Source organism: Oncorhynchus mykiss, chromosome 29, assembly GCF_057628025.1.
Source record: "Oncorhynchus mykiss isolate SJ-2025 chromosome 29, ASM5762802v1, whole genome shotgun sequence".
In the NCBI taxonomy this organism is placed as follows: domain Eukaryota; kingdom Metazoa; phylum Chordata; class Actinopteri; order Salmoniformes; family Salmonidae; genus Oncorhynchus; species Oncorhynchus mykiss.
In genome coordinates this window covers 29,986,427-30,130,605 of record NC_143050.1, presented here as the reverse complement: position 1 = coordinate 30,130,605, position 144,179 = coordinate 29,986,427, and the positions used below count along the sequence as shown (strand labels likewise).

Here is a 144,179-nt window from a genome sequence, read left to right as displayed (position 1 = left end):
GACCGGGGCAGCTCTAGCAGGACAGAAATTTGACAAACTGACTTGTTGGAAAGGTGGGATCCTATGACGGTACCACGTTGAAAGTTACTGAGCTCTCCAGTAAGTCCAATGTATGTCAATTGAGATTGCATGGCTGCGTGCCGAATCCACTATTTTGAAGGGGTGTCCACATACTTTTACATATATAGTGTATTAGCCAAGACTGATTTCGCAGAAGGCCATAGTCTTTAAGGGAGGGGATGATGTCTAACAGAAATGAATAAACAAATGTTAAGTATTTGTGTGTTAGAATCTGCAAAGTATGTCTGTAATACTATGTCTGTTAGCTTATGACGACGTTGCTACTTGATATAAGTTTTAAAAACTCTTTGGCTGTGGTGTATACACTCTGTCTATCTGCTCCACCGAGGTTAGACCTTTTGACCGCTTCCTTTATTGATGTCCAATAGCTCCTGCTAAGACCAACCCCATCAATGCCTCTGCAAATGAAAGGCATAGGAACAGATAAGCAAATAAACTCAAGGAGACAAAAGTGGTCGAACCGGGGTCACACATCGTACCGCATTTATGATTCTTTGCAGTCTGGAAAATAACAGATATTTTCAGAATATAATCAATTTTCTTTTCTTTAATAATTTCAACTCATTTTCACTTTATAATTTCAACAAATTATTCTGCTCTATCTTAAACATCCTTATTGATGGTTTGTTTGCATGCATGGCAGGGCTACATATGGGACATATTGCTTTGAGTGTTAATTTATTTCAAACAATTAGAGAGGTGTATGATGCTAATGAATAAAGAGAGAACACCTTTCCACAGTTAATTGTGTCCTTTGGTGCTGGAACTCTAGATTAATAAAGATATTTATCCTCAGGGCAATCCATGGTAACAGACTGATGCTGAGACTCAGATTTAGCATTTTAAACGTTTCAGTGGAAATGGTTAAAGTAGTCCTTGTTCAAAGCGTTGTATGTTTTGTTTAACTTTACAATCTTTGTTTTTTGTTTGACATACATTTTAAAGTGAAAAAGCTGAATCTCAGCATCATTCTGTTAACATGGAATTGCCCTTCACCAACGCAGTGGACAGAGTCAGCCCTGATAGAATTAAACTACTGTGAGGCAACCTTTCTGGGAGGGCACCATTTTGCCGAAACGCAATTAAAAAGTGAAATCTCAAATCCGTCACATTCCCTAGTTCAGGGTGACCTTTTCCCCTCTATCAATATTCATGATATATAAAATGACCATGTTGATTCGTACTCTGTTTCTGGTCAGTTGTTCAGTGTATGTGGGCTGGTTGTGGTCTGTCTGCTCTGGCTGTGGCCTGCTTGATTCAGAGAGGCTGACTGATCTAGAAGTGGAGAGCTGTTAGCTTGTGTAAACATGAGACTGAAGCCCATGTTGCCCTGGCCAGCATCAAAGAATCACCAATGGGCCTTTTTTCAGAACCTAACATATTCATCATGTCCGCTGCCCACCAGTGGTGATTGTGCTATGTAAATCTTGGTGGGGTAAACTCCCCAAAAACTCCCCAGCAAAGCCACTATACAACACAACATTAAACAATACATTCATTGCACTATAATGGTGACAAACAGTGACTACAAACTGTTAGGGCCTACATAAAGCTGTCCCAACAACAGAGCTTTCTTTTCAGCACCATAAAGGGAATCCTTACCACCTCTACACGTAGCTATCATCGGAGCCTTGTCTGGCAGCGAAACAGTTAATTCAGCCTAATTTACTGCCTTTTTACAAAACATAGCTGATATGGCTGACTTGCTTCCACAAATGTGGATTCTACTGACAATTGATATGTACAAACTATGGCATAAGGGAATGACGAGTGGATAAGAGGCAATCCGTCATTTCGATTAAGACATTAATGAGCAAGCTAGGACAGACGTAGTCAAATATCACTATTTGCTCAGCACTTTTAAAATTCGGAACATGGGCTGTTCATGCAGTATTCTCCCTGTACACCAAGTCAGAACCGTAGGATAAATAAAGGGGGCATATAAGCACAATATGAAAGCTCTACAATATTCAGTGATTACATTTCTCTAAAACAGGCTATATGCTACATGTGCAGTAGGCTAAGTTATGAAGGGGAAAGGGAACAAATTATTAGGGTGAGGCACATGGGCTATTAACAGCTTACTACACAACATACACTTAGTATTACTTTCTTAGCTACGGCATACATACAGTGGGGAGAATAAGTATTTGATACACTGCCGATTTTGCAGGTTTTCCTACTTACAAAGCATGTAGAGGTCTGTAATTTTTATCATAGGTACACTTCAACTGTGAGAGACGGAATCTAAAACAAAAATCCAGAAAATCCCATTGTATGATTTTTAAGTAATTAATTTGCAATTTATTGCATGACATAAGTATTTGATCACCTACCAACCAGTAAGAATTCCAGCTCTCACAGACCTGTTAGTTTTTCTTTAAGAAGCCCTCCTGTTCTCCACTCATTACCTGTATTAACTGCACCTGTTTGAACTCGTTTCCTGTATAAAAGACACCTGTCCACACACTCAATCAAACAGACTCCAACCTCTCCACAATGGCCGAGACCAGAGAACTGTGTAAGGACATCAGGGATAAAATTGTAGACCTGCACAAGGCTGGGATGGTCTACAGGACAATAGGCAAGCAGCTTGGTGAGAAGGCAACAACTGTTGGCACAATTATTAGAAAATGGAAGAAGTTCAAGATCACGGTCAATCACCCTCGGTCTGGGGCTCCATGCAAGATCTCACCTCCTGGGGCATCAATGATCATGAGGAAGGTGATCAGCCCAGAACTACACGGCAGGACCTGGTCAATGACCTGAAGAGAGCTGGCACCACAGTTTCAAAGAAAACAATTAGTAACACACTACGCCGTCATGGATTAAAATCCTGCAGCGCACGCAAGGTCCCCCTGCTCAAGCCAGCGCATGTCCCGTCTGAAGTTGGCCAATGACCATCTGGATGATCCAGAGGAGGAATGGGAGAGGTTCATGTGGTCTGATGAGACAAAAATAGAGCTTTTTACTCTAAACTCCACTCGCCGTGTTTGGAGGAAGAAGAAGGATGAGTACAACCCCAAGAACACCATCCCAACCGTAAACCATGGAGGTGGAAACATCATTCTTTGGGGGTGCTTTTCTGCAAAGAGGACAGGACTACTGCACCGTATTGAGGGGAGGATGGATGGGGCCATCCTCCTTCCCTCATTGAGAGCATTGAAGATGGTTTGTGGCTGGTTCTTCCAGCATGACAACGACCCGAAACACACAGCCAGGGCAACTAAGGAGTGGCTCCGTAAGAAGCATCTCAAGGTCCTGGAGTGGCCTAGCCAGTCTCCAGACCTGAACCCAATAGAACATCTTTGGAGGGAGCTCAAAGACCGTATTGCCCAGTGACAGCCCCGGAACCTGAAGGATCTGGAGAAGGTCTGTATGGAGGAGTGGGCCAGAATCCCTACTGTGTGTGCAAACCTGGTCAAGAACTACAGGAAACGTATGATCTCTGTAATTGCAAACAAAGGTTTCTGTACCAAATATTAAGTTCTGCTTTTCTGATGTATCAAATACTTACGTCATGCAATAAAGTGCAAATTAATTACTTAAAAATCATACAATGTGATTTTCTGGATTTTGTTTTAGATTCCATCTCTCACAGTTGAAGTGTACCTATGATAAAAATTACAGACATGCTTTGTAAGTAGGAAAACCTGCAAAATTGGCAGTGTATCAAATACTTGTTCTCCCCACTATAACTCCCTGGCATATCACATAATTTATGCAGCAGCATACAATACATTTTTTGGACTCACCTTGTGTTGTGCTCACTTGAACAGGAAGGTGGCGCGGCGTTCCTTATTGTGGGCAAATTTTGTCATCAAACTTTATCATTAAAGTCTGGCATTCTCTGGAAATGGGAATATGGAAAAAAACGAGGTCAAATCTTGATGACAGTGATCTTCGGGTTGGCGCTCTAGAAAGAGGTCCCGACTTGGAATTCTGAGTTGGATTATTGTTCAAAACGTATTTTCCCAGTCGGAGCAAGTTTCTTTCAGTGTTCCCAGTTGTCTTAAACTCACTCAAGTCTGAGATTTCCCAGTTCGGACTCTCCAGTTGTTTTGAATGTGGCAGAAGACATGCTGGATTGATAGCATGGCCAATGTATTCAACCTCTTTCTGGCCCATGGTGTGTTACGAGTGAATATTTATCCTTTTAAGGTTGGAAAAGAGACCCTTAAACCTAGACTTGGACCACACACCCTCTCTACTGAATAGCAGGCTAGTGATTGCTTTCCAAAGCTTGCAGGGATTCCTGCCAAACGACTCATTGTTAAATTTGCGATTTACAACTTGTTGTGTAATGTTTATGTCCAATTGCCGATGAGCACCAATATGTTTCATCTATAATTTTTCTTCATATGACAAGGATTGAAAAGGATTTGCCAGCAAATTGTTGACTTGATTCGTTATGAATACTCCTAGTTTAGCTTGCTAGCTAAGATTTTGAAAGTATGATGTTGACATTATCAGTCCAATCAAAGCTACGGTAGATATAACGTGATTTGACGTAATTTTATCTGTGGCAAATGACCTTGAGCATTCTTGGATGGGAACTCTATAGCAGCACCCAAGGGGCTTGAATTTTCAAGCTTTCCCCATAGATTTTGTCGTGTCGCACAGTCCCCATGAGTGACAGAACACTGAGCCAATCACGGAGCAAGTAGAGAACATTAGCAACCCCTACGCTCCGTATTTTCTGCTGGCTGCCCCACCACCACAGAAAGCACTGAGCTAGGCTGAAAAACCTGCATTTTGTAGCTGCCTTACTCAAGAAGTAAAAAAGAGACCATGTTTGTATGCAGCTTTATTAACTAAATTATTTTTTTGTTACATTGTTTGCAAACTGATATGTGACAAATATTAATGCCAAAAAAAAATGCAAAACTGGTAACAAAGAAAAAATATTTATTTTGTTTTTAGGTAAACAGGTGGGGCTCAAAACAGGTAGGACTCTGCCCTGTCTGCCCTGAATGATGGGTCACCACTGCTGTCCACAATACGCTTTCATTTTCTCTTTCTCACTTTCTGCCTGGTATTCTCTTGATTTCAGGTCCTCTTAATAAAGAAGGACAAAACCAGGAACACGTTGCGAATGAAAAGCAGTTGCTGTAGAGCACTTGAGAGCTTAATGATGAACACCATGTACACCGTGTTAAAATTGATTTGCCTTTCCTCGCACCCGAGCAGAGGAATAGTGACTGAGTGCTATAGCAGGTGGAGGAAGAAAGGGTCTTGCATGTCATGTGTGTGTGCGCACGTGAGTTTCAGGTTCAAAATAATGGTAGTCTGATAGTAATGGTGAAACAAGATTAGGCCTACCGTTTGGGGAGAAAGGGAGCTAGTAAAATGAAATAACCTGTTTGCGTCGTTTGGCCCAATCACAGCATAACAGCAGTGTAGATGTTAGTAACCCACCAGAAGCTGGGGGACAGTTAGGTACTGTTTGTTAGCCTTGCCTTGTGATTTATGTAATTGTCACATTCATATGTGCGCTGTAAACATATTGATAAAGACAAACCTAGACTGTGGAACTGCAGTGCAGGTACCACCCCTGCCTTTTGTTACTCCTACCCCCCTCCTCAGAAGCTTTAAACGGGGTAGGGCAGGCCACCGCAACCGCAAGTCAGGCAGGAAGCAATTATTGGCAGAGTAGGAAGAGATCACTGCTGCAGACGGACCTCAACAGGGACGTATACCTCTGACCAGCCGCTTCAATACACTGACTGCTGTAATCAATACCAGTAACGATTAGGAATAACGACCAGGCTGATGTCCTAACATGGCCCTGTATGTTCTGTGACCATGGATCGATTTACAAACCACATTACAGGACCTGATCCAGGACAGAACCATTGTTGTGGTGTGCCTGAGGATTGGTTAGCAAACTGGGCCTGAGTGGGTGCAAGGTGAACCTCTTGGGTGTCTATGACCAGAGTTCCCTACAGCTCCTTTAGTGAGACAGAGAGTTTATGGTACAAAATATTGAAGCCAAAGCCCATGAGTATTGCTGGATCAGCCAGAGCACACATAGAGTGGCTTCAAAAAGGGTCTCTAATTCACACCGGATGTGTCAAATCACAGCTAAAACAAATGTATACAACACTAACAGGAGGAGCCGGATTGGCACGGGAGTATTGTACTGGTATTAACAGAGTTTGAGTGATTGGGTTGCTGTGGTTACAACAGCCTGAAGATGCATCATCGGAGCTGCACTATCGATTTCCTCCAACTCAGAAAGTGAATGTTACTGCTTCAGGCATTTGGATGTCGAGTTTCTACACTTAGTACCCTGTTCCGACTGCGCTGGCTGGTGGTTAGGAGGTGTCGGTGTTAATTTTTCATTTGCGGTCTGAGAACAGTTGGAGCTGCGGAGGTGTGCAGGGAGTTAGGAAGAGATGGCAGTCAAGCGTGGCTTATCACCACTAAATGAAAAGGTTGCGCATCAGAGCCGTGCTTTAACTGAGAATGCAGAGCCGAGCAACCTCCCTCCTCCCCCGGCCCGCCACCCGCCGCTCTGGCTGGGCCTAGATTGAAAGGTCAACGGAAAAACAGAGAAACAAAAAGTGATTAACCAGCAGAGAGACAGAGAGAGAGAGATAGGACAGGCTGGGGTGTGAGTAAAACTCACCTCTCCATGTTTAACATTCACTGGTCCAAATCTACATGACATTACATTTGTCATCGTCGGTACCTGTAACTATGTGACATTACATTTGTCACCGCCTGTACCTGTAACTATGTGACATTACATTTGTCACCATCTGTACCTGTAACTATGTGACATTACATTTGTCACCGTCTGCAACTATATGACATAATAACGATTACAGATGTTAAAATAAGACAAAAATGATAACCGAGACTGTCAATGGTACTGTAATAGAGGATGTAATGAAAAAGTATTGTAATAAGAAGAGGCTTAATGTTGTGAGTGAATTTTGAAGCATAGAATATCGCACAATGCCAAATAATTCAAATAATTCTGTCACGTTCGTTGTATGGAGGACACCAAGGCGCAGCGTAATGTGAATACAAGACACTTTTAATAGAGACGGACACTAAACAAACTATACAAAATAACAAACCGCTATGATACAAAAGTGCAAACACAGGCAACTAGACATAGATAATAACCCACGAAATACCCAAAGAAGATGGCTGCCTAAATATGGTTCCCAATCAGAGACAACGATAAACACCTGCCTCTAATTGAGAACCAATCTAGGTAACCATAGACATATATAAACACCTAGATGATAAACAACCCCATAAACCTACAAAACCCCCAGACAGTGTGAAAACACATACATTACCCATGTCACACCCTGACCTAACCAAAACAATAAAGAAAACAGGTCATGGCGTGACACATTCTGACCTGCAGTATAAATTCAATTGGTATTCAAACGTCAAAGTTTTATACTGTAGGTACCCATAGAGAATTTGAAATATACTGTAGAGATCCAGAATCTCTTCCTTACCCCCATTAAAATCAAATCCAATTTTATTTGTCACATACACATGGTTAGCAGATGTTAATGCGAGTGTAGCAAAATGCTTGTGCTTCTAGCTCCGACAATGCAGTAATATCTTAAAAGTAATCTAACAATTTCACAACAACTACCTTATACACACAAGTGTAAAGGAATGAATAAGAGTATGTACATAAAAATATAGTGATGGCAGAACGGCAAAGCAAAGATGCAGTAGATGGTATAGAGTACAGTATATACATATGAGATGAGTAATGTAGGGTATGTAAACATGATATAAAGTGACATTGTTTAAAGTGGCTAGTGATACATTTATTACATCCAATTTTGTATTATTAAAGTGACTAGAGATTTGAGTCAGTATTTTTGCATCAGCCACTCAATGCTAGTGATGGCTGTTTAACAGTCTGATGGCCTTGAGATAGAAGCTGTTTTTCAGTCTCCCGGTCCCAGCTTTGATGCACCTGTACTGACCTCGCCTTCTGGATGATAGCGGGGTGAACAGGCAGTGGTTCGGGTGGTTGTTGTCCTTGATAATCTTTTTGGCCTTCCTGTGACATCGGGTGGTGTAGTTGTCCTGGAGGGCAGGTAGTTTGCCCCCGGTGATGCGTTGTGCAGACCTCACTACCCTCTGGAGAGCCTTACGGTTGTGGGCAGAGCATAATATTTCATAATAGATCATTCTCAGGGTTAGAAAAAAAAATGTTACATGCTGATTCACATTCGTATAGCCTAAATGTAGGATAACCTGCGTGCTCTCCTTCACTGCAGCCAATGTGAGTAAAACATTTAAACGTGTTAAACCTCACAAGGCTGCCGGCCCGGATGGGCCAGCTGGCATTGTCATAGTCTCTTTCTCTCTCTCCTTCAATCCCATTCAAATTGCATCTAAAATAGATAATCCTGCTCAAAATGTATATATATATGTCCGAGCCTACCTCTTTCAGGTAATCATTTCAGGTAATAAAAACAATGCAGTTATTAGCCTTATATTTAAGTATTGAATGATGGGCTATGCACAAGCATCGAACAAAGCTCTCCGCTGGCCTCTCTCCTTAGAAAATGCTCCTTAAAGTAGCTCTTGGAGTCCCAGGAAAAGCTAGACTTGAATAGGATCTGGTGTGACCATCATTAGCCTCATGCAGCGCAACATCTCTTTGCATAGATTTGATCAGGCTGTTGTCCCAATCCTCATCAATGGCTATGCAAAATTGATGGATATTGGTGGGAACTGGAACATGCTGTCGTACATGTCGATTCAGAGCATCCCAAACATGCTCAATGGGTGAATTGACTGGAGAGTATGCAGGCCATGGAATAACTGGGACATTTTCAGCTTCCAGGAATTGTGTATAGATCATTGCATCATAGGGCCGTGCATTATCATGCTGAAACTTGAGGTGATGGAGGCTGATGAATGGCCTGACAATAGGGCCAAACAAGGGTGCGTTAGTCCACAATCCTTTTTATTGTTGACGTTGAGGGAGAGGATGCTTTCCTGGCACAACTCCGCCGGGGCCCTCACCTCCTCCCTGTCGGTTTCCTTTATGAAAATGTGGCGCAGGACAACCTGACCGGGAAGATTTTAATTTACCAGACATTTGAGAAATTTAGTGGACATCCATATGCATTCAGATCAGACTTGGCGCAGCCAGCACCATCAATAAATTAGGGATATTGGCCAAATGAGCAAACTCAAACTGCTATACATTTCAACTCTATGTCTGACATGGTACAGCCATGGCTCGGGTTGTTGATGTTCTTGATGATCTTTTTGGCCTGACAGTGTGCTGTAGGTGTCCTGGAGGGCAGGCAGCGTGCCCCCGGTGATGCTTTGGGCAGAATGTACCACCCTCCGGAGAGGCCTGCAGTTGCCGTACCAGGCGGTGATACAGCCCAACAGGATGCTCTCAAATGTGCATCTGTAAAAGTTTGAGGGACTTAGGGGCCAAGACAAATTTCTTCAGCCTCCTGAGGTTAAAGAGGCACCGTTGCACCTTCTTCAACACACTGTCTGTGTGAGTCGACCATGTCAAATTGTCAGTGATGTGTACGCTGAGGAACTTTAAGCTTTCTACCTTCACTACTGCGGTCCCATTGATGTGGATAGGGGCATACTCCATCTGTTGTATCCCAAAGTCCACGATCAGCTCCTTCATTTTGTTGACGTTGAGTGAGAGGTTATATTCCTGGCACCACTCTGCCAGGGCCCTCACCTCCTCCATGTCGGCTGTCTCGTCATTGTTCGTAATCAGGCCTACTACAGTTGTGTCGTCTGCAAACTTGATGATTAAGTTGGAGGCGTGTGTGTCCACGCAGTCATGAGTGAACAGGGAGTACAGGAGGGGGCTGAGCATGTACCCTAGTGGGGCCCCTTTGTTGAGGATCAGCGAAGTGGAGGTGTTGTTTTCTACCTTCACCATCAGGGGGCGGCCCGTCAGGAATTCCAGGAAGTCCAGGGTTCAGACCCAGAGCCCCAAGCTTAATGATGAGTGGGGACAGCAGACTGGGATAGGGAGAGATTGAATATATCCATAAACACTACATCCAGCTAGTCTGCGCATGTTTTGAGGATGTGGCTAGGGATGCCGTCTGGGCCAGCTGCCTTGCGAGGGTTAAAACACTTAAATTACTTACTCATGTCGGCCACAGAGAACGAGAGCCCACAGTCCTTGGGAGCTTGCCGCGTCGGTGGCACCGTGTTATCCTCAAAGCGGGCGAAGAAGGTGTTTAGCTTTTCTGGGAGCAAAACGTTGGTGTCCGCGACATGACTGGTTTTCCCTTTGTAATCCGTGATTGTTTGTAGACCCTGCCACATACATTTTGTGTCCGAGCCGTTGAGTTGAACTCGACTTTGTCTATGTACTGACGTTTTCCCTGTTTGATTTACAGAGGGATAACTACGCTGTTTGTATTCAACCATATTCCAAGTCACCTTGCTATTGTTAAATGCTGTGGTTTGTTTTGCGCGAACGCTGCCATCTATCCACAGTTTCTGGTTTGGGTAGGTTTTAATAGACACCAAGGGGAACAACATCCCCTATACACTTCCTGATGAACTCAGTCACCGTACTACAGTCATTGTATTGATTGAAATTTTGTAGCGTTTTCCTCAAATTTGCTTTGTTAAAATCCCCAGCTACAATAAATGTGGCCTCAGGATATGTGGTTTCCAGTTTTCATGAAGTCCAGTGTAGTTCCTTGAGGGCCATCATGGTATCGGCTTGAGGGGGAATATACACGGCTGTGACTATAACCGAAGAGAATTCTCTTGGGAGATAACAGTCGACATTTCATTGTGAGGTATTCTAGGTCGGGTGAAGAAAATGACTTAAGTTTCTGTAGGTTATCCCAATCACACCATGAGTAGCCAATTATGAAACATACACCCCCGCAGTTCTTCTTCCCAGAGAGTTCTTTATTCCTGTCTGTGCGATGAACTGAGAACCCAGCTGGCTGTATGCACGGGGACAGTATTTCCCGAGTGAGCCATGACTCTGTGAAACAGAGTATGTTGCAGTACCTGACGTCTCTTTGGGAGGAGATCCTTGCCCGTTTACTTTATTGTCCAGAGACTGCACACTAGCAAGTAATATACATGGAAGCGGTGGATGGTGTGCACGCCTCCTGAGTCGGACTAGAAGTCCACTCGGAATAAATCTTCTCCGCCGTCGGCGTCTTGGAGCAGCCTCTAGGATAAGTTCAATTGCCCTGGGGGGTACGAACAAAGGATCCAATTTGTGAAAGTCGTATTCCTGGTTGTAATGCTGGTGAGATGCTGCTGCTCTGATATCAAATCAAATCAAAATGTCACACGCGCCGAATACAACAGGTATTCGTAGACCTTACTGTGAAATGCATACTTACAAGCCCTTAACCAACAATGCAATTTTAAGAAAATCTCTAAAAAAGTAAGAGATAAGAATAACAAATAATTAAAGAGCAGCAGTAAATGGCAATAGCAGGGCTATGTACAGGGGGTTTGTGTCAATGTGCAGGGAGCACCGGTGTCGAGGTAATTGAGGTAATCATGTACATGTAGGTAGAGTTATCAAAGTGGTTATGCATACATAATAACAGAGAGTAGCAGCAGCATATGGGGGCAATGCAAATAGTCTGGGAAGCCATTTGATTAGCTGTTCAGGAGTCTTATGGTTTGGGGGTAGAAGCTTTTTAGAAGCCTCTTGGACCTAGACTTGGCGCTCCAGTACCGCTTGCCTTGCGGTAGCAGAGAAAACAGTCTATGACTAGGGTGGCTGGAGTCTTTGACAATTTGTAGGGCCTTCCTCTGGTATAGAGGTCCTGGATGGAAGGAAGCTTGGCCCTGGTGATGTACTGGGCCATACGCACTACCCTCTATAGTGTCTTGCAGTCAGAGGCAGTTGCCATACCAGGCAGGATGCTCTTGATGGTACCTCAGAGCATGCGCAGACCAGCTGCGCATTTAAAGCAACAACATTCAAGTGATCTGCTGTTTTAGAACTCTACTGAAAAAAAAAATCATCTTCACAATAAAAAAATGCGTTGACAACATTAAAATTGAGTTAGATTTGTAAATTAGATGCGCATTTAGTCCTTAATTTTTTTTACTGTCAAGTAAAATCAATCAATCGATGCAAACTATGGAGCGGCAATTTGATGAATGGAAAGAGACATTTGCTACAAAATACCAAAACACCAGAGATTGTCAAGCCAAGCCTTCGATACTGAGGGAGGGATGTGTTTTCTGTTTGTCAAGATTGACATAGTCTATTTATTGTGGTGTTGAAACCACAAACCATGATGTTTAAGTGCCTGAAGTCGGTATGTTTTGTTTATTGGTTGTGTTGTGCATTGGCAAAGAAACACGTTGGTGGATGTTTTTGGGGGATATATTTTACGTAATAAAAAATATGGCAAAAAAAATAGAAAATCTGATTCCCCTAGCTGATCATTGTCTACAACCGGCTCCGATTGTGAAGTTATGATACAGGCAGAGAGAGTGAGCTCGTCTGTGGTGGTTGGTGAACCCTCAACCTTCTGTCCAGTAGCCATGCGTGGCATAAACTGTGTCACAAAAACATACTGAAGTGCCAAAGTCAATTTCTACTTTTATAAACATAGGGTAGTTAGTTATCAAATCAAATCAAGCTTTATTTATACTGAACATTTCAGACATGGAATGCAACACAATGTGCTTCACAGGAAAAAACGAATAAAAACAATGAAAATAAAAAGTTAAATATTTACTACACAACAAACATAACAGGATAAAAAACTAAATAATATTGTTAGGGTGTTAAATTAACTTTACAGTACAAGGGGAGGGTCATGTGGAAATACGTTTAATGTTGGCGAGGGGGGTGCTTTTTTATGACACCTTGAATTGGATTCTGTTCTGAGAATGGTGGCATATTAATGATATCACAATGAATGCAGAACTAATGGGCTGATGTCGTTTGTATTCATCCTTCCAAGCCGCCAGAGTGGCACAGAGAGAGAGAGAGAGAGAGAGTCGAAGTGAGAGAGAGCAATTCAGAGAGATTCGAAGACAGAGAGGGAGAGGGAGAGGGAGGGCAGGCTCTTCGGCATGGTGAAAGATGGTCACAGTAATACACCTTAAATCAAATCAAAGTTTATTGGTCGCGTAGATTTTCAAATGTTATCTGATGTAATGCTTGTGTTTCTAGCTCCAACAGTGCAGAAATACAAGGCAATACAAAATATAGAACAATACAAATGTAATTCAGAAAAAAATAAGAAATAAAGAAATATCCGAACGAGCAATGTCAGTGATCGGAATATAAATCTATAGACAGTATATACATATAATGGTTTGTAAAGACAGTATGGACAGTATATGAATAGAAAAGGTGTGTACAGCAGTAGTTATATAGGATGAGCCTTAACTAGAATACAGTATGTACATATAATGGTTTGTAAAGACAGTATGGACAGTATATGAATAGAAAAGGTGTGTACAGCAGTAGCTATACAGGATGAGACATGACTAGACTACAGTATACACATTGCCTTCAGCAAGTATTCACACCCATTGACTTTTTCCACATTTTGTTGTGAAGCCTGACTTCAAAATATATTCAATGGAGATTTTTGTCACTGGTAGTCCACCCGGCTCCATCGGACCGCGAGATGGTGTCCGCCTTCGTTTCGTGCCTCACCGGGAGAGCCTTGGAGTGGGCCAACACCGTGTGGAGAGAGGGAGTTGCGGCGTTGGACCAGTTTGAGGAGTTCACCCGCCGTTTCCGGGCAGTCTTCGACCATCCGCCCGAGGGTAGAGCGGCAGGAGACGAGGAGCGCCCAGGAGTTCGCCCTGGAGTTTAGGAACCTGGCTGCCGGCGCTGGATAGAACAACAGGGCCCTGATCGACCATTACCGCTGCAGTCTGTGCGAGGACGTCCGTCAGGAGCTGGCCTGCAGAGACACCACCCTCACGTTTGACCAGCTGGTGGACCTGTCCATCCAGCTGGATAACCTGTTGGCTACTCTCAGATGTTCAGATCGGGGTCTGGTGGTTCCATCCTCCCGCACCCCCTCTCAGATACCCATGCTGGGAAGGGCGGTGCTCAGGGAGACCGGAGGGGGTTCCCGCTCATGCTCCATCTATGGTCGCAGAGGTCACACTGCCGGTTGGTGCCGGTTTGTTCTTCTGGGAATCGAGGCAGCAGGCAGGGCGCTCTGGCGTCACCCCAGGTGAGCCGGGACCATTCTCACCCAGAGCCCTCTGTTGCATATATGTTTGTGTCTGGCACGTTCCCTGAGTTTTCCCCCGCATTCCCAGCATAAGGCGCTCGTCGATTCAGGCGCGGCTGGGAATTTTATTGATAGAGCTTTAGCCTATAGTTTAGGGATCCCCATCATTCCCATGGATGTGCCCATCCCCGTTCACACCTTAGATAGTCGACCATTAGGGTCAGGGTACGCCTTTGGGCATGGTGACTCAAGGGGGTCATACAGAGAGAATTAGTCTCTTCCTTATTGACTCTCCTGCATTTTCAGTGGTGCTGGGCCTACCCTGGTTAGCTTGTCATAACCCCACTGTTTCTTGGCCACAGATGGCTCTCACGGGGTGGTCGCGAGAGTGCTCAGGTAGGTGTTTATGGGTTTCCGTTGGTGCTACTATGGTGGAGAGTCCAGATCAGGTCTCCACCATGCGCATTCCCCCTGAATATGCCGATTTGGCTCACGCCTTCTCCAAAAAGAAGGCGACTCAATTGCCCCACATGGGGCAATTGTACGATAGACCTCCTGGTAGATGCTGCACTTTCCAGGAGTCACGTGTATCCCCTCTCACAGGCAGAGACGGAGGCTGTGGAAACATATGTCTCCAAATCCCTGAGTCAGGGGTACATTCGATCCTCCACTTCACCTGCCTCCTCGAGTTTATTTTTTGTGAAGAAGAAGGAGGGGGTCTGTGCCCATGTATTGACTATCGGGGTCTGAATCAGATCACTGTGAGGTACAGTTACATGCTACCGCTCATAGCCACAGCGATAGAGCCAATGCACGGGTCACGCTTCTTCACCAAACTAGATCTCAGGATCGCTTACAACCTGGTGCGTATCTGAGAGGGAGACGAGTGGAAGACGGCTTTCAGTACCACCTCTGGTCACTATGAGTACCTTGTCATGCTGTACGGGTTGATGAATGCGCCATCAGTCTTCCAAGCCTTTGTAGATGAGATTTTCAGGGACCTGCACGAGCAGGGTGTAGCGCTACACGCGCTGAGCATGTGTCACTGGTGCGCAGAGTGCTTGGTCACCTGTTGGAGCATGACCTGTACGAGGAGTTCTGAGAAATGCCTGTTCTTCCAACAGTCTGTCTCCTTCCTAGGGTATCGCATTTCCACTTCAGGGGTGGAGATGGAGAGTGACCGCATTGCAGCCGTGAGTAATTGGCCGACTCCCATCATGGTAAAGGAGGTGCAGCAGTTCTTAGGGTTTGCCAACTACTACCGGAGGTTTATCTGAGATTTTGGTCAGGTGGCGGCTCCCATTACCTCACTGCTGAAAGGGGGCCTGGTACGTTTGCAGTGGTCGGCTGAGGCGGACAGGGCTTTTGGTCACCTTAGGGCTCTGTTTACCTCGGCTCCCATGCTGGCCCATCCTGATCCCTCTTTGGCGTTCATAGTGAACGCGTCCGAGGCTGGGATAGGAGTCGTACTCTCTCAGCGCTCGGGTACGCCACCGAAGAGTACGCCCTGTGCCTTCTTCTCGAGGAAGCTCAGCCCGGCGGAGCGAAACTATGATGTGGGGGAGCGGGAGCTGTAGGCTGTTTGCTGTTGTCAAAGCCTTGAAGGCATGGATACATTGGCTTGAGGGGGCTAAACACTCTTTTCTCATCTGGACTGACCACCGCAATCTGGAGTACATCCGGGTGGCGAGGAGACTGAACCCTCGCCAGGCAAGGTGGGCCATGTTTTTCACAGATTTTGTGTTTACCCTTTCCTACAGACCAGGCTCTCGGAAAGTTAAGGCAGACGCACTGTCCCGGCTGTATGACACAGAGGAGCGGCCCATGGATCCCACTCCCATACTCCCTGCCGGTAGTGTGGGAGCTGGAGCAGGCATTACATGCATAGCCCGCTCCCCTCCAGTGTCCAGCTTGGCGTCTGTATGTTCCGTCTGCTGTCCACAACCGGCTGATCTATTGGGTCCACACGTCACCCTCCTCTGGTCATCCTGGGATCGGTCGGACAGTGCGCTGTCTTAGTGGGAAGTACTGGTGGCCCACTTTGGCTAAGGATGTGAGGGTTTATGTTTCCTCCTGCTCGGTGTGCGCTCAGTGTAAGGCTCCTAGGCACCTGCCCGGAGGTAAGTTACAACCCTTACCCGTTCCACAACGGCCGTGGTCGCACCTGTCCTTAGATTTCCTGACTGATCTTCCTCCTTCACAGGGTAACACCACGATTCTGGTCGTTGTGGATCGTTTTTCTAAGTCCTGTCGTCTCTTTCCTTTGACCGGTCTCCCTACGGCCCTCAGACTAGGGAGGCCCTGTTTACACACGTCTTCCGGCAATACGGGGTGCCTGAGGATATAGTGTCTGATTGGGGTCCCCAGTTCACGTCGAGGGTCTCGGTCAGCCTTACCTCAGGTTTTCACCCCTAGAGTAATGGGCAGGTGGAGAGAGTTAACTAGGATGTGGGTAGGTTTCTGAGGTCTTATTGCCAGGACCAGCTGGGGGAGTGGGCAGTGTTTGTGCCCTGGGCAGAGATGGCCCAGAACTCGCTGCACCACTCCTCCACTAATCTCTCTCCCTTCCAGTGTGTACTGAGGTATCAGCCGGTTCTGGCTCCTTCGGCATCAGAGTCAGACCGAGGCTCCTGCAGTGGACGACTGGTTCCAGCGCGCAGAGGAAACATTGGACGCCGCCCATGTCCACCTTCAGCGCGCCTTGCTGCGCCAAAAAGTTGGTGCACACCGTCACCGCAGTGAGGCCCCGGTTTTCGCACCTGCCAAGACAGCAGCTACTCTTCCTGGGGTCCAAACATTTTAAAGCACTTATATTATATATAAATCAAAAAATAAAACAGTACATAATATAACATTATTACACCACTACATATGTACAATACAAAATGTTTACGACCACCATACAACAATATCACAATGTATGAGTTGTATAACAAGACAGCTCGTTGTAGTACTGTGCGCCTCCCATGGTCTGTTCTGGACTTGGGGACTGTGAAGAGACCTCTGGTGGCATGAGAGATTTACATGCATATCATTAATGTTAGCTCTCTGTGTATTTTTAAAGGCCAGCTGTGTTGCCCTGTTCTGAGTCATCTGCAATTTTCCCGCTTTGTGGCATCTGACCACACTACTGAACAGCATTCTACGTGCAATAAAACTAGGGCTTGTATGACCTGCCTTGTGGAGAATACTTACACTACCGATCAAAAGTCTAAGAACACCTTCTCATTCAAGGGTTTTTCTTTATTTGTACTATTTTTTACATTGTAGAATAATAGTGAAGACATCAAAGCTGTGAAATAACACATATGGAATCATGTAGTAACCAAAAAAGTGTTGAACAAATCAAAATATATTCTTCAAATGGCCAGTCTTTGAGTTTGATGACAGCTTTGCACACTTTTAAGAAAATGTACATACAATTAAAACATTACACTTCCCAACACATTATTACACATTACTACAACATATTTATAATACAAAATCCATACAGTTGTACGAGTGCATAGAGTGTGTGTGTTAGCGTGTGTGTTAGCGTGTGTGTGTGTGTGTGCATAGAGTGTGTGAGTATATCTCTGCCGGTGTGTGTGTGTCTCTACACAGTTCATGCTGTTCCACATTCCACGCTGTTACTGCCTCCCTGAGTTACTTGATGTGGAATTATGTTCTCATTGTCATGGCTCTATGTAGTACTGTGCATTTCCCATAGTACGTTCTGGCCGTCAGGACTGTGAAGAGACCTCTGGTGGCATGTCTTGTGGGGTATGCATGGGTGTCTGAATTGTGTTCTAGTAGCCAAAAAATACAACACATTGCATTCAACACGTTAACACCTTTCACAAATTCAAGCAGTGGTGAAGTCAATCAATTTGCATATGTCCCTCTTTGTGGCACTTGACCATATGACTGAACAGTAGTCTGTAGACAGTAGTGGGGCCCCCCGTGTTGAGGATCAGTGTGGCAGAGATGTTGTTGCCTACCATCAACACTTGGGGTTGGCTCATCAGGGAGTCCAGGACCCAGATGCACAGGGAGGCTGTTGTTGAAGGCTGAGCTGTAGTCGATAAACAGCATTCTTACAGAGGTATTTCTCTTATCCAGGTTGGATAGGGCAGTGTGCAATGCAATGGCGATTGCGTTGTCTGTGGATCTGTTGGGACGATATGCGAATTGTGGTGGGTCTAAATTTTGGTAAGGTGGAGGTGATATGGTCTTTAACTACCCTCTCAAAGCACTTAATGATGACAGAAGTGAGTGCTATGGTGCGATAATCATTTAGTTCAGTTAACTTCGCTTTCTTGGGTACAGGAGAAAAGGATTACATCTTGAAGCAAGTGGGGACAACAGACTGGGATGTGGAGACATTGAATATGTCCGTAAACACTCCAGCCAGCTGGTCTGCACATGCTCTGAGGTTGCGGCTTGGGATGCCATCTGGGCCGGAAGCCTTGCGAAGGTTAACTTCTTAAGGTATAGGGAGCAGCATTTTCACTTTTGGATAAATAGCGTGCCCAATTTCAACTTCCTGCTACTCATGCCAAGAATATAAGATACCAGCGACTCCTGTGGCGGGCTGGGCGCAGTGTGCGCTAACCATGGTGGCCAGGTGCACGGTGTTTCCTCTGACGCATTGGTGCGGCTGGCTTCCGGGTTGGATGCGCACTGTGTTAAGAAGCAGTGCGGCTTGGTTGGGTTGTGTATCGGAGGACGCATGACATTCAACCTTCGTCTCTCCCGAGCCCGTACGGGAGTTGTAGCGATGAGACAAGATAGTAGCTACTACAACAATTGGATACCACGAAATTGGGGAGAAAAAGGGGTAAAAAAAAGATTAAAAAAAGAAAACTCTCTGAAGTCTTTAAAACTGTTTGAATCATGTCTGTGAGTATAACAGAACTTATGTAGCAGGCAAAACCCAGAGGACTAAATGTTCAGAATTTCTTTTTTGGGGGGTCTCTGTCTGTTCACTGCTTTCTCATTGGCAAATGATATTTCTTAGGAACTTGTTTTCAGTTCCTACCGCTTCCACTGGATGTCACCAGTCTTTGGAATTTGGTTGAGGTTATTCATTTGTGCAATGAAGAAGTATTGCCATCCTGGAAAAGGGTCTCTCTCTCAACAGAGAGTTGGCCAAGACTTGAAAAGTAGCGTTAGTTTCCTCTCGTCCTCTATTGAAAACAGACCCGTCTTCAATTTGATCGATTATTAACGTTTAAAAATACCTAAAGTTGTACTACAAAAGTGGTTTGAAATATTTTGGCAAAGTTTATAGGCAACTTTTGAAATATTTTTTTGTGACGTTGTGCGTTTTGGAAGCTGTTTTTTTCTGGATCAAACGCGATAAATAAATTGACATTTTGGATATATATGGACGAAATTAATCGAACAAAAGGACCAATTGTGATGTTTATGGGACATATTGGAGTGCCAACAAAAGAAGCTCCTCAAAGTTAAAGCATGTTTTATATTTTATTTCTGTGTTTTGTGTAGCGCCTGCAGGGTTGAAATATGCTACCCTCTTTGTTTACGGTTGTGCTATCATCAGATAATAGCATCTTTGCTTCCGCCGAAAAGCCTTTTTAAAATCTGACATGTTGGCTGGATTCACGAGTGTAGCTTTAATTTGGTATCTTACATGTGTGATTTAATGAAAGTTTGATTTTTATAGTATTTTATTTGAATTTGGCACCCTACATTTTCCCTGGCTATTGGCCAAGTGGGACGCAAGCGTCCCCCATATCCCAGAGAGGTTAATGTGCCTAGTTAGCTGTCGTTTATTTTGTTACCCGTCCGATCATGTCAGGAATGGCGTTGTTGCCTCATTAGTATGCTTTGGGTATAATAGTACAATAGTACACACAAATAAATAATTAGCACTTATTAGCAAAGTATTAGTGTATTGGTGTATAATGTTTATAAAATGAATTTTGTACAATACATTTTTTGTTGATGTGAGTTTGCTCAAATCGTGATGAGGATAGGCAAATATACTCATGTATGAGAGTCCAGACAGCAGCATTAACTTTTGCCTTGCATTTGTATCCATTCCATGCAGTCAATAAAAGAGAGACAACGGGCAGAATTGTGTCCAGAGCTTTCCCTTCCACCTACACCTCACCAGAACACAACGCAGAAATTTACCACTACAGAACCGGTTACATTGGTGCCGTGACCCGGGTCAACGTGGATCGTCGTGAATCGCTGTTGATCAACACCTGCTTGGTCACTGGCTGAATTTTTTTTTCAGACACAAGAGAGAAAAACTGATGTCGTGTTAGATATATGTCTTTGATTAACCTGTTAGAGCTCTAGGGGCGCTATTTCATTTTTGGATAAAAAACGTTCCCGTTTTAAGCGCGATATTTTGTCACGAAAAGATGCTCGACTATGCATATTCTTGACAGTTTTGGAAAGAAAACACTCTGAAGTTTCAGAATCTGCAAAGATTTTGTCTGTAAGTGCCCCAGAACTCATTCTACAGGCGAAACCAAGATGATGCATCACCCAGGAATTAGCAGAATTTCTGAAGCTCTGTTTTCCATTCTCTCCTTATATGGCTGTGATTGCGCAACGAATGAGCCTACACTTTCTGTCGTTCGCCCAAGGTCTTAGCAGCATTGTGACGTATTTGTAGGCATATCATTGGAAGATTGACCATAAGAGACTACATTTTCCAAGTGTCCGCCTGGTGTCCTGCGTCGAATTGCCAGCTGCTTGTACTTTACCATTTGATTCAGGGGAGAAAGCATGTGTCCAAGAACGATGTATCAATGAAGAGATATGTGAAAAACACCTTGATGATTGATTCTAAACAACGTTTGCCATGTTTTCAGTCGATATTATGGAGTTAATTTGGAAAAAAGTTTGCGTTTTGAGGACTGAATTTATGGATTTTTTTGGTAGCCAAATGTGATGTATAAAACGGAGCTATTTCTAATACACAAGGAATCTTTTTGGAAAAACTGAGCATCTGCTATCTAACTGAGAGTATTGTTACGGTGAGTGAATGAGGACCCAAAAGCGAACTAACTTAAACAGAGCTTCTTTAATAACCAAACATAGGTAGGCTCAGATAGACCGGCAGATTCCGACAGGACAGGACAAGGTTACAGCAAACATGACGATAGTCTGGCACAGGCATGAAACACAACAAACAAGAATCCGACAAGGACAGGAACAAAAACAGAGAGAGATAGGGGACTAATCAGAGGGAAAAAGGGAACAGGTGGGAAACGGGGTGACGAGGTAGTCAGGAGGAGACAAGGAACAGCTGGGGGAAAGCGGGGGAGAAAAGGTAACCTAATACGACCAGCAGAGGGAGACAGGGTGAAAGGAAAGGACAGAAAGACACAACATGACAATACATGACAGTACCCCCCCACTCACCGAGCGCCTCCTGGCGCACTCGAGGAGGAAACCTGGCGGCAACGGAGGAAATCCTCGATCAGCGCACGGTCCAGCACGTCCCGAGAGGGAACCCAACTCCTCTCCTCAGGACCGTACCCCTCCCAATCAACGAGGTACTGGTGACCACGGCCCCGAGGACGCATGTCCAAAATCCTGCGGACCCTGTAGATGGGTGCGCCCTCGACAAGGATGGGGGGGGGGGGGGAGACGAGCGGGGGCGCGAAGAACGGGCTTAATACAGGAGACATGGAAGACCGGGTGGACGCGACGAAGGTATCGCGGAAGAAGAAGTCGAACTGCGACAGGATTAATGACACGAGAAATACGGAACGGACCAATGAACCGCGGGGTCAACTTGCGAGAAGCCGTCTTAAGGGGAAGGTTCTGAGTGGAGAGCCAAACTCTCTGACCGCGACAATATCTAGGACTCTTAGTTCTACGCTTATTAGCAGCCCTCACAGTCTGCGTCCTATAACGGCAAAGTGCAGACCTGACCCTCTTCCAGGTGCGCTCGCAACGTTGGACAAAAGCCTGAGCGGAGGGGACGCTGGACTCGGCGAACTGAGATGAGAACAGCGGAGGCTGGTACCCGAGGCTACTCTGAAAAGGAGATAGCCCGGTCGCAGACGAAGGAAGCGAGTTGTGGGCGTATTCTGCCCAGGGGAGCTGTTCTGACCAAGACGCAGGGTTGCGAAAAGAAAGACTGCGTAAGATGCGACCAATAGTCTGATTGGCCCGTTCTGCTTGACCGTTAGACTGGGGGTGAAAGCCGGAAGAGAGACTGACGGAAGCCCCAATCAAACGGCAAAACTCCCTCCAAAATTGAGACGTGAATTGCGGACCTCTGTCCGAAACGACGTCTGACGGAAGGCCATGAATTCTGAAAACATTCTCGATGATGATTTGTGCCGTCTCTTTAGCAGAAGGAAGCTTAGCAAGGGGAATGAAATGAGCCGCCTTAGAGAACCTATCGACAACCGTAAGAATAACAGTCTTCCCCGCTGACGAAGGCAGTCCGGTGACAAAATCTAAGGCGATGTGAGACCACGGTCGAGAGGGAATGGGAAGCGGCCTGAGACGGCCGGCAGGAGGGGAGTTACCGGACTTAGTCTGCGCGCAGACCGAACAAGCAGCCACGAAACGACGCGTGTCATGCTCCCGGGTGGGCCACCAAAAACGCTGGCGGATGGAAGCAAGCGTACCCCGAACGCCAGGGTGGCCGGCTAACTTGGCAGAGTGAGCCCACTGAAGAACGGCCAGACGAGTAGGAACGGGAACTAAAAGAAGGTTCCTAGGACAAGCGCGCGGCGACGGAGTGTGAGTGAGCGCTTGCTTTACCTGCCTCTCAATTCCCCAGACAGTCAACCCGACAACACGCCCCTCAGGGAGAATCCCCTCGGGGTCAGTGGAGGCTACTGAAGAGACGAGATAAAGCATCGGGCTTGGTGTTCTTAGAGCCCGGACGATAAGAAATCACGAACTCGAAACGAGCGAAAAACAGCGCCCAACGCGCCTGACGCGCATTAAGTCGTTTGGCAGAACGGATGTACTCAAGGTTCCTATGGTCAGTCCAAACGACAAAAGGAACGGTCGCCCCCTCCGACCACTGTCGCCATTCGCCTAGGGCTAACCGGATGGCGAGCAGTTCGCGGTTTCCCACATCATAGTTACGTTCCGACGGGGACAGGCGATGAGAAAAATACGCGCATGGGTGGACCTTGTCGTCAGAGAGGGAGCGCTGAGAAAGAATGGCTCCCACGCCCACCTCTGACGCGTCAACCTCGACAACGAACTGTCTAGAGACGTCAGGTGTAACAAGGATAGGAGCGGATGTAAAACGATTCTTGAGGAGATCAAAAGCTCCCTGGGCGGAAACGGACCACTTAAAGCACGTCTTGACAGAAGTAAGGGCTGTGAGAGGAGCTGCCACCTGACCGAAATTACGGATGAAACGACGATAGAAGTTCGCGAAGCCGAGAAAGCGCTGCAGCTCGACGCGTGACTTAGGGGCGGGCCAATCAATGACAGCTTGGACCTTAGCGGGATCCATCTTAATGCCTTCAGCGGAAATAACAGAACCGAGAAATGTGACGGAGGAGGCATGAAAAGTGCACTTCTCAGCCTTCACAAAAAGACAATTCTCTAAAAGGCGCTGGAGGACACGTCGAACGTGCTGAAGATGAATCTGGAGTGACGGTGAAAAAATCAGGATATCGTCAAGGTAAACGAAAACAAAGATGTTCAGCATGTCTCTCAGGACATCATTGACTAATGCCTGAAAGACAGCTGGAGCGTTAGCGAGGCCGAAAGGAAGAACCCGGTATTCAAAGTGCCCTAACGGAGTGTTAAACGCCGTCTTCCACTCGTCCCCCTCCCTGATGCGCACGAGATGGTAAGCGTTACGAAGGTCCAACTTAGTGAAAAACCTGGCTCCCTGCAGGATCTCGAAGGCTGAAGACATAAGAGGAAGCGGATAACGATTCTTAACTGTTATGTCATTCAGCCCTCGATAATCTATGCAGGGGCGCAGGGACCCGTCCTTCTTCTTGACAAAAAAAAACCCCGCTCCGGCGGGAGAGGAGGAGGGGACTATGGTACCGGCGTCAAGAGCTACAGACAAATAATCCTCGAGAGCCTTACGTTCGGGAGCCGACAGAGAGTATAGTCTACCCCGGGGGGGAGTGGTTCCCGGAAGGAGATCAATACTACAATCATACGACCGGTGTGGAGGAAGAGAGGTGGCCCTGGACCGACTGAACACCGTGCGCAGATCGTGATATTCCTCCGGCACCCCTGTCAAATCACCAGGCTCCTCCTGTGAAGAAGAGACAGAGGAAACAGGAGGGATAGCAGACATTAAACATTTCACATGACAAGAGACGTTCCAGGAGAGGATAGAATTACTAGACCAATTAATGGTCGGATTATGACAACCTAGCCAGGGTTGGCCCAAAACAACAGGTGTAAAAGGTGAACGAAAAATCAAAAAAGAAATGGTTTCGCTATGATTACCAGAAACAGTGAGGGTTAAAGGTAGCGTCTCACGCTGAATCCTGGGGAGAGGACTACCATCCAGGGCGAACAAGGCCGTGGACTCCCTTAACTGTCTGAGAGGAATGTCATGTTCCCGAGCCCAGGTCTCGTCCATAAAACAGCCCTCCGCCCCAGAGTCTATTAAGGCACTGCAGGAAGCTGACGAACCGGTCCAGCGTAGATGGACCGACAAGGTAGTGCAGGATCTTGAAGGAGAGACAGGAGTAGTAGCGCTCACCAGTAGCCCTCCGCTTACTGATGAGCTCTGGCTTTTACTGGACATGAAGTGACAAAATGACCAGCAGAACCGCAATAGAGACAGAGGCGGTTGGTGATTCTCCGTTCCCTCTCCTTAGTCGAGATGCGGATACCTCCCAGCTGCATAGGCTCAGCTCCCGAGCCGGCAGAGGAAGATGGTAGTGATGCGGAGAGGGGGGCAACGGAGAACGCGAGCTCCTTTCCACGAGCTCGGTGACGAAGATCAACCCGTCGCTCTATGCGAATAGCGAGTTCAATCAAGGAATCCACGCTGGAAGGAACCTCCCGGGAGAGAATCTCATCCTTTACCTCTGCGCGGAGACCCTCCAGAAGACGAGCGAGCAAAGCCGGCTCGTTCCAGCCACTGGAGGCAGCAAGAGTGCGAAACTCAATAGAGTAGTCTGTTATGGATCGATTGCCTTGACATAGGGAAGCCAGGGCCCTGGAAGCCTCCTCCCCAAAAACAGATCGATCAAAAACCCGTATCATCTCCTCCTTAAAGTCCTGATACTGGTTAGTACACTCAGCCCTTGCCTCCCAGATTGCCGTGCCCCACTCACGAGCCCGTCCAGTAAGGAGAGATATGACGTAGGCGACACGAGCAGTGCTCCTGGCGTAAGTGTTGGGCTGGAGAGAAAACACAATATCACACTGGGTGAGGAACGAGCGGCATTCAGTGGGCTCCCCAGAGTAACACGGCGGGTTATTGATTCTGGGCTCCGGAGATTCGAAAGCCCTGGAAGTGGCCGGTGGATCGAGGCGGAGATGGTGAACCTGTTCTGTGAGGTTGGAGACTTGGGTGGCCAGGGTCTCAACGGCATGTCGAGCAGCAGACAATTCCTGCTCGTGTCTGCCTAGCATCGCTCCCTGGATCTCGACGGCTGAGTGGAGAGGATCCGAAGTCGCTGGGTCCATTCTGGGTCGGATTCTTCTGTTACGGTGAGTGAATGAGGACCCAAAAGCGAACTAACTTAAACAGAGCTTCTTTAATAACCAAACATAGGTAGGCTCAGATAGACCGGCAGATTCCGACAGGACAGGACAAGGTTACAGCAAACATGACGATAGTCTGGCACAGGCATGAAACACAACAAACAAGAATCCGACAAGGACAGGAACAAAAACAGAGAGAGATATAGGGGACTAATCAGAGGGAAAAAGGGAACAGGTGGGAAACGGGGTGACGAGGTAGTCAGGAGGAGACAAGGAACAGCTGGGGGAAAGCGGGGGAGAAAAGGTAACCTAATACGACCAGCAGAGGGAGACAGGGTGAAAGGAAAGGACAGAAAGACACAACATGACAATACATGACAAGTATCCTCATTGAAAACATCAGAAGTTCTTCAAAGGTAAATGATTTTATTTGAAGGCTTTTATGTTTTTGTTAATGTTGCGTGCTGGATGCTAACGCTAATGCTAACGCTAAATGCTAACGCGAAATGCTAACTCTAGCTAGCTACTTTTACACAAATTATTGTTTTCCTATGGTTGAGAAGCATATTTTGAAAATCTGAGATGACAGTGTTGTTTACAAAAGGCTAAGCTTGAGAGATGGCATATTTATTTCATTTCATTTGCGATTTTCATAAATAGTTAACGTTGTGTTATGCTAATGAGCTTGCTGATAGATTTACACAATCCTGGATACAAGGGTTTTTTCATAGCTAAACGTGACGCAGAAAACGGAGCGATTTGTCCTAAACAAATAATCTTTCAGGAAAAACTGAACATTTGCTATCTGAGAGTCTCCTCATTGAAAACATCTGAAGTTCTTCAAAGGTAAATGATTTTTTTGAATGCTTTTCTGTTTTTTTGTGTAAATGTTGCCAGCTGAATGCTAATGCTAAATGCTACGTTAGCCATCAATACTGTTACACAAATGCTTGTTTTGCAATGGTTGAGAAGCATATTTTGAAAATCTGAGATGACAGTGTTGTTAACAAAAGGCTAGGCTTGAGAGCTAGCATATTTATTTCATTTCATTTGCGATTTTCATGAATAGTTAACGTTGCGTTATGGTAATGAGCTTGAGTCTGTATTCACGAACCCGGATCCGGGATGGGGAGATCAGAAAGGTTAACTCTGATTTGTTTGAAATTGTTGATACATATCTTTAATTTTATTACTCATCCAGAGCACAATGCCGAAAAGTACCGGTACAGAACCAGTTACAGAAGCTCATAGGAAATCCCAGGATATAGTAACTATAATACTTTAATAAGCTCACATAGTTGTTGTCATACACTCCAAACTTGCCACAGTTGTCACTAACTAGTTGGATATTAATTTCCCATTTCCCATTTCTGTACATACAGCATTCGTATAAATTCAATTTGATCAGGTTTATGCTTAGGCAGCCCTTATTTTTTATTGACATTTGTCATTAAAACTAATGAATGCCAAATTGCTTTGTGTTTTACTTGTACTCCTAGTTGTCCTTAAAACTTATCTAGGATAGTGGGCAGCATTTGGAATTTTGGGTGAAAAGCATGCCCAAACTCAACTGCCTGCTACTCATCCCAAGAAGATATGTCTATTATTAGTAGATTTGGATAGAAAACACTCTGAAGTTTCTAAAACTGTTTGAATGATGTCTCAGTATAACAGAACTTATGTAGCAGGCGAAACCCCGAGGCCAAACCATTCAGATTTTTTTTTGTTTTTGAGGTCACTCTCTTTTCAATGAGATTTCATTGGGAATACAGATTTCTAAGGGACTTGTTTGCAGTTGCTACCGCTTCCACTGGATGTCACCAGTCTTTAGAAATTGGTTGAGGTTATTCCTTTGTGTAATGAAGAATACGGCCATCTTGAACGAGGGTCTCTTCATGTGTACTGTTTGATAGAGGCACATGACCAGAAAGCATGCTTTAGTTTGTTTTCTTCCTGTATTGAACACCGATCAAATTGAAGACGGGATGATCTATTATTTACTTTAAAAAATACCTAAAGTTGTATTACAAAAGTCGTTTGAAATGTTTTGGCAAAGTTTACAGGTAACTTTTGAGGTATTTTGTAGTCACGTTGCGCAAGTTGGAACCGGTGTTTTTCTGAATCAAACGCACCAAATTAATGGACATTTTGGATATATATGGACGGAATGAATCGAACAAAAGGACCATTTGTGATGTTTATGGGACATATTGGAGTGCCACAAGAATAAGCTCGTCAAAGGTAAGGCATGACTTATATTTTTATTTCTGCGTTTTGTGTCGTGCCTGCAGGTTTGAAATATGTTCTCTCTTTGTTTACTATGGTGCTATCCTCAGATAATAACATTGTTTGCTTTTGCAGAAAAGCCTTTTTGAAATCTGACTGTTGGCTGGATTCACAACATGTCTAGCTTTAATTTGGTATCTTACATGTGTGATTTAATGAAAGTTAGATTTTTATAGGAATGTATTTGAATTTGGCACTCTGCATTTCCTCTGGCTTTTGGCCAAGTGGGACGCTACCGTCCCACATATGCCAGAGAGGTTAAACAAAAATGGACACTTAATTGTGAGCAGATAAATGAACGTCAGAAAAATAAAAATACAATTTTTGCTGGGGTCTCAGGCCTGATAGGGTTGACAGATATTTCATAATTCTGTTATTCAAATACTAAGAAACATGCCAAACTCTTTCATACAGTAGAAAATTCAACCCTTATTTAAGACCAGAGGAGGGTAGGGCTGTGGCGGACCTGAAATTCTGTCAGCTGGTTATTGTTGTGCAAAAGAATGCCAGTCTCACAGTAACTGACTGTCAATTAAAATAAACACATTTAGCATCTCCGGGCTTCCATGCATACAAGCTGCGTACTGATGCGTGCCTTTGGACCATCTACAGTGGGGCAAAAAAGTATTTAGTCAGCCACCATTGTGCAAGTTCTCACACTTAAAAAGATGAGAGAGGCCTGTAATTTTCATCATAGGTACACTTCAACTATGACAGAAAAAATGAGAAAAAAAATCCATAAAATCACATGGTAGGATTTTTTATGAATTTATTTGCAAATTATGGTGGAAAATAAGTATTTGGTCACCTACAAACAAGCAAGATTTCTGGCTCTCACAGACCTGTAACTTCTTCTTTAAGAGGCTCCTCTGTCCTCCACTCGTTACCTGTATTAATGGCACCTGTTTGAACTTGTTATCAGTATAAAAGACACCTGTCCACAACCTCAAACAGTCACACTCCAAACTCCACTATGGCCAAGACCAAAGAGCTGTCAAAGGACACCAGAAACAAAATTGTAGACCTGCACCAGGCTGGGAAGACTGAATCTGCAATAGGTACGCAGCTTGGTTTGAAGAAATCAACTGTGGGAGCAATTATTAGGAAATGGAAGACATACAAGACCACGGATAATCTCCCTCGATCTGTGGCTCCACGCAATATCTCACCCCGTGGGGTCAAAATGATCACAAGAACGGTGAGCAAAAATCCCAGAACCATACGGGGGGACCTAGTGAATGACCTGCAGAGAGCTGGGACCAAAGTAACAAAGCCTACCATCAGTAACACACTACGCCGCCAGGGACTCAAATCCTGCAGTGCCAGACGTGTCCCCCTGCTTAAGCCAGTACATGTCCAGGCCCGTCTGAAGTTTGCTAGAGAGCATTTGGATGATCCAGAAGAAGATTGGGAGAATGTCATATGGTCCGAACTTTTTGGTAAAAACTCAACTCGTCGTGTTTGGAGGGCAAATGATGCTGAGTTGCATCCAAAGAACACCATACCTACTGTGAAGCATGGGGGTGGAAACATCATGCTTTGGGGCTGTTTTTCTGCAAAGGGACCAGGACGACTGATCCGTGTAAAGGAAAGAATGAATGGGGCCATGTATCGTGAGATTTTGAGTGAAAACATCCTTCCATCAGCAAGGGCATTGAAGATGAAACGTGGCTGGGTCTTTCAGCATGACAATGATCCCAAACACACCGCCTGGGCAACGAAGGAGTGGCTTCGTAAGAAGCATTTCAAGGTCCTGGAAGGCCTAGCCAGTCTCCAGATCTCAACCCCATAGAAAATCTTTGGAGGGAGTCGAAAGTCTGTGTTGCCCAGCAACAGCCCCAAAACATCACTGCTCTAGAGGAGATCTGCATGGAGGAATGGGCCAAAATACCAGCAAGTGTGTGAAAACCTTGTGAAGACTTACAGAAAACGTTTGACCTCTGTCATTGCCAACAAAGTATTGAGATAAACTTTTGTTAATGACCAAATACTGATTTTCCACCATCATTTGCAGTCTAAGTCTAATAAATCAATTTAATATGCACAATCCCAATAAATCCATTAGCTGACAAGATTTGCCTGTAAGTCCCATGACATTATTTTATATCATATGATTTTATAGTAAGAAGAATATAATTGAACTTAGCTGAATAAAATAGAAAGGATATTTTTCCCATTTTGGAGCGAGTGTGTATATGAAGGGATCATTTCAAACAGGTCTTATGCGCTAGATTTAGAGTTATTTGACAATTTTAGTTGTGAATAATACAAACCTCAGAATGTCTTAGAAATGCATGATATGATTATAGGCTATTGATGATTTATTACCTCTGTTCCTTTAGCCAGCAGCATACCACTGCTGGATTGCTTCTGAAGCTAAGCAGGGTTGGTCCTGGTCAGTTCCAGGATGGGAGACCAGATTCGGCTGGAAGTGGTGTTGGAGGCCCTCTTTCCTCTGGTCTAAAAAAATATCCCAATGCCCTGTGTAGGGTTCTGTCTTTCGGATAGGACGTTAAACGGGTGTACTGACTCTCTGAGGTCATTAAAGATCCCATGGCACTTTTTTTTTTTTTTTACCTTTAGGCAAGTCAGTTAAGAACAAATTTTTATTTTCAATGACGGCCTCGGAACAGTGGGTTAACGCCTGTTCAGGGGCAGAACGACAGATTTGTACCTTGTCAGCCCAGGGATTTGAACTTGCAACCTTTCGGTTACTAGCCCAACACTCTAACCACTAGGCTCCCCTGCCACCCCTGTAAGAGTAGGGGTGTTAACCTTGGTGTCCTGGCTAAATTCCCAATCTGGCCCTCAAACCATCACGGTCACCTAATAATCCCCAGTTTACAATTGGCTCATCTCTCCCCTGTAACTATTCCCCAGGTCGTTGCTGCAAATGAGAACAGTCAACTTACCTGGTAAAATAATGGATAAATCAAAATGATTTGGAAAGTTGCAGAAGAAAAGCTTGAGCTCTGTTCCTTGCCTCAGGCTGTACAGCTGTTCTCTCATCAATTGATCATATTTTCAATTGAGTCTTGTCTTTACTAATATGAAACATTTGATTAGATTTAGAATGACCCATCATCAAATGGGCAGGAACAGGGGCAGGTTGAGCGCTTCAAGATCCTTGGTGTCCACATCACCAACAAACTATCATGGTCAAAACACGCTAAGATAGTCATGAAGAGGGCACGACAAAACCTATTCCCCCTCAGGAGACTGAAAAGATTTGGCATGTGTCCGCAGATCCTCAAAAGTTTCTACAGCTACACCATCGAGAGCATCCAGACTGGTTGCATCACCGCCTGGTATAGCAACTGCTCGGCCTCCGACTGTAAGGCACTACAGAGGGTAGTGCGTACGGCCCAGTACATCACTGCCATCCAGGACCTCTATACCAGGTGATGTCAGAGGAAGTCCCTACAAATTGTCAAAGACTCCAGCCACCCTAGTCATAGACTGTTCTCTCTGCTACTTCACAGCAAGTGGTACCAGAGCACCAAGTCTAGGTCCAAATGGCTTCTTAACAGATGATACCCTGAAGCCATAAGACTCCTGAACAGCTAATCAAAGCGCTACTCAGACCCCTCTTTTACGCTGCTTCTACTTTCTGTTTATTATCTATGCACATCCACTTTAACTCTACCTACAGTACATGTAAATATGACTTCAATTACCTCGGCTAACCGATGCCCACACACATTGACTCTGTACCGGTACCCCCTGTATATAGCCTCGCTATTGTTATTTTACTGCTGCTGCTTAATTATTTGTTACTTTTATTTTCTATTTTTTACTTAAAACTTCTTAAAGCATTGTTGGTTAATGGCTTGTAAGTAAGCATTTCACTGTAACATCTACACTTGTTGTATTCGGCGAATGTGACAAATTAAATTTGATTTGAAAAGATATCATCATTATGCATTCGAATAGCGAATGAAGGCCACACGCTTTCCCACAGGTCCGTTTTTCAATGATGCCAGGTAGGCTACTTTGGTTTTATAGTGGAGCGTGTGCTTAATATGAGCAGCTGAGAAATCAAATCAAATTATATAGAAATAAATATTAGAAAACGTATTTCACTTCATGCATCAACCCTGTTTAAGGAGCATGCTCTCGCATCGTGACAGGTGATATTCCACCCACTTGGTTTCCACTTGATTTTGGAAACCAAGTGAAATCTCTTGGTAAACATCGATAGTAACATGTTTTCACAACTAAATATATTTCATTAAACTGTTGACGCTCTAGCAAGGAATAAAGGAGAGAGAGGAGGAGATGGGAGTGCACGGTGGTGAGATCTTCTGTATAGGTAAAGGTAATGTGCCACCCAATTCATTATGATATTTTTTTTTAAAAGCCCTTAAACTAGGCTATTCAAAATCAAATACAAATTCAATATAACTCTGTAAGCCACCCTGCACAATAAATGAATGAACAGCATAGCCTATGGCTATACGTTGTTTCCTAGACTTGTGGATAGACATTTTGGAGTGTAGCATAGGGTAACCTGTCCATGCATTATGAATAATAATACAGTCCACACTCAAAGGCGATTACTTAAATTTGTTTAGTTTTGGAGTATAGAGATAACCCTGACTCAATGATCACATTGAATTTTACTGCGGTCATGACTCATGACTTCCAGTGGGGAGGTAATTTGGTCACCACAACAGCCCTAGAGGAGGGTCATAGTTCAGTAGTAAACAGAACCTCAGATTGTCCTTGACCACATTATTATCCTTGTCTCCATCGGAAACAGAATAGTTCAGAAAGCATTGCTCCTCTGCAACACAAGGAAGTTGTCACAGGAAAGAAATACTCAAACTCATTTACCTTGTCAGCTAAGGGATTTGATCTTGCAACCTTTCTGGTTACTAGTCCAACGCTCTCGCCACTAGGCTACCGGCCTAAGACTATATAAGTAAGGTTGAGCGATGTCAGAGTGGAACAGACTAAGATACAGTAGAATAGTATAGAATACAGTATATACATATGAGATGAGTAATCCAAGATATGTAAACATTATTAAGTGAATGAGATATCGTAGAATAGTATAGAAAACAGTATATATGTACATATGAGATGAGTAATGCCAGATATGTAAATATTAAGTGACTAAGATAACGTAGAATAGTATAGAATACAGTATATACATAGCAGTGGCGTGCCGTGGGCCTTCAGTGAAGTCCTACACAGTCCCACCCGAATTAATCCACCTCTTATTACCATCATTATGGTGCCATGGCTCTAGACACTATACATTTAGACAGAAACGCAGTATAACCAGGCGTTGCGTCACCTTGAAATTGACATTTTTATTCAGAGAATTGCAGGGGAAGAGTACAATACCTTTTCATTGTGCAGCTTCGTTGCCCTGCGAGCTTGTTCGTTGAGCTGTAGATCCACTCGGGTGTCCCCAAAAGTTTTCAAAAGCACCATTGCTTGTAAGTGCCCAGCCGTACTTTGGTGTCTCGTTGCTGCCTTGGTTAGACAACTCAAGTTTGCAAAGCCAGTGTGGCTCCAAACACCAAATCGATCACTTGCAAATAATAGGCATTCCCAGCAGTACAGTTTGCAGTCCTTCTCGGAGCCTGTGAGCCATTGATAGCGCTCGTAGTTGGAACTTTGAAAGTGGCGAACGAACCCCTTTCCCACCTGTGACAGGCTTTGTAGTGACAACCTCTCCTTACAATGTCTAACTTTTCTTGAAAAGTTTGTCTTGAGAATGGCGTTATAATTATATCCTCGACCAAATCGATATCTTCTCCTTCCGCCATTGTGGGTTGAAAAAACAGCTTAGTAGTACGCAAATTAATTCGTTTATCAAATTCAGTTTCCTAGTTCTGAGATTCTGCATAGACCTGCCCATAGGACCTGCCTCTCAATATTGGTAATCCAATCAAAAGACGTGCACGCACTACGCCTGCTAGCTGGCTCCTGTGTAACACTGGAGCCAGCCAGCAGGCGTACAATAGCCAACTCTAAAGCTGATTGGTTGACACTAAAATTTTAATTTCCATTCACTTTAAGCTACAAGCGCCCGCCCGCACAGTTGATTCTGAAGGCCTGAGGGCAGATTTTAGACCCCTGGCAACACATGATGGCTGAATATGATTGGATAAAAGATCTAACATAAAGACCAGCCCTCCAAATCTCAACCTGGGGCTGGAAGAGGAAAGCTATGAAATGAAGGGTATAACTCTTACTCTGGGGAATAATTTATTACATATTTGTGGGAAAATATATTTAAAAAAAATTATATTCTGATGATGTTTAGGCCAGCAGAGAAGGCCTTGCTGGCCCTGACGACCCACCACTGATACTGTACATAGGAGATGAGTAATGCAAGATATGTAAACATTATTGAGTGACTAGTGTTCTATAGTCAATAAACATAATTCTTACATAGGTATTCCTCTAGTCCAGATGGGATAGGGCAGTGGGCAGAGTGATGGCGATTGCATTGTCTGTGGATATATTGTGGTCAGTGCCTGCCCGCTATGCCATTCCATCCCAACGCTAAAGCACAGCTCTGTTTTACCTAAGGACCGCAGGGGTTGTTAGAACAGGACACAGGCTGAAAAAGCTCTAATTCATTATTTTGGTGTGAGAGAAACTGTGATCAGGTTGGTCACGGATCAGAAGACCAACAGACAGGACTTGGCAGAAATAGATATTTCATGGCCTCCAGCTTCTCAGTCTTATTAAAACCATTTAAAAGTCAGCTTTCAGTCTCGGTCTTAATGTCATTCTCTTCCCCCATGAGGTTCTCCATTTGCCAAACTGATGAGGATCACAGTCAGGATTCATCCCTAATGGAAAATAAATGGAAAGAAAATAAACAAATGAAAATAATCCAGACTTGCCTGCTTAACAAGAAGGCAATCAGTTGATTAATATCTATTTGTCAATCAGTTGTTCAGACTGACAGGAATCTGGACACATTCTGTATGAACTCTTCTGCACCCCATTGTCATTGCTTGTATAAAATTATAATGATTCAATATCGTTTTGTAAAGCCAACTGAAGGCATCACTGACCTCGATCTGACTACACTCAGGAGACTGAAAAGATTTGGCAAGCGCCCCCAGATCCTCAAAAAGTTCTACAGCTGCACCATCGAGAGCATCCTGACCGGTTGCATCACCGCCTGGTATGGCAACTGCTCAGCATCTGACGGTAAGGCACTACAGAGGGTAGTGCGAATGGCCCAGTACATCACTGGGGCCAAGCTTCCTACCATCCAGGACCTATATAACCACAAAAAAACATTTCACCAAAATGTATATTACAAATTATTTGTTCTGCAGTGAGCAATTTTAGTAATCTCGGGTTTTTCTCTGTAGTTGTGGCATAATAATGTCCATCAACCTTGTGCTGCTTGGCTCATTGTGTCCTTGTGAACTGCCAATCTTTTCTCTCTGGAAGGTACAAAAAAATAAATGAACGCAATCCAATCTCCTGGTGGACCACCAACCCACCAGTACAAGAAAAGTACATTATGAAGACCTGAAACGTTCCAACAAGCCCTAACTCGCTAAGATTACATAATGAAATGAGTGTTGCTCACATCCAACAGGCGTATTCTGCAGAATTACTCAATTTAAAAACTTCCCCCTTTTGATTATAACTGTCAAATATAGTTTGAAGGAGAGAATCATGCCACATCAATGCACTACTCTAGCTACTTTTCTGTCCTTTATGATACTGGCTTTCCAATCTGGTGCTCTGCAGAGACCCTGTAAGGGTTAGGTCATGAGTTGTGTGGTGGGGATGCTATTGTTTGATTTGCCGGGGCCAAATTGATATGGGAACCTTAATTAAGATGGTCCTCTGTAGAGGGGCCTGGGGTGGGGTGGGGTGAGAGGGGTTAGCAAGCACTTTTAAGAAATTAGAAAAAGAAGGGAAGGTGGTTGCCGTTTTGAGGAATTAGCAGAGTGATTCCCAGAAAGACGAGGCAAGGCGTGGTGCAAGGTCGTTGCATTTTAAGAGCTTCAAGTTTGAGCCACATCTGTGCAGACGCTGTGTTTGGAGGGGGGTTAGGTATATATATATATACAGTGCCTTGCAAAAGTATTCGGCCCCTTTGAACTTTGCGACCTTTTGCCACATTTCAGGCTTCAAACATAAAGATATAAAACTGTATTTTTTTGTGAAGAATCAACAACAAGTGGGACACAATCATGAAGTGGAACGACATTTATTGGATATTTCAAACTTTTTTAACAAATATAAAACTGAACAATTGGGCGTGCAAAATTATTATTGACCCCTTGCTGTTCTCAGTCCACCTGGCCGTGCTGCTGCTCCAGTTTCAACTGTTCTGCCTGCGGCTATGGAACCCTGACCTGTTCACCGGACGTGCTACCTGTCCCAGACCTGCTGTTTCCAACTTTCTAGAGACAGCAGGAGCGGTAGAGATACTCTCAATGATCGGCTATGAAAAAACAACTGACATTTACTGCTGAGGTGCTGACTTGCTGCACCCTCGACATCTACTGTGATTATTATTATATGACCATGCTGGTCATTTATGAACATCTGATCATCTTGGCAAGGTTCTGTTATAATCTCCACCCAGCACAGCCAGAACAGGACTGGCCACCCCTCATAGCCTGGTTCCTCTCTAGGTTTCTTCCTAGGTTTTGGCCTTTCTAGGGAGTTTTTCCTAGCCACCGTGCTTCTACACCTGCATTACTTGCTGTTTGGGGTTTTAGGCAGAGTTTCTGTACAGTACTTTGAGATATCAGCTGATGTAAGAAGGGCTATATAAATTTGATTTGATTGATTGACAAGGTAAAAATCTGTTGGTTTTTTTTCACCTTTATTTAACCAGGTAGGCTAGTTGAGAACAAGTTCTCATTTGCAACTGCGACCTGGCCAAAATAAAGCATAGCAGTTTGACACATGCAACAACACAGAGTTACACATGGAATAAACAAACATAGTCAATAATACAGGAGAACAAAAGAAAACAAAAAGTCTATATACAGTGAGTGCAAATGAGGTAAGATAAGGGAGTTAAGGCAATGAATAGGCCATGGTGGTGAAGTAATTACAATATAGCAATTAAACACTGGAATGGTTGATGTGCTGAAGATTAATGTGCAAGTAGAGATACTGGGGTGCAAAGGAGCAGGTGGCGAAGTATTTACAATATAGCAATTAAACACTGGAATGGTAGATGTGCAGAAGATGGATGTGCAAGTAGAGATACTAGATTGCAAAGGAGCAAGATAAATAAATACGGTATGGGGATGAGGTAGGTAGATAAGATGGTCTATGTACAGGTGCAGTGATCTGTGAGCTGCTCTGACAGCTGGTGCTTAAAGTTAATGAGGGAGATACGAGTCTCCAACTTCAGAGATTTTTGCAGTTCGTTCCAGTCATTGGCAGCAGAGAACTGGAAGGAAAGACGACCAAAGGAGGAATTGGCTTTGGGGGAGACTAGTGAGATATACCTGCTGGAGCGCGTGCTACGAGTGGGTGCTGCTATGGTGACCAGTGAGCTGAGATAAGGGGGGACTTTACCTAGCAGGGTCTTGTAGATGACCTGGAGCCAGTGGCTTTGGCGACGAGTATGAAGCGAGGGCCAACCAACGAGAGTGTACAGGTTGCAATGGTGGGTAGTGTATTATGGCTTTGGTGACAAAACGGATGGCACTGTGATAGACTGCATCCAGTTTGTTGAGTAGAGTGTTGGAGGCTATTTTATAGATGACATCACCGAAATCGAGGATCGGTAGGATGGTCAGTTTTACGAGGGTATGTTTGGCAGCATGAGTGAAGGATGCTTTGTTGCGATATAGGAAGCCAATTCTAGATTTAATTTTGGATTGGAGATGCTTAATGTGAGTCTGGAAGGAGATTTTACAGTCTAACCAGACACCTAGGTATTTGTAGTTGTCCACATAAGTCAGAGCCGTCCAGAGTAGTGATGCTGGACGGGCGAGCACGTGCGGGCAGTGATCGGTTGAATAGCATGCATTTAGTTTTCCCTGCGTTTAAGAGCAGTTGGAGGCCACGGAAGGAGAGTTGTATGGATGGCATTGATGCTCGTCTGGAGGTTAATTAACACAGTGTCCCAAGAGGGGCCAGAAGTATACAGAATGGTGTCGTCTGCGTAGAGGTGGATCAGAGAATCACCAGCAGCAAGAGCAACATCATTGATCTATCCAGAGAAGAGAGTCGGCCCAAGGATGGAACCCTGTGGCACCCCCATAGAGACAGCCAGAGGTCTGAGGACACACTGAACTCTATCAGAGAAGTAGTCTGTAAACCAGGTGAGGCAATCATTTGAGAAACCAAGGCTGTCGAGTCTGCCAATAAGAATGTGGTGATTGACAGAGTCGAAAGCCTTGGCCAGGTCGATGAATACGGCTGCACAGTAATGTCTCTTATCGATGGCGGTTATGATGTCGTTTAGGACCTTGAGCGTGGCTGAGGTGCACCCATGACCAGCTCTGAAACTAGATTACATAATTCTGCCCCTGAATAAGGCAGTTAACCCACTGTTCCTAGGCCTAGGCGTTGTTAACCCGCTGTTCCTAGGCGTTGAAATTAAGAGTTTGTTCTTAACTGACTTGCCTATTTAAATAAAGTTAAAATAAATAAAGAATTCATTCCTACTTAGGTTTGTGTGTATTGGTTATATGTTGTGTAATTTGTTAGATATTACTGCACTGTAGGAGCTAGAAGCACAAGCATTTCGCTACACCCGCAATAACATCTGCTAATCATTTGCATGTGACCCATGTAATTTGTCTATCTAGATCTAATATATCTAGATCTCCATAGATCTATAAAAAAATATATATATATATACACTGCTCAAAAAAATAAAGGCAACACTAAAATAATACATCCTAGATCTGAATGAATGAAATATTCTTATTAAATACTTTTTTCTTTACATAGTTGAATGTGCTGACAACAAAATCACACAAAAATTATCAATGGAAATCAAATTTATGAACCCATGGAGGTCTGGATTTGGAGTCACACTCAAAATTAAAGTGGAAAACCACACTACAGGCAGATCCAACTTTGATGTAATGTCCTTAAAACAAGTCAAAATGAGGCTCAGTAGTGTGTGTGGCCTCCACGTGCCTGTATGACCTCCCTACAATGCCTGGGCATGCTCCTGATGAGGTGGCGGATGGTCTCCTGAGGGATCTCCTCCCAGACCTGGACTAAAGCATCCTCCAACTCCTGGACAGTCTGTGGTGCAACGTGGCATGGGTGGATGGAGCGAGACAGGATGTCCCAGATGTGCTCAATTGGATTCAGGTCTGGGAAACGGGCGGGTCAGTCCATAGCATCAATGCCTTCCTCTTGCAGGAACTGCTAACACACTCCAGCCACATGAGGTCTAGCATTGTCTTGCATTAGGAGGAACCCAGGGACAACCGCACCAGCATATGGTCTCACAAGGTGTCTGAGCATCTCATCTCGGTACCTAATGGCAGAGGCTACCTCTGGCGAGCACATGGAGGGCTGTGCGGCCCCCCAAAGAAATGCCACCCCACACCATGACTGACCCTCCGCCAAACCGGTCATGCTGGAGGATGTTGCAGTCAGCAGAACGTTCTCTATGGCATCTCCAGACTCTGTCACATCTGTCACATGTGCTCAGTGTGAACCTGCTTTCATCTGTGAAGAGCACAGGGCACCAGTGGCGAATTTGCCAATCTTGGTGTTCTCTGGCAAATGCCAAACGTCCTGCACGGTGTTGGGCTGTAAGCACAACCCACACCTGTGGACGTCAGGCCCTCATACCACCCTCATGGAGTCTGTTTCTGATCGTTTGAGCAGACACATGCACATTTGTGGCCTGCTGGAGGTCATTTTGCAGGGCTCTGGCAGTGCTCCTCCTGCTCCTCCTTGCACAAAGGCAGAGGTAGCGGTCTTGCTGCTGGGTTGTTGCCCTCCTACGGCCTCCTCCACGTCTCCTGATGTACTGGCCTGTCTCCTGGTAGCGCCTCCATGCTCTGGACACTTCGCTGACAGACACAGCAAACCTTCTTGCCACAGCTCGCATTGATGTGTCATCCTGGATGAGCTGCACTACCTGAGCCACTTGTGTGGGTTGTAGACTCCGTCTCATGCTACCACTAGAGTGAAAGCACCGCCAGCATTCAAAAGTGACCAAAACATCATCCAGGAAGCATAGGAACTGAGAAGTGGTCTGTGGTCACCACCTGCAGAACCACTCCTTTATTGGGGGTGTTTTGCTAATTGCCTATAATTTCCACCTGTTGTCTATTCCATTGGCACAACAGCATGTGACATTTATTGTCAATCACTGTTGCTTCCTAAGTGGACAGTTTGATTTCACAGAAGTGCGATTGACTTGGAGTTACATTGTGTTGTTTAAGTGTTCCCTTAATTTTTTTGAGCAGTGTATATATACACAGTTGAATTCGGAAGTTTACATACACTTAAGTTGGAGTCATTAAATCATGTTTTTTATCCACTCCACAAATGTCTTGTTAACAAACTATAGTTTTGGCAAGTTGGTTCGGACATAAAAAATCCAGACAGCGGTTGAGACAAAGATTGTACTTTTTGGAGAAATTTCCTCTGGTCTGATGAATCAAAAATAGAACTGTTTGGCCAAAATGAACATTGTTATGTTTTGAGGAAAAAGGGGGAGGCTTGCAAGCCGAAGAACACCATCCCAACCGTGAGGCACGGAGGTGGCAGCATCATGTTGTGGGGGTGCTTTGCTGCAGGCGGGACTGGTGCACTTCACAAAATAGATGGCTTCATGAGGAAGGACAATTATGTGGATATACTGAAGCAACATCTCAAGACATCAGTCAGGAAGTTAAAGCTTGGTAAAATGGGTTTTCCAAATGGACCCCAAGCTTACTTCCAAAGTTGTGTCAAAATGGCTTAAGGACAACAAAGTCAAGGTATTGGAGTGGCCATCACAAAGCCCTGACCTCAATCCTATAGAAAATCTTTGGGCAGAACTGAAAAAGGGTGTGTGAGCAAGGAGGCCTACAAACCAGACTCAGTTACACCAGCTCTGTCAGGAGGAATGGGCCAAAATTCACCCAACGTTTTGTGGGAAGATTGTGGAAGGCTAACCGAAAAATTTGACCCAAGTTAAACAATTTAAAGGCAATGCTACCAAATACTTATTGAGTGTATGTAAACTTCTGACCCACTGGGGATGTGATGAAAGAAATCAAATCTGAAATAAATCATTCTCTCTACTATAATTCTGACATTTCACATTCTTAAAATAAAGTGGTGATCCTAACTGACCTAAGACAGGGAAACTTTACTAGGATTAAATGTCAGGAATTGTGAAAAACTGAGTTTAAATGTATTTGGCTAAGGTGTATGTAAACTTCCAATTTCAACTGTATATACACACACACACAGTGCCTTCGGAAAGTATTCAGAACCCTTGACTTTCCACTTTTTTTTTTACTTTACCTTCTTATTATAAAATAGATTTTTCCTCATCAATCTACACACAACACACAATAATGACAATCGAAAACAGTTTTTTTGAATTTTTTGCAAATTTATGAAAGATAAACAAACCTTATTTAGGTAAGTATTCAGACTCTTTGCTATGAGACTAGATATTGAGCTCAGGTGCATCCTGTTTCCGTTAATCATCCTGGAGATGTTTCTACAACTTGATTGGAGTCCACCTGTGGTAAATTCAATTGATTAGACATCATTTGGAAAGGGACACACCTGTCTATATAATGTCCCATAGTTGACAGTGCATTTCAGAGCAAAAACCAAGCCATGAGGTCCAAGGAGTTGTCTATAGAGCTCCGAGACAGGATTTTGTCGAGGCACAGATCGGGTACCAAAACATTTCTGCAGCATTGAAGGTCACCAAGTACACAGTGGCCTCCAAAGGTGCTTCAACAAAGTACTGAGTAAATGGTCTGAATATTTATGCAAATTTTATATATATATATATTTTTTTAATAAACTGGCAAAAATGTATAAAAACATGGTTTTGCTCTGCCATTATGGGGTATTGTGTGTAGATTGATGAGGAAAAATAACAATTGAATCAATTTTAGAATAAGGCTGTAACGTAACAATATGTGGAAAAAGTCAAGGGGTCGGAATACTTTCCGAATACAATGTACATTCAGCAGACCTTTGAGGCCAAGAGCTGGAGTCCACAGGGGCTTCATACATGTATGACTCATTATGAGATACTTGAAAGGTCACTCACCCTCCTGCCTCTTGCCTTTATATCATCCCAGTTCTTCTGGATCCTGTCCAACTCATTTTGCCATATTACACATCAATGAGGCATTATTCTCCATTTTTATCTTCTTCTGTCTGGGCCCCAGGTGAATCAGTCTATTTGGGTTATTTGCTTGTCTCAATGTGTAGGGCTTGAGATGGGATAAATAAAGGAGAGCAAGTGAAGACAAAAATAGCAGCACGTGTAAGCACACACTGTAGGCTACTTAACTACTCATTCAAAGAATTGAACAGCAAAAATGACGTTCTTTCCAATTTCATTTACATCTTTTTGCGCCCTGTTTCTTTTCTCCCTCAACACTGCTTACAGTGCAGTGCAGTCGAGCCTGCTCCCCATAGGGTCCTGTACCATAGGTCAGTGATACTGTAGGTTAATACTACATTGGCCTTCGTTAACAGTGAGGCCCAATACTGTAATGTCTCACACACACACACACACACACACACTCCCAGGTTAATATAGGCTGATGAGTCAGGGACACACCAGCTTTCAGTGGTGAGGGAGGGTTCACCTCGGCCTGGACTAGGTTAATACACCAGACAGAGGCTGAGATGGATGGATGTGACCTGGTGCATGTTATTAGTAGTTACCAGATTGAGATGAGTCATCTGGATATGAACACAAATGAATATCTACGATGATGATGGTTATTATGACCAATACCATTATGATGTCACTGAGATCAATCACATCTAGCCGTCTTGGTATTGTTGATGCAGAGCTTGGTAGTTGAAGAGGGGAAGAGAAACAGCACAGGCTTGAGTCAGCACTAAGATTAGAAGTGGCTCCATTAAAAAAGAGAACGTTTTACCAATTGTCCCTCACAGACAGGCACTTGTTTTAACAAATGTATCTGAACACTTATACTGTAGATAGGGATCCCTATCACTTTCTGTCACTGTTTTGTTGTGTTCCAAAAAATATACATGATGTCTGTTTACAACCAGGGGATGGGATTGTATAATCAGTTGGAGTTCTGTTGTCCTGGAGTGAACAATTACTCGATTTCCTGTTCTTGTATTGTTTACATGTCAATACACATCATGCTTACTGCTTTAAATGTGACCCTCTGAGGCCTACTAAGATCAGCCTCTGATAGGGAAGTCATGGACAAAACCTCTCTGTTATCGTTTGATTGCATTTCACTGTAGCTCTTCACAAATTTAATCTAGATTAGTTGTATTCTGCAATTCCTTTGAGAACTGCCAGTAAAACTTCCAGCTGATTAGTGGTTGTTTTCCCACTGCGTTTGTTCACTTACTCATACTGTAATCTAGCCCGTGGAATTGCCTCAGTTTTGCTGGAGTCTTTGTTAGGAGCAGTGGCACTTAACGGCCATCAATGTAAGCAGCAGTAGAGGAGTAGTGTTACAGAATAGCAGTGTCGGCCTGACAGGGACAAAGAAGGGGGAATTTAAGAAATATAAATGCATACACAGACCCTTTTCACCTTAGGGTGATGATGGTGAGTGGTGGGGTTTTATTCTCCTGGGCCAGTAACATTCAGCTATAATTATATGCTCCAGCAATATTGCTGTTATCAGCTCTACTTCTTCTGCACTATGATATTCATTGGAGTCCCAAGCTAGAGAGATGCCGCCTCTTGCGTCTCATCTCCTTCACATTTCTGCGAGCGGCAAAGGCCCAGTGGCGGGATCCTTGGAAATGAAAGATAAACCCTGTCGACAAGGGACACACGTGATGCTACAGAGCTATGGAACACATTATACCAATAATAAATAAGTATGAGGCTGCCTTCAGTCGCAACAAACCACTTCTTTGTCTCTGAACTAGTGCTAATCAACAGTGGTTCATTCTCTGCACGTGTAACGGTGAAGTGAACATATTAACCTCAGAGAGAGGGAAAGAGGCAGGGGCCCACCCTGTTCTGGTGGGAATTGAGAATTTGTTACTGATTTCTAGTGTCTCAGCCAATCGACTATGAGGTGGGATGAGAATGTAAAACGTCATCCTTGTGGTTGATCAATCAGCTGTGGACCTGTAAAAGTGTGTGGGGATATCCAATTGATTCTTACATCTACTCATCATGAAAAAAGAGACAGTGACAGAAAAACAGGTAACCATCAGAGAACATGGCCAGAGGAGAGATGTTCCACATACACTATATATACACAAAAGTATGTGGACACCCCTTCAAATTAGTGGATTTGGCTATTTCAGCCACACCAGTTGCATAACATTGAGCACACAGTGTCAGTCTAAGTATGTGTGAGTGTGTGGTTAATGTAATGTGTGCATAGAGTGCAACATTTCAATTTAACTAGGCAAGTCAGTTAAGAACAAATTCTTATTTACAATGACGGCCTACCCAGGCCAAACCCAGACGATGCTGGGCCAATTGTTCGCCACCCTATGGGACTCCCAATCACAGCCAGATGTGATACAGCCTGGATTCGAACAAGGGACTGTGGTTGCACTGAGATGCAGTGCCTTAGACCGCTGTGCCACTTGGGAGCCCAATGCAGTCCAAGTAGCTATTTGGTTAACTGTTTCGCTGTCTTAGAAGCTGTTCAGGAGACTTTTTGACTTTTGGTCCCAGACTTAGTGCTCCAGTACTCTTGTAAGTCCAAACGGCATGATACGGTACTCATAACGTCCATTTGGATTGTTGAACGCTGTCTTCCACTCGTCTCCCTGTCTGATGTGCACCAGATTGTACAAGTTTCATAAATCCAATTTAGAAAAAAACGTAGCTCCCCCGATTCTCAAAAGCTGATGACATAAGAGGCAGAGGGTAATGGTTCTTGATGGCAATGTTATTCAAACCCAGTAATTGATACAGGGAAGTAATCCCCCATCCCTCTTCCATACAAAGAAAAACCCGCTCTTGCAAGTGACGTGGACGGCCAAATAAAATCAGTATAACTAGTATAACTGTTCATGGCTGCAGTCTCTGGACCTGAGAGAGAATACAGCCCTCCTTTCAGAGGAGTAGTGCCTGGCAGGAGGCCGATGGCACAATTGTAGGACCTGTGAGGAGGCAGTTCGCTGGCCCGTTTGTTTGCTGAAGACCTGACCCAGATCCCAGTAATCCCAAGGTACGTGGGAAAGATCCGGCTGCCAGGGGAACAGGAGCATTGGAAGACTCCAGACGAGCAAGACCAGAAAGATGAGGAGAGAGTTGCTGGCAGGTGAGCTGGCATGAAGAATTCCATCCCAGAACCCTTCCCGAGGGCCAGTCAATTTGAGGATTATGGATAGAAAGCCATGGATGTCCAAGAACCAAAGTATGGTGCGTCCCAATTGTGTTGGCTCCTCTGAAGAATATGAAGGGGAACCAGAGCCGAATTGAGAACTCTGATGGGGTACAGAACAAGCAGATGCAAGATAAGGCAGTGGAACAACCGAAAAATCGACTCCCTCAGCGGGACCCGAAACACACACAATTCAGAATTGCATGCATATACTTGTTTCCTTTGGTACTCCGTCCTCTCACGACGACATTCCTGAAGCCGGTTGTCAATCTGGACGGCCAGAATGATGAGTTCATCCAGTGTGTCAGGGTTGTCCCGGGAAGCCAGTTCATCCTTGAGAACGTCACTGAGTCCGTTCAGAAAGGCTGAGTGAAGTGCCTCTGCATTCCAAACCGCTCTCAGAGGTGAGCATCCGAAAGTCAGTGGCGTAATCTGCAATTCTCTGGCTGCCCTGCTGAAGTGCAATGAGTCTTTGGGCAGCATTCCTGTCACTTGTGGGGTGATCAAAAACCCTCATCACCTGGGTGAACCTTTGCCAATTAAAACAAATGTCTGATTGCTGCTCCCATATTGCCGTGGCCCAGGCCAGAGCCCGTCCTGAGAGCAAGGAGAGACGTATTCTGGACCGCTTGGTGGGAAACGTTGATGCCTGCAGCTCGAAGACCAGAGAGCACTGGAGCTTGAACTCACGACACCTCTCAGGATGCCCATCATAGTGCTCCTGTACCGGGAGATGAGGCTACCGAAGGGAGGAAGACGCTGAGCTGGTAGGGAGTGGAGAATTAGGAACAGCCACAGGTATAGCAGCCATTGCTCCCGTCTGTCCTGACTGCAGAGCGGACACAAAAGTTATTAAATCATCCGCCAATGTCTGCAGCCGCACCTCATATTGGCCAATCACAATTCCATGGTGGGTGAGAGCCGACCATGTCCCCCGGACGAATGAGAAATCTCTGCTGGGTCCATCGTTGGCTTAGGTCTCCTGTTACAATGATGCTTGCACGAATTCGAACCCAGTCGTAGAGAAACATAGCAAGCAGAGGTAAGGGTAAATCCTGATTTTTTACAAAAACAGCGCAACAGCATAAGAGTGCACTAAACAAAATATAAGACCTAAGCAAGGATCCAGGCCAACAGAGGAACCTAAGTAGCCAGGCAACCAGGTGAAGAGGGCTATCAAACACAGGTGAAACCAATAAGAAACAATCAGGGTAACCTGGAAACTAGAAACAAGGTAAGGGTTCCCTCCAGCTGTAACCTAAGGAAACGCTCAAAATAAAACAAACTGTGACAGTGTGTGTAATCTGTGTGTTGCACAGCTCCTTAGCTGTAAACAGAAGAGATGTCTTTTGGTGGGATTACAGTGTTTTTCCTCTGTAATACGGTTTGTTTTAATTAGGCCGAGATAGACTGATTCACCAAAACCTTGATGTGGAGTGCGTGATGCAGAGTGAGAGCTTTTGGCAAGGCATTCCAAGATGACAGATGAAAGAAGGTTAATCACTGTTGTTCTCTTTCCTCTCTCACATGTACACTTCAAATACACAGAGACAGACACCCGATGAATGTCTTGTGACTCATCGCTGTTGAATGAGATATTTCCATTTGACTTCAAAAGGGACCTCACCACGGATCAATGCCTTTCGAGATGGGTTCTTTCTTCATGAAGGATGCTTTGCTAAAAGGAAGAGTGGGCTACTTTGGGAACATCATTCCCCTGTTTGTTGGAATCAAAAAGTTGTCAATCGACCCATGAGCCATACAGGATATTTTTTTATTCGCCTGTCACTATAACCAACAAAGGGATGAACATTGCTAAACACACACACACACACACACACACACACACACACACACACACACACACACACACACACACACACACACACACACACACACACACACACAACCTGTGAGCTGCTGTGCTGAAATGTCAATACAAATAAATACTAATTTACATACTAATGAGGAAATCATATAGGAGTATTTTTGAAGGATTACTGTTGCAACATGAAAAGGATAACAAAAAAAACTTTTGAATCCTGGAACCACTCTTCTAAAGCACTGCTGTGAACATGAAACAAATTGGAATTCAGGCTTGGTTAGATAAGCTTAAAAACACATCAAAACAACAACAAATTGATTTTCCACTGACTGAAACCTGCATGATGCCTCCTTTTTTTTATTTTGACTGACTGGCATTGTTTCATAAACTATCATGTCCTGTTCTCTCAGTGAAATCGGTCCTGTATATTACTTTTAGAACACTAGGACGCCCGCAAGGAAGAACAAAACACACGAAGGAAGGCAAGTATTAACATACACAGTATGTTTTGGATGACATGCAACTCTAGGCACTACAGTGTTCAATGTAGTACTATACACTAAATTTAGCCTTGAGTTCAAGTACAGTCAGCACTGTGTATTCCAGCTCATGTCTGGACCCCCAAGGGACACCACTTGTTGCTTCAAGAAATCGCAGTACTCTGAAATATGTATTCGACTGCAACATGATTGTAATTTTCTACTTTATCTCCAAGCTCTATTTTCTCTTCCCCTTTTGAACCATGTTAACCAGGCCAGTTGCTCAGAGACTCCCAAACATGGATAGCTTTGTGTGACCTTCAGTGGAATGGAATGGGTTGTCAACTTACAACACAGCACAGCACAGGGAGCCTCATGGATCTTTCTACCTTCAACGTTTTGTGACTAGTGTGTGCGTTCAGTTTAAAGCCAAGCACTGGGAAATAACAAATATATCTATGTAAACCATACTGATTAGAAACCACCTAGCCGCAATCCAACAAAGTAATTATGCCAAAGACTTCCACGGATTAAACGATTATCTCTTTAATAAGCGCACCGTTATGACTGACATGTCCTTTGTCTGCGATCTGGAGTAACTCCACGCTTCAGTGCTCTCTCTAAACAGGAAACCCCCACCAGGACCGCAGCCGGCCGTTATTTCAGCTCCTGGTCAACAGGCTGGCCTGGCCGGGAAATAAAACAGCCAGTCAGTCACACTGAGAGGACCCAGAGCTGCCCTCTGCTCCACTACGGTCATATGGCCACTATATGAGTTGGTTTATAGCCAGCCTGCTGCTGCTTAGTTAGAAGGACAGGCTGGCATTATGGCAGGAGATCATGGGTCTCTGGGGTTAGCAGATTGAACAAAGGCAAGTGGTGTCAATATGAAATGACAGACAGTGCAGCAGGTCTGCAGATGGCCTGAAGAAACGTGGCAATGGCATTTTATCAGTTCTCGCAGACACTTATTGTAACCTAATATCATATTAAGATGATAATTAGAATGATGATATTGATTGGGTCTATTGATGAGATCCATAGCCAGAACTAGATACAGACTGTCTGTGTGTCACTGCATTTATGAGTATTTCTAACATTGCCTCATTTGTTGTGAAATAAAGTATCAACGCACACTGAAAAAGATAGATTCAAATACACTACATAGAGCTAGAGATGAAGTGTGTGTGTGTGTGTGTGTGTGTGTGTGTATGTGTGTGTACATGTATGTGAACATGTACGTGGAAATCCTTATTCCCTTAAATTTGTATTCAGAAGAGCTGTAAAGTTTAAAATGGAAATGACAGGCTATCTCTTCCCAATAACCTGCCAGGCAGTGGTAGAGGCCTCAGCAACAGTGCAAGGAGATGAAATGACAGAGCCTATTGTTACAGTGCAAAGATTGGTACCGCTTCACAACATTCTCATCTGTTAACTGCGGAATATTGCTGGAAAATACAGTAATAATAAAAGCACCCAGATTAAACTTCATCCCATATAACGGATATAAATTATAAATAGGCGCATGCTCAGTGAGTCCCCCATATTCTGTAAACATGTCGATCCATCAAAAAGAATACCTAACGACTTGCTGGGGCGCTGTTAAGTGCAGCATCAGTAGGCAATTACAAACTTTACAGGCCTTAAATATATAACCTATTTTCAGGAATGTTTTAGTCCCCCTCCGGTGTACCCCACACAGCCCCTTGTCTTTCTGTCTGATCTCCATTCTCTGGGAAAACTCATGAAGATATAAGATTTATTGTCAATTTGGGGAGTGTGAGGAAAGCTCAACAGCTTGCAATCGATGAGTCGAGGAGACAAGAGGATTTCCCTCATCATATATCCAGGTGTTCTGTCTGAAGTTGTGGGGTGCTCCCGGGAAAAAGCTTTGCGTGGCCCTCGGTGTCAGAAGAGGACAGAAAACAAGTGTTGATGAAACGGAAAATGTTTAATTACTCCCTATGAGAGGCGGCTCTCTGAGTAAATGCCACAGGTTATGATTAAAATGTTCAGACACCAAGTTAACCTATAAAACCTGAGATGTGAATCTTATTCCCTTGTAAAGGAGGGCCTCCAAGTGCCAAGTTCCAGACAGTTGCCTCCAAGAGCCAAGTTCCAGACAGTTGCCAGCTGTGAGTTATGATAGCCAACCTTGACAGTGAATCAAGTAGGATAGTCTGTAGAGATATACCTGTAGTGTTGAGGAATAGAACCTCTTAATTGAGATAAAAGCTAAAGAAACGTAAAAGCTATCACTATTTCATACTAATATCACTCTGTTATTGTATTTAGTTGAACAAATGAAGACCTTTGGTGCCCAGTCCCTGAAAACACACTAATATTAAAATGTTTACTTTGATGAGCACACACAAAATGAATCAATGGTAGCCAGGAAAAGTTGAACATGAACAACAGTCAACAACTCTGCGGGGCTGACACATTCTCCACGGGGGCCACTCTCTCCCTCTTAACATAGCCCATGGATAGGAGAGCAAACACACCTGCCTGCTTGTTAGTGAGCCCCAATCAAGTCAGGTACCCCGCAGTGCATACTGACTGAGATTATAAACACTTATAAAAACAGTAAACGCACACACACATGCACACATGCTGACACCTGGGGCAAGTGATAAGTCAAGCATCAGAGCTCAGATTATCTATAGTCATCACACAAAACCTCAAACTCCAAGAGGTCTTCCATCCTATGAAACAATCATGGCCAGAAAGCTCAATAATGTTATAGATTAGTTTACATATGGAAGGAATAGTTGGTATTCATCATGTTGATCACTCCTCTTTCCTACCCTCTCTAAAATCATGAGTAGGCTAAGTGAGAATAGCAGATTTGACAGACCTGAAGTTCTTTATTTTTCCTCATGTTAGACAGTGCTACTGCATTGCAAATAAGAGTGGAATGTGTGTGTTTGTGCGCGGCTGCGTGCGTGATTTTAAGATAGAGGTAGAGAGATTAAGACTGATAAGAGAGATGTGTGGCCACATATAGAGATAGATTGCTGGCCATGGACATCGTTTGTTTGTTTGGTGATGTAGTCATCAGGGACTCACAGTCGTCCACTGTGTCCATTAGAAACTGACAGGCTGCTTTCAAAGGGACACAGTTGACTGTAGATGTAACATTCTGAAAGGAAGAAGGGAGAGGAGGACCTCTAGTACCTACTGATTTCCCAAAACGGATTAAATATAAATAATACAAGAATCAAATTTTAAGCAAGCCTACATTATGTGATTTAGCTTACACGTAGCTCAAAAACCTAACTCCCTTCCTTACTTTACATAATTTGACTCAGCAATGAACAATATGGGTTGGGAAAAGGTGTCCACTGGGAATACCAGGTCGTTTCAACGAGAATAATTGGGTAATGTTTGGTTAATATACAACCTATATTCACACACTCAAAAAAGACAGCCTAAAGTTTCCAATGTGTTATCACTATGCTTTCAACCATCTAAAAGCACAACCAAATTTCAATAGAAAAACAATGTCAGCTTTTTGGTTTAGTTTCACCCAAATGTCTATCACTGCACTTTTAAACGTTTATAAGCACAGCTAAGTTCAAATAGGAATACAATGTCAGATGTATATTTTTTCTTTATAAAGCAGATTATATTAAAGTACTTGGGTGCAAGACTGATCAATGCCGTTCGAGAGTCTGGGCAGATTATTAAGATCTCCATTCATCAGCATTGACCAATGCATGCCATCTTAAACATTCACAATGTATTATATTACAGAAGAATAAATGCATAGTTACAGTAACCAAAGAATAGGACTAAATAAAATAAAGCCCCTGTAAGCTATCCCTTGGTTCACGACAAACAGTACCAGTCAAAAGTGAACACACCTACTCGTTCAAGGGTTTTTCTTTATTTTTGCTATTTTCTACATTGTAGTATAATAGTAAAGACGTCAAACTATGAAATAACACATATGGAATCGTAGAAACAAATAAAAAATATTAGATATTTGAGATTAATCTATTGCATAGGATAACTGCATAAACAGGTGTCCTGTGTGAATTTAAGTATGCTCTCTCTCTTTCTCTCTTTCTTTCTCTCTCTCAGAGGATCTGAGCCCTAGGACCATGCCTCAGGACTACTTGGCATGATGACCCCTTGCTGTTCTCAGTCCACCTGGCCGTGCTGCTGCTCCATTTTCAACTGTTCTGCCTGCGGCTATGGAACCCTGACCTGTTCACCGGACATGCTACCTGTCCCAGACCTGCTGTTTTCAACTCACTAGAGACAGCAGGAGCGGTAGAGATACTCTTAATGATCGGCTATGAAAAGCCAACTGACATTTACTCCTGAGGTGCTGACTTGCTGCACCCACGACAACTACTGTGATTATTACTATTTGACCATGCTGGTCATTTATGAACATTTGAACATCTTGGCCATGTTCTGTTATAATCTCCATCCGGCACAGTCAGAAGAGGACTGGCCACCCCTCATAGCCTGGTTCCTCTAGGTTTCTTCCTAGGTTTTGGCATTTCTAGGGAGTTTTTCCTAGCTACCGTGCTTGAACACCTGCGTTGCTTGCTGTTTGGGGTTTTAGGCTGGGTTTCTGTACAGCACTTTGAGATATCAGCTGATGTAAGTAGGGCTATATAAATACATTTGATTTGATTTGATAAACCTACTGTCAAGTTAAGGTGTGCTGTCTCGCTAGCTAACGTTATGTGTATGCTCTCCACTTTCTGAAGGACTGATTTTTTAAATCAGTGGAATTCGAGAATGATAGCTAAGGAGATTGAGAAAATACCAGTCTGGATTACATCGTCAAAGGCATCCATGCATGGCATCAGACAGGAGATGCGTCCAACCATGATGTATACTGGTAGTTAGCTACATTTTCAGACATTACACCCTTCTAATTGACAGAAAGTGGTTTCCTTTCAAGTGTACTGTTAGCTAGCTAATGTTAGCTGGCTGGGTCACTAGCTAACATTATGTGTATGATCTTATTATTTGTATCTCAGACACATTTGCTTGACTAGTTATAGCCATAGAACCTGGTTGGTTAGCTATCTGCAGATTCATGCAGGGTAGTAACGTCATGAGTTGTGATTATGGTTCATTGTTTAGCTAGCTAGCTACATGCCTTATTAACAAAAGACTCTACTCTAATTTATTTTATTTTCAAGTTAAAGTGTACTATTAGCTATCTAGATAACTTTAGCTGGCTGGCTCGCTATCTGATGTTACGTCATGTATTGGTATTCATTGTTTACCTAGCTAGCTATCTAGCTAAATATCTTAACAAAATACTCTCGTCTTAGTGTGCCAGAGCGCAGTATAACTGATGAATTGTTGAATGCTCAACACCTGTTGAATATGTTCGGTGTTGGTAAACATCAGCAACAATTGTTGCCAGCAGCACAGTTATAGTACCCAACGGTCTGGATAACATGGAAACTACATAACCAGCTCTGCTAGGGTGAGTAAAATGGTCAATGTGGGGTGTTCTCTCATTATGTGTCTGGAAGTAACTGGCAAGTCAGTACAGAATGGTCGGCTCAACCCTTAAAGAGATGGGTGGGGCTAACGCTTAAGAGGGTGTGAACAATGCTGAATGGCTGTAGACAAAGAAGGGCTCTCCAATAGTTGTATCGAAACATTGAAAGACGGTTTCTCAAAAGTGAGTTTACAAGTTGATGAACTTTTGAAGCAGAATTACTTTCCCATTGTTTCCTTGCAGTTTGTGATATACTGTACCATTTTGTAGCTCTGAGTCTCTATTTTTATTCAATGTAAAAAACTGAAATTCAAATGTTGCTACATAAGACCGAATCCAGGTGGTGAGTCACATATATGGCCTTTACTTGGCATTAAGGTGTCTCTCTTATGGGACACACAAATTGGGATATGGGGGAGGGGAATAGACAGGGCATATGCTAAATAAATACTGTAGTATTTACTATAGTTATATTTTTTTGCGGCCTGTAGTGTTTTTGCAGACATTTCTGTAGTATTTATGTTTTTGTTTGTGGATAATAACTAGTATTTACTATAGTATTCTACAGTATACTACAAAATTCTATACTCAGTACTACACATGATCGAGGGATACTACAGTGCGTAGTATAGTATTCTACAGTACACTACAGTTTCCTACAGAATTCTAGAGTAAGTACTGTAGTATTCTTGTGACGGTTTTCCGTATGAGAAGGAGAGTCGGACCAAAATGCAGCGTGTAGATTGCGATCCATGTTTTAATGAACAAACGTAAAACACGAATCAATGCAAACACTACAAAATAAAGAACGTGATGAACGAAAACCTAAAACAGCCTATCTGGTGAAAAACACATAGACAGGAACAATCACCCAACAAACACACAGTGAAACCCAGGCTACCTAAATATGGTTCCCAATCAGAGACAATGACGAACACCTGCCTCTGACTGAGAACCATATCAGGCTGAACATAGAAATAGACAAACACGACATGAAACATAGAATACCCACTCAGATCACACCCTGACCAATCAAAACATAGAAAATACAAAGTAAACTATGGTCAGGGCGTGACAGTACCCCCCCCCAAGGTGCGGACTCCGGCCGCAAAACCTGAACCTATAGGGGAGGGTCTGGGTGGGCATCTGTCCGCGGTGGCGGCTCTGGCGCTGGACGTGGACCCCACTCCATGACAGTTTTAATCCCCCTCCTAAACGTCCCTAAATAGGTTACCCACCACAATGATAACATGGGACAGAGGGACAGCTCGGGACAGAGGTAACTCGGGACAGATGGGTAGCTCAGCACTGAGAGGAAGCTCAGCACTGAGAAGAAGCTCAGCACTGAGAAGAAGCTCAGCACTGAGAGGAAGCCCAGGCAGGTAGTAGAAACTACCAGAACCTGGCTGGCTGGCGGTTTCAGCAGATCCTGGTCGACTAGCAGATCTGGAAGAATCTGGTCGACTGGCGGATCTGGGAGAATCTGGTCGACTGGCGGATCTGGGAGAATCTGGACGACTGGCGGATCTGGGAGAATCTGGACGACTGGCGGATCTGGGAGAATCTGGACGACTGGCAGATCTGGGAGAATCTGGACGACTGGCAGATCTGAGAGAGTCTGGACGACTGGCAGATCTGGAAGAGTCTGGTCGACTGGCAGATCTGGAAGAGTCTGGTCGACTGGCAGATCTGGAAGAGTCTGGTCGACTGGCAGATCTGGAAGAGTCTGGTCGACTGGCAGATCTGGAAGAGTCTGGTCGACTGGCAGATCTGGAAGAGTCTGGTCGACTGGCAGATCTGGAAGAGTCTGGTCGACTGGCAGATCTGGAAGAGTCTGGTCGACTGGCAGATCTGGAAGAGTCTGGTCGACTGGCAGATCTGGAAGAGTCTGGTCGACTGGCAGATCTGGAAGAGTCTGGACGACTGGCAGATCTGGAAGAGTCTGGTCGACTGGCAGATCTGGAAGAGTCTGGTCAACTGGCAGATCTGGAAGAGTCTGGTCAACTGGCAGATCTGGAAGAGTCTGGTCGACTGGCAGATCTGGAAGAGTCTGGTCGACTGGCAGCTCTGGCTGCTCCATGCTGACTGGCTGCTCCATGATGACTGGCAGCTCTGGCTGCTCCATGCTGACTGGCTGCTCCATGCTGACTGGCAGCTCTGGCTGCTCCATGCTGACTGGCTGCTCCATGCTGACTGGCAGCTCTGGCTGCTCCATGCTGACTGGCTGCTCTGGCTGCTCCATGCTGACTGGCTGCTCCATGCTGACTGGCAGCTCCATGCTGACTGGCGGCCCTGGCTGCTCCATGCTGACTGGCGGCCCTGGCTGCTCCATGCTGACTGGCGGCCCTGGCTGCTCCATGCTGACTGGCGGCCCCTTGCAGAACTGGCAGCTCCTTGCAGACTGGCAGCTCCATGCAGACTGGCAGCTCCATACAGACTGGCAGCTCCTTACAGACTGGCAGCTCCTTGCAAACTGGCAGCTCCTTGCAAACTGGCAGCTCCTTGCAAACTGGCAGCTCCTTGCAAACTGGCAGTTCTGAACAGGCGGGAGACTCCGGCAGCGCTGTAGAGGCGGAAAGCTCTGACAGCGCTAAACAGGCGGGAGACTCCGACAGCGCTGAAGAGGAGGGAGGCTCTGGCAGCGCTGGACAGGCGAGGCGCACTGTAGGCCTGATGCGTGGTGCTGGCACTGGTGGTACTGGGCCGAGGACACGCACAGGAAGCCTGGTGCGGGGAGCTGCTACCGGAGGGCTGGGGTGTGGAGGTGGTACTGGAAAAACCGGACCGTGCAGGTGCACTGGAGCTCTTGAGCACCGAGCCTGCCCAACCTTACCTGGTTGAATGCTCACGGTCGCCCTGCCAGTGCAGCGAGGTGGAATAGCCCGCACTGGGCTATGCAGGCGAACCGGAGACACCGAGCGCAAGGCTGGTGCCATGTAAGCCGGCCCAAGGAGACGCACTGGGGACCAGCTGCGTAGAGCCGGCTTCATGGCATTAGGCTCGACGCTCAATCTAGCCCGGCCGACACGCGGAGCTGGAATATACCGCACCGGGCTATGCACCCGCACTGGAGACACCGTGCGCACCACTGCATAACACGGTGCCTGTCCGGTCTCTCTAGCCCCCCGGTAAGCACAGGGAGTCTGCCCAGGTCTCCTACCTGGCGTAGCCATACTCCCTGTTAGCCCCCCCCCAAGAAATTTTTGGGGCTGCCTCTCAGGCTTCCATCCGCTACGTCGTGCTGCCTCCTCATATCTGCGCCTCTCCGCTTTCGCCGCCTCCAGTTCTTCTTTGGGGCGGCGATATTCTCCTGGCTGAGCCCAGGGTCCTCTTCCTTCTAATTCGTCCTCCCATGTCCATACCTCCTCTTTGGGCTGCTCCTGTTGCCTCTTTGGGCGGCTACACTCCCCTGGTTTAGCCCAGGGTCCTCTCCCGTCGAGGATTTCCTCCCATGTCCAGAAATCCTTATTGCGCGTCTCCTCGCGCTGCTCCTGCCTGTTGACACGCTGCTTGGTCCTTTTGGTGTGGGTGATTCTGTGACGGTTTTCCGTATGAGAAGGAGAGTCGGACCAAAATGCAGCGTGTAGATTGCGATCCATGTTTTAATGAACAAACGTAAAACACGAATCAATGCAAACACTACAAAATAAAGAACGTGATGAACGAAAACCTAAAACAGCCTATCTGGTGAAAAACACATAGACAGGAACAATCACCCAACAAACACACAGTGAAACCCAGGCTACCTAAATATGGTTCCCAATCAGAGACAATGACGAACACCTGCCTCTGACTGAGAACCATATCAGGCTGAACATAGAAATAGACAAACAAGACATGAAACATAGAATACCCACTCAGATCACACCCTGACCAATCAAAACATAGAAAATACAAAGTAAACTATGGTCAGGGCGTGACAATTCTATAGTAAACTGTATTATTTTAGTATGTGGGTGGTGGTGACTTAGTAGTTTGTAGCTCAAACGATTCGGGTTGTACAGACAGTTTTGTGACAATTTTCTTGTCCGGATTGTCTCATGTGTAGAAAACACTGCTTTCACAAGTTCCATGTCATGGAATAGGCATAGAAAGGGAATAAGCTTTAGAAAGGTAGAAAGAGGGGACAGCTGCAGCCACTACAAGAAACGGTATGTCTCTAGCATAAACACACATGGAGCTAATACATATTCAAAATTACGTCACGTGTCACGCATGGGCGCGTTAATCGACTCTAGGGGTATGCACTTTAAATAAAGTTTAACGTTCTAAATATCATTACACTAAAAATCATTACATTTTAAAATCAACCAGAGCCTGAAACCGTAGGCCAATTGTATTGTCTATATTTTGTTGAATTCTGTGTTGAATTGAAACAATAGCTGTTGATGACTTTGCAAATGCTAGAGTGAGTGGTAAAGTATGGTCACATTTAATTTGCTTTGTTAAAGGTCTTGCTCACATCGGTTATGGCGAGTGTGATCACCCAGAACATATTCCAGTCTTTGCTAGCAAAACAGTCCTGTAGAGTAGCATCCTCGTCATTTAACCACGTCCGTATTGAGTGAGTCACTGGTACCTCCTACTTCAGTTTTGGCATGTAAGCAGGAATCAGGAGGATATAATTCTAGTCAGATTTGCCAAATGGAGGGCAAGAGAGAGCTTTGTATACATCTCTGTGTGTGGAGTAAAGTTGGTCTAGTGTTTTTTTTCCTCTGGTTGCACATGTGACATGCTGGTAGAAATTAGGTCAAACGGATTTAAGTTTGTCTGCATTAAAGTCCCCGACCACTAGGAGTGCCGCTTCTGGATGAGCATGTTCTGGTTTGTCTTATACAGCTTGTTGAGTGCAGTCTTTATGACAGCATCGGTTTGTGGTGGTAAATAGACGGCTACGAATAATATAGATGATAACTCTCTTGGTAGATAGTGTGGTCAGCATATCATGAGGTATTCTACCTCAGGCGAGCAATACCTCAAGACTACTTTAAAAAGAGAGCACAGGAGGGGGCTGAGCATTCACCCTCGTGGGGCCCCTGTGTTCACCACCTGGGGGCGGCCTGTCAGGAAATCCAGGACCCAGTTGCATAGGGCATGGTTCAGACCCAGGGCCACAAGCTTAATGATGAGCTTAGAGGGTACTGTGGTGTTGAAGGCTGAACTGTAGTCAATGAACAGCATTCTTACATAGGTATTTCTCTTGTCCAGATGGGATAGGGCAGTGTGCAGTGCAATGGAGATTGCATCATCTGTGGATCTATTGGGGCGGTATGCGAATTGCGACGTGGCTGGTTTTACCAGATACAGTATGTCTCGTGTCTGAGCCGTTGAATTGCAACTCCACTTTGTCTCTGTACTGCCATTTTCCCTGTTTGATAGTCTTGTGTAGAGCATAACTGGACTGTTTGTATCAATCATCTTCCCAGTCACCTCTTGCCATGGTTAAATGCGATGGTTTGCACTTACAGTTTTGCGCAAATGCTGCCATCTATCCATTTTTTTGGTTTGGATCGGTTTTAATTGTCACAGAGGGAACAACATTCCCTATACACTTCCCGATGAACGTCAATATTATTCTCTGAGATAACCCGGAACATGATTCCAATTGGTCAGACTAGCGTTGAATAGACCTTAGCACGGGTACTTCCTGTTTGAGTTTCTGCCTATAGGAACGGAGGAGCAAAATGGAGCCGTGATCTGATTTGCAGAAGGGGGTTGGGGGAGGGCCTTGTAGCCATCCCGGAAGGGAGAGTAACAATGGTCGAGAGTTTTTGATGCGTGAGTAGTGTTGATAAAACTTTGGTAGCATTTTCCTCAGATTAGCTTTATTAAAATCACCGGCTATAACAAATGCTGCCTCATGATATGCAGTTTCTAGTTTGCACAAGGCCCAGTTCCTTGAGAGCCATCGTGGTATCGGCTTGAGGGGGAATATGCACGTCTGTGACGATAACGGAATATTGTGAGATATTCTAGGTCGGGTGAACAAAAGGACTTGAGTTCCTGTACATTACCACAATCACACCATGAGTAGTTAATCATGCAACATACACCTCCACCTTTCTTCTTCCCGGAGAGTACTTTATTACTCTCCGCAAGATGTTTTGTAAACCCGGCTGGCTGTAACGATGGGGAGAGTTTATCCAGAGAAAGCCATGATTCTGTGAAACAGAGTATGTTACAGTCCTTGATGTCTCTCTGGAAGGAGGTCCTCACGCTGAGCTCATCTACTTTATTGTCCAGGTATTGAACATTAGCGAGTAATATACTCAGAAGCGGTGGATTGTGTGCATGCCTCCTGACTAAAACTATTCTGTGTGTATGTAGGGAAATGTCTTGTGGCAAATGGTAGCTTGTTCATCAAACTTACTACAGTACAGTATCTCATCCAAGGAAAGTAAAAGAAGAGCAAAGGCAATGTGAGTGAATAAAAATCCCACACCACTTTAACTTCAGAGCGTGTCCACACAGCATTGAGTGACATGTGGGAGTTTGAACTTGTTTGCATTTCAATCCGCCTGTGGTCTTTCTCGGTGCGCCTGAGGAAGTCAGCCTGGGATGTAAATAATGAATATGGCTTGGCTAAAAGCAACGCTGCTATATTGTGAGAAGCCAGAGCAGCCCTGTTATTAGCTAGGGTAAATAATACATTTAAGTGTGTGGGTAGAGTGTGTGGGTTAAACAGAGATGTAATGTTGACCCCCAGGAACACAGGCATGGATACATGCTGGGAAACACTGCAGGTTCCAGAGAGCCTTGCACGTATACTCACACACTAAGGTCATATCAAGCTGAAGTGATTGCAATAATCAGAAGGAATATTAATGCGGTGACCATGGTACAGTGCATACTGAATAAAGGGGAATATTGTCTGAGACAGAGCCATATATTTATATTTCAGAACTCCTCTAAATATAGGGCTCTGGTCTGAGGCATATATTCTGCAGTGATATTTGAATTTTCCATGGATAATCTTCTCATCAATAAGTTAAAATTAATTTTTATATCCTTTGGGTAAAGGTAATTTCACTTGTTAAAAACGTGCCAACTGTAATCAATGTGTTCTGAGTGATTATTCCAAACTGTGAGACTGCTCCAAACTGAAACAAAACAAAAGGTTACTTGCTAAACTTGGAGAGAAAGTGGAGCTGCCACTGCCGCAAGGTTGGTCTTATTTTAGTTGTAAATTAAAGTGCTCATAAGAAGTGGATCTGATCTGAGCCATTGTGATTCGTAGGCAGAAAAGGCTTGTGTGATATCCGTTTTCCACTTTGAGGGCACTAACAGCAGAGCATTTTCCCGTCACGGAACATCAATAATAAATGGTATTGTCTAATAGTGGTTAAAGATTCAGACCAATGACCAGACCAGCCTTTATCAATGTGACATCACTTCCTCTGTGTGAAAAAGGGGGAGGGAGGAGGGAGGGAAAGGGACGGTGGTTCATCGTTGTTCCAAGGGAGAAGGTGTTTAGGGTGACACCCACAGGAGACATAAAAGGCAAGCCAAATAGTAAATAGGTTTATTATCGGTCCCAACTCCATTACGGTTTGATTTAATAAGGCCACAGTGACACGGCCATCTTCCTGCTGCTCCTCCACAAGGTTTCACTGAGATTGACTTCGTACAGCCCCAGTGATTAGATTATTCAAAGCCAGCCCTGGTAGGCAGCAGCAGGTAGGCAGTGCCTTTTGTCAATATCTTACATTGAAAATTCAGGATGGACGTCTGGATTAAAAAAAAAAGAAAATGTAGGGACAGAGACAAAATTAAAATGAATGATATTTGTAATAATATTTGGAAGATAAATACACAACGTAGAGTTTGAGAGAACTATAAACTAGAGTACTAATGGTCAATAGTGCATTGTAAATAGGAGTTTGGTTTCAGTTCAACATCTGTTAGAATCTGTGGAATGGCACTCCCGAATGCGACGTGTTCTACGTTGGCCATGTTTTCATTGGTCTGTACATTGAGTCTGGAGTGGAATACTTGTTATTTGGCCATTGGCCAAGTTGTCCTGCAAGGACTTCTGATTGGTCAATCCCAGGCTTGGGTGGGGGGTTATAAGTGGCAACCTGTGCTATGTTCTGCGAAAAAAGCTGAGGACAGGGAGACTGAACATCTGACTCCCAGCATAACATCTTGATTTGTCCTCTCTGAATAAACACATTTTTCCCACATTTTTCCCACATTTTTCCCAAATTTTTCCCCCTGATTTGCTTTGGAATTTGTGTTATTGAAGAATAACATAAATTGCTCACAGATTTAATAAAGAAGTTAGGTCCTTATTATTTAGAAACAGTATATCTACTGACTCCAAGTGAAGAAGCTTTCAGCCAGTGCTGAAAAAATAATTTCCAGTGTTACCCAACTCTGTGATGATCTGTATTCTGATTGGACAGAGCTTAAAAGAGGCAATCAGCAGTTGCTACATCCAGTTTTGGACTTGGTCAGTCCTTGCATCCATAGCTCTGTCTATACATTTGAGACTGGTTACATTTCTCCAGCCCCATCCCTCAGCTTTTTACCGAAACGGGATTAGAAAAAGTTGTTATTGTTTCTACTACTGATTGTCGCTTTGTTCAACAAGTTTGATTGAAACAGGAATAGAAAGAAAGTTATTGACAAGACTGTATAGACTAAGGTGGTCATGTTAAAGCAGCATTATCGAGAGTGAACCTGCAAGTAAGCATTTAACTGCACTGCATTGTGTTTTGACGGGCTTACATACAGTGCCTTGCGAAAGTATTCGGCCCCCTTGAACTTTGCGAACTTTTGCCACATTTCAGGCTTCAAACATAAAGATATAAAACTGTATTTTTTTTGTGAAGAATCAACAACAAGTGGGACACAATCATGAAGTGGAACAACATTTATTGGATATTTCAAACTTTTTTAACAAATTAAAAACTGAAAAATTGGGCGTGCAAAATTATTCAGCCCCTTTACTTTCAGTGCAGCAAACTCTCTCCAGAAGTTCAGTGAGGATCTCTGAATGATCCAATGTTGACCTAAATGACTAATGATGATAAATACAATCCACCTGTGTGTAATCAAGTCTCCGTATAAATGCACCTGCACTGTGATAGTCTCAGAGGTCTGTTAAAAGCGCAGAGAGCATCATGAAGAACAAGGAACACACCAGGCAGGTCCGAGATACTGTTGTGAAGAAGTTTAAAGCCGGATTTGGATACAAAAAGATTTCCCAAGCTTTAAACATCCCAAGGAGCACTGTGCAAGCGATAATATTGAAATGGAAGGAGTATCAGACCACTGCAAATCTACCAAGACCTGGCCGTCCCTCTAAACTTTCAGCTCATACAAGGAGAAGACTGATCAGAGATGCAGCCAAGAGGCCCATGATCACTCTGGATGAACTGCAGAGGTCTACAGCTGAGGTGGGAGACTCTGTCCATAGGACAACAATCAGTCGTATATTGCACAAATCTGGCCTTTATGGAAGAGTGGCAAGAAGAAAGCCATTTATTAAAGATATCCATAAAAAGTGTTGTTTAAAGTTTGCCACAAGCCACCTGGGAGACACACCAAACATGTGGAAGAAGGTGCTCTGGTCAGATGAAACCAAAATTGAACTTTTTGGCAACAATGCAAAACGTTATGTTTGGCGTAAAAGCAACACAGCCCATCACCATGAACACACCATCCCCACTGTCAAACATGGTGGTGGCAGCATCATGGTTTGGGCCTGCTTTTCTTCAGCAGGGACAGGGAAGATGGTTAAAATTGATGGGAAGATGGATGGAGCCAAATACAGGACAATTCTGGAAGAAAACCTGATGGAGTCTGCAAAAGACCTGAGACTGGGACGGAGATTTGTCTTCCAACAAGACAATGATCCAAAACATAAAGCAAAATCTACAATGGAATGGTTCAAAAATAAACATATCCAGGTGTTAGAATGGCCAAGTCAAAGTCCAGACCTGAATCTAATTGAGAATCTGTGGAAAGAACTGAAAACTGCTGTTCACAAATGCTCTCCATCCAACCTCACTGAGCTCGAGCTGTTTTGCAAGGGGGAATGGGAAAAAATGTCAGTCTCTCGATGTGCAAAACTGATATTGACATACCCCAAGCGACTTACAGCTGTAATCGCAGCAAAAGGTGGCGCTACAAAGTATTAACTTAAGGGGGCTGAATAATTTTGCACGCCCAATTTTTCCGTTTTTGATTTGTTAAAAAAGTTTGAAATATCCAATAAATGTTGTTCCACTTCATGATTGTGTCCCACTTGTTGTTGATTCTTCACAAAAAAATAAAGTTTTATATCTTTATGTTTGAAGCCTGAAATGTGGCAAAAGGTCGCAAAGTTCAAGGGGGCCGAATACTTTCGCAAGGCACTGTATGTAGAACATGTATATTTAGTCAAAGTTTATGATGTCTATTTACGTTATCTTGCGGCGCTACCTATATTTAGGTAAATGGACATTTATGGATATAAATGGCATATTATTGAGAAAAAAAATGTACTGTGTAACATGTCCTATTACTGTCATCTGATGAAGATTTTCAAAAGGTTAGTGAATGATTTATTTTTTAATCCTGCTTTTATAATTTTATATTTTCTGGGACAAAATGGCTGCCTCTTGTCTTCGTTTCGGTGGTGGTCTAATATAAATATGTGGTGTGTTTTCGCCGTAAAACATTTAAAAAATCTGACATGCTGGGTAGATGAACAAGGTGTTTATCTTTCATTTGAGGTATTGGACTTGTTAATGTGTGGAGGTTAAATATTTCTAAGAATATTTTTGCGTTCCATGCGCCACTTTCCAGCTGAACTTTGGAGGGGTCGTTCCCAAAAGGGAACCCTCACCCGTCATCAGGTTAAGTTGAGACTGAATAAGGTGACGATTAATAATTGACTGCTATTGACATAAAAGATCTTCAGATATTTAAGAGTTTATCCGGAAGACAGCAGCTCTATAAACACTCTTCCGTGGTGCCCTAGGTTATTAACGAGTTAATTGTTGCATGGTTTAATTCAATCACGCAATCAATCAAACATTAGGTCATCGATTTGATAAAATAGCTTGTCAAATAATTTAATCAGTCAGAGACACGACATAGCTGTTCACAAGTGCACGTCACGTACTGTACTGTACGTAACGCCTGGCTGTCATTGAGAAGGCCTAGGATAATAGGCTACTAGGTACATTTACATGTAATACTGTACATTGCATTTGCTTTAGATTGTTATGTGAAACAATATTATTGTTATTGGCCTTGTCCACTGTACCCATGTGGAAGAGAGGAGTTTGGCGTATTAGGGCAGCAAAGCATTTGTTCATGGACGTTTTTCCTGTCATTATGAGAGAATAAAAGATCAACACTAACCCTGATCCCTTGGTGATACAGTGTAGTTAGAAAGATACACTGCTTCTTAAAATCGCTTTGTTACATTTCTTTTTAACGTTACAGAAATCGCTCACTATTCAATATTCTGAGACGGCGCTCAGACATAAGCAATATTTCTCCGCTATGTTGGAGTCAACAGAAACACACAATTTCAGCATAAATATTCCCTTACCTTTTATGGTCTTCGTTCAGAATGTACTGGAAGGGTTCATACTTACCCAAAACATCATTTGGTTTCAAGTCTTGTGTCTTTGTATTAGCATCTGCTAACAATATCAGCTGAAATGCACCCAAAATGTCCTCTGGTCCCGAAAAGTTGTGCATCAAAACTTCAAAATTACATATTATATGTCGACTAAACAGGTCAAACTAAGTGCAGAATCAAGCTTTAGGATGTTCTAAACGTACAAAACAATTTTCAATTCAACCGGTCATTGTTAGTTCTCCTCCGGAGTGCTGGAACAAAGGAATGGATGGGACCAATTCGCGCCCTAACGCACAGGTATTTTCTCGCCAAAACTCGCGGGATTTGAACGATTAAACGCTCTACTGAATGAGGACATCTAGTGGAAGACATAGAAAGTGTCCCCAGATCCATAGCTGGTTGGAAAGGGTGGGGGCGATCACGTCAAAGTTGCCCCAACTTTCATGATCCCAAAACTAGTTTGGAAGAATGCCTGCCCTGTGAGTTCTGCTATACTTACAGACACAATTCCAACGGTTTTAGAAGCTTTAGAGTGTTTTCTATCCAATAATAATTATTATATGCATATATTAGCAATTTTGGACAGATTTTTTTTCAGTTTACTATGGGCACGCAATTCCTCCAAAGGGGGCAGTATTCTGCCTAGCCTTAAGATTAACGTCGTAAAATTATTGGTTATTGGTATCTTCACCCACCCTGGCTAACAAGTTGAATCAGCAATACAAAAATTGGCTTAATTATTTATTTACTAAATACCTAAATAATCTCACAGAATTACATATACACAGGATGGATCATACTTCAATTACTAATCATGTCATAAAATAAAAAGTCCCTAGCGGACGAAACTGATATGACGGCTGGTTACACAAAGAAAGGGGGTTGGGTTTGAATGAAAGAGTGGGAAGACTGAGGGTCAAAGGGGATTGGGTCTCTATCAGACCGCGAGAAGCTATGCCACCGTAAATACAGAATCTTATGCATTCTAATAACCACCCATTCGGAAAAGGAAAATGTAAGATATATATTAACACTGAGCTGCGCTTCGATAGATGGGTCGAATATGGAAGACTGGTTTAACCAGCAGAGATCGCCATTGTCAATTGAAGAATCTTTCTGGTCGTAGTGTTATAGAGCGCATCCGTTCTTATTAGGAGAATGTCTGTCCTTTCCTAGGCCACGTACGTTTATAGCTGCAGCTGATAACTCGACCTCTAGGACGTATCACTTCTTCTTTAGTGAATAAGAGTTCAAAGTTCATACCGTTTTGCCAAAATCTGCTCATGCTGAATTCTTGATGATCTAGTAGAAATTCATCTTTCCAGCGTTGTGATTGTCACCTCCACGTGATCTGGTCTCATGTAAAAAGTGTTATGGAGAGTGTACTGTATATTGAACTATTCGCAACCACAGCTCACGCTGGGGTTTGCTTAGTCTGATGTGAATTTGGTCACGGAGGCTTTTATACCAGAGAAGAGAAGAGCGTGTTTCATCCCTCTCCATCCAATGTCTGTTCACTTGGGCGTGGCCACTAAGTGAGCATACTTTACTTATGAAAACAATTATCTCATTTAGAAGGCTAAAATTACATTGAATCTTTTCACAAATGGTTTCAAATTTAAACATTTAAGTTGCACAACAATTCCATGTCAATCGGACAGCTAGAATGTGTAGAATTCCCAACATATAATTTATGTTGTCCTGTCATCAGTAATAATGTCCCAGACAACAACTGATCTGCCATCATATTCTTTAAGTACAAATGGATACATTCAACTGGTTGGATTACAGAAAAATGATGATGTTACTGTATTGCAAACCAACTCTCTGTGGTAACAAAGGATTTTCAAAAGTCTAATTTTGTAGAGTGGAGAGAGAAGGGGGAAAGGTATTTATGGGGGCTCATAAACCGGTGGGGGGAACAGGGCAAAGTCATGACAGCTAACAATACAATATTGCCAAAATAGTACAACAAACAAAAAACTCATGACATATCTGATAATGACAGGAAAAACGTCCATAAAGAAAATGCTGTGCTGCCCTTATACGCAACTCATCTGCAAAATACAAAGTTTAATGTCACGTGCACAAGTACAGTGAAATGCCTTTCTTGCAAGCAAAAAAAACTACAAGGAAAGGGGACATGAATAGCCATGCAAGCCCAATGACGACATGTACAGTCAAATGTACAGTAGCTGGGTGGCACGTACAGTATTAAAAAATAGACAAAAAAAAGGTTCATAAATGTCTGAAATGCATATATATATCCCAATAAAAAGGTGGGAGATCATTCTTATACACTGTCAATGATATAAGCTCATGAGTGTTTTAATATATAGGATTGATTCTGATTTACATGGGTGTACCGATCGTCTGTTGAAGAAGGTGTGGACCAAAGAGCAGCGTGGTAAGTGTGCATTCTGTAAAGATCGTCTGTTGAAGAAGGTGTGGACCAAAGCGCAGCGTGGGAAGTGTTCATACTTTTATTTCAACTGAACACTAAATAACAAAAATCACAAAGAGAATGAACAAAGCCGAAACAGTCCTGTCAGGTGCAGAAACACAAAACAGAAAATAAATACCCACAAAAACCCTGTGGGAAAAAGCTACCTAAGTATGGTTCCCAATCAGAGACAACGATAGACAGCTGTCCCTGATTGAGAACCATACCCGACCAAAACAAAGAAATACAAAAACATAGAAAAAGGAACATAGAATGCCCACCCAAATCACACCCTGACCAAACCAAAATAGAGACATAAAAAGCTCTAAGGTCAGGGCGTGACAATGGGACAATCTTACATAGGTACAGTAGAAAGGGAAGAGGTAAGGGGGGCAGTGGATGTTTATGAGGGGGAATACAGAAGGAGAAGGCAGTCTGCTACATTCAACAGGGCACTTATAACAATCAAATGAATGTACTGTAATATCAGGAACACTTAAAACCTGTTGGTACTAGGCGGCAGTATTTTAATTTTTGGAAAAAAAAACGTTCCTGTTTTAAACGGGATATTTTGTCAGGACAAGATGCTAGAATATGCATATAATTGACAGCTTTGGATAGAAAACACTCTAACGTTTCCAAAACTGTAAAGATATTGTCTGTGAGTTTAACAAAACTGATGTTGCAGGCGAAAGCCTGAGAAAAATCCAATCCGGAAGTGCCCCAGGTTTTGAAAGCACTGCGTACCAATGAGTCCCTATTCAGCTGTGAATGTACCATCAACGAGCTTACGCTTTCTACGTATTCCCCAAGGTGTCTACAGCATTGTGACGTAGTTTTACGCATTTCTGTAGGCGGCCACATTGCGTAAGTGATCACATGGTGGCTCCGAGAGAGATTCTCGCGTAAAATACAGAGGTAGCCATTACAATCGGTCCTATTGAAAAACTAATTGTCCCGACGGATATATTATTGAATAGATATTAGAAAAACACCTTGAGGATTGATTATAAACAACGTTTGCCATGTTTCTGTCGATATTATGGAGCTGATTTGGAATATTTTTCAACGTTGTGGTGACCGCAATTTCCGGGCGATATCTCAGGCAAACGTGATTTTCGCCTACAAAAATAATATTTTGGGAAAAAATGAACTTTGGCTATCTATCTGGGAGTCTCGTGAGTGAAAACATCCGAAGTTCATCAAAGGTAAACGATTTAATTTGATTGCTTTTCTGATTTCCGTGACAAGGTTGCCTGCTGCTAGCAAGGCATAATGCTATGCTAGGCTATCGATAAACTTACACAAATGCTTGTCTAGCTTTGGCTGTAAAGCATATTTTGAAAATCTGAGATGACAGGGTGATTAACAAAAGGCTAAGCTGTGTCTCAATATATTTCATTTGTGATTTTCATGAATAGGAATATTTTCTAGGGATATTTATGTCCGTTGCGTTATGCTAATTAGTTTCAGGCAATGATTACGCTCCCGCATGCGGGTTTGGGAGTTAAAAAAGGATTATTAATATGTGTACCATGTTTATCTTGTGCATATGACCAGCACCCTTGGTTTGATTACTTCTACTTAATTGGGTTCTGTCTCCACATTATTCAGTTAATATTGAAAGAACCCCTTAAACGACACTAATCTCTTGGCTACCGCCGATAGATTCATTAGCCTAATTATTTGATGATTTTGTAAATCTCATAGAAGCATAATTCACAACGGTGTGCATGAATGACTAAGCTCGGGCCAGTAACCGAAAGGTTGCTGGATCGAATCCCAGAGCTGACAAGGTTAAAACCTGTCATTCCACGGGCGCCAAAGATGTGGATGTCAATTATGGCAGCCCCCGCACCTCTCTGATTCAGAGGGGTTGTGTTAAATGCGGAAGACACATTTCAGTTGAATGCATTCAGTTGTACAACTGATTAGGTTTTCCCCTTTCCCCCTTCATTCATGCCAGTAAAACTAGCTGCAATCTAGAAACCAAAATCAACTCTCAAAACAATGTTTTCATACATACAGTGCAGCAGACCCACCAATATATTTAAGTGATGCAGTTTGTAATTTGCAGTGAATTAGTAAATCAAAGTGATTGCCTTGAGCAGCCTTTACTCCATTTCAATCACGCACTAATTACTGTAATTAATGTCTAAAATGCATTTCACTCTCGTGTTGTCTCTACCTCCCTCTCTTCCTCCCTCCCTCAAATTCTCTACCCAAAAGTACCATGACTTATTCTCTTTCTCCTTCTATACACTAAAGGAAGACATCTTCTGTCACACAATTTCTGAAAGGTGAGAATTGCACACATGTGCTTATGCACATGCATGTGTGTGCGTGCACAACCGCACACACGCACACACCCAGTGTCACTCAAGAAAATTGGTTCTGACAGGCATGACATCGGGCTCCTCGTCTCTCCAGAATTCCTCTAATAAGTGGAAATGAAGTTTAGATTAGAAAATAACTTAACTAAAAGGTTATTCAAATTGGATGACATGCCTGAAAATCCCTGCAACCAGTCTGACGTAACATTGGGGAAGTATACACTCTTAGAAAAAAAGGTGCTATCTGGATCTTTAAAGGGTTCTTCGCTGTTTCCATACGAGAACCCTTTTTGGTTCCAGGTAGAATCTTTTCCACAGATGGTTCTTCATAGAACCCAAAAAGTTTCCACCCGGAACCAAAAATAGTTCTCCAATGAAGACAGCCGAATAACCTTTTGGAACACTTTTTTCCAAGAGTTTAGAATGAGCTTCCCTTGAGATCATCTTAAAAGACCCGGCAAATCACAGCATAAATGTCCCTATTCTCTATCAAAGGGATAAAGTGGCTCTTATCCCTGTCACAGGTTAATAGTCACAGGTTAATGTCACAGGTTAATAGGGATAAGAGCCACAGGTAACTCCCATTCAGAACACTAATGACCTCATCTATACATTGAAGTCACCTGACCACTTAAATTCTTTCTCCCTTTACCACTATAGGACTAAATGTCCACAGTTGGCAGAGAGTCATAGTCTGCTGCTCATAGCTATCTATTGATTGAGCGCCACCTCTGCCCTCCCTACCAGCCTCCACCAGTGCTAACAGGAGCCCATCTCTTTATTAATCTCTCCCTCCTGTCTCACCTCACTCCATCACATTCACCCACATCATGAACTTTCTCTCTCACTGTACACTCTTAGAAAAAATGTGCTGTCTAAAACCTAAAAGCTGTCCCCTTTGAAGATCCCTTTTTGGTTCCAGGTAAACCCTTTTTTCTAAGAGTGTAGTCCTGGAGGGGCCTCAGAACAAGCAGAGAGAGGATTGGTCAGTCTCTCCACACTAGTGTGAGGTAGCTAGCGAGGATGGAGCTCTAACTCTCCTCTCAGCTTTCTTTGATGTGGGACCCGGGGGCACTCTGGGGCCCTGACACTGATGAGGCACGAGGCCTTTGGCAGACATACAGTGGGCAAAAAAGTATTTAGTCAGCCACCAATTGTGCAAGTTCTCACACTTAAAAAGATGAGAGAGGCCTGTAATTTTCATCATAGGTACACTTCAACCATGACAGACAAAATGAGAAAACAAAATCCAGAAAATCACATTGTAGGATTTTTAATACATTTATTTGCAAATTATGGTGGAAAATAAGTATTTGGTCACCTACAAACAAGCAAGATTTCTGGCTCTCACAGACCTGTAACTTCTTCTTTAAGAGGCTCATCTGTCCTCCACTATTTACCTGTATTAATGGCACCTGTTTGAACTTGTTATCAAAAGACACCTGTCCACAACCTCAAACAGTCACACTCCAAACTCCACTATGGCCAAGACCAAAGAGCCGTCAAAGGACACCAGAAACAAAATTGTAGACCTGCACCAGGCTGGGAAGACTGAATCTGCAATAGGTAAGCAGCTTGGTTTGAATAAATCAACTGTGGGAGCAATTATTAGGAAATGGAAGACATAAAAGACCACTGATAATCTCCCTCGATCTGGGGCTCCACGCAAGATCTCACCCCGTGGGGTCAAAATGATCACAAGAACGGTGAGCAGAAATCCCAGAACCACACGGGGGGACCTAGTGAATGACCTGCAGAGAGCTGGGACCAAAGTAACAAAGCCTACCATCAGTAACACACTACGCCGCCAGGGACTCAAATCCTGCAGTGCCAGACGTGTCCCCCTGCTTAAGCCAGTACATGTCCAGGCCCGTCTGAAGTTTGCTAGAGAGCATTTGGATGATCCAGAAGAATATTGGGAGAATGTCATATGGTCAGATGAAACCAAAATCGTCGTGTTTGGAGGACAAAGAATCTGAGTTGCATCCAAAGAACACCATACCTACTGTGAAGCATGGAGGTGGAAACATCATGCTTTGGGGCTGTTTTTCTGCAAAGGGAACAGGACGACTGATCCATGTAAAGGAAAGAATGAATGGGGCCATGTATCGTGAGATTTTGACTGAAAACCTCCTTCCATCAGCAAGGGCATTGAAGATGAAACATGGCTGGGTCTTTCATCATGACAATGATCCCAAACACACCGCCCGGGTAACGAAGGAGTGGCTTCATAAGAAGCATTTCAAGGTCCTAGAGTGGCCTAGCCAGTCTCCAGATCTCAACCCCATAGAAAATCTTTGGAGGGAGTTGAAAGTCCATGTTGCCCAGCAACAGCCCCAAAAACATCACTGGTCTAGAGGAGATCTGAATGGAGGAATGGGCCAAAATACCAGCAACAGTGTGTGAAAACCTTGTGAAGACTTACAGAAAACATTTGACGTCTGTCATTGCCAACAAAGGGAATATAACAAAGTATTGAGATAAACTTTTGTTATTGACCAAATTCTTAGTTTCCACTTTAATTTGCAAATAAATTCATGAAAAATCCTACAATGTGATTTTCTGGATTTTTTTTCTCAGTTTGTCTGTCATAGTTGAAGTGTACCTATGATGAAAATTACAGGCTTCTCTCATCTTTTTAAGTGGGAGAACTTGCACAATTGCTGGCTGACTAAATACTTTTTTGCCCCACTGTATAGCACTGTGTGAGGAAAATCAGCAGCCAGGGCGGTGAACTCCATGCCTCCCCAATTTCAAGGGGTAATAAATAAAAGAACAGAGAGTGGAAAATAAACACTCACATGCGTAGTGTACAGATACACAGGCAAGCACGCACACATGCACAAACACGCACACTCAGTGTTAGCTTCCTCTATGCTCTCAGTAAACAGTTTGTCATGTTGAGAAAGGGAAGCTGTCCTAGCCTCTGTGTGTGTGTGTGTGATATGATGTGCAGGGTGAGGGGCAGGAGGTGACTGTGGCCATGGGCTGAATGCTAGGGTCAGAGAGAGGAGTGTGGGTGCATGCACACAGCAGCAGTCTGTTTGTGTTGGTTGGACTGTGTGCTCTCCCCTCATCACTCTCCCCCAAAGCCTTGTTGATAAGCAGATTGGAAATCAACTAATTCTCCATTAGCTTGTTAAAGTGTAGTGTCATCATGCCTCCTGTAGATGTTAATGACCTAACTGGTCCTGTACAAAATGACGATGATGATATAGAAGATGAGGAAAACAATGGGATGAATATGACGTTGACTTAAATGACAATTATGTCAATGTTAAACACACATAAGAAAAGCAGATGTGATGGGTGAAATCAAACAAAATAAACAGGAACACTGAAAGTTGAGTTGAATGTTTCTGTCTAGCCAACTAAATGCAGGCCTGTGACTGTTGAAATATTTACACACACACTTTGTCTGGCAGTTCACTGAGGAGAATGTCAGAAATGTCTGTTAGTGGAAACTGCTGAGCGACAAAGCAAACGGTGGGATATCTACTGACCATTGAAACCGACAGGATAGAAACCTTAGAACCCTGTTCTTGAACCATCTGAATCCCAGGTGACTCTGCAGTACTGTTTAGGATTATCTTTCAAAGAAAAAGCGTTCCACGGAGGAAAAAGTGCTGAACTTCCAGACCGAGGCAGGGTTCTGGAGCTGTCCAGAGATAAGGACGGAGGGAAGGGGAGAGGAGAGGATGGAGAGGAGAAGAGTATAGGGAGCATTATGCCAGTAACCGAAAGGTCGCTGGTTTAAATCCCTGACCTGGCAAGGTGTACAAAATATGCAGTTCTGTCCTTGAACAAGGCAGTTATCCCCGAACAACAACTGGTCTTCAGGTGCCTATGACGTCGATTAAGGCAGCTCCCCTGGATCTCTCTGATTCAGAGGCGTTGGGAGAAATGTGAAAGACATCCTGGTTGAATGTATTTAGTTGTGCAACTGACTAGGAATCCCCTTTCCCCTTAGAATAAAAGGTGCTATCTAGAACCTAAAAGGGTTCTTCTGCTGTCCCCATAGGATAACCCTTTTTGGTTCCAGGTAAGGTTTTTTGGTTCCACAGGGGGTTCTATGTGGAACCAAAAAGGGTTCTCCCTGGTGCTGAAAAGGGTTCTCCTTTAAGGACAGCCGAAAACCCTTTTGGGACCTTTTTTTCTAAGTGTGTAGCTGCAGGCATTCAGAATAGCATACAGCACAGATAAGCCAGCAGAGGCTGATTTTTGCTTTGAAGGGGATATCGATACACACACACACACACACACACACACATACACAAACACACATGCTCTCTCACACACACACAGACAAACAGACAGACAGACAAACAAGCACACATATTTTATGATCCATCGCTATTTTATTACCCTTTTCATTATCATTCTTACATCAGATGGAAGGAGAGGCAAAGCTACTGTGAAAGTTCACTTGTTATCTCTTTTCTTCTGAAGTGCAATCTGATGTCAACTGCCTTCATGTATTTACAGTGTTTATGTGTGTGTGTAAGTGTGAGGGAATGTGGCATGGCAGCCTCTCCACACACTATTGCACTGTTATGACATTGCCTTGCACTGGTCCTATAAATATCTCATGGCAGAACACCTGTTCTCAAAGGATACACACACACACACACACACACACGTACACTCCTGAAAACAGAACAACAAAATGTTAAGATCTGTGAAGACTCATTAAATCAGAGCTGTTTCTGGCGAGAGCCTCGGGTTTTCGTGCTTTGATTTGGTCTTTCTTTTTCTATTTCAAACTGCAAAACTTTTCACTACCTTTATATAGAGCTGCACCTTTTCTTCTGTTTAAATTTTGATGACGATAGATTTTTCAGATGTTTATAGCTTTTCTCGTTCTGCCAGGTGGATGGGATGAGTGGAAAAACTGAAGTCCCACTGGTAACAGGTATCAGGGTTGCTTGGTGGTTTCATCATGCTCTGCTGACACACCCTGTGGGGGCTATATGAAGTACAGGTATCCATCAAACTTGACCATTACAAGATATTTCACCTCAGTCAGGTTGTGCCTGAGGCCAACCATGGGTGTAAGGCATGATAATGATGGTGGATCACACACACACACACATTCGTGATGCACAAGCATATACTCAGACACACCCGCACCCACACACACAGTGTTTTGATCATTATATTGCACATGTTTTGATCGCTATATTGCACATGTTTTCTGCTTGCTTTGATATCTCTTTATCTAAAGCAGGCGTACCTAAAATAGGCATTATTATTCCCTCCCCATTCCTTTTTTCTCCACAATTTTCTGAGGAATGAGTGCGTTGCTGTAGAATCATGCAGAGGGCACATATCAGATAGGCAAAATATGTTTCTGACACAAGGCCTGACAAGGTCTGGGAGTTGGCATCTCTGCAAGGTGTATAAGGTCAGTCAGAGCAGAAGAAACACAGCTCGCCATCTATCCACAAGTTAACACTATGAGCACGAACACACCATGCCCAGCGCTAAGGCCAGAGTTCTTATAATCCTAATGAAAGTAGTCTTCACCAAAGAAAACTAAAGGTAGAATCTGACCCGGCATCAGTTAATAGGAGCTAACCCCCCCCCCCCCCCCCCACCCCACACCATCAAGGGCACTTTACCTGGCTTCTAGACAGAACCAGAAACCATCTATAACTGGACCTGACTGCAAACTGAAGGACTCCATGATTCAGAATATATGCTGGCGGCAAAAGGACAACACATGGCTGATCACTGCTTGTTCTTGTTGTTTTTCATTCGTTGATTTGAGTAAGAATTCCTGTTTGAGTAAGTGACTTTTTGCAAAGAAGCCAAGACAAGAGACTTGAAGCTGAATTGACCCTGTTGTTGTGAATTATAGATGTGCAAAAATAATCAACTAAAACGTTCTCTTCTGAGGCCTCATCCCCATCAATACTTTAGTTTCCATCAAAACAATAGCTGTAATGTTTTTTCAGGGATGGTCGCAATGATTTATATTTAATATGCAACAGCGGCAGCATGAGAATAGTACAGTGCTTCTCAGCAATGTGTTCTTTATAACAGATACATTGAAGAGGAGAGGAAACAAAAGCCAATGGAAATCCAGGGGCGTTCCTAGGATTTGAAGACATTGGGGGCTTGGCACAGAGCCACTAGGGGAGCCCTCTCCCAGCCCAAAACATAAGGAAGTTCAACAGCGAAATGCATGGATTTGGTGCAAATTGAGATGAACACTGAGAAATGAGTTATTTTTCAGGTAACTTCACCTTCTCACCTGGCACAGCAGACACTGTCAGTACTCAATTACAGTAGCTACTGTGGGTCTCTCAACTCTGGAACATTCTCTACGCTCTACTCTGGAACACATACATCTACAGGATATTGCCAAAAACCTCCATACCACTAAACAACTTCAAACATAGACACTGACCTTTCCAATGAGCCACACTGATTAAAGAATCCCAGTACTCAAACACCCTCGCCCTCTCTTTCTCACACACACACGGTGCAAGAAGTAGAATCCATTGAGCAGCTTTAAGTGTCTACTGTTTTCTCACCCCTCCTCTGCCTCTCTCCGTAGCTTTCTCTGTGTCTGCTGTTGTCTGTTGCATCCTAAGATGCTGGGTTCTTTTACTGAAGCGTGCTTATAATAAACGGAACAGATTTATTACATGTTCGCCTTAATAGAACCATGGCAGGTAGCCTAGTGGTTAGAGCATTGGGCCAGTAATCAAAAGGTTGCTGGATTGAATTCCTGAGCTGACAAGGTAAAAATCTGTTGTTCTGCCCCTGAACAAGGCAGTTAACCCACTGTTCCCTGGAAGGCTGTCATTGTAAATAAGAATGTGTTCTTAATTGACTTGCCTAGTTAAATAAAAAACATTCCAGTTGACACCCAGCCCAATATATCATTGAACTTTACCCGCCCATGCATCTCGTAATCCAATAATTTCAATGCCAGAAGGGAATCCCCATTGACACGTTTGCAATCATTTAAATTTAAACTCATTAAAGCATTATACATTTCTCAGTACACCACACTCCTCCCTGGAAATTCTCACTTCCTCTGAAAACATCCTTGATGAACATGATGGGTTTTCCAAAACAGTTTTTCACATATCAACTCATATACAACCCGTTTACAGATCCAATCGGTCCGGAGGCCTTCTGGCCCTTTTTGGCCTCTCATGTCGCTCTGGAGCCTCAGGCTCATGGCCTGGCACAATCTGTGTCTCTGTATGCGTGCCCGTCACAGTTGTAGTGTCCAAGTCCCAACCAGAGATGTTCCACTCTGACACATTCAGGTCTTCTCTTTCATTGTGTTGCGTCATCATTTGATCCACATGCTTCTTACACAATTTTTCTTTAGTCTCCACCAAGTATGTTACAGGACCAAGTAGCCTTTTCACAACAATGGGTACCCATTTCTCTCTCTCTCCTCCCTGGTAATCTCGGACAACCACTGTTTTTCCTGATTTAAAAAAAAAATCCTGATGATTTGTGCTTCTCTAGAGCCTGTTGTAGATTCTGTACATGTTGCTCTGCTGCCCCATTTGAAGCTGCATGATATGGAGCCGACTGGATGTGTTTCACCCCATTCAACTGGAAGAATGTCTCCATCTCGTTTGACACCAGCTGCGGCCCATTGACTGAAACACACTCTTCAACTAACCCATAGGCTGAGAACATTCCACAGAGTGTCTCTACTGTGGCTGCAGCTGAAGTATTACTCATACACTTCTGGCCAGTGTGAGTATGTATCCGGAACTACTAAGAACTGGTGCTTTCCCTTTTCAGCAAATTCGATATGGATGCGCTGCCAGGGCCTCTCAGGCCATTTCCAAGGATGCACTAACGCAAGGTCCGGCATACACTATCGGTCTAACGTTTTAGAACACCTACTCATACTCAGGGTTTTTCTTTATTCTTACTGTTTTCTACATTGTAGAATAATAGTGAACGCATCAACACTATGAAATAACATGAATCATGGAATCATGAAGTAACCAAAAAAGTGAAATAGCCACCCTTTGCCTTGATGACAGCTTCACCTGGAATGCTTTTCCAACAAACTTGAAAGAGTTCCCACATATGATGAGCACCTGTTGGCTGCTTTTCCTTCACTCTGTGGTCTGACTCATCCCAAACCATCTCAGTTTGTTTGAGGTCTGGGAATTGTGGAGACCAGGTAATTTGATGCAGCACTCCATGACTCTCCTTCTTGGTCAAATAGCCCTTACTCAGCCTGGAGGTGTGTTGTGTCATTGTCCTGTTGAAACAAATTATAGTCCCACTAAACCCAAACCAGAAGTATTGCTGTAGAATGCTGTGGTAGTCATGCTGGTTAAGTGTGCCTTGAATTCTAAATAAATTACGGGCAGTGTCACGAGCAAAGCAACCCCACACCATAACACCTCCTCCTCCATGCTTTACGGTGGGAAATACACATGCGGAGATCATCCGTTCACTGACCACCCTACCTCCCACAAAGACACAGCGGTTGGAACCAAAAATCTCAAATTTGGCTCCAGACCAAAGGACACATTTCCACTGGTCTAATGTTAATTGCTCGTGTTTCTTGGCCTAGCACAAAGACACAGCGGTTGGAACCAAAAATCTCAAATTTGGCTCCAGACCAAAGGACACATTTCCACTGGTCTAATGTTAATTGCTCGTGTTTCTTGGCCTAGCAAGTCTCTTCTTACTTTTGGTGTCCTTTAGTAGTGGTTTCTTTGCAACAATTCGACCATGAAGGCCTGATTCACACAGTCTCCTCTGAACAGTTGATGTTGAGATGTGTCTGTTACTTGAACTCTGTGAAGCATTTATTTGGGCTGCAATTTCTGAGGCTGGTAACTCTAATGAACTTATACTCTGCAGCAGAGGTAACTCTGGGTCTTCCAATCCTTTGGAGGTCCTCATGAGAGCCAGTTTCATCATAGCATTTGATGTTTTTTGCAACTTTCAAAGTTCTTGAAATGTTCCATATTGACTGACCTTCATGTCTTCAAACTTCTTGTGGATAGGGGGCAGTATTTGGAAGTTTGGATGAATGAGGTGCCCAATGTAAACTGCTTGTCACTCAGGCCCAGAAGCTAGGATATGCATATAATTGGTAGTGTTTGATAGAAAACACTCTGAAGTTTCCAAAACCATTAAAATAATGTATGTGAGTATAACAGAACCGATATAGCAGGCGAAAACCCGAAGAGAATCCATCCGCAGGGCTCACCTCTCATTATAATGGCTGTCTATGTTAATATAAAAGGAATACATCCCAGATAGCAGTTACTAGGGCATCTAGTAGATGTCAACAGTCATTAGAAAGAGTTTCAGGCTTGTTTTTTGAATAATTAGCTAGAATTTGTAGTTTTTCTGAGTGGCTCCCATTTTGGCTGTGTTATGATGCGCGTGGATGAGAGTGCGCACTTTGTTATTTATCTCCGGTATTGAACTTACTATTCTCCGTCTTAAATTTGATTGTTTATTTACATATTAGGGTACCTGAGGATTGATTAGAAACGTTGTTTGACTTGTTTGGACCAAGTTTATTGGTAACGTTTGGGATGTATTTCGTTTTGTTTTGCATGTATTTTGAACGAGGGGAAACCGGTGGATTATTGAATGAAGCGTGCCAACCTAACTGACATTTTTTGGGATATAAAGAAGGACTTTATCAAACAAAACGACCATTTGTGTTGTAGCTGGGATCCTTTGGATTGCAAACAGAGGAATTTATTTAAAGGTAAGGGATTTATTTTATCGCTATTTCTGACTTTTTATCCCTATTTCTGACTCTGCTTGTTTTGTTATTTTGCTTTTGTACGCGTAACGCTGTCCTCAGATAGTCGCATGGTATGCTTTCGCAGTAAAGCCTTTTTGAAATCTGACAAAGCGGCTGGATTAACAAGAAGTTAAACTTTTATCCGATGTAAAACACTTGTATTTTCATTAATGTTTAGCATTACGAATTTTGTATTTTGAATTTCGCACTCTGCAATTTCTCGATGTTGTCGAGGCCGGGCACTAGCGGTACGCCTTTCCCAAAGAGGTTTTTAATGCGAGTGTAGCGAAATGCTTGTGCTTCTAGTTCCGACAATGCAGTAATAACCAACGAGTAATCTAACCTAACAATTCCACAACTACTACCTTATACACACAAGTGTAAAGGGATAAAGAATATGTACATAAAGATATATGAATGAGTGATGGTACAGAGCGGCATAGGCAAGATGCAGTAGATGGTATCGAGTACAGTATATACATATGAGATGAGTAATGTAGGGTATGTAAACATAAAAGTGTCATAGTTTAAAGTGGCTAGTGATACATGTATTACATAAAGATGGCAAGATGCAATAGATGATATAGAGTACAGTATATACATATACATTTGCAATGAGTAATGTAAGGTATGTAAACATTATATTAAGTGGCATTGTTTAAAGTGGCTAGTGATACATTTTTTCCATAAATTTCCATCAATTCCCATTATTAAAGTGAGCTGGAGTTGAGTCAGTATGTTGGCAGCAGCCACTCAATGTTAGTGGTGGCTGTTTAACAGTCTGATGGCCTTGAGATAGAAGCTGTTTTTCAGTCTCTCGGTCCCTGCTTTGATGCACCTGTACTGACCTCGCCTTCTGGATGATAGCGGGGTGAACAGGCAGTGGCTCGAGTGGTTGTTGTCCTTGATGATCTTTATGGCCTTCCTGTGACATCGGCTGGTATAGGTGTCCTGGAGGGCAGGTAGTTTGCCCCCGGTGATGCGTTGTGCAGACCTCACTACCCTCTGGAGAGCCTTACGGTTGTGGGCGGAGCAGTTGCCGTACCAGGCGGTGATACAGTCCAATAGGAAGCTCTCGATTGTGCATCTGTAGAAGTTTGTGAGTGCTTTTGGTGACAAGCCAAATTTCTTCAGACTCCTGAGGTTGAAGAGGCGCTGCTGCGCCTTCTTCACAACGCTGTCTGTGTGGGTGGACCAATTCAGTTTGTCCGTGATGTGTACGCCGAGGAACTTAAACCTTACTACCCTCTCCACTGTATGTGCAAGCTATATTTTAAAGACTAGTTACTGACTATTTAACACTTTTTGTCAAACTACTCCATTCCTCTGCTTGTTTATTGATGCATTGGTGACTGAAAACATTGGCTAGCAAAATGCCCCTCTTGATTTCACTGCAAATAGGCAGTGTTCTTTTGGTATAATTGGCTCGTGTATATTTAAAAATAGATATATTTAACCCTTGTTTAACTTGGCATGTCAGTTAATTAAGAACAAATTCTTATTTACAATGACAGCCTAAAGGCAGTGGGTTAACTGTGGGTTACCTGCCTTGTTCAGGCGCAGAATGAAACATTTATACCTTGTAGCTCAGGGATTCAATCTAGCAACCTTTTGATTACTTGCCCAACACTCTACCCACTAGGCTACCTGCCGCCCCATGAGTCTACCTGAGTCTCTTATTTGTTAGCATAGGTACTGACTTCATGTTTCTGGTGCAGCATTTCAGGTGGTGATGGAGTTACTAGAGTACTAGAAAGTACTAGAAATCAGCTATCTGACAGAACAGGGCCTGTATTCACTAAGCACCTTTGAGTGGGAGTGCTGATTTAGGATCAGTTTAGCCTTTTAGATCACAATGGTGATTGCATTGACAAGGGGGAGCTGGTCCTAGGTCACTGGAGATGCTTTGTAAATTCAGGCCTGGGAAGAAAGCTCTTGCCCAATACCTTGCAGAGCAGTCACTTCACCACATGAAATGTACTGAATGCATCTCCCTATCAGGCCACTGCATGCTTTGACAAGCTGCCTGACTGAATACTGGGGGCCTTCAGTGGTACCGGAAGCAAGAGCCTTACCCGGGAGTACAGCAACAGTCTCTCTCTTCCTGTCTCGCAGCCATTCTAACATCTATTGTATGTAATCACTCAAATTCATTCAAACTGTTACGGATGCAGGCACCGATTGACTGTATATTCCCTTTTTTACTTATCTGGGATTTATATTTTAGATGGCACACATGTGTGATGTGTATCTTATACTTGAATAAAAATGTATTCACTCTGGACATTAGACTTGCATTTATTTTAGACCTTTTGAATCATAAGCTCTTAGTGTATTTGTCTTGATGTTTCCACAGAAGTTAGTAAAAATGTGAAGACCAACGTGACAAACATGCTATCAGAAAGTGATTATTTATATACAAAACTTTATTGCATTTGGTCATTCCCAAAATGTGGCCATTGAAAGCCTTCCTCAGGGAACGGTCTGCGGATAGCTGACAATAGGGTGGCAGGTTTTTATAATGCTCTAGAGTTCCATAGCCCAGCAAACTCACCTGGGGACAGGGGATGGGGACATGTTCGTTTTTATTAAAGTCTGGGAGACTTTTACCGGGTGGAGAGAGCATGAGCGAGTACAGAGTAAATTCCTGCGGATGAGAAAGCCTCAACCTGGATTTAGAAAAATGTACTGCCTTAGAGTATGGTTGCATGCAACCCATTCATCGACGCTAACTATTGACGATAGTACCTTCTGTCCGGGGGAGTTTTGTTAGGAGCACCGATGCTGTCTAAAAAAACATTGCTTGCAGTCCAGTTTTGGAAACATAAGGAATGTATATTTCATATCAGCAATAAATAATTTTCCATAAACAAAAGGTTAAAGGGATACTTCAGGATTTTGGCAATGAGTCCATTACTTCCCAGAGTCAGATGAACTCATGGATACCATGTGTAAGTCTCTGCGTCCAATATGAAGGAAGTTAGGCTTCTTTTGCGAGTCAATGCTAACTAGTATTAGCGCAATGACTGGAAATCTATGGTATCTCCTAGCATGCTAGCTGATACCATAGACTTACAGTCATTGCGGTATTGCTAGTTAGCAACTTTCTTCAAACTGCACAAAGAGCCATAAAAATTATATCCAAAAGTTAATCTGACTCTGGGATGTAGATAAAGGGTTTCATATCCAAAATACCGAAGTTTAAATTATTACACAGTTTTATACTGTTAGGGTTAATGTTAGGGTTAATGTTCACACACAGTCATATCTCTTTGTTACAGCGCTTGTTTATGGAAGACAGAAGGAAGACATAGGCAGCCACATGTGCTAATTAGCTATCTAGCATGCTCCGAACACCTATGTGTAAGCTTAACTTGGGAGGAAGTGTAGTTCATCAACTGGAGGCATCTGTGCAAATTTGTACATATTTTTTTGAAATAATATTATTAATTCTCTCTGATATGAAAGAAAAAGGGCATATCAGCATATGTTTCAAAAAAACTTTTTGCAAGCAATGATTATTGACGTTTCTAAACATTAGAACGTAGCATCGGAATTGTAGTTCACACGCAGCCAACTGTGAGCGAAGCTAACAGCTGAAAACCCTATGGATAAAAAGGGGTTTTGAGATCTATGTTGCATCTATCTCCACCATGTTCCAATAAATTGAATGACAAACCTGCAGAGATTAACAAAAGAAAATGGTTCCTGTATTTAGGATTCATGTTAGAGAGACACACCAGAGAAGACACAGAGACAGCAACAGAAGAGTAGACGAGGGAGAGTGTCACACTGGTATGAAGAGATTTGGGAAACAGACGCAGGAATGCGTAATAGTTTTTTTTATTACACCCAAATTACGGCATGCGTGTAAAGTCACGGTGACAAAGACCAAACAAACATGTAACAAAACACAGGGTAGAAACCCAAAACTAAATGAGTGAGAAGCGAGGAGTACCTTGAATCAATAACAGACACGCACAATGATTAACACATAGGTCGAGACCCGTAATCATCTGTGCAATCCACAATGGCACGAAAGTCAAAACAAACAGCACAGGTACTCACACACACCAACGGACATTGTAACAATAATCGACATGACCATGGTGAACAAAGGGCACATATATACAAATACAATCAGTGGGAATAGGGGCCAGGTGTGCACAATGAAAGTTCCCGAGGGATCTGTGACAGAGAGAGACACCAGACAAGACAGAGACAGCAACAGAAGAACAGCATATGATGGAGAGACACCAGACAACCAAATCAAATCAAATTGTATTTGTCACATGAGCCGTGAGAATACAACAGGTGCAGACCTTACAGGGAAATGCTTACTTACAAGCCCTTTAACCAACAATGCAGTTTTAAGAAAATTCAAGTCAATTAATAACATTCTCACATATGTATTCCTTTTCTCCAGGTGTGAAAGGGCAGCGTGGAGTGCAATAGAGATTGCATCATCTGTGGACCTGTTGGTGCGGTATGCAAATTGGAGTCTGTCTATGGTTTCTGGGATAATGGTATTGATGTTAGCCATGACCAGCCTTTCAAAGCATTTCATGGCTACAGACATGAGTGCTATGGGTCGGTAGTCATTTAGACAGTTTACCTTAGTGTTGTTGGGCACAGGGACTATGGTATTGGTATTACAGACTGAGATAGGGATAGGTTGAAAATGTCAGTGAACACACTTGCCAGTTGGTCTGCGCATGCTCAGAGTACACGTCCTGGTTATCTGTCTGGTCCTGTGGCCCTATGAATGTTGACCTGTTTAAAAGTCTTAGTCACATTGGCTGCGGAGAGCCTGATCACATGGTCGTCCAAAACAGCTGATGCTCTCATGCATGTTTCAGTGTTACTTGCCTCGAAGTGAGCATAGAAGTTATTTAGCTCGTGTGCTACAGTTTGCAGGCCCTGCTACATCTGACAAGCGTTGGAGCCGGTGTAGCACGATTCGATCTTAGTCCTGTATTGATTGTTTGTCGGAGACAGAGACAGCAAAATGCAGAATAAGATGTGATGGAGAGAGACACCAGGCAATTCACATAGACAGCAACAGAAGAATAGGATATGATGGAGAGAGACACTAGACAAGAACCAGAGACAGCAACAGAAGAGTAGGACATGATGGAGAGAGACACATCAGAGAAGACAGACAGCAACAGAGTAGGATATAATGAAAGGTGACAGCAAGCAAGACACAGAGACAGCAACAGAAGAGTCTGATATGATGGAGAGAGACACCAGACAAGACACAGTGAGCAACAGAAGAGTAGAACATGATGGAGAGAGACACCAGACAAGACACAGAGACAGCAACATGCAGAATAATATATGATGAAGAGAGACACACCAGACAAACACAAAGAGCAACAGAAGAGTTGGATTTGATGGAGAGAGAGACACCAAACAAGACACAGAGAGCAACAGAAGAGTCTGATATGATGGAGAGAGACACCAGACAAGACACAGTGAGCAACAGAAGAGTATAACATGATGGAGAGAGACACCAGACAAGACACAGAGACAGCAACATGCAGAATTAGATATGATGGAGAGAGACACATCAGAAAAGACAGAGACACCAACAGAGTTGGATATGATGGAGGGTGACACCAGACAAGCCACATAGATAGCAACAGAAGAGTAGGACATGATGGAGAGAGACACATCAGACAAGACACATAGATAGCAACAAAATAGTTGGATATGGTGAAGAGAGACACCAGGCAAGCCACATAGATAGCAACAGAAGAATAGTATATGATGGAGAGAGACACCAGACAAGAACCAGAGACAACAACAGAAAAGTTGGATATGATGGAGAGAGACACATCAGAGAAGACACAGAGGCAGCAACAGAAAATGAGGATATTATGGAGAGAGACAACAGACAAGACACAGAGAGCAACAGAAGAGTAGGACATGATGGAGAGAGACACCAGACAAGACACAGAGACATGATGGGAGAGAGACACATCAGAGAAGGCACCGAGATACCAACAGAGTAGGATAGGATGGGGGGTGACACCAGACAAGACACAGAAATAGCAACAGAAGATTCGGATGTGATGGAGAGAGACACCAGACAAGACACAGAGAGCAACAGAAGAGTAGGACATGATGGAGAGAGACACCAAACAAGACACAGAGAGCAACAGAAGAGTAGAACACGATGGAGAGAACCACCAGACAAGACACAGAGATAGCAACAGAAAAGGAGGATATTATGGAGAGACACCACAGAGATACAAGACACAGAAACAGCAACAGAAGAATAGGATATGATGGAGTAGACACCAGAAGAACAGAAGAGGCCATAACAAAAGATGATAGACAAAGGAGTAACAAACAAGATCCTGTGACGGCAACAGACAATACAGACCAAGTCACAGAAGAGGACAGATGCAGAGAGAACAGAGGTGTGTTGAGCACATAGTATACAGTATCACTTCAAGCTGCTCTATAGATTCTAATTAGTTGTATTTATTTGCACAAATTGTAACTGGTGAAATACAGGTAGTGAAAAAGTCAAACATGGTTACAAAGAATTTGCAGGTGAGGTGAAGAACCCTGTGAAATTACTATTAAAACAATTGTTTACTTTGACACTTTTTACAGCCAGGACAGGGCGAGAGAGGAGGGTAGACAAGAGACAGAAAAATAGAAGACTAAGAGACAGTGTTGTGTGTTGAGAAATGTATCATGTGTTAATGAGTTTAGATTTAAAATAGTTGCAAGTAGCCATTGGGATTTGTGAGCATAGTTATTTGAATTAACAAATTACAATAGGGTTTCCGTTCTGGCATTGAAGTGATCGGATTACAAGATGCAAGGTCAGGTAAAGTTTAATGATAATTTGGTGAGTTGGGCTGAAGACACTGTAGAGACAGGTCGACTGGAATGTATTAAGGAGAACATGAAATAAATCTGTTCCGTTTATTATAAGCACGCTTCAGAGTTTTCAGTAAAATAACCCAGAGTCTTAAGATTCACCAACTGGTGACGAGAATAACAGATTTTTTTTTTTAAATCCTCAGACTACTGATGACCAAATGAGTGAACAAGCTAAAAAGTTAGTTTGTACTAGTAAAGTAGCTGGTCATCTGGGAAGTAAAGGTGCATGGGTTAATGAGAGCCATGGCACTTAAGTAGTGAGACCAGTTTGTGTTTCCAGGAGGCGAACGAGATCTTCAGCACATATGAGGAGCGATTTTTTGAGTTTTTGGAGGCCAACGAGTTAGCTGACGACTGAAGAAGAGCAGTGTTTCTATCAGTCGTGGGTTCAAAGACGTTTACGCTGCTGAAAGATTTGCCAGCGCCGAAGAAGCAGGGAGAGGCTAGCTTCCACGAGCTCATTTCAGGTCTGAGAGATTGTATGCACCAAAACGGAATGTGTTGAGTGAGACGTATGTTTTTTGGAATGGGAAACAGTTGGCGTGAGAGACGTTAGCTGTGTATATAGCATCACTAAAGGTACTGGCGGCTACATGTGAGTTTGAGGCTGTACTAGAGGATCAGCTGAGGGACCTAGTTTATGGAGTTGCCAGTGTGGAGCTGCGGGGTAAGATGTTAAATTCCAGCAGACACCGTCTCAGTTGAGAACCGATCAGTTGAACACAAAACGGGGGGGGGGGGGGGGCATCAACCCGGATCCTCCAGGGAGAAAGAGTGGATGGAGGTAGACGTCAAAGCCTGGTTTTCATTGTTTGGGGACAGGACATTCCCAGCAGACCTGCCGCTACAGGAGTTCCAATGCAGAGTGTGCCAGAAGACTGGACATCTTGAAAGGGCTTGCAGGGCGAGAGTATCTGCGGGGAACAGTGCGTTTTCTAAGCAACACTCTCAAACAGCACACTCTAATCCAGCTATTGCCTGCAGTGTCGAGCACAGTCGGAAATCACCAGTCAGAAAAGGACTTTGGACTTTTTACTGTGTGTATTTATCGTGAGTATGTGAAACCATACATGGTGATGTAACGGGGAAAATATAAAGATGGCGGTAGATACCGGGGCTGCCATATCTATTATCGCAGAGAAGCTGTACCACTGCAGATTTAAGAAGAATAATCTGCAACCATGTGATGTTGTTTTGAGAACTTACTCAGCTCAGCCCATTCAATGTTTGGGAAAGCTGGATCTTAAAGTGAAATGTGGTGCTCAGGTGTTAACACTATCCCTATTAGTGTCAAAAAGGAAGGGTCCTACGCTAATGTCACACCCTGGTCAAAGTATTTTGTGTTTATCTTTATTTATTTGGTCAGGCCAGGGTGTGGCATGGGTTTTTGTATGTGGTGTGTATGTATGGGGATTGTAGCTAGTGGGGTGTTCTAGCTAAGTCTATGGCTGTCTGAAGTGGTTCTCAATCAGAGGCAGGTGTTTATCGTTGTCTCTGATTGGGAACCATATTTAGGCAGCCATATTCTTTGAGTTTGTCGTGGGTGATTGTCCTTAGTGTCCTGATGTCATTGTTCTGTGTTAGGTTACACAAGTATAGGCTGTTTCGGTTTTCGTTAAGTTTATTGTTTTGATAGTGTTTGTGTTTAGTGTGTTACTTCATTAAACATGGATTGCAATAGACACGCCGCATTTTGGTCCGACTCTCCTTCTCATCAAGAAAACCGTTACAGAATCACCCACCACAAAAGGACCAAGCAGCGTGTCAACAGGCAGGAGCAGCGCGAGGAGAAGCGCAATAAGGATTTCTGGACATGGGAGGAAATCCTCGACGGGAGAGGACCCTGGGCTAAACCAGGGGAGTGTAGCCGCACTAAGGTGCAGCGGGAGAAGAAACAACAGGAACAGCCCAAGGAGGAGTACAGTATGGAGTATACTACTTGGGAGGAGATCGACAGGTGGGCGGCCGACCCAGGGAGAGTGCCGGAGCCCGCCTGGGATTCGCTGGAGCAGTGCGAGGAAGGTTATCGTAGAATGGAGGCGGTGAAAGCAGAGAGGCGCTGGTATGAGAAGGCAGCACGGCGACGCGGATGGAAGCCTGAGAGGCAGCCCCAAAAATTTCTTGGGGGGGGGGCTAACAGGGAGTATGGCTATGCCAGGTAGGAGACCTGGGCAGACTCCCTGTGCTTACCGGGGGGCTAGAGAGACCGGACAGGCACCGTGTTATGCAGTGGTGCGCACGGTGTCTCCAGTGCGGGTGCATAGCCCGGTGCGGTATATTCCAGCTCCGCGTGTCTGCCGGGCTAGATTGAGCGTCGAGCCTAATGCCATGAAGCCGGCTCTACGCAGCTGGTCCCCAGTGCGTCTCCTTGGGCCGGTTTACATGGCACCAGCCTTGCGCTCGGTGTCTCCGGTTCGCCTGCATAGTCCAGTGCGGGCTATTCCACCTCGCCGCACTGGCAGGGCGACCGTGAGCATTCAACCAGGTAAGGTTGGGCAGGCTCGGTGCTCAAGAGCTCCAGTGCGCCTGCACGGTCCGGTTTTTCCAGTACCACCTCCACACCCCAGCCCTCCGGTAGCAGCTCCCCGCACCAGGCTTCCTGTGCGTGTCCTCGGCCCAGTACCACCAGTGCCAGCACCACGCATCAGGCCTACAGTGCGCCTCGCCTGTCCAGCGCTGTCGGAGCCCTCTCCAGCGCTGTCGGAGTCTCCCGCCTGTTTAGCGCTGTTAGAGCCTTCCTTCTCTACAGCGCTGCCGGAGTCTCCCGCCTGTTCAGAACTGCCAGTTAGCATAGAGCTGCCAGTTAGCATAGAGCTGCCAGTCTGCAAGGAGCTGCCAGTCTGCAAGGAGCTGCCAGTCTGCAAGGAGCTGCCAGTCTGCAAGGAGCTGCCAGTCTGCAAGGAGCTGCCAGTCTGCAAGGAGCTGCCAGTCTGCAAGGAGCCGCCAAAGCTGCCAGTCTGCAAGGAGCCGCCAGAGCTGCCAGTCTGCAAGGAGCCGCCAGAGCCGCCAGTCAGCATGGAGCAGCCAGGGCCGCCAGTCAGCATGGAGCAGCCAGGGCCGCCAGTCAGCATGGAGCAGCCAGTCAGCATGGAGCAGCCAGAGCTGCCAGTCACCATGGAGCAGCCAGTCAGCATGGAGCAGCCAGAGCTGCCAGTCGACCAGACTCTTCCAGATCTGCCAGTCGACCAGACTCTTCCAGATCTGCCAGTCGACCAGACTCTTCCAGATCTGCCAGTCGACCAGACTCTTCCAGATCTGCCAGTCGACCAGACTCTTCCAGATCTGCCAGTCGACCAGATCTGCCAGTCGACCAGACTCTTCCAGATCTGCCAGTCGACCAGATCTGCCAGTCGACCAGACTCTTCCAGATCTGCCAGTCGACCAGACTCTTCCAGATCTGCCAGTCGACCAGACTCTTCCAGATCTGCCAGTCGACCAGACTCTTCCAGATCTGCCAGTCGACCAGACTCTTCCAGATCTGCCAGTCGACCAGACTCTTCCAGATCTGCCAGTCAGCCAGGATCTGCCAGTCAACCAGGATCTGCCAGTCAGCCAGGATCTGCCGAAACCACCAGCCAGCCTGGATCTGGTAGATTCATCAACCTGCCTGAGCTTCCTCTCACTCCTGAGCTTCCTTTCACTCCTGAGCTTCCTTTCACTCCTGAGCTTCCTCTCACTCCTGAGCTTCCCCTCAGTCCCGAGCTGCCTCAGTCCCGAGCTGCCCCTCAGTCCCGATCTGCTCCTCAGTCCAGTGGGGTTCTGGGTGAGGACTACTAGGCCATGGTCGGCGGCGAGGGTGGACTATCCAGGGACGCGAGGAGAAGGGACTAAGACATTGATTGAGTGGGGTCCACGTCCCGCGCCGGAGCCGCCACCATGGACAGACGCCCACCCGGACCCTCCCTATTGTTATGAGGTGCGTTCGGGAGTCCGCACCTTAGGGGGGGGGTTCTGTCACACCCTGGTCAAAGTATTTTGTGTTTATCTTTATTTATTTGGTCAGGCCAGGGTGTGGCATGGGTTTTTGTATGTGGTGTGTATGTATGGGGATTGTAGCTAGTGGGGTGTTCTAGCTAAGTCTATGGCTGTCTGAAGTGGTTCTCAATCAGAGGCAGGTGTTTATCGTTGTCTCTGATTGGGAACCATATTTAGGCAGCCATATTCTTTGAGTTTGTCGTGGGTGATTGTCCTTAGTGTCCTGATGTCATTGTTCTGTGTTAGGTTACACAAGTATAGGCTGTTTCGGTTTTCGTTAAGTTTATTGTTTTGATAGTGTTTGTGTTTAGTGTGTTACTTCATTAAAATTGGATTGCAATAGACACGCCGCATTTTGGTCTGACTCTCCTTCTCATCAAGAAAACCGTTACAGCTAATGGGGAGAAACTGGATTCAGCACCTTAAATTAGATTGGTCAAGAGTGAACCATCTGTCAGACCCAGTTGCACAGCAGTGCGATAAATATGTTGAGGTGTTTAGTGGTGAAATGGGTCTAGTAAAGGGAGTTAAAGCCACAACTCAAGTGTCAGAGAAAGTGTCAGTTCCAAAGTTTTGTAAGGCTAGACCTGTAAGGCTAGACTGGTGCCTTATGCACTCAGAGAGGCAGACAAACAGCTTACAGAGCTAGAAAAACAAGGAGTAATCACACCCATAGAATCCAGTGAATGGGCAGCACCTATAGTTTGCGTTCCAAAGACAAACGGGGGTGTCAGAATATGTCATGATTACATGGTGACTGTAAATGCATGGGTTGATGTGGACCGGAACCCCTTACCAAAGACTAAGGACTTGTTTTCTACTCTAGCGTGGGGTACATGGTTCAAAGTTAGTCCATACACAGGCCTACCAGCAAGTGGAGGTAGATCAAGAGTCAAAGCATTTCCCGACTATAAACATGTTGAAGGGTTTATACCAGATGAATAGACTGCCTTATGGAGTATCAAACGCTCCAGCTATATTCCAACGTGTTATGGACCAGGTCCTGCAGGGTTAACTGGGGTTGTGTGCCTTATGGATGACATTCTTATCACAGGGAAATTGACAGAGGACCACTTACAGAATGTAGAAGCAGTGTTACAGAGGCTGCATGAGCGTGGGTTATGAGTAAACAGGGACAAGTGTGCATTGTTTCAGTCCAGTGTCACTTACTTAGGTCACAGGATAGACGTTTGTCTAGAGGCTACATCCAGTGCAGGACAAGACTGAAGCCATAGCAAAGGCTCCAGTGCCAACTAATGTGACTGAGCTCAGATCATATCTGGCTTTACTTACCCACTGTGGCAAGTTCATGGAGAATCTCTCTACTCTCATCAAAGATATGACAGAGCTCTTACAGAAAGATAGACATCTGATGTGGTCAGAACAATGTCAGAAGGCATTTGAAACAACAAAGACACAGCTGTCTTCCTCCTCAGTGTTAGTGCACTATGATCCACACATGCCAGTAAAATTGGCTTGTGATGCCTCACAATATGGGGTGGGGGCTGTCATCTCACATACGATGCCTGACGTTAGTGTGAGGCCTATTGCATATGCTTCACCTACACTCACTAAGACAGAGGTGAAGTATGCCCAAAAAGAGAAGGAGGAGTTAGCGATCATATTTGGGGTAATGAAGTTCCATGACTACCTATAGGGTTGTACGTTTACATTGTTGACAGACCATCAGTGTGAAATACTAGGACCAAAAACAGGAGTTTACAGCTCTAACAGCAATCAGACTCCAGAGGTGGGCGTTAGTACTTGCTGCATTTGCCAGCTACTCTACATAGGGACGTATTGAAGGAGCTACATGAAAACCACTGTTAAAATGAAAGCTTTTGCAAGAAGCCACTTTTGGTGGCCCAGGGTAGACTCAGACATAGATGCCAGGTGTGTCAGTCTAATAGACATACACTACCGGTCAAAAGTTTTAGAACACCTACTCATTCAAGGATTTTCTTTAGATTTACTATTTCCTACCAGCTTCATGAGGTCGTCACCTGGTCTGCCTTCTTAAAAGTTAATATGTGGAATTTATTTCCTTCTTAATGCATTTGAGCCAATCAGTTGTGTTGTGACTAGGTAGGGTGGTATACAGAAGATAGCCCTATTTGGTGAAAGACCAGGTCCATATTATGGCACAGACAGCTCAAATAAGCAAAAAGAAATGATAGTCCATCATTACTTTAAGAATCCCAAATAATGCCATAGATTCTTTTTTTTTTTTTATTGTAAACTTGATGTTCAAAAAAGAGAAGCATGATGTCAGATGTGAACCTGTTATTCCAACTGATTATAGGCCAATAACATCCATTGTTAAATTTTTTAAATATATCTTATAACACGCTGCTATTTATTGCAGATGTCACTATTGTCCATTGTGAACCGATAATGAAGCTCAGAGAACTGAACCGTTTTTTTCGTCACAATTTGGTGTCGGCTCTGAAGTCTTCAGAAAACCTTGGTTTCCAATCACTAAATGTGTCACATTATGGTGCTTTCAAATGTGATATCCAATCTCTGTTGGAATCCAACTTGCAGGAAGATATGCAGCACTTTTACATCACCCACAACTTGCATTTAGAACACCTATCATAGTAGGGACGACAATACAGTAAATGGAGACATCTATCTCACTAATGGGTGCTCTACATCCAACCACTTACAGATTGAATTAGTTTAGAAAAATGTATGCTTCTTATCTTTGTGTAGCATAACATAAAAACAATCAATGTACATGCAAAAACACAGATATTGAAACAAACAATTTAAAAAATGTCCCTGCAACAGGTTACACTGGGTAATGTGACAATGAGGCCACTCCCACATCTGTAGATAACTCCATATATTTAACTCCCTGTCTCTGGTTACTCTTAATGGTTTTAAAAGTAATCCATCCCAGTCAAGTCCAGTAATCAAAACTAACTCCAGGGAGCATATCACTTTCTTGAAGGATAAAATAATTCCCAGTAGAATCAATTCAACCCAAATGTTTTCAACACTGTGATTTCAACTATATTTGATCGACAGTGTAACTTTTTAGAGGTAACTTTGGAAAATCCAGAACAAACAGGTGTGAGGAGGGGTTGGCTAGAATTTAATCCATCTCAAAACACAACGATGATCGCCTGGCAGGCTGGCACGTTTGAGAGATGAGGAGAGTGGGTTTGAATAGAAGAGAAACACTTTAGAAAATAGGATGCATGATAGGCTGAATAACAAAGCCCAGCCCGGGGTCCAGAGGAATGGGTGATTCACTTAGAGCAGAAGAGTGGAGCCAAGGCTATTCTCTATCCCACTTAATTTACTGCACGGTTATCCAACCCGAGTCCACAGGGGCTGCACTGCTACAAGTTGCACTTTAAAGTAAAGAGCTGAAAGCTGAAAGTGCAGCATCCTTCCACAAAAGAGATCAGGTCAAACAGGTGGGTTAGTAGTACTTCATGAGAGAGAGAGCGAGTATCACTGGATTTAATCATGTGAAGATGTCATTTACTGACGTAACTAGTCATTTCTTTCAGCATGAATTGGATATGCTGCTTTCTGAATATGGAAACACTCATTCTAATTAAATATGTGAACTTGGTCTCTAAGACATTTAGTATTTGTTTTCTTCATCTCAAGAAGCATTGCCATTACTTTAGTTATTCAAAACAACGTGGGATAATCTTAAAATTATTATAAAAATGGTGCGTTCACACCAGTGTTTTTTATTGTGGTGGCCCAAATTAAATGAAACAGCAGTTACTGGGATATTACCCATGCATATTAGTTACTCCCAGCTCATTTCCTCTTACCAAAAAGTGTAGTTTGATAATACCAATATTATAATAAAAATGATAATAATAATAATAATTTGGTGGGTTCTTATATTTGTCATATTTCACACGTGAAATACACTGAATAAAACATTAAGAACACCTACTCTTTCCATTACATTGACTGAACAGGTGAATTCAGGTGAAAACTACTATCCCTTATTGATGTCACTTGTTAAATCCACAATCAGTGTAGATGAAGGGGAGGAGACAGGTGTAAAAAATGATTTTTAATCCATGGGACATAGATTGTGTATATGTGCCATTCAGAGAGTGAATGGGCAAGACAAAAGATTAAAATCCCTTTGAACAGGGTATGGTAGTAGGTACCAGGCACACCGGTTTGTGTCAAGAACAGCAACACTTTTGGGTTTTTCACACTCAACAGTCTCCTGTGTGTATCAAGGTCCACCACCCAAAAGACATCCAGCCAATTTGACACAACTGTGGGAAGCATTGGAGTCAACATTGGCCAGCATCCCTGTGGAACACCTTTGACACCTTGTAGAGTCCATGCCCCCAACGAATTGAGGCTGTGCTGAGGGCAAAATAATGCAACTCAATATTAGGAAGGTGTTCCTAATGTTTGGTATACTCTGTGCACAAGTGTATATTATGCACATGTGTGAATCGGAAATGTATTTTATGCATATCCCATCTCCCCTTGAGACAACCTCGGAGAGTGGGGTCACTGCCAAGGTCAGTCATTATCAATGGTGACCCTGGAGCAATTAGGGTTAAGTGCCTTGCTCAAGGGCACCAATAGATTATTCACCTTGGCTGGCTCTGGGATTCAAACCTGCAACCTTTCAGTTACTGGCCCCTGTCGCTCTAACCACTAGGCTACCTGCCGCCAGCATCGGCCAATGTGGGGCTCGAATCCACAACAGGTTCCTAACGTTCAAGGACACTGAAGCTGTGTGCCAGAGATAACTTATCCCAGCTATGAAAGCTGCCAGAGAGCTTGGAAACATTGCTTACATACTCTTTGACAGGCTTATTGTCCAGCCTCCCTCCCAAAAGCCGGGGAGTAGTCAAGTTTTCGGATCAGTAACTTCAGCCCAACATCAGATACACACACACACACATACACACACACACACACAAACATGTGCCTGATTGACTATGTTTTTATTTTTATTTTATAGTTTTTTGCTCCATATGATGTCTTCCTCCGATCAGCTACCCAGGAGTCAAATACATGTAAATGTATTTATAAAGCCCTTTTTACATCAGCAGATGTCACAAAAGGCTTATAAAGGACTTAGCCTAAAACCCCAAAGAGCCAGCAATACAGATGTAGAAGCACAGTGGCTAGGAAAAACTCCCATGAAAGGCATGAACCTAGGAAGAAACCTAGAGAGGAACCAGGCTCGGAGAGGTGGCCAGTCCTCTTCTGGATGTGCCAGGGGGAGATTATAAGACTACATGGCCATTAAAGCAGATAATTCTTCAAGATGCTCAAATGTTCATAGATGACCAGCAGGGTTAAACAGTGGTTGCAGAGAGTGCAACAGGTCAGTACCTCAGGAGTAAATGTCAGTTGGCTTTTCATAGCAGACCATTCAAAGGTTGAGAGAGCAGGTGCGGTAGAAAGGGGAGAGAGAGAGAGAGAGTGGAGAGGGAGAGAGAGGGTCGAAAACAGCAGGTCCGGGACAAGGTAGCATATCCGGTGGACTGGTCACAGGTTCCATAGCCGCAGGCAGAACAGTTGAAACTGGAGCAGCAGCACGACAAGGTAGCACGTCCGGTGAACAGGTCAGGGTTCCATAGCTGCAGGCAGAACAGCATAAACTTGATCAGCAGCATGGCCAGGTGGACTGGGGATGGGGACAGCCAGGAGTCGTCAGGCCAGGTGGTCTTGAGGCATGGTCCTAGGACTCAGATCCTCCGGGAGGGAGGGGGAGAGAGAGAGATGGGAGAATTAGAGGGAGCAAATTGTCTGTTCAGTCAGTTAACACACAGTTCAAAAACCCATAGATACCCCTGATTGTGTGTCTTGTGGGGTATCTCACAGTCCCAAACAGAGGCTGGTAGACACGAAGTACTGTGTAGTGCAATGATTTCATGGAATTTACTTCCACCTCGGGTAACTCAGGCAAGCAATAACATCAGTTTAAAAAAAAACTGATTAAACAACACGTCAAGGAACAACGCGGACTGTGAAGACACACACACACAAACACACACATACACACACACACACACACTAACAAACACAATTCACACATAATATTCTTAGTATTATTCTTTATTCCCTTTTTAAAAGAAATAGTCATGTTCTCCGCAGTGTTCTTAGTTTAAATTAGTTTTGCTGTTCCTCTCCATTAGTGTTGTGTATTATGCCATGTTCTTTGTTTTGTGTGGACACCAGGAAGAATAGCTGCTGCTTCTTCAACAGATAATGAGGATCTGAATAAAAATCATAAAAACATCATATTTGCCTCACTATTTGCCTCCTCTCTACTTAAAAAAAAAAATATTTTAAAATAAGGGTTCCTTACTTTTCACTCCCTCTGGTTAATGCAATTAATGCAGTTAATGCAGTTAATGCATTAATTACATCTGCAGTTTGATGGAGGTGTTACCCAACAGTAAACTGATCATTAGCAAGCTCAATTAAGACAACACAGGGCTCCGCTCAGGGACCAAGGGGCCTCAGTGCTCAAGCTCCTCACTACTACACTAGCACTCTGCCTCAAAGACAATGGGAAAAAGGATGAAACAAAGGATCCTGCAGAAGTAAAGTTGAAGAGTATACAATTAGCATGCATGCAATTAGAGACAATTATCCCTGGGCCAGTGATAGGTTTCAGTTTCACCATGCATTTCATTAAATCTCAGACCTGCTGTGGTACTGATGAGGAGTGTACAGGGAGGAAGTGGCACTACATAATGAACAGTGACGACCCATCATTCAGGGCAGGTGGAGAAGAGCCTCACCCGTTTTGCATGTTATTTTGGCATTAATATGGGTCACATATCAGTTGGCAAACAATGTAAAAACGTTTTCCTTGAGTTAATAAAGCTGCATACAAACATGGTCTATTTTTTTACTTTCTTGAGTAAGGCAGCTCCAAAATACAGATGTTTCAGCTTAGCTCAGTGCTTTCTGTGGTGGGCGGGGGGGGGGGGGGGGGGGGGGGCAGGCAACAGAAAATACAGAGCGTAGAGGTTGGTAATGTTCTCTAGTTGCGCCGTGGTTAGTTCAGTGTTCTGTCACTCATGGGGACATGTAAAATGTCAAATGTGCTGACGTAGATTTACATTAAAAGTGCCCATCCAAGAAGGCTCAAGGTCATTGACCACAGATAAAATGATGTCAAATCACTTTATATCTACCGTAACTTTGATTGGACTGATCATGTCAACATCATACTTTCAAAATTTTTGCTAGCAAGCCAGACAAGCAGTCATTATCATGAAACATATCGACAATCAACTGGCAAATCCTTTTCAATCCTTGTCATATGAAGAAAAATTACAAATTAAAAGTATTGGTACTCATCGGCCATTGGACATAAACAAAGCAAATGTTGCAAATTCAAACACTGAAAGTGTTGCAAAGCAATCACTAGCCTGCTATTCAGTGGAGAGGGTGTGGTCCAAGTCTGGGATAAAGGGTCTCTTTTCCAAATTTAAAACGATTAACATTTACACTCATCACCATGGGCCAGAAAGCATTTCAAGGTCCTGGAATGGCCTAGCCAGTCTCCAGATCTCAACCCCACAGAAAATCTTTGGAGGGAGTTGAAAGTCCATGTTGCCCAGCAACAGCCCCAAAAACATCACTGCTCTAGAGGAGATCTGCATGGAGGAATGGGCCAAAATACCAGTAACAGTGTGTGAAAACCTTGTGAAGACTTACAGAAAACGTTTGACCTCTGTCATTGCCAACAAAGGGTATATAACAAAGTATTGAGATAAACTTTTTTGTTATTGACCGAATACTTATTTTCCACCATCATCTGCAAATAAATTCATAAAAAATCCTACAATGTGATTTTCTGTATTTTCTTTTCTCATTTTGTCTGTCATAGTTGAAGTGTACCTATGATGAAAATTACAGGCCTCTCTCATCTTTTTAAGTGGGAGAACTTGCACAATTGGTGGCTGACTAAATACTTTTTTGCCCCACTGTACCTGTCCCAGACCTATTATTTCTGTTATAATCTCCACTCGGCACCGCCAGAAGAGGACTGGCCACCCCGCATAGCCTGGTTCCTCTATAGGTTTCTTCCTAGGTTTTGGCCTTTCTAGGGAGTTTTTCCTAGCCAACGTGCTTCAACACCTGCATTTCTTGCTGTTTTGGGGTTTTAGGCTGGGGGTCTGTACAGCACTTTGCGATATCAGCTGATGTACGAAGGGCTATATCAATACATTTGATTTGATTTGATTCAAGTTAGTACAGTATTTTAGCCATCACTTGTTATGAATACTTGCTCCTTGGAATTATAATGGTCAACTGTAGTAATTTAGTAAGGAAATAACATTTTGACCTCTTTTTCATGCAGAGAGCCAGACCAATCCAAGGCCATACCGAAGCACTTATGTTTGATCAGAATGTAAAAGTTTCTCAAAGGCTTTAGTCCATAATGACAACATTTTCAAAAGCCCACAATAAAGTTTTATAAATTAACATGGTGAATCAGATGCTCTGTCCAATAATGTTACTAGGTGATTTGAGGGCCTAAAGACTGGAGACCATCAATGCTCTGTCCTTGACTTCTCTGACTCCAATTGGACTGCTATTGAAATCTGTTTTTGCTGAAATATTACTTGTTTGAAGTTCAATATTAAAAGGCAGACAAAAAAAATTCCCCTGTTTGAGCATAACTACTTGTGTAGGACCCTCTCTTTTGACAAGGGCTGTGTGTTCCAATAATCTCTCTCTTCCTAAAGTGTGCACTCATTCACTGCTCCCCACAAATTTAAAAGCATTGGATTGGTGTTGGAATGGGCTAGGGAGAGGGAGTTTCAATATACCAGTCATTCCGTTTCAAACAAATAAAGGGAAGTGAACAAGTGCACACTTTGGGACAAAGGAGAGATTATGCAACCATAGAGGGAGGTAAGTGTAGCATTCAGACATGTAATTACATCACGTCCAAAAATGTTTCACACATTTGCAACGCTGCAACAGGATGCACCTTCCTTTGGCAGTGCACGACAGTCCAAATGAAATTACACAAACCAAATTGCCTTTTCTAAACAGTGTTGTTGTTTTTTCCGTTAGGAGCAGGATGGGACATCTGAGTATGCTTCTGTCCTCCATTACCAGGGACTGCGCTGTAATTGAAGCACGCACACGCTCCCACACACACAGTCTTGTACAGCTAACCTTGTGGGGACACACAATTCAGTCCCATTCAAAATCATATTTTCCTATAACCGTAACCCGTACTCTTACCCTAACCCTAGGACTAACCTTACCTCTAACCCTAGCTCCTAACCCTAATCCTTTAACAAACCCTAGCTCATAACCCTAAACCTTAACGTATTTCTAACCCTAACACTAATTATAACCTTGACCCGAAACCCCTTAGAAATAGCATTTGACCTTGTGGGAACTAACAAAATGAATGTCCCCAGTTGGTCAAATTCTTGTTTGTTTACTATTCTTGAATAGTTAAACACATCCATACACAAACAAACAGCTCTCTGCACACGCGCACACAAACGCACACGCACAGCTCCCTCTACCATCACATACACATTCAGCTGACCATGTGCCCGTCCAAGAAGGATTTAACTCAGGGATAAAGAGAAGGAGCTACAGTATCTGTCTCAGCACCTGCTAAAGCAAATAGACTCATCCCCAGCACATCAATTCTCTCCTTTATTCAAAGCAAAAATACAAAAGATGCAGTAATTGAAATTGACACCGAGGATATAGTCGTTTTAGAGATCATTAAGAGCACCATACTGAACAAGTGATCTCCTTTCAATGTCATCCATTCCACCTCAAGCTAAGGCTACGCTCAAACACAAATACATAAGAGGAGTTGGCAGCAGCACAATCTCATTGAACCCTTTAGAACCCATAGCGACCGTCAACAGCCTTTCTTTAAATGACTATAGCAGGAGCAAACGACCTTGGTTTTAGGGTAGTAGATGCCCATGCAGCGGCGCTCATGTGATGAGTTGCATATTTGTTTACATAGCTAGCTAACACATTGCTTGTTTTGTCCTGTTTCAACCGATACAATTAATTTGGAAACTGTCCCAGCTTCTTAACTAATCAGTTAACATTGGTGAACTCTGTAGTTAGTCTGTCATTGGAGTTGACTGGAGGAGAGAGAGAGACAGAGTGTCTGTGTGTCTGTCTGTGTGGAATGGGAGGCCTGTAACTATCACACAATTTATTATAGAAACCCATTATTAGGAACAGAGTATGTGTATGGTTGAGAAAAAGATAGACAGTGTGAGAGGGAGAGCGAGATTATGTTCCTGACCTCCTCTCCTCTCCCTCTGTAACTCTAGGTCAGTGAAAGTGAGGGAAGTGATGTGGAGAGTTAGGGCTCAGCAGCAAAAGGCAGGGAGTTGCAACACCAGGCTATTGTTTGAGGATAGTGCACAACAACAAAACACTTTTATCACAGCAACTGGTTTGATACACTGATGCCATCTTGTGGACAACATCTAACTTAGACCTAGAATCCTATCTCAATGAATGGCCTTTCTCTTGCATTTCAAAGATGGATTTGGGTATGTCATTTTAGGCGAATATTTCAAAAAAGGGTCCGATTCTTAAGAGGATAAATTATCAAACTTGGTACATTTTGAGTGAGGAATTTAGTCAAATTTACTACAATTGAAATACTCTATTTTTTTGTTGTTGTGTTGTGTTAATAGTTTCGTGTCTAGTGACTGGCTTTACACAATGGTAGACAAAATTAGTGTTATTCCTATTGACATGAATTAACGAACTGACTGTGCTCGTTAAAAGTAAGTTAACTTGTAATTGTCATTTGTTCTTTGTTTTTGAGCTATGTCTGTATGTTTGAAATGTGTGAGAAAATAAGTTTAATCTTGAAAATTCTCATTAATCCACAGCAGCATTCTAGAATTCTATTGAGGTCTAAAGGGTTAAGAGAGAGTAGGGAAAATAAGTCTCAGCAGCTGTGACTGGGCTGCATTCCGTCTCGATTTCTACAGGTGTTTCATCACAGGTCAACTCTGACGAGCAACATAGAAAAATTAAATCAACAGCTTTTTCAATCCGCAAATGGTGGCTTTTTACGATGGGCTGTGTACTTTGTGCACTGTACTTAGTGCCACTGCACCACAGAGGCAATGAATAACATAAACTGCTGCTACAAGTACACATCAGGAATGTGGAAGGAAAATAAAAGTACTCTGAGTACTCTGACTCCTGGAGCAAGAAGTTCCAGCTGGAGAACTATAAAAGCACAATGGCAGCTCCTTGCCTATTGTTTATGTAATCAGGAAATAAGTCTTTAATGTTTACAGTCAGAGGAACCATTAGCCAATGACGTTTTTACAGTAAGGGAGAAAGTCTTCAAATGACACACACTTTCAGGTTACAAGGCCTGTTAAACTCAGCCACACTTGTACACAAACACGTACAGTGCACGTACACGATAGGGGGGCCTTCCCAATGGGCACAGATGTCAGTTCAACGTCTTGTTTTGATTTACAGCACATTTGTTTGAGCTATCAAATAACTCAAATTCAATGTGAATTCAACAAAAACGTCACCATGTCATTGGTTAAAAGTTGGTTAAAAATTGGGTGACAAAAATACAAAATCCCCTTACGTTGATGATTTTGCAAATCCAATCAATTTTCCACGTTTATTCAATGTCGTCACATTGCATTTTTGGGTTGAAATGACCTAACTCATAAAACTCTTTCATTAATTACTTCACAGTCTACCCTCAAGTCATTTATTTCCTGGAGCAACAATAATTGATTTCAGCTTACAGAGGCATAAATCACCTCTCTAACTGTTACCGGCTGCAAAGTCAGACTATCTGCAAATGGTCCCATATCTCCAGTTTTGTGATTGACATTGCTAAACATACACTCGGAAATACCCCATCCCAAGTGTATCTTTCAAGTGTGTCATCCATCAGAATTCTCGAGAACTGTAGCATCAAACAACAATTCAAGTATGTCATGAAGACTAGATACTTTAGAGGAGACAGCAAACAATATGCACTTTTGTCCTCAGCCTACAGGAGTTATGAATACATTGGCTCCGAGGAAGACACTACTCTCAGAATAACAGACAGAATAGTGAATCAGTGACGTACAAAGGTGTGAGTGCGCACACACAAATACACAAACACACACACACACATACAGTTGAAGTCGGAAGTATACATACACTTAGGTTGGAGTCATTAAAACTCGTTTTTCAACCACTCCACAAATGTATTGTTAATTAACAAACTATAGTTTTGGAAGGTTGGTTAGGATGTACTTTGTGCATGACACAAGTCATTTTTCCAACAATTGATTACAGACAGATTATTTCACTTATAATTCACTTTATCAGTATTCCAGTGGGTCAGAAGTTTACGTACACTAAGTTGACTGTGCCTTTAAAAAGCTTGGGAAATTCCAGAAAATGATGTCATGGCTTTAGAAGCCTCTGATAGGCTAACTGGCAACATTTGAGTCAATTGGAGGTGTACCTGTGGATGTATTTCAAGGCCTACCTTCAAACTCTGTGCCTCTTTGCTTGACATCATGGGAAAATCAACAACAAAAAAAAAAATCAGCCAAGACCTCAGAAAACAAATTGTAGACCTCCACAAGTCTGGTTTATCCTTGGGAGCAATTTCCAAACTCCTGAAGGTAGCACGTTCATCTGTACAAACAATAGTACGCAAGTATAAACACCATGGGACCACGCATCCGTCATACCGCCCAGGAAGGTGACACATTCTGTCTCCTAAAGATAAACATACTTTGGTGTGAAAAGTGCAAATCAATCCCAGAATAACAGCAAAGGACCTTGTGAAGATGCTGGAGGAAACGGGTACAAAAGTATCTATATCCACAGTAAAACGAGTCCTATATCGACATAACCTGAAAGACCGCTCAGCAAGGAAGAAGCCACTGCTCCAAAACCACAATAAAAAAGCCAGACTACGGTTTGCAACTGCACATGGGGACAAAGATCGTACTTTTTGGTCCTCTGGTCTGATGAAACAAAAAAATAATGACCATCGTTATGTTTGGAGGAAAAAGGGGGAGGCTTGCAAGCCGAAGACACCATCCCAACCGTGAAGCATGGGGGTGGCAGCATCATGTTTTGGGGGTGCCTTGCTGCAGGAGGGACTGGTGCACTTCACAAAATAGATGGCATCACGAGGAAGGAAAATTATGTGGATATATTGAAGCAACATCTCAAGACATCAGTCAGGAAGTTAAAGCTTGGTCGCAAATGGGTCTTCCAAATAAACAATGATCCCAAGCATACTTCCAAAGTTGTGGCAAAATGGCTTAAGGACAACAAAGTCAAGGTATTGGAGTGGCCCTCACAAAGCCCTGACCTCAATCCTATAGAAAACCTATGGGCAGAACTGAAAAAGCTTGTGCGGGCAAGGTGACCTACAAACCTGACTCAGTTACACCAGCTCTGTAAGGAGGAATGGGCCAAAATTATTGTGGAAGGCTACACAAAATGTTTGACCCAAGTTAAACAATCTAAAGGCAATGATACCAAATACTAATTGAGTGTATGTAACCTTCTAACCCACTGGGAATGTGATGAATGAAATAAAAGCTGAAATGAATCATTCTCTCTACTATTTTTCTGACATTTCACCTTCTTAAAATAAAGTGATGATCCTAACTGACCTAAAACAGGGAATTTTTGCTAGGATTAAATATCAGAAATTGTGAAAAATGTAGTAAAAATGTATTTGGCCAAGATGTATGTAAATTCCCGGACTTCAACTGGACACACATCCCCAGTTCCAGGTAAGGTGGGGGCTGAATCAGGCCCCTTTGTGTGCCTGCTGTCTACGCTACAGCAATGCATGTTAGGCCCCTCAGTAAGGGCTGCTTCTCATTTCCCCGTGGACATGGTTTAGAGTTAGCAGACAGGTCTGAGCCTGATGGAGGAGTGAGGCAGAGGTAGGCTGACCAAGGTCTCCCCTGCTGCTGGTGGTTATTGATTTCTACTCATGTGGGGCCTAATTGGGAATCATTGACAGAGAGAGAGTTGAAGCCAGACTTTGGAGTGAATGCTATTTTTCTCCACCCACACTGTGCCTAGCTACTACCTAGCTGATGCCACTGGATTATCGTAAATACTTACAGGTTAAACATAATAAATGCAGCATGTTTTATCCCGCCTCTTAATGGACTAAACACAGGGACCTCTCCTGCTCACGCAGTCAGCTTCTGAAGCGTGCCCCCGATGTGACCCTGTCTTAATTAGCCTGCCATTAGCGCCTCGGCCAAGCAACAAACCATTTGCAACCATCAAACGCAGCGATCAAAGCCTGCAGACGAGCAAAGGGGAAAGGTTATTCATTATGTTTGATTAGTCAATAAAGAAAAATCTAAAGGCAACGATAGGGCCCATGTGCAGAACAGAACAGAGCATGGGGGGGGCAATTATAATTGAATAAACCTGCAGAAAGCAGAGGTGTGGTGGAGGAAAGCAGGACAACTAGCTACATGTGAGGAATAATTTGTGCCTGGATAATTAGGTTTTTCTTTTCACCTTTTTTTTGTTGCTCGTTTGCAGTGTGATTATGAGGTGTAATAGACATGATGATTATCTTCATGATGCAAAATCATTCAAATTGCAGGTAGTTGGAGGCTGTTTGAAGAGGGAAAATGTATTTGTACACATTATTAATGTACATATTATTCTAATCTCAAATAATGTCACACCCTGATCTATTTCACCTGTCTTTGTGCTTGTTTCCACCTCCCTCCAGGTGTCGCCCATCTTCCCCATTATACCCAGTGCACTTATACCTGTGTTCTCTGTTCTCTGTTTGTCTGTTGCCAGTTAGTTTTGTTTCTAAAGAGTTTTTCCCGTGCTCCAGTTCCTGTTTTCTAGATTTCCCAGATTTGACCATTCTGCATGCTCTGAGCCTGCCTGCCTTTCTGTACCTTCCCATAACACCCTGGATGACTGACCTCTGCCTGCCCTGACCCTGAGCCTGTCTGCCGTTCAGTACCTTTGGGACTCTGCTCTGGACTACTGACCTCTGACTGCCAGCGACTTGTCGCTTGCCTGTCCCTCTGTTTTTGTAATACATTTTTGTTACTTCGATACTGTCTGCATCTGGGTCTTCTCCTGAGCCTTGACAGTACGAACTGGCCATGACGGACCCAGCCGTCTCTTCCCAAGGAGCCACCATAGAAAGGCATGAGGAGTTGCTTCGTGGTCTTATGAAAGGGTTCCAGGCCTTGGCCAAATGCCATGAGCACGCATTGAACAGTTTGTTGGAGCAATTCCATGGGTTGTCTGTCAGGCACCTTACCACCATGGTAGCCTCCCAGCCCCTCAGTAACCCGAGAGCTCTGTTTACCTCCCCCAGAACGCTTTGCTGGAGAGTAAGGAAGCTGTCAATCGTTTCTTGTGCAGTGTTCTCTCATCATCGAGCAGCAGACCTCCTCCTTCCCCTCGGTCCTCTCGTAGATAGCTTAACTCATCACGCTGATGTCCGGGAGGGCTCTCGCCTGGGTTCTGGCCGCGTGGGAACAACAGTCGGCCAAATGTGGCGAAGGTGAAGAAGGATTTTGTTTCCCTATTATCCAGGATAAAAGCTGCCTGGAAGTTACTCCAGCTTCGGCAAGACTACCGTAGTGTGGCAGACTATGCAGTCGATTTCCACACATTTGCAGCTGAGAGCGCCTAGAACCCGGAATCGCTGTTCGACACGTTCCTGCACAGAATTTCGGAGGAGGTTAAGGACAAACTGGCAGCCCAGGAACTACCAACGGATCTCGACTCGCTCATTGCTGATTCCACTCACCCTCCCAAGGATTCTACCTCGCCTCCGAGGCATCCCGGAAGTCCCCGACGTCTCCATTGACGAGAGGACCCGAGGCTATCGAGTTCCCCGAGAGCCTCCGAAGTCTGCCGAGTCACCTCTTTCTCAGCCGATGCAACTAGGCAGAAATAGGCTGTCCCCAGCCTAACGTCTACACCGGCTTCACACGAAGAGTTGCCTGTATTGCGGGACTACTGGTCATTTCATGTCATCCTGTCCACTAAAAGACCAGGCTCACCAGCAGGGGCGAGTACTCTGATGGGCCATACGGAGAACTTTTCCTCTCCCCTTACTCGCATCTCTTTCCATGCCATCCTGCTGTGGGGGAACCAGTTGAAATTTCTCCTGGTACTCATTGACTCTGCGGCCAATGAGAGTTTTATGGACGCTACCCTGGCGTCCGAGTTGGGCATCCCCACTCAGCCCCTCTCCATTCCCATGGATGTTAGAGCACTGGATGGGCGATCTATAGGCCGGGTCACCCACAATAACACTCCCATCAACCAACGAGTGTCAGGGAACCACAGTGTCATGACGTTGCCCTCTTTGGGTACAGCAAGCCCCATCCCCCTCTCCCTGCCTCCCCCTTGCCTCCTTCAACTAGGCTGCTGTGGTCAAAGAGAGGTTGTAAATTCCTGAGGAGAGGATCTCCTCATGGCCACACAGTATAGAGAGAGAGAGAAGTTTCATAGAGAACAAAGGAATTTATTCCACCTCACAGAACTTGAGGTCAGAACAACGTTTACATTCCAGAGAAGGTATAAAAGATTGGTGAAGAATCCAGCTACGAACTGGTCCGTTTGTTACAACTTGGGGAAGCTCATGGGAGATGGTGTGGCCACATTACCATAACTCTGTTTATATAATAGCCTCAGATATGAGGTTTACATCTAATTGTTGTATAAGATGAATGAGTGAGTATGATACTGTTTGTAAAATTGTTTAATGTTATTTTGGACTGTTTAATGAAGGTAACTACAATTCCCTTTTGAGATCAACTAAATCAGAGGACCGCCCATGAGCCCAGTTAAGGTCAGGAATCCTGGGACAGACCCTTTTCTGCAATTCTGAATAAAAACCCAATTTTGAGAAATTCTCACTAGAGGACGACAACTCTCCAACAGAAATCAAGACGACAAACTGAGCGTAAATATATATATTGATTGCAATTGTTCCCGAATGAGTGAGCGTTCATGTGCAAAGGATTAGCATTTCAATTGTTATAATTATCACTCTGTCGTGACTCCTCAGCTGACTCCCCTTTGTTGCTATATATGACAAAACTGAAATGCTGAATTGTTTCAATGAGCACTTTGTATCATCTGGTAGGCTGTTTGATTCAGTGTCCTCTGTCTCTGTACAACCCTGTGTGGATGAACCAGTGAGAGCTCGTCAAACCTTTAGCTTTTTGCCATTCTCAGTGCAGGTGGTACATAAAGCCCTGAAATCCTTAGATCAGAGAAAGCTTGCAGGTCCTGATCTTTTGGATCCCTGCTTTTTAAATCTGGCAGCTGAATTCATAGCTGAACCACTTACATCTCTGTTCAATCTTACCCTGGAATGTAATGAAATTCCAAAGATCTGGAAATCCGCATTTGTCATACCACTTTTAAAAGGGGGAGATCCAACTCTTTTAAATAATTATAGGCCAATCTCAAAGCTGTCACCCCTAGTGAAAATACTTGAAAACTTGTAAGTGAACAGCTAAAAGAGTTTTTATTTACTAACTCTATTTTATCAATGTACCAATCGGGCTTCAGGCAGAAGCATAGCACAATTACAGCAGCCATGAAGGTTTTAAATGATATCACTTAAGCCATTGACAAAAAACAGCACTATGTCTCACTTTTTATTGATCTCTCTAAGGCTTTTGATACAGTTGATCATGCTATACTAAGGCAGAGATTGTCGAGTGTAGGTCTTTCAGTGCATGCAGTTGCATGGTTTGCTAACTATATGTCTGATAGAACTCAGTGCACTCAATTTGATGGGCTTATGTCTGTTACATTGTCTGTCTTGAATGGTGTGCCCCAAGGCTCTGTACTTGGTCCTCTCTTATTCACTATTTATATAAATGATTTAGACAAAATGTACAACTTCATTTTTATGCTGATGATACTGTTATTTACTGTTGTGCCTCGTCTCTTACAAAAGCTTTCCAGGACTTGCAACCTGCTTTTATACTGTTCAACATACCTTGTGTCAATTGAAGCTTATCTTCAATACTGACAAAACTAAACTAATGGTGTTTTCTAATGCAAGAAATAGACCTCGGAACCTTTCACCCATTACTACCTGTCAGGGCAAGGAGATTGAGGTTGTAACCTCATAAATATCTTGGAATTTTTATTGATGACGGCCTCTCTTTTAAATTGCAACTTACAAAAAAATGTAAGCTGAAATTAGGATTTTATATTAGGAATACGACCTGTTTTTCTTTTGAAGCCAGAAGGAGGCTAGTATCAGCTTCATGTATTCCTTTACTAGACTATGGGGATATTTTATATATGAATGCTTCCGCTCAGTGTTTGAGATCAATTGACACTCTTTACCATGGCACTTTGAGATTTATTTTAAACTGCAAAACCCTTCTGCACTTTGTATACCAGGGTTGGCTGGCCTTCTCTAGTCACTCGTAGGCTCAGTCACTGGTATACTTTTATTTACAAAGCCATTTTGGGTTTACTACCTTTTTATTTGTGCATTTTATTGTTCAGAAACGTGGTGGGTACTCTCTTCGTTTGCTGGACTTTATCCTCCTAACTGTTCCAAATGTCCGAACTGAATTTGGTAAAAGGGCTTTTATGTACTCTGCGCCATCGTCTTGGAACACCTTACAAAATACTTTTAAACTGGAAGAACCTGTCCCGATTGGTGTTTTTAAATCACTGATGAAGGATTTTGAGGCTGATTCCCTGACCTGTCAATGTTTTTAATTTGCTGTTTTATACTCTTGTGAATTCAATGATTTTTACTAGATTACATGTAATTGTTCATGTTGTCTGTCTGTAATTTTTTTTGTAATGACTTGGTGCTGCCTATCTTGGCCTTGGCGCTCTTGAAAAATAGATTTTAATCTCAATGAGCCCTTCCTGGTTAAATAAAGGTTAAATTAAATTAATTAAATTGTCCACCAAGCAGCAACACATTCCCCTATCATTTCTTGTAACCATATTTACTTTGTTTGTTTGTGAGTGCCCTTCTGTGATTGTTTAGTTAGTTAATAAATAAATGATTTTAGACAATTGATGTATGGATGACTCATAGTGAAGACTGGCTGCTGACCAGGTGTTCCGGGACCTCAAGCACAGCTTCACCACAGCTCCCATATTGGTTCATCCTGACCCATCCTGTCAATTTGTGGTGGAGGCCAATGCTTTGGATGTCGGAGTGGGGGCTGTTCTGTCCCAGCATTCTGCCCTAGACCTCAAGCTACATCCCTGCGTCGCTTTCTCCCATCACCTCAATGCCACACAGAGGAATTACGATGTGGGGAATCATGAGCTTCGGTGAAGATGATGTTGGAAGAGTGGAGACACTGGCTGGAGGGGTTGGAACATCCCTTCCTTCTGTGGACGGCTCACAAGAACTTGGAATATCTCTGTACCGCCAAGCGTTTTAATTCCAGGCAAGCTAGGTGGGCACTGCTTTTTACCTGGTTTAACTCCTCCCTCTCCTACCAACTGGGATAAAAGAATATCAAAACAAATCAAATTTTATTTGTCATGTACACATGGTTAGCAGATGTTAATGCGAGTGTAGCGAAATGCTTGTGCTTCTAGTTCCGACAATGCAGTAATAACCAACGAGTAATCTAGCTAACAATTCCAAAACTACTACCTTATACACACAAGTGTAAAGGGATAAAGAATATGTACATAAAGCTATATGAATGAGTGATGGTACAGAGAGGCATAGGCAAGATGCAGTAGATGGTATCGAGTACAGTATATACATATGATGGCCTTGAGATAGATTCATTCCTCTCCCCAAACTACCCTCTGCCAAAGAGACGGCCCAGTTCATGGTGCAGGATGTCTTCCGGATCGATGGATTCCCGGTCAACATGGTCCCCCAACTGGGATTCTCATTTCTCATCCCCGTTCTGGAAGGTGTTCTGCACGCTTATTGGGTCGTTGGTCTGCCTGTCCCCCGGGTGCCACCCTCAGTCCAATGGCCAGTCGGAGTGAGCCAATCAATACCCGGAGATGACTCTTCGCTGCCTTGTCTCCGCCAACCCCACCACCTGGAGCCAGAAACGTGTGTGGGTTGAAAATACCTGCAAAACCCTTCCACTGCTCTGCCACTGCGCTCTTGCCTTTCCAGTGATCCCTGGGTTATCAGCCCCCACTCTTCTTGGAACAAGAAGAGGAGGTCAGCATACCCTTGGCCCAGATGTTTGTCCGACGCTGTTGCCGTACCTGGAAGAGAGCACGGTCCGGTCTTCTCAAGACCACCTCCAGGTATTGACAACAAACGGGGCGCCACCGGACCCCGGCTTCCCGGTATAGTCTCGGGCAGAGGGTATGGCTGCCGACTCGAGACCTGCCCCTCTGGGTGGAGTCCCGCAAACTTTTCCCCCCAATTTATCGTCCCTTTCCTCATCTCAAAGATTATTAGCCCCTCTGCTGTTCATCTTCTGTTGCCCAGTACCCTCCGTATACATCCCACTTTTAATGTGTCTAGGATTAAACCTATGTCTCATAGCCCCTTGTCTCCTGTTTCTAGGCTCACCCCTCTTGCCCGTCTCATCGAAGGCCAACCGGCGTACACGGTGAGGCGCCTCTCAAGGTTAGACCGCGGGGCCTGGGATTCCAGTACCTGGTTGACTGGGAGGGTTGTGGCCCAGAGGAGAGGTGCTGGGTCCCCACCAGGAACATCCTGGACACAGGCCTCATTGCTGAGTAATCAATGCCTGCACCCCGGTCAACCAGGTATGCGCCCAGGTAGGATGCCAGATGGAGCCCCTAGAGGGGGGAACTGTCACACCCTGATCTGTTTCACCGGTCTTTGTACTTGTCTCTACCCCCCTCCAGGTGTCAACCTTCTTCCCCATTATCCCCAGTGTACTTACTTGTCTGTTGCCAGTTAGTTTTGTTATGTCAAACCTACCAGAGTTTTTTCCCGTGCTCCTGTCTGTCTCTAGTTCCCGTTTTCTAGCTTTCCCGGTTTGACCGTTCTGCCTGCCCTGAGCCTACCTGTATTTCTGTACCTTGCCATACCACCCTGGATTACTGACCTCTGCCTGCCCTGACCCTGAGCCTGCCTGTCATTCTGTACCTTGCCATACCACCCTGGATTACTGACCTCTGCCTGCCCTGACCCTGAGCCTGCCTGTCGTTCTGTACCTTGCCATACTACCCTGGATTACTGACCTCTGCCTGCCATGACCCTGAGCCTGTCAGGTGTTCTGTACCTTTGGGACTCTGCTCTGGACTACTGACCTCTGCCTGCCCTTGACCTGTCTCTTGCCTGCCCCCTGTTTTTGTAGCAATCTTTTGTTACTTCGAAACTGTCTGCATTGGGGTCTTCTCAAATTCATGCAAATTTGTCTGACTACCCACTGGTCACAGACCTCAGTTCAACATCTAGTTTAGATTTACATTTGACTTGTCAACTAATGTGAATTCAACATAAAATCAACCAAAAATGTCTCCATATCATTGAATTTAGGCTAAAGGTATACTTCGGGATTTTGTCAGTGAGGCCCTTTATCTACTTCCCAGAGTCAGAATAACTCATGGATATAATTTGTATGTATCTGTGTCCAGTACGACGGAAGTTACATTTTATTTCCCTAGCCAATGATAACTAGCGTTAGCGATGATTGGAGGTCACACTAACACTAATCCCTCGCCAACAGCCATTGAAATTGCAGGGCGCCAAATTCAATCAACAAAAATCTCATAATTCAAATCTCTCAAACATACAAGTATTAGACACCATTTTAAAGATAAAGTTCTCGTTAATCCAACCACAGTGTCCGATTTCAAAAAAGTTTTTCGGCGAAAGCAGAACATATCATTATGTTAGGTCAGCAACTAGTCACAGAAAGCATACAGCGATTTTCCAACCAAAGAGAGGAGTCACAAAAAGCAGAAATAGAGATAAAATGAATCACTAACCTTTGATATTCTTCACCCATCATGGACTGCAATACTCCTAAGCCGGCCCACATGAATGGTATCGTCTACCGTTTTAAAAGCTTTGGTAAAGTCAATAAAAATATAAGCACAACACTGCTTAGAATCAAGGACAATGGTGACATCATTTAGGACCTTTAAGGTTGTAGTGACACATCCATAACCTGAGCGGAAACCAGATTGCATTCCAGAGAGAATACTATAGACGTCAAGACAGCCAGTCAGTTGATTAAGTTTCCAACACTTTTGATACTGGACAAAGAGACATAAAAATGTCATCTGAATCTGGCGAAGTAGATAAAGGGCCTCATTGCCAAAATCCTTAAGTATCTCTTTAAAAGTTGAGTGAAAAAAATATGAAATGCCCTTACGCTGATTACTTTTTGCAAATTCAATTAGTTTTCTATGTTGTTTTAACTTTATCATATAGATTTTTGGGGTTGAAATGAAGTGGAAACAACATTGATTCAACTAGTTTTGTCCAGTGGGTTGTGTTGGGCTACTTCTTTGGCATCTGTTTAGTCTGGTATGGACGATACCTTTAAATCATTCTCATCATACATGTAGCAAAACACCATTGAAGTAGATGTCATGACATGTAATGCGGTAAATATGTGAGGGAGAAGCAACAGAGACGATAGCCGCTGTAGAATAAGGCTCCATCTGATAGAAGATGAAGGGGCAGTACCCTCACTCAAGGACATAGTCTGGGTGTCCATCATTTGAATTTCCTCCCTTCCTCCGCTTTGTACTGTGTGTCATGCCTCCATGGCAACGACCATAGAAAATCAAAAGAAATATTAGCGCCCGGCTGAAGAGGCGGTGAAAGCAGCTCGGAGAGAGAGAAAAATGGTACATTTCGTAATTCCTCCTTTACAAAAGAGAAAAAGGGCGCTAATGCAGGAGATGGGGGAATGGAGAGGTTGAAAGACCCAGAAAAACAAGAAAAGAAACAAAGAAAAGAAAAGAAGAAGAAAAACTACAACAACATTGAAAGGTATTAAGTAATGGAATTCATGAACCACGTCTCATTGGGAGATATTGTTGGATCATTCAGTAATTGAGAGAGATCCTGCTTTCAGGGTTATCCTATGAGGCGGTGGGCGGGTGGCTTGGGGGGCCGATAGGGACCTCTGGTGCCAGCCCTGGCACTCACTGAGATAACGTCTATGACAGTGATGAAGTGATTCCATAAAACAATTAATTTTCTATGAATTACTGACTAAGAGAATTCAGAGACCAGGCTTTTTCTAGAGGCTGGCCTGTGGCCATCACATCCACCTAAAGAGCTGCTGTATCTCCCCATCACAGAACTGTGTGTTGTGGATTATAACTCTGGACCTGCGCCATGAGTTTATACAGTACGTGTTGAGTAATCATCTAAGTAATGGAGTCTTGAATAAAGTGTCATGAAATGAGGGTGCTTTAATTGAAGGTTAGTGGTTAGATGACTTGAATCTTAGAGGTTAGAGTGTTGTATCCTAAAACTGAGGATCAAAAGGTAGCGGTTTGAGGCTTTTGATTACTTGCTTTAGGGGTTTCGAGCCTAGAAGGCTACAGAATGTTATTGAAGGAGTTTTGACTCCTTTTGGTTCGGTCTGTTGAAGTGGAAAAATGAGAGAAGGTGATACTCAAGACTAGCAACTTGCTGGCGCCGAGGCCCCAGCATGAGGACTCAAAACATTGTTTGGATGGATGACCATATATTTACATCTCACAGGAGAGAGAACCTTCGCTGTGGAAGTCCTGGGGTCACCTGGAGAGGTGAGAAAACTGATGAAAACTTTTGCTATTGTACTCTACGTTCTACAGATCTCTTGTTACAGGAAAACTGTGTTATTCTGTTCGTCAGACAACGCTCAGTTCAAAGAGAAGCAGCACAGAGGTGCGCTCCTATCATTCAGTTTTGAGGTGTGGTGATTAGATTAGAATCTGAGTGTGTTGTGCCTGCCTTGTGTTTTCACTAGCAAAGAAATGTGAATTCAGGTTGGGGGTGAATTCTGCTTGAATTTGGTTAAAAGGGAAGGAATTCGCTCGTACTTTGAGAACTTAGCAAGCTCCTGGGTGTATCTAACACACATAGTTTTTTCTCTTTGACATTAATCTGAACTGAAGACACGTGTAACCATGTTAAGTCTTATTGCGTAGTTATTTAAAGGTTAAATTAAAATAAATAAAATATAAAGTCTTATTTAGTTCATAATAATTTACTCTAGGTATTCTCAAATCAAATCAAATCCCATTTTATTGGTCACAAACACATGGTTAGCAGATGTTAATGCGAGTGTAGCGAAATGCTTGTGCTTCTTGTTCCAACAGTGCAGTAATATCTAACAAGTAATATTTAACAATTCCCAATAACTACCTACTACAAACAAATCTAACAAGAAATCTAACAATTCCCCACCAACTACCTAACACACACAAATCTAAAGGGGTGAATGAGAATATGTACATATAAATATATGGATGAGCGATGGCCGAGCGGCACAGGCAAGGTGCAGTAGATGGTATAAAATACAGTAATACATGTGATATGAGTAAAGTAATGTATCATGTATTTTATGTACACTGTAATTGTTTGAGTGTTAATTATTTCATGACTAATATATCATATTAGTTGAATTGAGTAAATGCATTCCTCGTTTAACAAAGTAATTATTTGATTGACTATCAGTAAATATTATTTACACTACACATAGCCTATGCTATGACGAGGGTTCCACCTCGTCATACCTGATCTACTTGACTCAATAAATGAATGCTAGAACATTGGTCACCATGATAAGCTATTTGTAACTAGCCTCTTAACAATTGCATAATGGTGCAATTTAAACACATGTTCATTATAGTCATACTGAGTGGTGATGCAAGGCTCGCCACCTTGACTAGATCCTCCAGAGACGCACAGGGCCCGTTGCATTTATTCACATAAAAATGGAGTCAGATTGATGAATGTAGTTTGCCAATTGATTTCACCCAGTATCAGTTTTTTTCCTGACAACTTAGACTCAATGCCATACATACCATGCACACATACCGCCCCAGACACAAACCTAACACCGGATCAAAACTTTTCAATCCTTTTTATTTAGCATGCAAATAACCTTGTGGATTTGGTCATTACATTCGTCCTTTATTAATTATTATTGCAGGGGTCTGAGGGGATGAGGCATTGGGGTCATTATGCAGCAATTGCTTAAAGTTTAAGGTCTATTTCACAGTTGAGCGGCCCAGTGAACCCGGCAATACCGCTAGCTGTGCCTTCTTTGTTTGTGACTGGGGTGCCAAGTCTGGTGTCGGGAGGGGATTTGTGGAGGGTGAGTGACTGGGTCCAGTTCTGGGTCCGTTCACTAGGAGAGAGATTACAACGAACCTGAACTAATGAACTGAAAATGTTGCGGTCAGTTGAGACAAAGTCTGCTGTTCATGGCCTCATTGGGCTGGGTGACTAACCATTATAGATACTGTACTTTGCCTGAGGAGAACAATATCAATATCAACATTGTTAATTCAAAGACATTTTGTGGAGTGGAGAAAACCTCTCTCTTTTGATCGCTTCCAAATGAGCTGAAATGAGTAGAAAGGGATGTAAGTGAATGGAACATGTAAAAGTGAATTAAGTGAAAAGACAAAAGACAACTAACCAAAGGTCATTATCAATTAGAGATCATTTGATGACATCCTGCATGAATGATTCTCTCACAGGCAGAGTGTAAATGGATTTAGTATGAATAGATTAAACAGGGCCTGTCACATTAACTGGACAGACATGCTGCAAGCTTCAGCTGATAGCCGGTCATATCTGATAAAAAGCCTCACATCCCAGCCAATTACATGCTACACTAACTTTGCTCCTCAACTCAACCTGCACATCGATGCAGGTGTGTGTGATGGGACTCAAACATACCATGTATAACCCATTAAAAAATATACATGTTTTATCATCACATACCAGATAGGTCAGTGCAGTTTAATGTTGTTTTACAGGGTCAGCCATACAGGAGTTATAGCCAAGGCAGCAGCTACTCTTCCTGGGGTCCAGCAAAATGAAGGCAGCTCATACAATTTTAAAAACATAACAATACATTCACCACATATCTACAGTACAAAATCCATCTGTGCGTGTATAGCGCACGTTATTGTGTGTGTGTATGCATGTGTCTGTGCCTATGTTTGTTCCATAAGGTGTATTTTTATCTGTTTTTTAAATACAATTTTACTGCTTGCATCAGTTACTTGATGTGGAATAGAGTTCCATGTAGTCATGGCTCTATGTGGTACTGTGCGTCTCCCATAGTCTGTTCTGGACTTGGGGACTGTGAAGAGACCTCTTGTGGCATGTCTTGTCTTGTGGGGTAGGCATGGGTTGTACACTATATACTGTATACACTATATATTTTTGGGGTAAATATATATATCCATACACATACATGCATGCATACATATACACATAAATACATACACCTATATATATACTTTAAGAATATACCTTTATTATTCCCCGCAAACACTACCACCCTTCCCCCAATTGGAGTAAACTAAAACACAGGCTTCTACCTTCAGTTTATACATCTTATACACATTTTACAGACACAATCTGTTTTACAATAGTTATATTTTGATTATTTGTAGTCCTTCCCCTATTTTTGATGTCCATCCAGTTTGATTTATATTTGTAACTATGCTATTTCACAAAGGTTCTGAACCTATATACATTTTACAGACCCCACATGTTTTACATTGGTTATCTTGTTATTAGTCCCACCCTTTAGCTCCATTCAAACCCTCCCATCTATCGCTCAACATCATCCTTTTTGGATTTCTATTTGCCATATATTTTTCAACTGTGCAGTGATGCTTCACAAAAGTATTGCACCTTTCTATTCTCATAGCTTCTACAGCCTATAAATAAAAAATAAAAAATGTTGCTAAAATATTTATTATATTATTGATTGATTGACTATGGCTTTTCAAATCACCCAGTATTGCTATCTGCAGCGTTAGTTCTAGGCAAATGTTGCAATTATTTAGCCATTCATGGACCTGTGACCAAAAATGAGCTATATATGGACTGTCACGTTCTGACCTTAGTTCCTTTGTTTTAGTATGGTCAGGGCGTGAGTTGGGGTGGGCAGTCTGTTTGTTTTTCTATGTTGGTTTTTGAGTTCGGCCTAGTATGGTTCTCAATCAGAGGCAGCTGTCATTGTTGTCCCTGATTGAGAATCATACTTAGGTAGCCTGGGTTTCACTTTTTGGTTTGTGGGTGTTTGTTTCCATGTGAGTGTTTGGGCCACACGGTACTGTTTCGGTTTTGTAAATTCACGTTGTCATTTATTGTTTAGTGTTCTGAGTTTTAATAAAAAAATCATCATGAACACTTACCACGCTGCGCTTTGGTCCTCCTCTCTTTCTCCCAACGACAACCCTTACATGGACAATACCAAAATAAATGATCTAATGACTCTGCCTCCTCACAGCAGAATCTACAGAGCTGGGAAGATTGTATCCCCCATATATATAACATTCTATTAGTTGCAAGAATTTTGTATAATAATTTATATTGAAAAATGTGAAGTTTTGAATCTGGCATTGTTTTGCGTATCAATTAATAAACCATGTGCCATGGAATGGGCGCATTGAAAATCTCTTCCCAACTATTTAGCCATTTATATGGCACAGCTGTCAGTGTTTTTGGTCCATAATTGAAATTGGTATATGTTTTTATTTATCACACTTTTTAAAACCATTTATGTTCTTTAATACAGGGCCGACATACAAGTTCATAACTTTTTTCCCTTTTACTTGCCTCTTCCATTTTTGTGGTAATGCTGTAATTAATTTGTCGTAATTTTGGGTAGAGCCACAGTTGTCTGTGTTAACTGTATGTGTGACATAACTCCACCAGTCTTATTTGTGATATCATTCACTAAAATGTATTTTCTTCGAAAAATACATTTTGTTTTATCAATTAGTATATTTGAGTTTAACCACAATATGTGTTGTATTATTTGTTCTGTATTTTCAGGTGGATTCAACTGAAATTGCAACCAACTTTCTAAGACTTGTTTAAAAAATAATTATATTTGAGATTATTTCCTTTTCAAACAACCAAAAGTGAGTAGGTGTAATCTGAATAAAGGGAAAAAGGCCCTTCTTGAACATAGGATGAGACATTCTTACCAGTTTACTAGAAAACCAGTTTGGATTTAGGTATAACTTGTGTATGATGCCTTTAGTGAGAGGTCTAATGTTTTAATATTTAACCATTTCTGCCCTCCGAATTCATATTCGATATATAAATAGGCACTTTTAATTTTGTCTGGCTTGCCGTTCCAAATAAAATGTAACATTTATGGTTCATATAATTTAAAAAGCAGGTCACTAGCAAAACCATAAGCAAATAGGTCGACTGTGACATGACTAAAGAGTTAATCTGGGTGATTTTTCCACAAATAGACAGGAATTTTCCTTTCCATGGTAGGAAGATCTTTTTGCTAACTTTCTATAAAAAATGTATTGGAGTGAGAATTTATTTATTTTGGGATTTGTATACTGAGTATGTTCACATCTCCGTCAGACCATTTAATTGGTAAACTACATGGTAATGTAAAATTAGCATTTTTTTGTGATCCAATACGTAATACACTTATCATAATTTGGTTTTAATCCAGAGAGGATAGCAGAAGTATCTAGTATCTAACCTGTATGAGGCTGTGGAGAGATTCTAATTGTGGTTTTAAAGAAATCATAAATCATCAGCGTACAATGACACATTCGTTTTTAAGCCATGGATTTCTAATCCTTTAATATTATTGTTTGATCTAATTTTAACAGCTAACATTTCGATGGAAATAATAAATAGAAATGCCGATAGTGGACAACCTTGTTTTACTCCTCTAGATAGTTTAAAACTCTCTGAGATGTAGCCACTATTTTACACCTAGTGTTACTATACATAATTTTAACTCATTTTATAAGAGATTCCACAAAATTAAAATATTCTAGGCATTCATATATAAACTCCAGCCATACGTTATCAAAAGCCTTTTCAAAATCAGCTATGAAAACCAGGCCTGGTGTCCCCGATATTTCATAGTATTCTATTATCTCCAATGTATTGTCCATGTAAAAAACATGTCTGATCGGGATGAACATTATCTGACAATACTTATTTAATTCTATTCGCCAAGCATTTTGCTAGGGTTTTTGCATCACAACACTGAAGTGTAAGAGGTCTCCAATTTTTTAAATGGACTGGATCTTTATATATGCATCATTTGGGTCTACCATTTATATAGGAGTGGTTAAAACATGCTAATAATGGTCCTCTGAGTATATCAAAAAAAGTTTTGTATACTTCCACTTGTATGCCATACAGCCCTGGAGTTTTCCCATCCTTAAAGGCCCCAATTGCATTAAAAAGTTCCTCCACTGTAATTTGGCCTTCAGTTAGTGGAGATGGAGGAGACTGAAATGAAAACATATTCTTAAAGTACTTGACTTCCTCTTTCAAAATATAATTTGGTGAATTATGCGTTACTCCATGATTTGTAACAAGCTTTAACTTCTTCGATATAGGGGGCGCTCTTTTAATTGTTGGATGAAAAACGTTCCCATTTAAAACAAGATACTTTGTCACGAAAAGATGCTCGACTATGCATATAATTGACAGCTTTGGAAAGAAAACACTCTGACGTTTCCAAAACTGCAAAGATATTGTCTGTGAGTGCCACAGAACTGATGTTACAGGCCCAGATAAAATCCAATCAGGAAGTGCCGCATTTTTTTAAACTGCCTCATGGCAATGACTCCTTATATGGCTGTGAAGGAGCTAGGAGTCAGCTTACGTTTTCCACGTTTTCCCCAAGGTGTCTACAGCATTGTGACGTATTTGTAGGCATATCATTGGAAGATTGACCATAAGAGACTACATCTATCAGGTGGTCGCTTGGTGTCCTACGTTGCAATTATTTCGTAATCTCCAGCTGCAGTATTTTTCCGTTTGTTTCTGATGAGAAGCCAGCTGCCACCACTGATAGATTATCGAATAGATATGTGAAAAACACCTTGAGGATTGATTCTAAACAACGTTTGCCATGTTTCTGTCGATATTATGGAGCTAATTTGGAAAAAAGTTTGGCGTTGTAAGTGACTGCATTTTCCGGTATTTTTCTTAGCCAAACGTGATGAACAAAACGGAGCTATTTCGTCTACACAAATGAACATTTGCTATCTAACTAAGAGTCTTGTCATTGAAAACATCCGAAGTTCTTCAAAGGTAAATGATTTTATTTGAATGATTTTCTTGTTTTTGTGAAAATGTTGCCTGCTGAATGCTAGGCTTAATGCTATGCTAGGCTATCAAGACTCTTACACAAATGCTTGTGTAGCTTTGGTTGAAAAGCATATTTTGAAAATCTGAGATGACAGTGTTGTTAACAAAAGGCTAAGCTTGTGTTTCAATATATTTATTTCATTTCATTTGCGATTTTCCTGAATAGGAAACGTTGCGTTATGGTAATGAGCTTGAGGCTATGATTACGCTCACAGACACGGGATTGCTCGTCGCTAGAGGTTAATACATTTTTTGGGTGCATTTCTATATTGAAGATTGAAAAAGAATTTGGTGCATTTTTCCCGAATATTCCATCCAGTTCGCTTTATTTTTATAATATATTACACTGGATCTTTCTTGAATGAGTTCCTCCATTTCTTTTTGTTTTTCCTCTGACTTATTCTGTGCCTCTATGGTACAGTTTTATTGCTATCTCACTGTACTGTTAGCCCTTAAATTTCCTTTGTTAATATGGACTCTTTTGATCTAAATTGCTTTTGTTTTAAAGATGAGTACTGAATTGCATGGCATCTAAAGGCACACTTAAGTGTCCCATACAATAAGGGGTCTGCTGTACCTATGTTATGTCTGAAATAGTCAGTTATAAATTCTGTCCTAGTTCTAAACAATTTATCATCTAGTAGGCTTTGATTCAATTTCAAATATCCTTGCCACGTGGAAATACTGTAAGAGTAATATATATGCCAATTATGTGATGATCCGACTGATTTCTGTTCCCTATCAACACTTTTGTTAACCTCTAGTGACTCCCCATCCCGCATGAGTAGGAAACGCGTAATCATCGACTGACACTAATTAGCATAACGCAACAGACATAAATATTCCTAGAAAATATTCCTATTCATGAAAATCACAAGTGAAATATATTGAGACACAGCTTAGCCTTTTGTTAATCACCCTGTCATCTCAGATTTTCAAAATATGCTTTACAGCCAAAGCTAGACAAGCATTTGTGTAAGTTTATCGATAGCCTAGCAGCAGGTAACTTGGTCACGGAAATCAGAAAAGCAATCACTCACGAGACTCCCAGTTAGATAGCCAATGTTCCTTTTTTTCAAAAAATATTATTTTTGTAGGCGAAATAGCTCCGTTTGTTCTTCACATTTGTCTGAGAAATCGCCCGGAAATTGCAGTCACGAAAACGCCGTATCGACAGAATCATGGCAAATGTTGTTTATAATCAATCCTCAAGGTGTTTTTCAAATATCTATTCGATAATATATCCACCGGGACAATTGTTTTTTCAGTAGGACCGATTGGAATAATGGCTACCTCTGTATTTTACGCGAGAATCACTCTGAGAGCATCAGGTGACCACTTGCGCAATGTAGCCACTTACGGGTATTCTTCAACATAAATGCGTAAAACTACGTCACAATGCTGTAGACACCTTGGGGAATAAGGAGAAAAAGTATTCTGGTTGATAGCCCATTCACTGCTCAATAGAGACGCATTGGAATGCAGCGCTTTCAAAACATGGGGCACTTCCGGATTGGATTTTTCTCAGGCTTTCGCCTGCAATATCAGCTCTGTTAAACTCACAGACAATATTTTTACAGTTTTGGAAACTTTAGAGTGTTTTCTATCCTAAGCTGTCAATTATATGCATATTCTAGAATCTTGTCCTGACAAAATATCTTGTTTACTACGGGAACGTTATTTTTCAACATAGCCCAGCAGACAAATCATTACGAACAGTAACCAGCGAAGTAGAAAAGTTACACAAGTCAGTCACAAGTCAATAAATGTTCCTTTTGTTTGATAAAGTCTCTCTTTATTTCCAAAAACCTCAGTTTTGTTTGTGCGTTTTCTTCAGTAATCCACAGGCTCAAACGCAGTCACAACAGGCAGATAAAAAAATCCTAATTGTATCCGTAAAGTTCATAGAAACATGTCAAACGATGTTTATATTCAATCCTCAGGTTGTTTTTAGCCTAAATAATCAGTAATATTTCAACCGGACAATAACGTCGCCAATATAAAAGGTAAACAAGAAAGGCACTCTCTTGGCATGAAAAACCTCTGTGACACAGCAGGGTCCACTCATTCAGACTGCTCTCACTCCCTAATTTTTCAGAATACAAGCCTGAAACGATTTCTAAAGACTGTTGACATCTAGTGGAAGGCATAGGAATTGCAATTTGAGTCCTAAGTCAATGGATACTGTAATGGCATTGAATAGAAAACCTGAGAAGATTTTTTTTGTAGTTTTCGCTTGCCAAATCAGTTCTGTTTTACTCACAGACATGATTTTAACAGGTTTGGAAACTTTAGAGTGTTGTCTCTCCAAATCTACTAATTATATGCATACCCTATCTTCTGGGCCTGAGTAGAAGGCAGTTTAATTTAGGCATGCTTTTCAACCATAATTCCAAACGCTGCCCCCTACCCTAGAGAAGTTAAGAATCCTATTTCTTATTTTCCATAATTAGCTATTAATATTTGTAGTAATGTAGGCAATTTATGAAAAGGATTTTACCTCTCACCAGTCTCGCCATTATAAAAATTACATTATTAGAAGCAATTATTTTATTAGCAAACAATTGTTGTGAATCATCTTCTATTGTCCCTAACATCTTTTACTACTTCACAACAGTTGTGGGATACATACATACACCCACACACTCAACCCTTTCCCCCCACACAACAATAGGCTCACATTCTCAACAGTTGCACCATCCCAGAGCCAAACTCAAGAAAGGTCTTGATTTACAAATGCATTTACATTTGCAGCCGTATGAGAAGGCCTGCAAGACCGTGCAAAAAAAAATGGGCAGAAATGGGGAGATTTTATTAACCATTGTCACATCCTAGATGATGGAGGTCAAATGTACACCTTTTCCCTGAAACACCCACAACACGGTCCCCCGTACTGACCATATTCCCAAGCATCTCCATGCAGTCAGACTTTTGATTTTGTGCCAACAGGGCCACAATAATATACCCCCTCTCTAAATGTCAGAGTGTGACCCCCTCCCCATGGGTTACTGCAGCTAGTGTTGCCAGCACTGCCACTGCATGGGTGGGGCACCCCACCAGAATCGCCACCGGATAGGTACAAGGTCGTCAAGGTTCTCATTAGCAGCTTTGAGAATGTCCTTGTACAGTATGCTCTCCCTTTAGGGGGCTTTGGCTTTGCAGGACCAACCCTGCCAAGCAGGCTCAGAATCTTGAGGGGGCAGTGCTGCTTTAAGTCTCTGACTGCATTTTGGCTGCATACAGACTGCTTACAGCAGGCCCACGAAACAGATAGGGACTTCTCCTTAGTAGGTGGGTCATTCAGGTGGGTGTCTAGGGTATAGGGTTGTGAACCGTTCCATCAATATAGGATCATAAATAAATAAATTAGATATCATTTATTTAAGAAATGTAGTTCCCCATGAAAGGACAATAAATACATGAAATGTATAATTCATTTTAAAACTGTTCCACCTTGATAGGACAATACATAAATAAATAAATAAATAAATAAGACGTAGAATTCATTATAAAAGGCATATCCATCATCTGAACAACATTGAAAGCTCTCTCACACCCCCGCTCACAGCAATACATTGTTTCTGGGATATGCACCATTTAATTTCTCACTCAATGCCACACTTTCCCAAACATAACAAATAAAAAATAAAATAAACACACACCACACCATCCACACATACTGTGCCTTCTGCTTACTGACTTTTTATCTTTACCATGTTGAATTAGTGTCTGTATATATAGAAAATATATGTATATATAGAAAAGCTAGATTTTTTATTGTATTGTTACAATCCATAACTGGGCTAAAATTGTGTTTCATTATTTTCCTCATCTGAGAACTTTGTAATTTTTTAAATAACTATAGAGTAGTCTTTGTGTCTTTGAACAACTGGTTATCAATATATAGTTTATCGACGATGAGAGCTACTCGTTTCCTTTTAACTCTATTTTCTTTGAAAATTGGATACAGAACTTTGCGCCATTAATTTCCTTCGGGAACTGATCATTCATGACAATTTTGTTCCTATCAAGTCTTTTACCCAGGCCTTTAACCATTATTTTATCTTTAATGGAAGCAAATTGGTCAATGATTGGGCGTTCATTTCTTTGCCCTCTCTGTCCTAAAAGGTGTACACGTTCGAGTTTGATTTTGTTGAAAGCTTCTTGTGGAATCTGAAGCGCTGTACGGAGAAACTCTAATTACACATTCAGGAACTTCTCCTTCTTTCTCTTGGATACCTGTAAGTACCAGATTCTCTCTCATGGATCTAGTCTGTAAGTCAAGTAAGCCTTCTCTCAGAATGGTGTTCTCCTTTTTAAGTTCATTCACTTTGGTTTCAATCTTATTGACTGTCCCTTTTAGCTTGTGTGTTTCCCTCTCCAATGTCGCAGCTTTTTCATCACTCATCTCGAGTCTTGACTTCAACTCTTTTATATCCTTACTGACTAATTCAAGTATACCCAGATTGTCATTTATTGAGTTTAACAGATCTGTAACGACCTTTACCATTATCGGTGGTGAAAATATTAAATCATCTGTGAAATCAGTTCCCCTGTCTTACACTCCGTCATGTCTAGGTGTTGCTTGTTTTCGTAATATTTGTCGATAAATGTCTCTAGTCTTAAAATTGGTTTTGTGTTATTATCCAGATTGAAGGTTATCACCCACCAGATTGTGTAGTGCTAATAATTTTTCTAACTTGCTGATATTGAATACTACGTTTTTATCTTGAGGTGCTCTACATAACTTTGTTCAGTCCGCCATTACCTATCTCAGTTTCGCCTCCTCCTTTCTACACATGATTAGCAGATGTTATTGCAGGTGTTTCAAAATGCTTTTTCTTCTAGCTCCGACAGTGCAGTAATATCTAACAAATTACACAACATATTTATTTATTTTTTTTATTTTTTTTATTTCACCTTTATTTAACCAGGTAGGCTAGTTGAGAACAAGTTCTCATTTGCAACTGCGACCTGGCCAAGATAAAGCATAGCAGTGTGAGCAGACAACACAGAGTTACACATGGAGTAAACAATTAACAAGTCAATAACACAGTAGAAAAACAAAAGGGGGAGTCTATATACAATGTGTGCAAAAGGCATGAGGAGGTAGGCGAATAATTACAATTTTGCAGATTAACACTGGAGTGATAAATGATCAGATGGTCATGTACAGGTAGAGATATTGGTGTGCAAAAGAGCAGAAAAGTAAATAAATAAAAACAGTATGGGGATGAGGTAGGTGAAAATGGGTGGGCTATTTACCAATAGACTACGTACAGCTGCAGCGATCGGTTAGCTGCTCAGATAGCTGATGTTTGAAGTTGGTGAGGGAGATAAAAGTCTCCAACTTCAGCGATTTTTGAAATTCGTTCCAGTCACAGGCAGCAGAGTACTGGAACGAAAGGCGGCCAAATGAGGTGTTGGCTTTAGGGATGATCAGTGCGATACACCTGCTGGAGCGCGTGCTACGGATGGGTGTTGCCATCGTGACCAGTGAGCTGAGATAAGGCGGAGCTTTACCTAGCATGGACTCGTAGATGACCTGGAGCCAGTGGGTCTGGCGACGAATATGTAGCGAGGGCCAGCCGACTAGAGCATACAAGTCGCAGTGTTGGGTGGTATAAGGTGCTTTAGTGACAAAACGGATGGCACTGTGATAGACTGCATCCAGTTTGCTGAGTAGAGTGTTGGAAGCCATTTTGTAGATGACATCGCCGAAGTCGAGGATCGGTAGGATAGTCAGTTTTACTAGGGTAAGCTTGGCGGCGTGAGTGAAGGAGGCTTTGTTGCGGAATAGAAAGCCGACTCTTGATTTGATTTTCGATTGGAGATGTTTGATATGAGTCTGGAAGGAGAGTTTGCAGTCTAGCCAGACACCTAGGTACTTATAGATGTCCACATATTCTAGGTCGGAACCATCCAGGGTGGTGATGCTAGTCGGGCATGCGGGTGCAGGCAGCGATCGGTTGAAAAGCATGCATTTGGTTTTACTAGCGTTTAAGAGCAGTTGGAGGCCACGGAAGGAGTGTTGTATGGCATTGAAGCTTGTTTGAAGGTTAGATAGCACAGTGTCCAATGACGGGCCGAAAGTATATAGAATGGTGTCGTCTGCGTAGAGGTGGATCAGGGAATCGTCCGCAGCAAGAGCAACATCATTGATATATACAGAGAAAAGAGTCGGCCCGAGAATTGAACCCTGTGGCACCCCCATAGAGACTGCCAGAGGACCGGACAGCATGCCCTCCGATTTGACACACTGAACTCCATCTGCAAAGTAATTGGTGAACCAGGCAAGGCAGTCATCCGAAAAACCGAGGCTACTGAGTCTGCCGATAAGAATATGGTGATTGACAGAGTCGAAAGCCTTGGCAAGGTCGATGAAGACGGCTGCACAGTACTGTCTTTTATCAATGGCGGTTATGATGTCGTTTAGTACCTTGAGTGTGGCTGAGGTGCACCCGTGACCGGCTCGGAAACCAGATTGCACAGCGGAGAAGGTACGGTGGGATTCGAGATGGTCAGTGACCTGTTTGTTGACTTGGCTTTCGAAGACCTTAGATAGGCAGGGCAGGATGGATATAGGTCTGTAACAGTTTGGGTCCAGGGTGTCTCCACCTTTGAAGAGGGGTATGACTGCGGCAGCTTTCCAATCCTTGGGGATCTCAGACGATATGAAAGAGAGGTTGAACAGGCTGGTAATAGGGGTTGCGACAATGGTGGCGGATAGTTTCAGAAATAGAGGGTCCAGATTGTCAAGCCCAGCTGATTTGTACGGGTCCAGGTTTTGCAGCTCTTTCAGAACATCTGCTATCTGGATTTGGGTAAAGGAGAACCTGGAGAGGCTTGGGCGAGGAGCTGCGGGGGGGGCGGAGCTGTTGGCCGAGGTTGAAGTAGCCAGGCGGAAGGCATGGCCAGCCGTTGAGAAATGCTTATTGAAGTTTTCGATAATCATGGATTTATCGGTGGTGACCGTGTTACCTAGCTTAAGTGCAGTGGGCAGCTGGGAGGAGGTGCTCTTGTTCTCCATGGACTTCACAGTGTCCCAGAACTTTTTGGAGTTGGAGCTACAGGATGCAAACTTCTGCCTGAAGAAGCTGGCCTTAGCTTTCCTGACTGACTGCGTGTATTGGTTCCGGACTTCCCTGAACAGTTGCATATCACGGGGACTATTCAATGCTATTGCAGTCCGCCACAGGATGTTTTTGTGCTGGTCGAGGGCAGTCAGGTCTGGGGTGAACCAAGGGCTGTATCTGTTCTTAGTTCTGCTTATCTAAAATGGTGAGGAAGTTACTTTTAAAGAATGACCAGGCATCCTCAACTGACGGGATGAGGTCAATGTCCTTCCAGGATACCCGGGCCAGGTCAATTAGAAAGGCCTGCTCACAGAAGTGTTTTAGGGAGCGTTTGACAGTGATGAGGGGTGGTCGTTTGACTGCGGCTCCGTAGCGGATACAGGCAATGAGGCAGTGATCGCTGAGATCCTGGTTGAAGACAGCGGAGGTGTATTTGGAGGGCCAGTTGGTCAGGATGACGTCTATGAGGGTGCCCTTGTTTACAGAGTTAGGGTTGTACCTGGTGGGTTCCTTGATGATTTGTGTGAGATTGAGGGCATCTAGCTTAGATTGTAGGACTGGCGGGGTGTTAAGCATATCCCAGTTTAGGTCATCTAACAGAACAAACTCTGAAGCTAGATGGGGGGCGATCAATTCACAAATGGTGTCCAGGGCACAGCTGGGAGCTGAGGGGGGTCGGTAGCAGTGAGAGACTTATTTCTGGAGAGAGTAATTTTCAAAATTAGTAGTTCGAACTGTTTGGGTATGGACCTGGAAAGTATGACATTACTTTGCAGGCTATCTCTGCAGTAGACTGCAACTCCTCCCCCTTTGGCAGTTCTATCTTGACGGAAGATGTTATAGTTGGGTATGTAAATCTCAGAATTTTTGGTGGCCTTCCTGAGCCAGGATTCAGACACAGCAAGGACATCAGGGTTAGCAGAGTGTGCTAAAGCAGTGAGTAAAACAAACTTAGGGAGGAGGCTTCTGATGTTGACATGCATGAAACCAAGGCTTTTTCGATCACAGAAGTCAACAAATGAGGGTGCCTGGGGACATGCAGGGCCTGGGTTTACCTCCACATCACCCGCGGAACAGAGAAGGAGTAGTATGAGGGTGCGGCTAAAGGCTATCAAAACTGGTCGCCTAGAGCGTTGGGGACAGAGAATAAGAGGAGCAGGTTTCTGGGCATGGTAGAATATATTCAGGGCATAATGCGCAGACAGGGGTATGGTGGGGTGCGGGTACAGCGGAGGTAAGCCCAGGCACTGGGTGATGATGAGAGAGGTTGTATCTCTGGACATGCTGGTTGTAATGGGTGAGGTCACCGCATGTGTGGGAGGTGGGACAAAGGAGTTATCAGGGGTATGAAGAGTGGAACTAGGGGCTCCATTGTGAACTAAAACAATAACTAACCTGAACAACAGTATACAAGGCATATTGACATTTGAGAGAGACATACAGCGAGGCATACAGTAATCACAGGTGTTGAATTGGGAAAGCTAGCTAAAACAGTAGGTGAGACAACAGCTAATCAGCTAGCACAACAACAGCAGGTAAAATGGCATTGACTAGGCAGCGGGGCCAACGGATAAAACAAACAAGCAGAATGGAGTACCGTGATTAATGGACAGTCCAGCGTGCATCAGCTATGTAGCCAAGAGATCAGTGTTCAGGGGGCAGCAGTGGATGGGGCAGGGAAGCTGGACTGGCGAGTGTTATCCAGGTTAAAAAAAAACTAACAATGACTAAATAGCTTGTAGCTAGTTAGCTGGTTAGCTTCTGGGGGTTCTTGAGTGTGTTCTAAAAATTAAAAAGAATAGCGAATTCCGTATCACATTGGGTGAGGCAGGTTTCCGGAAGGTATAAACAAATTAAAAATCAAAGAGATAGAAAGTAAATATGGATCCAGTGAGTGTTTGGGACGCGGCGATTCAGATGGTTAGCAGGCCTGTGCTAACAAGCTAACAGTTTGTAGGCCCGGGCTAAACAAGGTAGCAGTTAGCAGACCGGAGCTGGACAAGCTAGCAGTTAGCAGGCCGAATTAGCAAGCAGGGAGATAGCGAGGGCTAGAGAGTTAGCCTTTGGGGGACGTCGCGATGGGGTGAGTCTGTTTATTCCTCTTCATGCGGTGACATCGATAGACCGGTCGTGGGCCCGGGTATTGTAGCCCAGGAGTATGCTACGGTGGTAGCACAGGTGCGCTGGCTGGGCTAGCTTCAAGCTAAGTGGGTGGAAACGCTAGCCAGGAGTAATCATCCAGGGTTGCGGTTTAGCTAGATAGCTAGTTGTGAAGATCCAGCTGAAAAATGTTCCGTTTGCGGTGGGAATCGGGGGATGGATCCGGGGATGAAAAATAAATAGGTCCGTTATGCTCTGGTTAGAGTCGCGTTGTTCGAACTGGCGAGAGCTTTCCGAGCTAAAGGTTAGCTGATGACCGGTTAGCTGAAGACCGCTAGCATAGCTGGTGGTTAGCTGGCTAGCTTCAGTTGAGGGGTTCCGGTTCCGAAGTAAATATGAATACTTTAGGAAAAATAGCTACATTGGGTGAGGGGGGTTGCAGGAGAGTATTTGAAAGCTTAGGTTTAGCAAAATGTTTTCAAAGAGATATGCGAAGAAAAATATGTAAAAAATATGTAAAAAACGAAAAAGAAACGATATATACAAGGGACACGACAGGACGACTTACTGCTACGCCATCTTGGGAGACATGTAATAATATACCCAATACACATATCTAAATAAGAATGAATTAACACTATATACACACTACCATTCAAAAGTTTAGGGTCACTTAGAAATGTCAAAGTTTTTGAAAGATAATCACATTTTTTGTCCATTAAAATAACATCAAATTGATCAGAAATACAGTGTAAACATTGTTAATGTTGTAAATGACTATTGCAAGAAACAGAAGATCTCGTACAACGCTATGTACTACTCCCTTCACAGAACAGCGCAAACGGGCTCTAACCAGAATAGAAAGAGGAGTGGGAAGCCCCAGTGCACAACTAAGCAAGATGACAAGTATGTTAGAGTGTCTAGTTTGAGAAACAGACGCTTCACAAGTCCTCAACTGGCAGCTTCATTAACCTTTTTGGGATAGGGGGCAGCATTTTCACTTTTGGATGAATAGCGTGCCCAGAGTGAACTGCCTCCCAGATACAAATATATGCATATTTAAATTAGTATTGGATAGAAAACACTCTGAAGTGTCTAAAACTGTTTGAATGATGTCTGTGAGTATAACAGAACTCATATGGCAGGCAAAAACCTGAGAAAATCCAACCAGGAAGTGGGACATCTGAGGGTTGTAGTTTTTCAAATCTTGGCCTTCCCAATACACATTGGCATATGGATAAAGTTGCACTTCCTACGGCTTCCACTAGATGTCAACCGTCTTTAGAAACTGGTTTGATTCTACTATAAAGGAGGGGCTCATAAGAGCTCTTTGAGTCAGTGGTCTGGTAGAGAGCCTTGGTCTCATGACGCGCGCTCCCGATAAAGTTACCTCTCGTTCCAGTGCTTTTCTGAAGGAATTCTCCGGTTGGAACATTATTGATGTTTTATATTAAAAACATCCTAAAGATTGATTCAATACATCGTTTGACATGTTTCTAAAGGACTGTAACGGAACTTTTTGAGTTTTTGTCTGGATGAAGTGCCTGCGCCTCATGAAGATGGATTACTGGGATGGAAACGCTATCAATAAGTGGCTATTTGGACATAAATGATGGAACTTTATGGAACAAATCAGTCATTTATTGTCGAACTGTGATTCCTGGGAGTGCCTTCTGATGAAGATCATCAAAGGTAAGTGAATATTTATGGTGCTGTTTCTAACTTTGTTGATTCCAAAATGGCGGATATTCCTCTGGCTGTTTTGGGTTCTGAGCGCCATTCTAAGATTATGCTTTTTCCGTAAAGTTTTTGGGAAATCTGACACAGCGGTTGCATTAAGGCGAAGTCTATCTTTAATTCTGTGAATAACACTTGTGACTTTTATCAATGTTTATTATGAGTATTTCTGCAAAATCACTGGACGTAAGACGCCAATGTAAACTGAGATTTTTGGATATAAATATGCACATTATCGAACAAAACATACATGTATTGTGTAACATGATGTCCTATGAGTGTAATCTGATGAAGATCATCAAAGGTTAGTGATTAATTTGATCTATATTTCTGCTTTTTGTGACTCCTACCTTTGGCTGGAAAAATGGCTGTGTGTTTTTTCGACTTGGCTATGACCGAACATAATCATATGTTGTGCATTAGCTGTAAAGCATTTTTGAAATCGGACATGATGAGTAGATTAACAAGATGTTTATCTTTCAGTTGCTGTGTTGGACTTGTTAATGTGTGAAAGTTACATATTTCAAAAAATATATTTTTGAATTTCGCCCACTGCCTTTTCAGCGGAACGTTGTCGAGGGGTTCCGCTAGTGCGCTAGAAAGGTTAAATAGTACCCGCAAAACACCAGTATCAACGTCAATAGTGAAGAGGCGACTCCGGGATGCTGGCCTTCTAGGCAGAGTTGCAAAGAAAAAAACATATTTCAGAATGGCCAATCAAAATAAAGATTAAGATGGGCAAAAGAACACGGACACCGGACAGAGGAACTCTGCCTAGAAGGCCAGCATCCCGGAGTCGCCTCTTCACTGTTGACCCTGAGACTGATGTTTTGCGGGTACTATTTAATGAAGCTGCCAGATGTCATGGCCATCCCAATCTCTAGACCTGAACCCCATTGAAAACCTCTGGAATATGATCAAGAGGAAGATGGATGGTCAGAAGCAATCAAACAAAGCCAAGCTGCAAGACCTTGAGAGACCTGGAGAGACCTTACAAGTCACAGTGTCTCGCACCCACTGTGAAATTTGGTGGAGAATCAGTGCTGATCTGGGGATGCTTCAGCAAGGCTGGGATTGGGCAGATTTATCTTTGTTAAGGAAGCATGAATCAAGCCACGTACAAGGTTGTCCTGGAAGAAAACGTGCTTCCTTCTGCTCTGAGTATTGGTTTTTTTCAGCAGGACAATGCTTCATGCCATACAGTCAGGTCAATCCATTTGATCCAAGATGGCGTAGCAGTCAGTCTTTGTCCTGTCGTGTCCCTTGTATATTTCGTTTTACATCTTTTTCGTCGCATATCCTTTCAAATATTTTGCTAAACCGCAACATCTAAATACTCCTGCAACGCGCCTCACCCAATGTGGCGTGGATCTGCTTTATTTTCCCTAGAGTATTTATGTTTACTTCGGATCCGGAATCACTCAACTGAAGCTAGCCAGCTAACTACCAGCTATCAGTCAGCAAACCATTGCCAGCGGTCATCAGCTAACCTTCAGCTCGGAAAGCTCTTGTCAGTTTGAACAACGTGACTCTAACCAGAGCATAACGGACCTGTTATTTGTATCCCCGGATTCCTACCGCAAACTGAACATTTTCATCTGGATCTTCACAACTAGCTAACCGCAATCCCGGATGACTACTCCTGGCTAGCGTTTCCATCCCAGAGCAAGCACCAATTAGCTTGAAGCTAGCCCGGCCAGGGCTCCTGTGCTACCACCAAAGTATACTCCTGGGCTACAATATCCGGACCCCTTCTACAGCCGGTACAGGGCATGGAACCCCGCAGATTCCAGATCCCCTACAACTGGAATACCGACATAATCTGCCCGAGGACTCCAACAGGCCCCTCAGGCGACGCCCGCTGAAGGCCCATTATGCTAACCAGCTAGGCCTGCTAGCTACCTAGAGCTACTTGGAACCCTACTAATTCCACGACTGGTCTATCGACGTCACCGCACGAAGAGGCAAAAACAGACTCATCCCATCATGACGTCCCCAAAGGCTAACTTTCTAGCCCCTGCTATCTGCTTGCTTGCTAACCCGGTCTGCTAAATGCTTGCTAACCCGCCCTGCTAACTGCTAGCTTGCCCCAGTCTACAAACTGCTAGCTGCTGGCTCCGGCCTGCTAACTGATAGCTTACCTGTTTGGTCTGTAACTGCTAGCCCATGCTAACTGCTTGCTTGCTAACCCGGCCTGCTAACTGCTCGCTTGCCCCGGTCTACTAGCTGCTAGCTTGTTTAGCCCCGACGTACTAACTGTTAGCTTGTTAGCCTGCAAACTGTCTGAATCGCCGTGTCCCCAGCCAGCCCAACCACTCACTGGACCCATATGTTCACTTGGCTACGCATGCCTCTCTCTAATATCAATATGCCTTACTGTCCTGGTTAGTGATTACTGTCTTATTTCACTGTAGAGCCCCTAGCCCTGCTCAATATGCCTTAACCAACCATGTTGTTCCACCTCCTACATATTGGATGACATCACCTGGTTCAAACATCTCTAGAGACTATATCTCTCTCTTCATTACTCAATGCCTAGGTTTACCTCCAATGTACTCACATACTACCTTACCTTTGTCTGTACACTATGCCTTGAATCTATGCTATCGTGCCCAGAAACCTGCTCCTTTTACTCTCTGTTCTAAACGTGCTAGACGGCCAGTTCGTATAGTCTTTAGCCGTACCCTTACTCTACATCTCCTCTGTTCCTCTGGTGATGTGAAGGTTAATCCAGGTCCTGCAGTGCCTAGCTCCACTCCCATCCCCCAGGAGCTCTCATTTGTTGACTTCTGTAAACGTAAAAGCATTGGTTTCATGCATGTTAACATTAGAAGCCTACTCCTTAAGTTTGTTTTACTCACTGCTTTAGCACACTATGCCAACCCAGATGTCTTAGCCGTGTCTGAATCCTGGCTTAGGAAAACCACCAAAAACCCTGAAATCTCCATTGCTAACTATAATGTTTCCGCCAAGATAGAACTGCCAAAGGGGCGGTGTTGCAATCCACTACAAAGATAGCCTGCAGAGTTCTGTCCTACTATCCAGGTCTGTACCCAAACAATTTGAGCTTCTACTAATTCACCTTTCTAGAAACAAGTCTCACTGTTACCGCTTGCTATAGACCTCCCTCTTTCCCCAGCTGTGCCCTCAATACCATATGTGAATTGCCCCCCATCTATCTTCTGAGCTCGTGCTACTAGGTGACCTAAACTGGGACCTGCTTAACAACCCGGCCATCCTACAAACTAATCTTGATGCCCTCAATCTCACGCAAATTATCAATGAACCTACCAGGTACAACCCCAAATCAGTAAACACGGGCACCCTCAGAGGTCATCCTAACTAATTCGCCCTCTAAATACACCTCTGCTGTTTTCAATCAAGGTCTCAGCGATCACTGCCTCATTGCCTGCATCCGTAATGGGTCTGCGACCAAACGACCACCCCTCATCACTGTCTAACGCTCCCTTAAACACTTCTGAGAGCAGGCCTTTCTAATCGACCTGGCCGGGGTATCCTGGAATGACATTGACCTCATCCCGTCAGTAGATGATGTCTGGCTATTCTCTGAAAGTGCCTTCCTCACCATCTTAAATAAGCATGCCCCTCTCAAAAAATGTAGAACTAGGAATAGATATAGTCCTTGGTTCACTCCAGAGCTGTCTGCCCTTGACCAGCACAAAAACATCCTGTGGCGTTCTGCATTAGCATCGAATAGCCCCCGTGACATGCAACTTTTCAGGGAAGTTAGGAACAAATATACACAGGCAGTTAGAAAAGCTAAGGCAAGCTATTTCAAACAGAAATTTGCATCCTGTAGTACTAACTCAAAAAGGTTCTGGGACACTAAAGTCCATGGAGAAAAAGAGCACCTCCTCCAAGCTGTCCACTGCTCTGAGGCTAGGAAACACTGTCACCACTGATAAATCTACTATAATTGAGAATTTCAATAAGCATTTACAGACCTATATCTATCCTACCCTGTCTTTCTAAGGTCTTTCGAAAGCCAAGTTAACAAACAGATTACTGACCACTTCGAATCCCACCATACCTTCTCCGCTATGCAATCTGGTTTCAGAGCTGGTCATGGGTGCACCTCAGCCACGCTCAAGGTTCTAAACGACATCATAGCCGCCATCGATAAGAGACATTACTGTGCATTACTGTGCAGCCGTATTCATCGACCTGGCCAAGGCTTTCGACTCTGTCAATCACAACATTCTTATTGGCAGACTCGACAGCCTTGGTTTCTCTTGCCTCGCCTGGTTTACCAACTACTTCTCTGATAGAGTTCAGTGTGTCAAATCGGAGGGCCTGTTGTCCGGACCTCAGACAGTCTCTATGGGTGTGCCACAGGGTTCAATTCTCGGGCCAACTCTCTTTTCTGTATACATCAATGATGTTGCTCTTGCTGCTGGTGATTCTCTTATCCACCTCTACGCAGACGACACCATTCTGTATACTTCTGGCCCCGGGATTCTTCCATCGAAGGAGAGGCAGACCAAAACGCAGCGTGGTAAGTGTCCATGGTTTTAATAGGAAAACTCAACATGAACACAACTACAAAACAAGAAACGTGAAAAACCGAAAACAGTCCCGTGTGGAACAAACACAGATACAGGAAATATCCACCCACAAAACCCAACACAAAACAGGCTACCTAAATATGGTTTCCAATCAGAGACAATGACTAACACCTGCCTTTGATTGAGAACCATATCAGGCCAAACATAGAAATAGACAAACTAGACACACAACATAGAATGCCCACCCAGCTCACCAACACTAAAACAAGGAAAACACACAAGAACTATGGTCAGAACGTGACACCATCTGTAAACAGCCCATCTATCTACCTACCTCATCCCCATACTGTTATCTATTTATTTATTTTGCTCCTTTGCACCCCGGTATCTCTACCTGCACATTAATCTTCTGCCGATCTACCATTCCAGTGTTTAATTGCTATATTGTAATTACTTCGCCACCATGGCCTATTTATTGCCTTAACTTACCTCATTTGCACTCACTGTATATAGACTTTTTGTTTTATTTTGTTCTACTGTATTATTGACTGTATGTTTTGTTTATTCCATGTGTAACTCTGTGTTGTTGTATGTGTCGAAACGCTACGCTTTATCTTGGCCAGTTCGGAGTTGCAAATGAGAACTTGTTCTCAACTAGCCTACCTGGTTAAATAAATTAAAAATTAAAAATAAAGTTGTGGATGGAGGACCACCAGATCAAGACACTGTCATGGCCATCCCAATCTCCAGACTTTAACACCATTGAAAACTTCTGGACTTTGATCAAGAGGAAGATGGATGGTCACAAGCCATCAAACAAGCTGAGCTTCTTGAAGTTTTGCGCCAGGAGTGACATAAGGTCACCCAACATCAATTTGAAGGACTGGTGGAGAGCATGCCAAGACGCAATGAAGCTGTGATTGACAATCAGGGTTATTCCACCAAATATTGATTTCTGAACTCTTCCTAAGTTATAACATACGTTGTTTAAAAATGAATTTGAAGTTATTTTCTTTCTGACAACACTGCATCTTTTTTATTTTGACCAGTTGTCATTTTCTGCAAATAAATGCTCTTAATTACATTTTTATTTAGAAATTGGGAGAAATGTTGTCAGTAGTTTAGAAGAAAGAAAATGTTCATTTTACCCAAACACATACCTATAAATAGTAAAACCAGAGTGATAAATTTGCAGTGGTCTCTTAGTTTTTTCCAGAGATGTATATGGACGAACGATGTCATCTTTTTAGACCTAAGATCCTTGAACAGCACATGATACAGATAACATGTTGGTTTCTTTATACTCCTTATAGTGTGCTCTCAAATATGGAGTACGTTTAGATTCTGAAATACCATTTTTCACATTAATAATATTTACTATTACCATCTCAAAAAGTACCCTTTTTGATTGTGTTTATTTTGTGACATAGTTTGTAACAATATATTCTTCAAGGTCGTGTGTAACGGTTTTCTTGAGTCGAAGGAGAGGCGGACCAAAACGCAGCGTGGTTATTATTCATGGTACTTTAATAAAGAAACTATACATGAATAGACTAACAAAACAAGAAATGTGAAAAACCAAACCAGCCCTATCTGGTGCAAACACAGAGACAGAAACAATCACCCACAAAACCCAACACCAAACAGGCTACCTAAATATGGTTCCCAATCAGAGACAATGACTAACACCTGCCTCTGATTGAGAACCATATCAGGCCAAACACAGAAAAAGACAAACTAGACACACAACATAGAATGCCCACTCAGATCACACCCTGACCAAACAAAACATACAAAGCAAACTATGGTCAGGGTGTGACATCGTGGCTCTCTTTTAATGATATGACACACTTTATGCATAGAAGTTGACATTGTAGGTCCTAAACCAATTACAGCAGTCCTTCAGGATTGCACATTCAGCAATTCACCAGCAGAAGGAGTTCCCTTTTTCCCCATTCACTGTCTTGGTGGTGCTCATAAAATGTATCTAAACTTCACAATTAGCAGCGAACCCACTTGGGAAATGTTATGTACTTGTAGAGAATATTGTTCTAAACGATATGTCACAAATTAACAAAATAAAAAGGGTACTTTTGAGATATTCAAATTAATATGATTTATGTTGAATACATGAATGTGAAAATGTGTATTTCTGAATCTAGACATACTACATATATGAAAGGACACTACTAGGAGTATAATGTCACCAAGATGTTGTCTGTGTCGTGTATGGTTCACGGATCATAGCGTATTACAGCATACACAGTATGTCTAAACAGGGCGTAGAATGATTTTTTTAAATGGTTTGTGATATAAATGTAAAAAGCATGTCAAACATTCTTCCTCCCAATTAAGTTGTTATGTGAGAATTGCCAGAACAATCTGAGCTACCAAAAATATTTTTGGGCTGCGCATGCATAGAATCGCCCCGCTGTCATGTTGGCGTTCCATCATGAGAATTCTCTAACTGGTGAGAGATCAGAGCTCTATGGTACATCAAGTGTGGGATAACGAGAGAGAAAAGAGATGGTAGGATTCACCTCCATTCTGTACAATTTCTATTCAAAGTTCCAGTGATTGACTACATAGGGCTCTGGTCAAAAGTAATGCACTTTATGGGGAATAGGGTGCCATTTGGGACTGTGTGAGGGGAGGATATCCACCTTAGGAGAGATGTGTACAATAACGTCTTTGGGCTGGGGGCAATATTGAGTAGCTTGAATGTATAAGGTGCTCTGAGTAAACTGTCTGCTACCCAGGCCCAGTTGCTAATATATGCATATTTTTAGTAGATTTGGATCGAAAACACTCTGAAGTTTCAAAAACTGCTTGAATGATGTCTGTGAGTATAACAGAAATCATATGGCAGGCAAAAACCTGAGAAAAAAATCCAACCAGGAAGTGGGAAATCAGAGGTTTGTAGTTTTTCAACTCTTGGCCTATCAAATATACAATGTCTATGGGGTCATATTGCACTTCCTAAGGCTTCCACTAGATGTCAACAGTCTTTAAAACCTTGTTTGATGCTTCTACTGTGAAGTGGGGGCGAATGAGAGTTGAATGAGTCAGAGGTCTGCCAGAGAGCCACGAGCTGGTGACGCGCGTTCACGTGAGAGTTAGGTTGAGTTCCATTGCATTTCTGAAGACAAAGGAATTCTCCGGTTGGAACATTATTGATGATTTATGTTAAAAACATCCTAAATATTGATTCTATACATCGTTTGACATAACAGAACTTTTTGACTTGCATAATAGTTGTATCTTTTATCAATGTTTATTATGAGTATTTCTGTAAATTGATGTGGCTATCTGCAAAATCACCGGATGTTTTGGAACTACTGAACGTAACGTGCCAATGTAAACTGAGATTTTTTGGATATAAATATGAACTTTATCGAACAAAACATACATGTATTGTGTAACATGAAGTCCTATGGGTGTCATCTGATGAAGATCATCAAAGGTTAGTGATTAATTTATCTCTATTTCTGCATTTTGTGACTCCTCTCTTTGGCTGGAAAAATGGCTGTGTTTTTCTGTGACTTGGCTCTGACCTAACATAATCGTTTGGTTTGCTTTCGCTGTAAAGTATTTTTGAAATCTGACACTGTGTTGGGATTAACCTCTCTAGGGCTAACGTCCCACCTGGCCAACATCCAGTGAGATTGCAGAGCGCCAAATTCAAATATAGAAAAACTCATTACAAAAATTCTGAAAACAAAACATATTTTACATAGGTTTAAAGATTAACTCCTTTAAAAAATGCTTTACGGCGAAAGCATACCTTACGATTATTTGAGAACATAGCCCAGCAGACAAATCATTACAAACAGTAACCAGCAAAGTAGAAGTTACACAAGTCAGAAATAGAGAGAAAAATTAATCCCTTACCTTTGATGAACTTCATATGATTGCACTCAGAAGACATTCATTTACTCAATAAATGTTCCTTTTGTTCGATAAAGTCTCTCTCTTCTTTTTATCCAAAAACCTCCCTTTTGTTTACGCGTTTTCTTCAGTACTCCACAGCCTCAAATGCAGTCAAAACAGGCAGACAAAAAATCTAAATTGCATCTGTAAAGTTCATAGAACATGTCAAACGATGTTTATATTCAATCCTCATGTTGTTTTTAGCCTAAATAATCAATAATATTTCAACCGGACAATAACGTCGTCAATATAAAAGGTAAACAAAAAAGGCACTCTCTCGGTCGTGCGCATAAAAAAGCTCTGTGACACGGCAGGGTCCACTCATTCAGACAGCTCTTACTCCCTCATTTTTCAGAATACAAGCCTGAAACAATTTCTAAAGACTGTTGACATCTAGTGGAAGGCATAGGAATTGCAATTTGAGTCCTAAGTCAATGGATACTGTAATGGCATTGAATAGAAAACTACAAAACCCCCCAAAAAACGACTTCCTGAATGGATTTTCCTCCGGTTTTCGCCTGCCAAATCAGTTCTGTGATACTCACAGACACTATTTTAACAGTTTTGGAAACTTTAGCGTGTTTTCTATCCAAATCTACAAGTTACATTGCCTTGCAAAAGTATTCGGCCCCCTTGAACTTTGCGACCTTTTGCCACATTTCAGGCTTCAAATATAAAGATATAAAACTGTATTTTTTTGTGAAGAATCAACAACAAGTGGGACACAATCATGAAGTGGAACGACATTTATTGGATATTTCAAACTTTTTTAACAAATCAAAAACTGAAAAATTGGGCGTGCAAAATTATTCAGCCCCCTTAAGTTAATACTTTGTAGCGCCACCTTTTGCTGCGATTACAGCTGTAAGTCGCTTGGGGTATGTCTCTATCAGTTTTGCACATCGAGAGACTGAAATGTTTTCCCATTCCTCCTTGCAAAACAGCTCGAGCTCCGTGAGGTTGGATGGAGAGCATTTGTGAACAGCAGTTTTCAGTTCTTTCCACAGATTCTCGATTGGATTCAGGTCTGGACTTTGACTTGGCCATTCTAACACCTGGATATGTTTATTTTTGAACCATTCCATTGTAGATTTTGCTTTATGTTTTGGATCATTGTCTTGTTGGAAGACAAATCTCCGTCCCAGTCTCAGGTCTTTTGCAGACTCCATCAGGTTTTCTTCCAGAATGGTCCTGTATTTATCTTCCCATCAATTTTTTCCACATGTTTGATGTGTCTCCCAGGTGGCTTGTGGCAAACTTTAAACAACACTTTTTATGGATATCTTTAAGAAATGGCTTTCTTCTTGCCACTCTTCCATAAAGGCCAGATTTGTGCAATATACGACTGATTGTTGTCCTATGGACAGAGTCTCCAACCTCAGCTGTAGATCTCTGCAGTTCATCCAGAGTGATCATGGGCCTCTTGGCTGCATCTCTGATCAGTCTTCTCCTTGTATGAGCTGAAAGTTTAGAGGGACGGCCAGGTCTTGGTAGATTTGCAGTGGTCTGATACTCCTTCCATTTCAATATTATCGCTTGCACAGTGCTCCTTGGGATGTTTAAAGCTTGGGAAATCTTTTTGTATCCAAATCCGGCTTTAAACTTCTTCACAACAGTATCTCGGACCTGCCTGGTGTGTTCCTTGTTCTTCATGATGCTCTCTGCGCTTTTAACGGACCTCTGAGACTATCACAGTGTAGGTGCATTTATACGGAGACTTGATTACACACAGGTGGATTGTATTTATCACCATTAGTCATTTAGGTCAACATTGGATCATTCAGAGATCCTCACTGAACTTCTGGAGAGAGTTTGCTGCACTGAAAGTAAAGGGGCTGAATAATTTTGCACGCCCAATTTTTCAGTTTTTGATTTGTTAAAAAAGTTTGAAATATCCAATAAATGTCGTTCCACTTCATGATTGTGTCCCACTTGTTGTTGATTCTTCACAAAAAAATACAGTTTTATATCTTTATGTTTGAAGCCTGAAATGTGGCAAAAGGTCGCAAAGTTCAAGAGGGCCGAATACTTTCGCAAGGCACTGTATATGCAAATCATATTTTCTGGGCCCAAGTAGCAGGCAGTTTAATTTGGGAATGCTTTTCATTCAAAATTCTGAATGCTGCCCCCTACCCTAGAGAAGTAAACAAGAAGTGTATCTTTAAAATGGTGTAAAATACTTCTATGATTTAGGAATTTTAATTATGCGATTTCTGTTGTTTTGAATTTGGCGCCCTGCACTTTCACTGGCTGTTGTCATATCGATCCCGTTAGCAGGATCTCAGCCCAAAGAGGATAACAGAGTAAGAGAAGCAAATATAGTATCAATAATCTTGCCTCCAATGCAATACAATTGTGTAAGCTTGCCTTGCAATGCAGCTGAAGTAACACAGCTATTTAACTAACTATTTACTTGCTTATTGTGTAGTGGAGGATAAAAATAACTGTATGTCTATGGATGTGTAGCTAGCTACAGTGTGTAGCCAGCCGATCTTCGTATGGACCCTAAAACGTTAGGTTCTGAACTAATATTCATACCAATCTATAAACCTCAGCTATCATAGTTGTTGTATCAACTTGAAGTCTAATGGCATTAATAAAGCCTATGGATAGAGTACAATATAATAACTTTATTGTGCCAAGGATGCAAGTCCTATATACACATGTACTGTAGTTATTACCATGCATGAGATTCCCTCATTGTAGCCTGTACATTGAATATATTCACTGATCATGTACTCTTCCTTGGCAAATAAAGGTGCGGTTCAGGTATGAATCTGAGACCTTCTTTTTCAGTCATATCAAACTCCATTATTTGAATGATGCTGTGTCTGCAAGTATTACAATTATACACTACAACAGTGTTTACCACTCCTGCTCCTGGGACATCAATGATTACACATTGTAACTATGCAATAGACCAGAAAGATGATTGATTTGTAGTTCATTATTACAGAAAAAAATCTATGCATATCCCTCCCTTCATCTGCATTAATCTGAGGACACAGGATAATACTTCAATTAGATACTTAATTTCAACCAGTGGAGAATGTGAAACGCTTTCTTGAAAGAAGTTCATTATCCAGGTGTTATAAATACATTATAATTATGATAATTGTAATATTACAAATGCAAGTCTACACTTCAATGCACATATGGTGTGCATTATAAAATGAGGAAGAAAGACGAGGTGGGGAGAGAGGTGTAGAAGACAGGACTGGCTTCCTCTTTCACATGAAAATATATCTGCAGATGAGTGACAGATGGATAGAGAGAGAGCATGATTAAGCTTTGTTTTTTTATTCTAACACGGTCAGTCATCTTAAATCAGGAGGTGAAATTTAAAACTGACCCTGGATCATAAACTCTGGGACTACTACATCTCTGTCTGTATTTCAATGCAAAGCATCTCTTTAATAATACTTCCTGTTAACCCGACCAAATGACATCTCACCTATGATCATGCTGTGCCCTCTGTGTCAGCCAAAACTGCTGATATAACCCAGCGCGAGCACATAGCAAATTAATGGAATCGAACATTTGCAGAGCCTGTTTTGACTGGAGTGATGCTTAGAATCCATAAAAATGTATCCCTTTTTATTTTACCACTACAATCTGTTCGTCGGAGGAAACTGCAAAAAAACAACTTGTGTAGAAAGTAAACATCCGCACCTCAATGGTGTCAACTCTGCTTTTGTCTGCATAATGAAAAAATAGGGAAAAAATAAAAACTTCTGACTTTTTTCTGGTCTAGCGATCGATGACAAATGAGCTCGCTGCCCAGACTTACATAATTACAAAGATGAGATTTTCCTGATTAAAATGGTGCCCGTGTAACAGTTTTGCTTCCGTTCCTCTCCTCGCTCTTACCTGGGCTCAAACCAGGTACCCTCAACACATAGACAGCCACCCTCGAAGCATCGTTACCCATCGCTCCACATTAGCCGTGGACATTGCAGAGCAAGGGGAACAACTACTTCAAGGTCTCAGAGCGAGTGACATCACCGATTGAAATGCTGTTAGCGCGCACCCCGCTAACTAGCTAGCCATTTCACACCGGTTACACCTGACTT

At 43.0% G+C, this 144,179-nt stretch overlaps 1 long non-coding RNA gene across 2 annotated transcripts; it reads left to right on the top strand.

Moving 5' to 3' along the window:
- The first annotated feature begins 26,283 nt into the window (after positions 1–26,283).
- LOC149970415 (uncharacterized) lies at positions 26,284–137,364 on the top strand. 2 transcript variants are annotated; one of them, XR_016493329.1, is made up of 3 exons: positions 26,284–26,317; positions 26,686–26,747; positions 133,267–137,364. It is a non-coding gene; the product is annotated as an uncharacterized LOC149970415 (long non-coding RNA). The 2 variants fall into 2 exon arrangements; XR_016493328.1 differs by lacking the exon at positions 26,284–26,317 and having other exon boundaries at positions 26,375–26,747.
- Positions 137,365–144,179: the final 6,815 nt, after the last annotated feature.